General features: G+C 42.0%; 1 protein-coding gene across 1 annotated transcript; it reads right to left on the bottom strand.

Moving 5' to 3' along the window:
• Positions 1 to 40366: 40366 nt before the first annotated feature.
• Positions 40367 to 139587, bottom strand: LOC124613581 (facilitated trehalose transporter Tret1-like). Its single transcript, XM_047142296.1, has 5 exons — positions 139557 to 139587; positions 100800 to 101116; positions 88598 to 88999; positions 49969 to 50295; positions 40367 to 40693 (listed from the first exon to the last, which is right to left on the bottom strand). Exons 1-5 carry the CDS (start codon positions 139585 to 139587, stop codon positions 40367 to 40369), a joined length of 1404 nt encoding a protein of 467 aa, XP_046998252.1.
• Between the last annotated feature and the right edge of the window lie 4592 nt (positions 139588 to 144179).

Below are 144179 nucleotides of genomic sequence, written 5' to 3'. Positions count from 1 at the left end.
TCCGGCCTGGACCTTCCGATGATTGTTGCAGTTTTTAGACATTCGAGCCGTAGACGCCAACGGCCATTTGTCCTATGGAGAATAAAGCGTGGTTCATATGAGAGAGCCTCTCATCAAGATTCAGCGCTGTCGTACAAATTCCTGGCCGGCCGGAGTGGCCGTGCGGTTCTAGGCGCTACAGTCTGGAGCCGAGCGACCGCTACAGTCGCAGGTTCGAACCCTGCCTCGGGCATGGATGTGTGTGATGTCCTTAGGTTAGTTAGGTTTGATTAGTTCTAAGTTCTAGGCGACTGATGACCTTAGAAGATAAGTCGCATAGAGACATACAAATTCCTGCTTTAGTCGCGGATGAACAGCAGTCAGCAAGGATGCATGAACCACACGCCTGCCGCAAAGGCCCATACGCTGCAACGTTCGTTGAGCGGTCGCTGAGGAGACACTGTCGGTAAACTCTTGATTAATTTGGACGGTCTGTTGCACAACAGTTACACGTCTGTTTCTCCGTACACATCGGCGCAGACATCCTTCGCCCGTCATGTATTGCCCGTGGAGCACCAAAGTTTGGGAGTCAGTGTTGGATGGAGCCATTTTGCCTTGCACCGCATACTTTAAGCACGAACGTAGCCGTTTCGGTAATATTTCTACCCTGGCCTGAAAACTAATCATCATACCCTTCTGGACGTCTGATGAATCGTTCTGTTTTCACATTACGACAATGAATGTACTGTTATCCGCGTCCTCAAGAAACGCTTTATACACACTCGACTGCTGCTGCTGCTGCCAGCTGCCGTCTTTGTGTGGTAATTGCACGTTGGCGTCGAACGTAGGTGGCGGTCTCATTAATGTGACAACACTATGTTTACAGAGGGGTGCAGAAAAATGTAGACACTCTTTCATTGTTAATATATTTGGGACAAAATTATATATCGTTGCCGTTTTGAGCGGTGGCATGATCCACTGTCTTGTCAACACATCTTGATGTTCGTTTTCCAGCGGATTATAATGCAGCAATGAATGAACTAAGATTGTCGTTTGAGCAGCGCGAACCCTTACTGTAGAGGTACTGGAAGTACGAAAACAGTTGGAGGTGCAACGGCAATGGCTCAATGTGTACCGAACTCAGCCATTAACATGACAACAATTTATCGTATTCGGAAAAAAAATTTGAAATCGACGGTACTGTTCAGGATGTGGATCGGGAAAGGTTGAGTCAACCAAAAATATTAAAAAGTCCAGCTGCCAGCGCTGCTGTGTTGAAACATTTTACTAGGTCACCTCAGAAATAATTGAAGCAGGGTGCACGTGAGAGCCGGGTAAGCCGAGCACGCGTACGGCGAATTCTGACGGCTGCGAAGTGGAAAGTGCACATTCCAAGGTCGTTGCACGTTATGAGCGAATACGACCCTTATCGAAGGATGGAGTGCTGCGAGTGGTTTGAGGACATGCTTCGCGAGAATGAAAGCCTTGCAGGGATGGTTTTTTGAGTCCTCAGTCTACCGACTGGTTTGATGCAGCCCGCCACGAATTCTTGTAGTGTGCCATCTGAGAGTAGCACTTTCAACCTACGTCGTCAGTTATTTTCTGGATGTATTCCAATCTCTGTCTTCGTCTACACTGTTTTCTCTCTGCAGCTCCCTCTACTTCCATGAATGCTACTCCCTGATGCTTTAACAGACGACCTACCATCCTGTCCCTTCTTCTTGTCAGTGTTTTCCATATGTATAGATTCAACAGTAGTGGCTGAAAGAATATGTTCCTGTCTTGCACCCTTTTCAATCCGAGCACTTCGTTCTTGGTCATCCATTCTTATAAATCCCTCTTGGCTCTTGTACATATTGTATATTACACGTCTTTCCCTATAGCTTACCTACTGTTTTTTCTTACAATTTCGAACATCTTGCTCCATTTTACATTTTCGAACGCTCTTCCCAGGTTGACAAATCCTATAAAAGTATTTTGATTTTCTAAGTCTTGCTTCCATTGTCAAACGCAACATCAGAACAGCCTCTCTGCTGCCTTTCCCTTTCATAAAGGCAAAAAGATTGTCGTTTAACAGATCTTCAGTTTTGTTTTCGAACTTCTGTACATTATTCTGGACAGTAACTTGGATGCGTAAGATTTTAAGTTGATTGTGCGCTAATTCTCGCACTTGTCGGCTCTTGCAGTCTACTGAATTGCATATACGGTATTACTCCGAATGTCAGATGGTATATCGCGACTCATACATTCTCCACATCAACGCCTATAGTCATTTTCTTGCCATTTCCCCTAATGATTTTAGAATTTTTGATGGAATGTCATCTATCTCTGCTGCCTTATTTGATTTTAAGCCTCCCAAAGCTCTAATGCTGGATCCGCTATCTTTTCTACATCGACTCTCGTCTCTTCTTCTAGATCTTCGTCAGGCAAGTAATCCCCCTCATATAGGCCCTCATTGTACCCTTTCCACCTGTCCGCCCTCTCCTTTGCGTTTAACAGTGGAATGCTCATTGCACTCTTCATGTTAACACCGTTGCATTTAATTTCACAGATGACTGTTTCGACTTTTCTCCGAGCTGAGTCAGTCATTCCGACAATATTTTTCGATTCAGCCATTTCTCCTAAGCTCCTCTAGGCTTCCTATTTATTTAATACCTAAGTGACTTGTATTTCTGTCTTCCTGAATTTCCGGGAATACTTTTGTACTTATTTCACCGATCAACTGTTATCTATGGTTTCTTCACATGCTTTTCATCCCAAATTCTGTGATTTCCCTTTTTAGAGATGTCCGTTCCTCTTGAACTGAACTTCCTATTCAGATACTAATTACCACGGTAGCTGTAGCCTTAGACAGCTTCAAGCGTGTCTCTTCGTTTCTCAGTAAATCCGTATCCCACTTCCTTGCGCGTTGATTCTTCCTGATTACTCTCTTGAACTTCAGCCTACTCTCAATCACTACTGAACTGTGATGTGACAGTATATCTGCTCCTGGGTAAATCTTACAATATAATATCAGATTTCGGAATTTCTGCATGAGCATGATGTAATCTAAATGAGATCATTCTTTATCTCCCGGCTTTTTCCAAATACGCCTCTTGTGATTCTTGTGCAAAGTTTTCCCTGTTACTATCCGAAATTTCTTACAGAACTCAGTCTTTCTCCTCTCGCATTCTTAATACCAAGCCCATTTTCTCCTGTAACGCTTTCCTCTACTCCTTTCCCACAACCGCATTCTAACCCCCATGACTATTACATTTTCATCTCCCTGTACGTACCGAACTAGTCATTCAATATCCTCATTTAATTCCTCTTTCTGATCATCTTCGGCTTGCGATTTCCGTATGTGTACCTGAGCTATCGTTGCCGGTTTTGGTTTTGCTATTGATTCCGATGAGAGCAAACCCTTTCACTGAAATATTCAAAATCGCTCACTCTCTGCCCTGTCTTCCTACTCATAAACAATCCTAATCCCATTATGCCATTTTCTGCTGCTGCTGATACTTTATACTCACCGGACTGGAAATCATTGTCTTCTTTCCATTTCACTTCATTGACAATCATCATACCTAGATTGAACCTTAGCATTAACTTTTTCAGATTTACTGGCTTCCCTACCATATTAAAATCTCTGACATTCTACGCCTCAACTCGTAGAACACGATCGTTTCTAGGTTACCTGAATCTTTTTGTCATGGCCGCCTCCCCCTAACAGTCCCCTCCCAGAGAAATGGGAGACTAGTCCGGAATCTTTTGCCAATGGAGAAATCATCACGATATTTTTTCAATTGCAGGCCAAATGTCCTCTGGATACAAATTATGTGTCTTTAATGCAGCTGTTTCTATTACCTTCTGCATCCTCATGACGTTGACCATTGTTGATCCTTGCGCCTTTTAGTGGCAGTTTCCCACCCCAAAGATAAGAGACGGTCCTGAGCCTCCATCCGCTTCTCCTTCATCTTTGAGAGGGCCGTTGGCTGAATGAGATGGCTTGTTTGCCAGAAGTCTTCGGCAGCTATTGCCGATGATTTTTATTCAAAATTTAAGCGGTGACGGGGTTAATACCTGGGACGGTGGGTGTTTCATTAGTAATCAAAGTGGCTACCCCTAGACCTAATACTCCTCTACACTTATTAGTTTGCAGTTTGTGTTACTAAAAAAGTCTTTTTAGCCTCGATATCAAAGAACCATCTCGTACTTCAAATGTCACTACGTTAACGGAAATTCTAAAGCTGTTTTGAAATAGGTGTCTGTTGACATTTTGTTGTTTAAGATCACTTAAGACGTTTAGAAGGTATTAGTTTTCAAAAGAGTACGTTCACATCTTCTACCGTGCGTACCATCGTCACTACACAGTGAGTGTTTAGAAGTGCTTCCTCAACCCGTTCCTCGCTTACATGTGTTGCCATTGCCTAATCTGTTTATATATTAGCATGGAATTTACTTATGAGGCAGTCGTGAAATAATTTGCGGCCTCTGAGTTTTCCCCGCGGTGGCATCCTCACAGAGCATGTGGAACTGCAACAGCATCCTCCTGGAGGAAAGACTCGCAGTAAACCTTCAGACTACCTGCTGCCCATCTTAGAGCCGGCTTACTTTATGGGCCGTATATTTCGCTTGTACTGGAGGCCGAGGTGTCGCCTGCTGTTCAAATAGACAGCTCCCCAAGCTATCTCCTCTTGAGCTATACTCGCACGTGTAGCGAGTCGCTGTGTGCCTCCTGCCAAACCAGCACAAGTCTACCCGCATCTATCTGCAATTTCACAATCGACCGTGACCTTATGTAAGTAGTTTTTATAAATTCCAAACTTGTGTCATCAGAGATTTTGTATACTACCTTGCACCAGTATTGTGCAAAATCTCTCACCACTGCGTAAAGTCACTCGATCGCTGCCTACAATTTTCCTATCTGATGAAGTTAAACAGTAATAAATGATTCGACAAGAGAACGACCTATTCAGCGAAAATATTTATGTAATTATTGGCATCCCTGATACGATGAACATTTGGTATATTTTCGAAGGAAACTACTTTCAGCTTTGTGGTTCAGTTAAGTCTATGCTATGTTTGCAGTGTGTTTTATAGCATAATTAAACTGACTTACGAGCAGTACAGCTAGAAATCAAGCACAGAGCTTTCTTCAAAACGTTTTCTCATCACACACTACCAGCTATAGCCCAAGATAATGTAACGATTAAAGTTGTAAGTAGGCTGTTTATGTTTTCTCTATGTAAGTAGGCTGTTTATGTTTTCTCTATGTAAGTAGGCTGTTTATGTGTTCTTATTGGCAACGTTACGTAGCGCTCAATATGAAAATCACTGGCTGTGCTGTGTGCAGTCTGTGGCTAGTTTGCATTGTTGTCTGCCATTGTAGTGTTGGGCAGTGGCAGCTGGCTGTGAACAGCGCGTAGCGTTGCACAGTTGGAGGTGAGCCGCCAGCAGTGGTGGATGTGGGGAGAGAGATGGCGGAGTTTTGAAATTTGTCATGAACTGCTATATTTATATGTGATAATATCAAGGTAAATACATTGTTTGTTCTCTATTAATATCTTTCATTTGCTAACTATCCCTATCAGTAGTTAGTGCCTTCCATAGTTTGAATCTTTTATTTAGCTGGCAGTAGTGGCGCTCGCTGTATTGCAGTAGCTTGGGCAGCGAAGATTTTTGTGAGGTAAGTGATTTGTGAAAGGTATAGTTTAATGTTAGTCAGGGCCATTCTTTTGCAGGGAATTTTGAAAGTCAGATTGCGTTGCTCTAACAAAATATTGTGTGTCAGTTTAAGCACAGTCTCGTGTAGAATTGTTCAAAGGGGACGTTTCATATGGCGACCCTTAGCTTAGGATACCTCACTGGAATCTTCTGATTTTTTCTTGTAGTTTGTGTATTTAGTGTAGCTTTTGTTTATTGCTAGCGCGTAATTGTAGAGAGAATCTCCTTTGTAGTTGCAGTCTTTCATTGTTGTTCTGTAAAACAGTTGTGGCATGCATGTAGATTTGCACCAAGTATTTCGCAGCTGCGCTGGTAATTAACTAGATATTATTTTCAGTGCTATGTTAATGTATTCCCCTATCTTTGCTCTTCAAATTGTGCTTTTCTGTGTTATCGTGTGAAATATTGTGACAATAATGGCGTGTGAAAAACGTAACACTCGGCTCCAAAGTAAACTGAGAAATGACAGTGAAGACGAAAGCAGTGTGTTGGCCCCACCATGTAATGAATTAACTAATATTCAAAGTAGTAATTTGGTAACTGTGCATAGGGAAATGGAGCGGGCGTCAAACAATGGCGTAGGCAGTGAAACAGGTAGTGAACAGGGAAGCATTATCGATCGATCGGTCGACAACAGCTCGCCTCAGGAATCCGAAATGATAGGACACAATTTTGCAAACACTGTAGATTCAGGTTTTGTGTCCTCACCGTTTTCTCAAATGAGTCAAGACACATTTTCCGCTTGTCAAAATGTGAATGTTTCCGGTGTACATTCACTGCCGAAAAGCACTGAGGAACATGTTTCAGACACCAATGCATTGTTATTACAATTAATACAACAAATGGGACAAACACAGCAAAAGCTTCAAAAGTTAGACACAATGGAACAAAATCAGAGACAAACACAGCAAAAGTTAGACACAGTGGAACAAAATCTTAAAAAGTTAGACTCATTGGAACAAACTCTTGAACAAACACGTGAAGATATAACTACTGAGTTACATAACATTGAATCGAAATGTCAAAAAGTCTGTAATGACGTAAAAACTCAAATTTGTGAGCATTTTCAACCTATTTTTTCGCGGCATGAAAATGCATTACGGAATCACGAAGCAGCCATAAAAGAACTGCAAACTATTGTTCATGAAAATCATGAGACCTTGCAAGCTAAATTTGACTCAGTTGCATCTACCGATTCGGTTACGCAACTTGCAAAAACTCAGGAAAACTTAAAGGACACAGTAGATTCGATTTCAACACAAATGGACACTCTGAAGCTTGGTTCAGAAAAACACACTGAGGAAATGTGTTAATTATCAGAGAAAGTAGTTGAACTTTCGGATCAGCTAAATAATTTATCTACGAAGGTAGATGATAATCTGAATGACGCAAAACCGGTAGTCTTTAATGACACAGAACAGAGCGAACAAATTAGGAAACTGAAACAAAATCTGAATCAAATTGATACGCAACACCAAAGAGAAATCCGGGAAGTACAAGATCAGCTGACACAGGTAATACAAGAATTACGTATTTCAGAAGACACTCGCGCTCCAACACGGGAAGAGGAACTTAGAAATACGCAAAAGCCACAAAATAATAACACAGGGCATTTCGGTAATTATGAAAGAAATTGGCAAGGTACACCGAATTTTGAGATGGAACCGCCGACACGACGTAACTATGACCGAGATGCTACTCGCCGACACGATGATTTTGACTATAAGCTGTTCATGACTACACGTAAATTCAAAACATTTAAGAATTCTGGCAACGACATTCATCCACAAGCATGGCTCCATCAATTCTCTCATTGTTTTCCTCCCAACTGGTCATTAGAGCACAGATTAGAATTTATGTGTGGCTACTTGGAGAATGAACCAGCTGTAAGAATGCGATCGGTAATTCACGATTGCCACAGTGAAGGAGAGTTTTACCATGCCTTCCTCTCAGCATATTGGTCTCAAGCCACACAAGATCGTGTAAAACATAGCATCATAATGATGAAACGTTTCGAACAATCTGAATTTTCCAGTCTTGTGAAATATTTTGAAGACATGTTGCATAAGAATCAGTATCTTTCAAACCCATACAGCCCCTCAGAACTCATCCGCATTTGCTTAATCAAACTGCCTGAACATTTACGACATATTATTTTGGCAGGACGTTGCAAAGACGACATTGAAGCATTTCAGGGACTGTTACAAGAACTGGAAATTGACACTGACAATCGCGGAACGCAGGAGCACAACAATTACAGATCACATCCGTCGCAATTCCGCGATGAAAGAAATAATAACTGGACGCGACAAGGCTATTCTCACAACACAAATCGTGACCAAAACAGACACCACCCGTATGACAACCGTTGGCAGAGTAGTAATAATTACAGGGAAAGATCACCTCTCCGCGGTAGTGACTATCACAGAGACAATCAGAGAAACAGACAATATGGGAACCAAAACAATTATTATTACGGGAGACAGAATAACTTGAGACGCAACGGTCCAGCGCGCAGTTACGATTCAGGGAGAAATTCTCCACCACTTAACCGACAAGAATGAAACTACAGGAACTACCAACATGACGACAGACGATGTGATCGTAACGACAGACCTGAATTGCATCAGAACTGGCGGGATTCAAACAGAGCAGGGCCCTCTCGTCACGGTGAATTTGTAGAAGTTAGGTCTCCAAACCCCAATAACGACGCGCGCCAACAAAGAGACAATAGGCAATGACTCACACCGCTGGCAGCCACAAAACATACTTATGAAACTGACGACGCAGCTGCCGTAGCTAGTAATTACGTAAAAATGGAAGACATTAGGGACATCTTACTCCAGGAACACGACAAAAAACATAACAACATTGCATATCCTGTGATTCACATTACAGTAAATGATGTAAAATTTACGGCAGTACTTGACTCTGGCAGTCCCATTTCAGTAATTAGTGAAACAGCCTTTAGCAAATGCAACAAATCGAACGATTGTCCCACACTTCCGTTACGTAAGATTAAATTACAAGGTGCAATCTTTGGAAAAAGTGTAGATGTACGCCAACAAACCAACCTAGAATTCTTTTGTCAAAGCCACAGCTTCTCTATGAACTTTCTTATTGTTCCATTATTGTCGACGGAAATTATACTGGGAGTAGACTTTTTGAACGAATACAAAGCAATCTTAAGCTTTCACGATGCTGAAATAAGTTTAGAAAAAGAAGGTAAGTCAATAGCTTTGAAATTTGAAGATTGGCTCTCAAACCATGACGAAGAAATTAATCGGCTTTACCTCCTGTTAGACAACAGTTCGGAATTTTCGACGGAACTTGACGCTAACAATCATTCTGCAAATACTGACAGGGATGATATCGACGGCGCATTTGACACTAATAAGTTAATTCAGAATAAAATTCAAACAATTGAGAATTGTAATGACACTGATAGGCAGGACCTTTTTGAGATTTTACAATCACATTCCACAGTTTTTACTCACAAAACAGGAACAATCAAGGGATTTCAATACCAATTTCGTGTTCGTGAGCATACTAAATTTTGTGTTAGACCATATGTAATTCCAGCACATTATAGGGACCGTGTTAGAACAGAAATACAATCTATGCTCGACGAGGGCATTATTGAGCCTGCAGTAAGCTCATACAACAATCCATTACATGTTGTTGAGAAGAAAAATGGATCGATCAGGCTTGTCTTAGATTCGAGACAAATCAATACGATCATTATTCCTGAAACAGACAGGCCGCAAACGTTGGAAGAACTTCTTCAAAATTTTAATGGTGTAAAAGTGTTGTCTTCCATTGATCTCAGATCCAGCTTTTATCAGATCGAACTTCATCCAGAATGTAGAAAATACACAGCTTTCCTTTGTTTCGGCGTTTGTTATCAGTTTCGGAAACTTCCCTTTGGTTTGAACATTTCTTCAGCAGCATTCATTCGCGGGCTAAATTCCATATTACCTGAGTTCTTAAAACGTCACATCACCTTATATGTGGACGATATTCTAATAGCAGAAGCTTCATGGGAACTACATAATCGCATCCTCAACAGTTTGTTACGTATTTTTGCAGAATCTGGAATTACAGTTAACTTGGAAAAGTCTGAATTCGGTAGGTCAAAGGTGAGGTTTTTGGGACATATTATTTCTTCTGAAGGCATTCAGCCGGATCCTGAAAAGTTAGAAGCAATCAGAGCCATTCCAGTTCCATCCACAAAAAGACAAGTCCGCAGTTTTCTAGGTCTCGTAAATTTTTACCGTCGTTTTCTGAATATGCAAATTCTAGTTACACCAAAACTTTGTTCTCTCACTGGAAAAAATATTATTTGGAACTGGGACGAACAAGCACAGTTGGAATTCAATTCTTTGAAAGAAGCGTTACTTCACGCGCCAATACTAGCTCATCCTGATCTGTCACAAGATTTCTGCCTTAGCACGGATTCTTCTAAAGTCGGTCTTGGTGCTCATTTATTTCAAGAAGCCATAGAAAATGACATTACTGTTCAGAAAACCATTGCTTTTGCTAGCCGAGTGCTAACAAAATCTGAAAAAAATTATTCCGTTACTGAATTAGAAGCTTTAGCAATCGTTTGGGCATTTAACAAATTCCGTTTCTTTCTTTCTGGTAAGCACGTAAAAGTATACAGTGATCATCGTGCATTACAATTTCTTATGTCTTCAAAATTAAATCATGACAGGTTAAAACGTTGGGCATTGTTTCTGCAAGAATTCCGCTTCACAATAGTCTACATTCCAGGCAAGGAGAACATTGTTGCGGACGCACTGTCACGCGCACCGGCTGGGCTTGAGAAAAGTACCACAGAAGGCAACCTCGAGAAAAATTTCAGTATTCTTTACATTCAGAAAGTCGCCTTTGAAAACTTCATCACCACATCTTTAAAGGACATTGCTCATGAACAAGATAAAGATCCGATTTGGAAAGACATCAAGAGCAAATGGCATGAAAAGACACACACACAGATTCGGCATTATTATCTGGTTAGAAACAACATACTGTTCAAACGCTGCACTGTTGATGACAAGCTATGGGTACTTTGCATTCCTGACGATTTTGTTAATAAGCTCATTTGGTACATTCATTTCAGCTACGCACATTTTGGTCCACGAAAATGTTATCATATTCTTCGAACGACTTGTTATTTTAACAATATGGAAAAAAGAATTCGAAGAGTCTTGTCTATTTGTAAACTTTGTCAAAATGCGAAACCATCTACTGTCTCACATCGTGCTCCATTGTTTCCTATTATTCCTTCTAAATTAAAAGAATTTGCTGCTGTTGATCTCTTGGGACCGCTTGTCAGAACATCTAATGGATTTTCGTACGTTTTAGTCGCTGTTGAACTTACTTCAAAATTTGTTTTTTTTCCACTCCGTTACGTAAAGCCACTGGACGATCTGTATCCAACGCCTTTGTTAAAAATTTCTTACGTGAAGTTGGACACGTTAGCAAAGTCATTTCAGATAACGGACCTCAATTCAGATCTGCTGTTTGGTCACGCATGCTTCGCAACCATAAAATCAAACCTGTTTTTATTTCATTGTACTCACCACATTGTAACCCGTCTGAACGGATTATGAAAGAAATCAATAAGCTTTGCAGACTTTATTGTCATAGAAAGCATCAGCATTGGGACAGATATTTACACTTATTTCAAAATGTGCTGAATGAAATGCCTCATGATTCCACTGCTTTACCACCTACTCTTGTACTAAAGAATAAAGAACCACCGAACAGAATCAGAGAGCTTGTACCTTTCCCAAATACACGTAAACTTCGACACAAAGACATAATTGATTTGGCTCTTAAAAATATAAAATCTGCGGCAGACAAAAGGAGAAAACTACACGGTAAAGCAAATGCAAAGAAATTGTATATTGGTCAGAAAGTTCTCATTAAAGCTCATTCATTGTCACATAAGAAGAAACACTTGAGTCACAAACTCTTTCTAGTTTACAATGGACCTTACAGAATCCGACGTATACCACATGATAATTGCGTTGAAGTTGAAACTCTGCGTACTAGGAAGAGTAAAGGTTTACACCACATTTCACATGTAAAACCATTTATTGAAAGATAATCTGCTTTTTAACTTAGTCTTTGCCATAAAATTTTTCACTTCACATTTCTAATATGCATTGTCAGACTTAGAATCTGTTAACATACAACAATGTTTGAAGTTAAATATCCAGTCTAGAACCTAGGGAACATTTTTAAACAGAAATTACGAATGCATTGTTATAGTGAACAGACGACACAGTGTTGTATTTGTACATTCTTGCTTGTTAGTTGCACGATTATGGAACGACTATAAGGCTTACATACTTAGAACATTTACCAGTACTGCTAATGAGATTTTAATGCAACATTTTGGTTTACTTGAAAATATATTCTGGATTTAAAGTACTTTCTGTGAGATACCAGATGACACAGTGGTTAGTTTATGTGACAGCTACACGATTTTATCACGACGCTACTAATGAGTGACAATATACAATGTTGCTTTTGCGGTGTTTCTGTTTTATATCTGCACAGTTTTTCTGATTTATTCTGGAAAGTAAAACATGTTTTAGTAGTAACTTTTGTGATATAGCTACAATGAGACAGCCTTTCCGTAGCACAACAATACGTTACAGCACAGTAATTTCTTCATCACAACAATAAGCGTAATAACTAAGATATCTATACGCAAAGCATTTCACTTTTGTTTATCATGAGGTAAGTACATTGGCTTCTGCAGAACTTAGCTTTTGGAGGACGATAACTACGACACTTCCACAGAGATTATCTTACAACAAGATGCACATTTAGCGCTGCAGGACACGCATTTCAGTGATTAATGTTGTACTTCAAACATTTATTTTTAAAGATTTTTGAATTACAAAGAAAGTTTTCCGTGATACATTTCATTCCATTGCTGTAATCTGTAACACCTGAGGGTATAATTACATTAATCCTCAGGGGGGTTACACACTTACTTTGTGTACCATGTGTGTGGCAACCACAAGGAACCCTAGCTAATATGGTATTTGCTTATACAACTTTACACATCGGTACCATATTTCTCTAACACACAAATTACACAGCTATCTGATCATTTAACTGAGAGATAAACATTTTTTTACTACATCAGTGACACATGTTTACGCAATTACACAGTTGGATAACTTCACACTTATGAAACTGTATTTTGTCTGTACTTTGTAAACTGTTCATATTTTTTCGGAACCATTGTGATACTATGAGAGCTTTGAAGGATGTATTTGGTATGAGATCATGATTTTTAAAGAACGTTTGAGGTAGATGACGCTATTTAAATGAGCAGAGAATTCTTTTTAGGCTTAGAAATTATTGGAGGAAGTTACGACGATTTTGAGATTTGACTGAAGTTTTATGATGTTATTATTACGACGACGATGTGTATTATGTTGTTGAGGAATGTTTATTATGCTACGTATTTCTCACGATGAAATATTGAAGAAGTGTCGACGAATATGTATATGTATAATGAGGTAAGGAATAATGAGTAGTGTTTAGGGACTCTGATTCATGAAAAGGATGTTGGAATCCAAGAAACGTACTTTAAGAGTTATGAAATGTGTGACTGTATCACAATGCTGACGAATATTTTTTTTTGGACACTTATATTTATAGGATTTTGTTTCTACAGATTTGCAACGCTAATTCTTGACCTGTGAAATATTTTTATATCAGACTGCAACGGTAGCAGAAACTGCTGTCGTAAATATTTCCGTACGAAAGTTAAGTGGCCACCTGCACGTAATGCGTCGCGGGCACCCAGCTGTGTCAGACGCCTGGAGAAAAAGCCATTATTGCGAGCCCTTTTCAGCGGCACAGGTAGAACAAAAAAAAAAGGGAAGGCCATTATCCTCGGAAATATTCTTACATCTGCAAACCTGATAATGAGAAGTGTCTTTCTACGAGAATTGAGAGCTACTGACTTACGAAATGCCACATAGCTATTGAATGATGTTTTTATGCTTTGGTTTGCGAAATTGCTTATTTCATTTGATATCTGGTTTCCAGCTGTGTTGCAGCATTGCTTTTATAAAATGAAATGCATTTGCTAATGTGAACACTTTCTGTCAACAGATCTATTAAATAATTATTTTAAAAAAAGGAGCACTTGGAAAGGAAAGAACAATAAGAAGGAACTAGTAACAGTAACACATAATTTTCTTTTCAAGTACATGGTAGTATTTCTTTTTACAATCAGTTGTTGTGGTGCACCACTTTAATTACATAGATATTAAGATGTGAATATACATTTCCCTTATCTGCATTGTTGTTTTTACTGTAATATTTTTTCTGCTTGAGCTTTGTCATGTATAGATATAAGTTTTATATTTTTTATATTTTTTATATTTGCTGCTGCTGTTTGCCAGGCATAGTGCTACTGAATTTTAAATTGTGTTACTCTGTTAAGCTAATTTTACTACTGACTTATTTTTCTTGCTACTGTACATTGGCTCATATTAGTTGTAATGTTGCATTGCTTGGTAATTTATATTTACTGTAGCTTGCTTTGCAATTTTCCATTTTTTTTGCATTGCTGTTTGTGTTAATTTGTTATGTGCTGCTGCATTGCCTCGTCCCTTAGTTTAGTATCTGAGCTCAGTAGATTTAAGTTAGCTTAAGAGGGGGTAGCCTCTAAGAGAATGAGTTGCGATGAATTGGAAGAAATGCATTGAGAAGTTATACAAAAAAAGTACAGAAAACAGGTTTAGGTAGGATTTTCTTGGAAATAAATGTTGAGGTAAGAAATGTGTGAACATATAAATACAGAAAGCATGCTTAGATAGAATTTTTTTTGGTGGAAACAAAAGATGAAATAAGAGGAAAGATATATGAAGTTTTGGGTTGGACTGCAGTACCACATGTTACACTGAAAACGAACCCTGTCCTTTCCTATTGGTGTTATCCCACTATGTGTTTGTGTACCCTTGTGTATTTGTTTTCTTCCTGTCTCTGTGTAGTTTCATAGAATTTTTTCTTCTTTTAATATTAAGCTACATTCACTATGATGTGGAATACTGTCATCCTCGAATATAATTGGCATTAATAATATGTTATTTACTTTGTAAAGATGTTCAGACATTATTTATTCTGGTTTGTTGCTCACATGTGAAGGTGATGTTTCAAAAGTTATTGTGATCTTTTATGTATGTACTCATGTCATAATTCCACTGATGTATATGTTAGTTCGATTCTTTTGTAAAGCCTGTACTACAAATGTTATCTGTATTGTTATGTTTTTAATGATGTATTTTGTACCTTTGTTATTGTATTCTTATGTTATAAAATTGTAATTGTCACCAGTTCATGATATTATTAACTTGTTAGTTCCATTTCACTGCACACGTTTCTGTTGGTCGTAGTATATGGACAATATGTGAGAAGTAGGGACTGTTAGTGTTTGCACGTGTGTTAATAATTCAGCAAGGGACTGGATAACAGCATTGCTGGTTCTAAGGACAATTCCAAAAACTTTGTGAGTGCACAAGTGGTGGTTTATGGACTTGCTATATTAACTGCAAGACTCTTCACTGGTGATTGTGCACCTGCACAATCACAACAGATGGCTGCTGGTCATCTCTACCAGGACTACAGTGGGCCTGTCCACACTTTCTACAAGGACTGCAGTGGGTCTGCACCTCTGGTGCCCCACCAGTACCATACTCTCTACCAGGACTACGGTGGGTCTGCTCTGTGATGACCTACCTACCAATCTTCTTCAAACCGTCGAATGACTCTGCTGTGGGTTTGCTCTGTTGTGGCCCATTACCAGTCAGCATGTCAAGAGTCAAGACTGCATGGAAATCAACTACTACCGTGTGCATTTTCTTCTACTGCTCAGACTTTGAGAAAAACACTACTATTTTACCGTGATGAATGATCAGGACTGTCTTTATGGACTGTGAGAAAATTTTAGCTTTTGACCAACATTGTATCAATAAGTGTAAGCATTTGATATGTTTGTTATTGTAATTATGAAAAATTTTATCAAATCATTATTGGCCACTGCCCAAAAATATTTTGTAAAATTTTTTGTGGGGAGCATGGGGGCTATGTAAGTAGGCTGTTTATGTTTTCTCTATGTAAGTAGGCTGTTTATGTTTTCTCTATGTAAGTAGGCTGTTTATGTGTTCTTATTGGCAACGTTACGTAGCGCTCAATATGAAAATCACTGGCTGTGCTGTGTGCAGTCTGTGGCTAGTTTGCATTGTTGTCTGCCATTGTAGTGTTGGGCAGTGGCAGCTGGCTGTGAACAGCGCGTAGCGTTGCGCAGTTGGAGGTGAGCCGCCAGCAGTGGTGGATGTGGGGAGAGAGATGGCGGAGTTTTGAAATTTGTCATGAACTGCTATATTTATATATGATAATATCAAGGTAAATACATTGTTTGTTCTCTATTAATATCTTTCATTTGCTAACTATCCCTATCAGTAGTTAGTGCCTTCCATAGTTTGAATCTTTTATTTAGCTGGCAGTAGTGGCGCTCGCTGTATTGCAGTAGCTTGGGCAGCGAAGATTTTTGTGAGGTAAGTGATTTGTGAAAGGTATAGTTTAATGTTAGTCAGGGCCATTCTTTTGTAGGGAATTTTGAAAGTCAGATTGCGTTGCGCTAACAAAATATTGTGTGTCAGTTTAAGCACAGTCTCGTGTAGAATTGTTCAAAGGGGACGTTTCAAAGTAAATGCCTCGGCAATACAAACAACAATTTCGTAGCCCAGAGAAGGTAATTCGGTACGATCTAATACGTCGCACCGCTAACCACGAACCCATAGGATAATAGTATTGTTCCCAATCACAGCAGAGAACTTTTCTGTGGAATCGAAAGACTATGCGAATTTCGAGTCCTTTCATGTTACCTCTTCGCAAGGAGTACAGAAGGACGGACAGAGACACAAAGCACCATCTCGGCATCAGAGTTCACGGAATGTACAGCAATAGAAGGTGATTAGCCAGTAACTCTTTTGTCGCGGCGTCATCGAGTTCTCTAAATCATAATCGCTGCTTCATGTCAAGTCTGTGACGCAGAAGTCTTACGATTCTGTGCAGTGCGAAGAGAAAAAGTTAAGGCATTATTTTCAAATATTAAATAATAAATTAGAGTGTTCCAAAAAGACTCACCCGATTTCAAAATATTAGATTAATGATGGCAGAAACTTGAGGTGAATTTTAAATTACAAGTCAAAATTAAAAGTTACCAGTTTTAAGTTACTGTTCATGTGATTCCCAATTGGGATCTCTCGTAAAGTTGTTCATCTGACTTATTCCACAACATCGAGATCACGCCGAATATTCCATTTTTCAACAGGGCGAAGAGCTATTATACTGGTACCTGCATGGAAAAGCATTTCTTCACAATGGCCTGGCTGAAGGATGCATTGGTGGTAAAGAACGTATGGATCTCGCATTGCACAAGTTACCTAAAAAGTTCCTTCATTTCACGATATGTGACTTTTGTAAGGTTTTGTGAAACACTTTTCGTATGTATGTGGGTATATGAAACACTCTCTGCATAAACTGTGCCGTCGCTTAGCAACCACAGTGTATGCAGCTAGACATGCTAGCTAAAGCATGGGATGAGTTTGAATACCTTCTGCGTGTTTGTCGGGCTCCTGGTGGAGGGTGCACTGAACAACTGTGAAGGTTAAATGAGGAATTTCATCCTGTCAGTGATGTCCTGCCATTTTACACTTCGTATGGGCTCATAGTTTCTGTCAAGGATCTTGTTACGGGAATAGGACGCCTTCGCGCCCTGTATCCGCTGCTGAACCCGCAGTCGTCATTGCCATTACAACACGGCATCACGCTTTACCTAACATTGGTTCGCCCACTGTTAGAGTATGCAGTCGTGGTCTGGGGGAAAGCCCCAGATGTTCACATTGTGACTCTGCAACGGATACAGAACCGCGCCCTGAAGGCTGCTATGCATCTTCCGAGGCGCTTCTCGACGCGCCAACTCCACGAGGACACCGGGATCCTGCCTCTCCGAGACAGGTTTCGCGCCATCACCAGGAAGTTCTACGAGAAAGCGGGACGCTCCCGCAACCGGCTCATCCGTGGACTGGGCCAACAACTTCATCACAGACCAACCACACGTTGGCCTGACCTGCTGAGTGATTAAGTTTTACTAATCCCTCACCGGAGTGTGTCTTTCTCTTTTTCAGGTTACACCAGCTAGGACCAATCAACAAGAGTGGTAACATATCTTTCTCTCTTTTACAGGAACCGTAGGAATGACAAATTTTGTCTAAACTGCACCACCTCGAGCCAAGGATAGGCTCTTCTTTTCAGCGTCAGCGTCAGCTTGTTGCGGGGGATTACACTACAAGAGGCCCCGGTGGTATGGTAATGTGGGAAGTACCTGTGATTAATTTGTGCAACGGAATGACCCTTCACACAGAACCATACTTAAGATACGCTACTGAAATCTATGTGCAACGGACTAACTGAATAGGCAATAATATTGTGTGGCCCTAATGGTAAACCACGAGTTGACTGCTTGTGATAAACCAATAAACAGAAACAGACGCAGAATTATTAAATGAGTAAGGAACCTTCTCTATTGAAATGAAAAAGGTTATTTATTGAAACAACGCATACACTGCAATAGACACGGAGTGTGATGTTCCAGTATAACGAAACAAAATAAACACTGATCAACTAAATTCCTATGAAGCACACATACCAATAGTAATGATTGGCTGGCAATGTTGGCATGAAGGATTGGAATTCTCTATGTGACGCCTCTCACTGTGAGTGTGAACATAAACGAAATCTAACTCTAACCTTCATGACAGAGATTGTGAACCACATTACTATAAGGTTAAGCTATAAGCATCAAGTGAACAACTGCTGCAACAAGTCGAAAGAACACGCCACTAAGTGTGTTAAGCATCTCCGAAAATCCCGTACGTATTGAAGCTGCAAATATGCTCACCACAGACAGGCGTCATCGTAGTGGACCCCGTGCTCGGTGCTGCAAAATTTTCCAAGCCCGAGGCCAGGGTGCCCTCAGACTCTGACGTTGGATTCCACCAAGATATCCCCCCCCCCCCCCCCCCCCCAGAGAACTCTGTGAGGCGTACAGCACGCCGTACCCAAATGAACTCCATTAGCACCCACGAATGTACTAATAATGGAATACGTCAAAAAGTGAAATTACTGATTCCACATTGCAGGATTTTCCCCTCGTCAGTTACATAATCAAAAATCCGTACAGTGTCCCTCCAAAATACGAGCAAAAGTCCTTCCCCAAATGGATGCCTTGCTCCCAAAAGTCGGTAAGTTTCCTGACGCAACCCTCCGATTTTTTTTTTTTTTTTTTTTTTTTGTGGTTTTTGGGCGCACAACTTCAATGGTCATTAGCGCCCTGACTACTCTAAGAATGCACCGCGAGGCACAAGTTGACAACAACAACTAAAAGGGAAAACACAATAAAAGACAGACTGACAGGCATAGGATTAAAAAACATCATCAAATGTCCTTAGCGAGGTGTGTCAAATTGATAAAACAAAGAACACGAGCAGCTGCTCGTGGGTCATCCGCTAAAATGGCATCGAAAGTATTAGGCAGGTTAAGATCGAGGCGCAGTGTGTTAAGATCAGGACAGGACATTAAAATGTGTCTAACCGTCAGCAAGTGCCCACATGGGCAGAACGGCGCCGGCGCAGCCGTCAGCAGATGGCGATGGCTGAACCGGCAGTGTCCAATTCTTAACCTTGCTAAAACGACCTCCTCCCGCCGAGAAGGGCGTGAGGAGGACGTCCAAGCCACGGGAAGAGGTTTTAAGGCCCGAAGCTTGTTGTCGGTAAGTGCAGCCCAATCGGCATGCCACAGCGACACAACGCGCCGACAAATGACCCTGCTAAAATCGGACGAAGGGACACAACAAGAAGCTGTCCGAGGCTGGAGGACCGCAGCCTTGGCCGCGGCATCTGCAGCTTCGTTCCCAGGGATACCGACATGGCCAGGAACCCACATAAAGCTAACCGGCGTACCGACGTCCACCAGCTGCTGAAGAGAGCGTTGGATCCGGTGTACGAAAGGGTGAACCGGGTACGGATCACTGAGGCTCTGGATGGCGCTCAGGGAATCTGAGCAGATGACATAAGCAGAATGTCGGTGGTGGCAGATGTAAAGAACAGCCTGGTAAAGGGCAAAGAGCTCAGCTGTGAAGACCGAACAATGGCCATGGAGCCGGTATTGGAAACTTTGTGCCCCGACAATAAAGGAACACCCGACCCCGTCATTGGTCTTAGAGCCATCTGTATAAATGAAAGTCATGTTGTTGAACTTTAACGAAGTTCCAAAAAACGGGAGTGGTAGACCGAACCGGGGGTGACCTCTTTTGGGAGCGAGCTGAGGTCGAGGTGAACGCGAAAGGTTGCAGGGAGTGAAAAATGAAGGTGTTGAAGGAGGCGACGAAAGCGAACTCCAGGGGGTAGCAAGGCAGAGACATACAACCCGTATTGAAGGTCAAGAGAGTCGTCAAAAAAGGAACGATAAGACGGATGGTCAGGCATTGACAGTAGCCGACAGGCATACCGACAAAGCAGTATATCGCGCCGGTCGGTGAGTGGCAATTCGCCAGCGTCAGCATGAAGACTCTCTACGGGACTGGTATAAAATGCTCCGATCGCAAGTCGTAAACCCCGATGTTGTATGGAGTTGAGGCGGCGTAAGATGGATGGCCGTGCAGAGGAGTATACGAAGCTCCCATAATCCAGCTTGGAGCGGACGATCGACCGATATAGACGAAGTAGGACGGTTCGATCCGCTCCCCACGACATACCACTGAGAACACGGAGGACATTTAAAGAACGGGTACAACGGGCGGCCAAATATGACACATGTGGAGACCAGCTAAGTTTCCTGTCAAAGGTAAGGCCTAAAAATTTGATTGTCTCCACGAGTGGGAGAGCAACGGGACCGAGTCGTAAGGACGGTGGGAGAAACTCTTTGTAGCGCCAGAAGTTAATACAGACCGTCTTCTCGGCAGAAAAACGGAAGCCATTGGCGACACTCCAGGAGTAAAGACGGTCAAGAGAACGCTGAAGACAGCGCTCCAGGACACGTGCACACTGCGCGCTGCAATAGATGGTAAAATCGTCCACGAAAAGGGAGCCTGATACATCAGCTGGGAGGCAATCCATTATTGGATTGATCGCGATGGCGAAGAGAGCGACGCTCAAAACTGAGCCCTGTGGCACCCCATTCTCCTGGCGAAAGGTGTCGGACAGGACAGAACCCACACGTACCCGAAACTGTCGATCCATTAAAAAGGAATGAATAAAGAGAGGGAGGCGACCGCGAAAGCCCCATGTATGCATGGTGCGGAGAATGCCCGCCCTCCAACAGGTGTCGTAAGCCTTCTCCAAATCAAAGAACACAGCCGCGGTCGGGCGCTTCCGCAAGAAGTTATTCATAATGAAGGTCGACAAGGTAACCAGATGGTCAACAGCAGAGCGGCGCCTTCGAAATCCACATTGTACATTGGTAAGTAGGCGTCGAGACTCGAGCAGCCAAACCAATCGAGAGTTAACCATTCGCTCCATCACTTTACAGACACAGCTGGTAAGCGAGATAGGTCGATAACTGGAAGGCAAGTGCTTGTCCTTCCCCGGCTTAGGAATCGGGACAACAATAGACTCGCGCCAGCATGCGGGAACATGTCCCTCAATCCAGATGCGATTGTATGTACGAAGAAGAAAACCTTTACCCGCAGGAGAAAGGTTCTTCAGCATCTGAATATGAATAGAATCAGGCCCTGGAGTGGAGGACCGTGATCGGCCAAGTGCGGTTTCGAGTTCCCGCATGGTGAATGGGGCATTATAACTTTCACAATTCGAGGAGCGGAAGTCAGGTGGCCTAGCCTCCTCTGCCTGTTTGCGGGGGAGGAAGGCAGGGTGGTAATGAGCGGAGCTCGAAACCTCGGCGAAAAAGCGGCCGAAGGCATTGGAGACAGCCTCAGGGGCCACAAGGACTTCATTCGCGACCTTCAAGCCAGAAACTGGGGAGTGGACCTTAGTGCCAGATAGCCGGCGCAGGCTACCCCAGACAACAGAAGAAGGGGTAGAACTGTTGAAGGTGCTTGTGAAAGCAGCCCAGCTGGCTTTCTTGCTTTCTTTAATAATACGACGACACTGAGCACGTAATCGTTTATAATTAATACAATTCGCCACTGTAGGGTGGCGCTTAAAGGTGCGTAAAGCACGTCGACGAGCACGTAAAGCATCTCTACATGCTGCGGTCCACCAGGGGACCGGTACGCGACGTGGAGAAGAAGTAGGGTGAGGGATGGAATATTCAGCAGCAGCGAGAATGACTTCCGTGAGGTGTGCGACCTGACGATCGCAGCTTGTGAAGGTTTGATCCTGAAAGGTAGCCCTGGAAGAGAAGAGCTCCCAGTCTGCCTTGGAGATGGTCCAACGAGAGGAGCACGGAGAGGGAGTATGCTGCAGGAGATGGATAACACACGGGAAATGGTCGCTCGAATATGTATCAGAAAGTGCATACCACTCAAACCGGCGTGCAAGTTGGGGAGTACATATAGAGAGGTCTAAATGGGAATAGGTGTGAGATGTGTCCGAAAGAAAAGTAGGGGCGCCAGTATTGAGGCAGACAAGATCGAGCTGGTTGAAAAGGTCTGCTAACAAGGAGCCCCTCGGGCAGGATGCTGGAGAGCCCCAAAGGGGATGGTGGGCATTGAAGTCTCCAGTTAACAAAAATGGTGCAGGTAGCTGAGCAATAAGTTGCATCACGTCTGCCCTGGTAACGGCAGATGACGATGGAGTGTAAACGGTACAAAAGGAAAACGTAAAAGTGGGGAGAGTAATGCGGATGGCAACTGCCTGCAGGCCGGTGTGCAACGTGATGGGATCGTAGTAAATATCATCCCGGACCAGCAACATAACCCCTCCATGAGCTGGGATACCTACCACAGGGGGTAGGTCAAAACGCACAGAGGTGTAGTGTGCCAAGGCAATTTGATCGCATGGGCGTAGCTTCGTTTCCTGGAGGGCTACGACAAGCGGACGGTGCAAGCGGAGCAGCAACTTCAAGTCCTCTCGGTTGGAGCGAATGCTGCGAATATTCCAGTGAATAAGTGCCATCGTAAGAAAAGAAAGATGAGAGAAGTGGTCACCTCGAAGGCCGCTTAGGGCCTGGCTTCGAGCGAGCACTGCCGCCGCTATCAGTAGGCGGACAGTCATCGTCCATTGGGTCTATAGGGTCATCGGCCATCTCGGGAGGATGGCCGGGAGGGGGAGCTTCCTCCGCCAGTGAACGGCCAGATGTACGGCGACCAGCGGTGCGGCCAGGCGAAACGGATGACGGCCTGGGGCGGCAGCCGCTGGGTGGCGCAAGAGAAGAAATGCGCCGTGGCGGGGAAGGAGAACTGTGCTTCCTATGCGCCTTTTTGGAAGGACGTGTAGTGGAAGTACCGGTCAAAGGCTGTGAGGTCGAGGTACGGAGGAAGTCTGCACGGGATGGTTCCTTCTTGAAGGCCCGTGCATCTGACTTCGGTGTCTTCGTTTTAGCAGAAGCTGAAGAAGGTGCTCGTGTCTGTGGGGTGATGGGAGGAAGAGGAGACGTCGACCGCGCGATCTTAGCACTGGCCGAACGGACGACCGTGGTGCTGAAGGTCAGATCGCATGTCTGGGTTGCTACCTCCCGGGTAGTCCGAGGAGAGGCGAGGACAGTACTGTATTTCCCCGCTGGGAGCAGCGTGGGCTTCCTACTAGCCAATAGCTTGCGAGCAGCCGAGGTGGACACTTTCTCTTTGACCCGAATTTCCTGGATACAGCGTTCTTCCTTATAGACAGGACAGTCGCGGGAGGATGCTGCATGGTCACCCTGACAGTTCACACAACGAGGAGACGGAGGTGGACAGTCACCCTCATGGGCATCCCTGCCACAGGTGACACATTTAGCCGCATTGGAACAAGACTGTCGAGTGTGATTGAAACGCTGACACTGGTAGCAGCGCGTAGGTGTCGGGATATAGGGGCGAACAGAAATAACCTCGTAGCCCGCCTTGATGCGCGATGGCAGCTTAACACTATCGAAGGTCAAGAAAATTGTCCGGGTCGGTACAAGGTCATTGTTGACCTTTTTCATGACCCTATGGACAGCCGTCACGCCCTGCTCAGTGAGGAATGATTGAAGCTCCTCGTCAGTCAATCCGTCGAGGGAGTCAGTATAGACCACACCACGAGACGAATTCAAAGTTCGGTGGGCCTCCACCCGGACAGGGAACGTGTACAGGAGGGTGGCCCGAAGCAGTTTTTGTGCCTGAAAGGCATTCTCAGTTTCCAGTAATAAGGTGCCGTTACGCAACCTGGTACAGGATTTGACAGATCCGGCTATGGCATCTACGCCCTTCTGAATAACGAAAGGGTTGACAGAGGAAAAATCCTTTCCGTCCTCAGTTCGAGAAACTACGAGGAACTGTGGGGCAGGCGGTAGTACTTTTGTCACTGTTGGCTGGTCACGTTTCCGTTTTTGGGTCGAAGTCGAAAGAGATGGAGTAGAATCCATTGCGGAGGAATCCCCCATGATTGCCAGCGTCTCCGATGGCGCGCTCCTTCCTTGTGGGGACCCTCTCAGAGGGCACTCCCGCCTTAGGTGAATGTTTACACCTCAGGTCACACCTCCCGAGAAACAGACGGAGGGACCAATCGGCATGGTCAGAAGGTATCAGCTCAGGCAATCACCCCTCCCCGGGCCTGGCCTTTACCAGGGGGTACGCGCGTGCCTTACATGTCTACCCAGGGCGGGGACTTACGCGTTACCCCGTCACCGGCTACGCGTGCGAACGCGTGGGTCGGCCTTCAGACACGCACAGGGAGGAAGGAGGAGAGGAAAAAGAAGAGAGAGAGGGAGAAAGAGGACAGACTGTCTCAAACGCCGAGGCGGAGACCAGAGAAGGCAAGGAGAAGAAGGCAATGAGAAAGCAAGGGGAAGAAGGCAATAAGAAGGCAAGGAGAAGAAGGCAATGAGAAGGCAAGGAGAAAAAGGCAATGAGAAGGCAAGGAGAAACAGGCAATGAGAAGGCAAGGAGAAACAGGCAATGAGAAGGCAAGGAGAAGGCAAGGGAAAGAGTAAGGAAGACAGTGAGGTGGAGAAGAGCAAAGAAAGGAACCAACAAAAGGAAGGAAGAAACGAGAAGTGAAAAAACCAAAAGGACCACGATGATAGGTCGTGGAACCGTCCGTCTCTGGACGCAGGCGCGAACTACCCCCGTGAGGGGGATGGACTCCTTTTAGTCGCCTCTTACGACAGGCAGGAATACCGCGGGCCTATTCTAATCCCCGGACCCGCAGGGGGGAACCCTCAGATTTGCAGACATGATATTTATTTTCAGCACTCACGGGAAATCACCTGGCATGGAATCCAAAAATATCTCAAAAAATACACCGGCTTCGGTCGCGACAAACTGTCAGGTATCCAGCAGGGCGGAACTATCACTGGCTCTCAGGAGAAAAACTTTGCAGTTCCAGCGGATAAGGTTCTCTCAAAAGGGTTTTCCGCCATCCAGGCCGCAAATGCCTGCAGACTACGAAAAAGTTTCTCTCTCAACAGGGAACAATTTCAAGGGCGCCAGCGTGTTGTGCGAGAGGGCCTGAAAGTTTTAAAAAGCACTCCGGCTAGCATTAGGAACAATACGCCATCGTGCGTTAGCAGCGGGACACCCTTGGTCACTTGGTGACTCCCCGTCGTCTCGGCTTTTGTGCATGCCTCGCCCTGTGCGTGATACTGCCCACCAGCTTCCACACGGCACCTGCCATTCTACCCGCTGTTCTCCTCTTTGGCCTTGCCAAATTTCCTGCCCATTAAGGTGATCCTCTGGTAACACTCCGAGCAGCATGTGTTTCATTATAAAGCCGTAGCACAAACGGATCACACAATCTTAGTCAGGAAAAGAAAGACCAGTCACCTGTAATTAACCTGTCCAACTAAATGCTGAGGTACACATTAAGCAAATACTGTGAACCCCTTTGGCGAAATGTCGTAACAGCAATAAAAATTAAAGGGAGGCTAGTTCTCAGGACTATCCATCTTTCGACGCGTTCTAGAGACCAAGCGTTTGCCACTAATGCCATATGATGATGCTATTCTATTATTTACTTTGTTAAAGGGCATTGTATGTACAGTCGTGCTCAAAAGTATCCGAACGACCTGAATTGTATTTCGCCTGATTCGCATACAACCCGCATAACACCGCTGTCTAGCATGTCCTCTAATCGCTTATCGGTACAGTCGTTTGACTATTGAAAATGGCACCAACAAGTCACCACTAGCAAACACTGCTCTGTATCGCAATAACTCAAGATGTAAAGTAACACCACACTACTACAAATATCAGGGGACACCTTATTACAGATAAGACTGTTCTTAAGGCTTGTAAGCTCACATTTATTACAAGAAATGACATACCAGAAATGTTACCACTCTCATTATTACATCAGATAGGTAATGCACGTAATACGTTCTTCGTATTCATGATTTCCTCTTCAAAGTAACATACTGTACTTATTATTTAACACAAAATTACATTAAATATTTAAGTTATTCACGAGCCACTAGTTGAGAATATGTATGAAATTCGAATGACACGACGGACCGTCTCGTTCTGTATGTGGGTTCAAACCCAGGTCATGCAGACTAAGCAAAGATTCCTTGACTGACCGAAACTTAACAGTCATTCCTGACTAGGCATATAGAGAGTGATATGCCTTGATTTTAGACACCATCAGTTAGCAAATATCAACTTTGAATTACATTTTTAACGGATGCGAATTCCTACCCAGCATCTATTGTCCCTGTTAACGAACTACGAGAGATGCTAAATATTGCTTCTTCACAAGCAACTTACTTGAATTGCCGTGATGTAAAGCTTCATGTTGTTGGACAGGGATTCGAACCCAAAACCTAATCGGATTGTTATCGAAGCACAATCAACTGAGACATATCGGATTTTCTCGGCAGTAGCTAGATGTTTTAACTGAAATGACGAGCCGAAACATTAATTTTTTCCTTCCCAGGACTCCAAACTGGCACCTACCGCTGTTATATTCTAGAGAAAAGGAACGTAAAATAAGGGTTTGTTAGAGCTGCAGCAACATTTGAGCAACTTTGAACTAGAAATAATATGAAGAAGAGTTCAGTGCTGACTGGGAATCAAACTCCACACATATCGTTGTTGACTACACACAAAGAGACAGCAGCTACCGACTTTTTTTCTCCACCAGCAGCTCGGAATAACATCCTTGAACTTACTGTTATCTCGCAAATAGTTCTGTGTCTCACTGGGAGTCAAAAACGTCGGATATCATTAGTGTTGACAACGAATGAAAATACACTAAAAGTGATGTTAAGTCCCGTAGTGCTCAGAGCCACTAAAAATGAAAATGATTATCCACCAGCAGTTAGGTGCTCTCGTGCTAGAGCTTGGTAATACATAATGAAAACTTTAGTGCCGGGACAGGATTAGAACCCATTCAAGAGTAATATGAGGAGATGTCGAGGATTCCTCAGTTTTGAACAAACAACAAATTGTAGTCGAGCTCCACGCGGGATTAGCCGAGTGATATAAGGCGCTGCAGTCATGGACAGTGCGGCTGGTCCCGGCGGAGGTTCGAGTCCTCCCTCGGGCATGGGTGTATGTGTTTGTCCTTAGGATAACTTAGGTTAAGTAGTGTGTAAGCTTACGGACTGATGACCTTAGCAGTTAAGTCCCGTAAGATTTCACGCACATTTGAACATTTTTTGTAGTCGAGCTGTATTGTCACGAAGGGATCAAATTCCGCGTTAAGGGCGGTCTGAGTTGCATTCCCAGTTCAGAACCAATTTTATCGACATACAGAAGCTCAAATAAAAGATGGAATAAGTGCCCTGTGACCCTACATAGCGTTTGTTTCGTTACTAGAAATAAGTAACTAGTATAAGAAATTCCCTCAGATTTCAAGAATAATATAATAATTCCAATCACAAAGAAAGCAGGTGTTGACACATGTGAAAATTACCGAACTATCAGTTTAATAAGTCACAGCTGCAAAATACTAACGCGAAATCTTTACAGATGAATGGAAAAACTGGTAGAAGCCGACCTCGGGGAAGATCAGTTTGGATTCCGTAGAAATGTTGGAACACGTGAGGCAATACTGACCCTACGACTTATCTTAGAAGAAAGATTAAGGAAAGGCAAACCTACGTTTCTAGCATTTGTAGATTTAGAGAAAGCTTTTGACTGGAATACCCTCTTTCAAATTCTGAAGGTGGCAGCGGTAAAATACAGGGAGCGAAAGGCTATTTACAATTTGTACGGGAAGCAGATGCCAGTTATAAGAGTCGAGGGACATGAAAGGGAAGCAGTGGTTGGGAAGGGAGTGAGACAGGGTTGTAGCCTCTCCCCGTTGCTATTCAATCTGTATATTGAGCAAGCAGTAAAGGAAACAAAAGAAAAGTTCGGAGTAGGTATTAAAACCCATGGAGAAGAAATACAAACTTTGATGTTCGCCGATGACATTGTAATTCTGTCAGAGACAGCAAAGGACTTGGAAGAGCAGTTGAATGGAATGGACAGTGTCTTGAAAGGAGGATATAAGATGAACATCAACAAAAGCAAAACGAGGATAATGGGATGTAGTCAATGTAGTCGGATTAAGTCGGGTGATGCTGAGGGAATTACATTAGGAAATGAGACACTTAAAGTAGTAAAGGAGTTTTGCTATTTGGGGAGCCAAATAACTGATGATGGTTGAAGTAGAGAGGATATAAAATGTAGACTGGCAATGGCAAGGAAAGCGTTTCTGAAGAAGAGAAATTTGTTAACATCGAGTATAGATTTAAGTGTCAGGAAGTCGTTACTGAAAGTATTTGTATGCAGTGGAGCCATGTATGGAAGTGAAACATGGACGATAAATAGTTTAGACAAGAAGAGAATAGAAGCTTTCGAAATGTGGTGCTACAGAAGAATGCTGAAGATTAGATGGGTAGATCACATAACTAATGAGGAGGTATTGAATAGAATTGGGGAGAAGAGAAGTTTGTGGCACAACTTGACTAGAAGAAGGGATCGGTTGGTAGGACATGTTCTGAGACATCAAGGGATCACCAATTTAGTATTGGGTGGCAGCGTGGAGGGTAAAATCGTAGAGGTAGACCAAGAGATGAATACACCAAGCAGATTCAGAAGGATGTAGGCTGCAGTATGTACTGGGAGATGAAGAAGCTTGCACAGTATAGAGTAGCATGGAGAGCTGCATCAAACCAGTCTCAGGACTGAAGACCAAAACAACAACAACAACAAGAAATGTTACTATTGATAGAGTTTCTGCATGTCGCCACTCCTGACGTCATTGTGTTTCAACCTAACATCTACTTGGTAGAGGTGGAATATCATGTTTAATGTGAATTTCAGACCACAATACCATTACACCTTCTTCACTTAGCGTAGCCAGAGGAGAATAGAATCTGTCACTCCCTATCAAAACTCATTGGCAGAAGTTGGAATCCAACCCACACCATAGGTATATTTACCTACCATCAATTCAACAGACCACCAAATCCCTTTCTCTGAGACTCAATTCTCTATCATAACGCCGTCGCGCTACACTGGATGAGAATTCTGACACACAGGCTCCCTTTAGTAATTTGCAGTGTGTTCAGTACAGTCATTTACTTTGTTTACCAAATCGCCATGAACTAGCTGCCTTGGCTACCCAGTGCATACATTCAACTCTATTTTGTAATCATCAAAATAAAATCACGTAATTGCCACCTACACAGAAGTGCTAACAGTGCAGGATGTAGGAATTGAAATAAGAAGTGTTCCTTTCCACTTGAGCTACTCTATTGCGCTATCTGTTTGTTGAAAACGTCGTGCAGCGCAAAAGAAAAGTTGTAACTGTCTGTCTCTCAAAATTCTGGATCCAGACATATGCATTATATCACACCACTGTGGAATGTGGAAGTTCTGGAGGAATTATTGTTGATTTCTGGAGATGCAATAGTTACACGTCAGCTAGTTGCGTAACGGTAAGCATCGCACACTGTAGATAAGACATCGGGAGTTCGAGTACATTCTAATCCACGTTTTTTAAAACGCAATTCTGCTGTCTGCTGAAGTTATCAATTTAATGGAACTCTGAACATAATTCCCTTCACTTCTCAATCCCAAATAGTCGCATGTGGAAAAATGGTTAACTTCTGCGACATTTTGTTATTTTCAGGTTTAATAGACGGCCAGGCAGCAGATGCATCTCGAAACTCTTTTATTATGTGTGGGGAGAGCGCATCGTGCCAAAATACGGCAGAGAAGTATTTTCTTCATTAGCTGTCGTGTAGTAGTGGCACTTTATTCTTCTTCAAAACTTGCTTGAAAGCTTTTACTCCCAACAAGTTTTCTACATGCATGTAATCAATAAAATGCATGTGCATTGTCAGACTGTTATAGATAACATCAGAGAATTCGCATATATCGTTGATGATTAATTTCTCTCTCATGTTTACTATTGTTTTAACAACACTAAAAGCAACCTTACGAAAATTGTTCACTGTATTATAAGAAATGTAATAAAACTACTCACAATAACCTTACGACGATAGTGTGTTTTAATAAAACTACTTACAAAATAGTTCAAATGGCTATGAGCACTATGGGACTTAGCTTCTGAGGTCATCAGTCCCCTAGAACATAGAACTACTTAAACCTAACTAACCTAAGGACATCACACATCCATGCCCGAGGCACGATTCGAACCTGCGACCGTAGCTTTCGCGGGGTTCCAGACTGTAGCGCCTAGAACCGCTCGGCCACCACGGCTAGCGTATCTGTACACAAGCGTGTCTCTGTCGGCACGAATTAGGAAAATATTACTCACTCAGATTTCGATTGGGTATGTGTTTAATTGGTATGGTGTGTCATACTCAAATGTGGCATTTCATAATTGAAGTTCTGTATTCCTAGAAACCAAAATATGCTTTCCCGCAGTTGTGCAGCATTGTACATTTTTCACAATTGCACTATGAGCCGAAAGTATCTTCTTGTGATTTCCTTATCGATGTTTGATTTGACTGCTTGTAGCTCTTTGACAGAACGGATGAAAACGTTACAGTCAGCGATAGCTTTTTTTAAATCTCAGTTTGTTCTAATTTGTTACTTGAATTTGTTCGTGGTGGACGTCTGATGGCACCCGTTCAGGTTCTTTGTTGATCCGTTTACTCAGTTTTTTTATTACAGAGGGTAGCTGACCCTCACTGAGCACGCTGAGCTACCGTGCCGGCATTTTTTTTTTTTTTTTTTCTTTGGTGTTGTTAGTTGCGTTTCTTCTGGGCGGACGTCACATGGCATCCATTCAAGTTGATAGTTGATTCCTTTACTCACTTTTTTTTTTATTACAGAGGGCTACCGCCTCTCTGACCGAACACGTTGAGCTACTATGCCCACGAACCATAATAGACTCTTTTTCACAGGTCAGCACGTTACCACAGAGCTAGCGAAGAGGTATGTGTCCTGGCTTCCTCTTACGAGGCCAGTAGTGGGTAGATTAGTTGAGATTTCCACGTGCAACGACTTTCCTGGGCTTAAAACCATAAATTTACAATCTTTTGTTACACCTCAAGCGATAATAACACAGATTATTCAATGGAAATTGCAGGAAAAATCAATTGAACTTTGAGGCTTAATTCTGTGCGCAACCAGGAAGTAACTCGTCGATCACAGAGTTCACAAACACACCTTGCCTTCTTGCCAAATCTCAGAGTACCAGCAAGAAGAAGACGAACCGATGTGTTCCTACAGTGGGCTGGGAAGTGACCATAGCTGGCATCTCAAAGACACGGCTTCCACGGCCTGGAATACGCACTGCGTCTGATACGCATTTCTGAAACTAGGTTTAGGGACTGGAGTGTAGTCACTAATAATATTCAGAACTGACAGCAAACTAAGCATCATAAATCAGTAACTCTCAACGTTATACTTCTTTCTTTCATAAGTGTACTCAAAACTAAGAAACTCATTCACGGAAGTTTTCGTGCCTGGCCGATAGTCGAGCACAACAAACAAATAAAAATAAATAAAGAATTTTTGTGTGTGTGTGTGTGTGTGTGTGTGTGTGTGTGTGTGTGTGTGTGTGAGAGAGAGAGAGAGAGAGAGAGAGAGAGAGAGAGAGAGAGAGAAATATAAGAAAGAATGAGAGAGTAAAATATTGTTGTAAAGAAATTGAAAAACCGATACGTAAAATTTGATTTTACTTAGTTAACAATAAGATTATGTATTGGGTTCGTATCTCCATCGCAGAACATCTTTAAATCTATGCACACTTTGTTACTTCTGAATGGAGGTATATCAAACATCTTTCGTGGATAGTTAACACAGACGAAAGGGTATTGATAGGAGTCCCGGTTTATTATAAAATCTGTCGTCTTTTATTTTCAATTTTAGATTCGGTTACTGATATTGCCGAAAATTTCGGTAATTGATAACTCTTCATGGCTAGTCATCAATATGATTAGACTAGATTAGATTAGGTTTGATTAGATTAATACTTGTTCCGTAGGTCATGAATATGACATTTCGTACTGATGTGGAACGTGTCATTTTAATGAAAGATATTTTTACATACCATTATTCAATTTCTTTACAACAATTTTTTTCTCTCTCTCATTCTTTTTTATATTTATATCTCTCTCTCTTTTCTCTCTCTTTCTCACACACATACACACACCTATATTCTTTTTCCATTTTTATTTGTTTGTTGTGCTCGACTATCGGCCCGGTACGAATACGTCCGTGAACGAGTTTTTAGTTTTGAGTACACTTATGGAAGAAATATAAAAACAACTATGAGAGTTACTGATTTACGATGCTTAGTTTGCAGTCAGTTCCGAGTGTTATTAGTAACCGCGCTCCAGTCCCTATAGCTAGTTATAAAAATTTCGAATAAGACGCATTACGTATTCCAGGCCGTGGCAGCCGCATCTTTGAGACGACAGCTATGGTCACTTCCAAGCCCGCTGTAGGAGCACATCAGTTCGTTTTCTTCCTGCTGGTACTGTAACTGAGATTTGGCAACAAGGCAACGTATGTTTGGAAACTTTGTGATCGACGAGTTACTTCCTGGCGTGCAAAGTTCATTTGATTTATTCTGTCATTTCCATTGAATAATCTGAGTTATTGTCGCTCGAGGTGTAACAAAAGATTGTAAATTTACGGCTTTCAGCCAAGGAAAGTCGTTGCATGTGGAAATCTTAACTAATTTCGTACTTTAAATGGTGGTTTACGTGTTCTAACTACTATTAACCTCGAAAGAGGAAGCCAGGACGCATACTTCTTCGCTAGTTCTGTGGTAACGTGCTGACCTCAGAAAAAGCGTCTGTTATGGTTCTTGGTTCCAATGGCGCTGACTGCAACGTTTTTCTACCTTCTGTGAAAGAGCTACAAGCAGTCAGATCAAATAACGACAAGGAAATCACAAGAAAATATTTTCGGCTCATATCGCAATGGTGAGAAACTTACAATGCTGCACTACAGGTAACGTCTCTTTCCGCTGCTGACAAGAAAATTTTGGGTTTCTAGGAAAACATAACTTTATTTATGAAATGCCACATTTGCATACCTCTTGTGTATGACACAGCATACCAATCGAAATCTAAGTGAGTAGTATTTTACTAATTCGTGCCGATAGAGACACGCTTGTGTACAGATACTTAGTTATGTTAAAACACACTTTCGTCGTAAGTTTATTGTGGGTAGTTTTATTTCATTACTTATCTGGCAATGAAAATTGTTAAGTGCTGCTCCTACACGACGAGAATGCGTTATGCAGGTCAAATAACGGTAGCAGTCTTCATTACAATATGAGGTGTCTGGACTTTCATTGCTAAATTGAATACGTGACAACAGTAAATTGTTATCATTTGGAGAGAGAAGTTTGATAGCGAGTCGCGCTTAAAGGTCGGCTGAAGCAGGCAGCAGGCATCTTAGGCTAAGATGGCGGGGAGCGAATGGTCAGTGGCAGAATGCTCCACGCGGACCTGTCAGTTACAAGCGACAAGCGGTTACGTTCCAGCTCAAGGCTTTCAGACAATGCTTTATCAACGTTTGTGTTGATTGCACGCAGACATTAGTTAGACAAAGTACGATACGGGAAATGAAAGAGCAGTTCAGACGAATCAGCCACGATGCTGGTACGATTTATACGAATTTTACACCAAAATATATTAAATTAACAAATCTGCAACACGTGCAAGTTACTGGAAATTTATAACTTGTGAACCCGCGCAGGTACAGAGCAGAATGAGTTCTCATTTTAAAGGTCTCTGTCACGAAATCCGCTATTAAGGGATCGAATGCGACATTAAATTCAAAGCTGTAAGCGAGATGCCTTGTGAAGACGACGGAGGTGTTGCCGCAATCGCGTATTCAAACAGCGACAGACTGGCTACGGTCGGTACACAGGCTAAGTACACACGGAAACAGCGTCTGGTCAGCCAGCGCGTGACAGAGGTCCCGCATAGCAGCTCGTGACAGTGACACGAATGCCTCGTGAGTTTCCCATACATGGTAATGCACACTCTCGTTGGCGATGTGCGTCAGAGGGAATGTTCTAGAAACTCGACGAGCGTTGTGATAAGGAGACCCGCTCCAACCCAAAAGAGAGCAGTGGGTGGTCGTCTGGGACGCTACCCATGTGGCTTGCATCGCCGCGCTGAGGCCTTATAATAGTTAGGGTCACGTCGGGATCGAGAAAATACTGAGAAAAACCGCGAGATGGAAGTCAGCTGACAAAGCTACGTGAAGCCATATATCGTAACATTATGCATTGAATAAAGAAGCTAAAGTCAGTAGTGCCAGAAGTGAACTTGCAATGAAATTTATTTGTCTGAATGTGATTAGACCTGAGCTTCCTTGCGCTGTACACTAAGTTCTGTGTCCCTCAACACCCTCTTCAGCTTGTACAGTCTTTACAGGGTGAAGTTCTGCAAGCTACCAACGCGAAAATTCACCCATCGATTACATCGATCGAGGTAAACCCTTGTAATTACAATGTGTTCTTTTCACTCTCTCTCTGGACACGACATGTCGCTGAAGCACAACGACTGACATACTTGTATAATTTTCAGCATTAATATTTCACTGATAAAACACCAATTTTATTAATTTGTTCCGAATAATTAATTAAAGAAGCAATACAAGAAGCATACACGAACAGCAAGGCAGTGTATAATAGCGGGTGTCGTCACACACATTTCATTGTGATTAGTTTGTGATATTTGTAGCGATTATGATACGTTGTATTTGTTCATTAATAATTTTTGCATAGTTTTTCCGACATTTTTAAATTTATGCATACACATAAATTCTAATCAGCACATCACAAAGAGCACTTCAAAGCCGTATAGAAAGTGGTGTCTAATAAGAACTGTAAAGTTATTTAGTGGAACATGATGTGTTGGCAAATGTGCCAACACCTTGTAGATAGAGGAGGCCGAAATCTAACGCAAATGGGCGTGAATTCTGGAACAGGATAAGTAGTGAATTCTCATAAGAAAAGTATGCAGCTCCTCGAATACTTATCTTTTATTTATCCTTGTGGTACATCGCTCTTGATAATACAAATAAGACTATCTTCAGATACGGTTAATGGCGCCTTGCTAGGTCGTAGCCATGGACTTAGCTGAAGGCTATTCTAACTGTCTCTCGGCAAATGAGAGAAAGGCTTCGTCAGGACAGTCGCTAGCAATGTCGTCGTACAACTGGGGCGAGTGCTATATCGTATCTCGAGACCTGCCTTGTGGTGGCGCTCGGTCTGCGATCACACAGTGGCGACACGCGGGTCCGACATGTACTAAATGGATCGCGGCCGATTTAAGCTACCACCTAGCAAGTGTGGTGTCTGGCGGTGACACCACAGAACACATGGACAAAAATATTTTCACACTCTGCAAAGATAATTGCTAAAGACCAAAACACTAATTCTGGACACACTATTGCAGCTATAAATCTGTGTAAGGTATGTTTTTTGATGAGAATTTGAGCGCGCATGTAGTGGTGCAAACAGAATTAAGATTTGTCTTCTGTGTAAAATGTTAAGTAAATAGTGGTGATCAATAGGAAGCCGTTACGCGAAGCACCTTGGGGAATTTCGGATAGAGGGCATTTAAGAGCAGCTGACACAAAGCCCCAGGTCAAAGTTCTGCGCGCCTTTGCCGACGCCGGATCTGTGTTGTTCGACGCGACACTTTGGAGATAATTTTGCGGTCCCAGAAGTGTTAAACTTAGGCGAATTATGCGTGCAAACGGAAGATAGAATTTTTCGCGAAGAATCCGTACTTTCAGTGTGAAACACAATAGGGACTTGTGCTTTTCACGCGTAGTGTATTTTTGTGATTGTTTTTGTAGTCAAACGGTACTTTACGGCAAAATCGCAGCTGCGGGACTCTGTTTCCATTCGAGTGGCGTCACACTTAGTCGCTGAAGCGCTACTGCGGGACTCTATTTATTTTTGAGCATTCCTAACTGTATTTTCGGATACCAACGGGGCTTAGTTTCTGATACGGTCAGGTTGGACTCTAATTGTTTTCACCGCATTTAGGTGCCGTTATGAAACAGTGCCACTGCACTTTAACTGTGTTTAAACCAGTCGGGACTTCGAGTTTTTGTGGTATCCGACACTTAGGAATTCACGCTAGTGTCGAGTGAACTTTAGATTATCGTGGCTACGCCGTGTGTTAGAAAAACTGATAGATTTCTTCAATATTAATCGATGTTATTCAGCATTCAGCAACTTTCATTAAAATTTATAGCGTGTTTTCAGTATGGCTATTGGAAACTCGAGCGATAGTAAAAAACCACAAGGAACTGTTTGGAAGATACCACTAGTGAACTGTATTTAATTATGAATAAAACAATGTGAAATTTAGTGAACTTAACACATGCATTCGATTCGTCAATTGACATTAGCCTCCTAACATTTGTACCTGTCGGTCAGCAGCATGGAGAGTTATACAGTTTGACAGGTCTTAAGCGCACGTGTATGGTGGCAGAAAGGGCCAGGTAGAAGATATAGTCCAGTGAGACTGTCGTCTACACTAACAGCCCAGATATTCGCAGAAAAAGTACTTGATGGTGTGATTCTACTAGACCGTGAGGGTTTTCCTAGTCCTCCTATTTTCCTTGCCGGAAATAAAGAATGTACATGTAAATAAACAGCACAGTATGTGTAAACTTGTACGCATGTTAGTTGTAAATAAGCTGGGGACAATAATGCTAGACAATTTTATTTTTATGTCTCGTTAAGCTGGCTTCTCCAACGCCAGATTCCCTACCTCAGATTGTTCAATGGAGCGTTCTCTATGTCCTGTTACATTTTGCACGCTCTTACGGAAACATCGTGTATAGATACCACGCAGGTTGCGGTGTTATATTACCAGCCACTCAGCTTGCCAGCAGCTATAACTCATTGACCAGGCACGTTATTAAATTCTTTCACGACAGTTATTTCTTGTTGAATGTCCGCCTCAGTCTTTAAAAAATATCTGATAAATCTTCTGTTATGGATGATCACTAGTCCTATACAAAGTATATTTATACGAATCATTTCTCAGACAAAATAAAAGCAACAAATTTTGTTATTCTCTATTGCATCAAACGGTAAGACTTTAGTGCATTCCCTCATAAACCTACTGGAGAAACTTAGTCATAGCAGAGATCGTAGAGATCGGTAACACTTTCCTTATAATCACTTAATCTGCCAGTGAAATCCCGTAGTGGATAGAGTTTAAAGACGGTACTGATTTTTCTCGATTAGTGGCATATTTTGCAGTTTCTGTCTCTTACTTGTTTAGACATGATTTAAGCGTTTTATATTTAGTTTAAAGAGCCTCTAATATCTGACAGTAGACATATCTACTGAAACAACTACTTTGTCAAGCTTCATAAAGATGTCTCTGAACGTCAACACCAACAACATTAAAATAATGTATTATAGACACGTCAACAACAGAATAAAATTCTTTTGGGTAATCAATCACATCATTATAAAACATTAAAACAATAAACACTCTAAAGATGATAGAATCGTCGGCATCATATGTCCTTTGTTGTTTCGTAGTAACACGACCCAGAATCCTAACTGACTTTATTCATGATAACACTGGCCGCACTAGCTGTGGAAGTCTACGAAATTACACGACAGCAGAATTGTACAAACTACGAGTGAGATCGTAGGATCTGTTTACGATTTTTTGTGTAGAGAGCATTTCAGGACTACGAAGGGGTCCTCGCTTGTGAACAGTATTAACTTGTGGAAGTGTTGCAAAGACTTTAGTGATGAAAGTCATGCAAAAACTGAGTGCTTCTTTGCGAAAAGTAGTCATTACATTAAGAATTAGTACTAGGGACGGGAAACTACTTCTTTCATTCCAGTCCCTTCCTTGTTTTAATTATGATCTTAATGAAAATGAAATTTAAGTGGCCTCGCTAATAGGTGCTAGTTGGACCTAGAAGTACTTTGTTCGATTCCGTGAGAGAAGAAAAGACAGAAGTAACGACCAAAAGAGGTGGGTATGTGCATCACCAATATGGGTGTGAACAACAGGACCGAAATATATGAAGACGTCATTGTGCATGAGAGCTTTAGCCTGCAGTCTAACTTGGAAAACAGGCTGCAGGTATTATTAGTCTATTGTGTGCAAATGTTTCCATTTCCGCATAACTGCTGCGTTCTATATCCATCTTAACTGCTGCTATATGCACTAAAACCTTGTTGTTCCTCTGAAATTTTAACTTCTCACATTTCTAGTCAATATCAATTAATAATTCATTTATGCCTCAGTCAGTGCCCTATCAGCCTATGCCTTCTTTCAGCGAAGTTGTACCGTAAAGTTATTTTCTCCAAAATTCCACTGATGTATAAACAAAAACTGAACGATATTGGAACATAATGCACTGTTTTCGTCAGTAGGCTCGTTGGTAGCAGTACCGGTAAAATTTTGTCTCTAGCATAATTGGGCAGGAAAAGGGGTTGACATGTAAAAATAACCGAAAATGAGCAGTGTTGTGTTGTATTCATCTTTATTTCAATATTACGAATGAAACTCGTTGGATTCGTTAGAAAATTTTCAGTATCGAATAATTTCGTGGAGGGGATTTAAAAATGTAGCTTATGAAGATTTGTCTCTCACTGATTTCGTAGAATATTTTATTTTGTAATTTGGGCTCTGTGCTTTCAGTGTTAAATTGCTATGAATTTAAGCTACGACGGGACCTGATTCCCAATATTTTGCAGTAGAAGTTTGAGATAAATAAGAAAATGCAGCACTTATGAATTGTAAAACGAAATGAAATTTTAATAAACACATTAAATTCTGAAATGTGAATATGGTTTTTTGCAAAACAAAGGCAGTGGCAAATATACATATCTTATGTTATCAGTTCTTGTAGCTTTGGTAATTGAAAAAAATGTGCAGCTTGAAGTGCATCACACGATTTCACTCTAGACGACACGTGACATTGATATTTGTGTTCTATTTAGTGTGGAACAGAGAATAACTACGAAGAGATAAAAATAGGAAACTTTCGATTATGACGCTATTTCGTCAGTCGAAAACGGGTAAACCATTTACCTTACATTATAATTGACGAAGAAAACTTGAAATAATCAAATATGTATATTTGCATGAATTAAACAAAAGGAAACTACAGCGTTAAGTCTTTCACTCTTGCAGTTTCAAACTGCTTGGAGGATCAGTAAATCCTTTGCTGTAAACTTCTGATATTCAGCTCAATGTAACTTTTTGAGGTAGTTACACATCGATTTAATTTGACACAGGAAGGAATCTCAAACAATGTATTCAGTAAGTTAGACGGCAATGAAGTTGTTAAGAGGAAAAGGTTAAACGCTACTCTTTTTCGTTACACAGAGCGTGCGGGAAACCGATTAGAACTCGTTAACTGATACATGAGGCCTATAGTGATATTAATGTAGGGGACGCAAACAAAAATTCTAATGAATGATGTGTCATGTAGTACCGAGGTCAACCAGAAACCAATATTTTACTCACTAGCATTTTCCACATAATAGTTTAAATGAATTCTACCATCTGTTCCTGCATTAGCAGCAGTGGTTCAGGCAGACATATTTTATGTGCTCCTCTATTTTACAGGTTATTAAAGTTGCCTCGAATAAAATGCGCTGAGATGTTTAAGAGTTAAGTTACACCTACTGCTGAAACCAGACCGTCTTCTCACATGATATAGTGGGAACCATATCCAGCCCACTGTGAGCTACTGACTACTATTCAAGGCAATAGAAAAATACCTGCATCAGATTACTCACCGACATCACTTTCAATGCAAAGAAGAAATCAGTATATAAGTGTGTATGATGGTTTTGACATGAGCTGCTACGGTGTAGTCATACGTAATTTTCCGCAGTGACCTGGGTCCATAACATCTTAGCAGGGATAAGCGAAGTTATTAAAATAGCTGAAAGTTGGACGGTTCCGTTTCAGGTAAAGCAGTGACATTCCATTCGCTGACCTGGATTAATTTCTCTGAAGCAGTCACTCTCTCGCGGTACAAGAAAAGCTAAAATTGCCTCAGCATTTCCTAGAGACAGTGATAACGTTTGTCCGGTGGGCGTCCAAGCGCTTTGACTTTCATCTCGGAGGAGATATCCATCAGTGAGCGACCTTTGGTTTCGGGAATAAAATACCAAGTGAAGAACAACCCAGCCAAGGCGCAAGCAGCGAAGACCCAGAAGGGAGCGAAAGGCGCTCCAGCATTTGAGACGACTTGAGCCAGCTTAGTGAGGGCGAAGGCCAGCGCTGAGCTCACGACGGAGACGCACGAGTTGCACAGGGCCCGCGCTGACGCCGGCATCAGGTCGTTCGGCAGCACCCACACCAGCGGGTAGCCTCCCATGTCGAAGGACACCTGCAGCAAAGTAATACGGCTCTTTTTAATTTAGTAGGTACACACGGGGCCTCCCGCTGGCTAAACCTGCCACCACAGGAATGCAGAAATGAACAGTTACCACATTTGGTCCTTATCGGAACGAACCTTTGACGACGGTCACGGTAAACAGTGAGGGCTTAAGCTTCCCAGACAAATACTGGTCATCGTATTATGAGCAAATATAGGGCAAAATATAGAAAAATTTAGATTTGTTTTTATTTATTAATTTATTGGATTGATGCCTCTACAAAGACATCTCAAAGTTGCATAACCTAAGTCTGCATAGAAATTTGTTTTAAGAAATCTTCTACGGCCGTCTGCGTCTGCCATGCTCCGTATTTCGGCGCTGTGATCCACAATTTTTTTAAGCTAGCCGTTTCTTGTGTTCATGTTTTGGACACACTATTGAAACCAACTGCGTATGCATTTAGAAAATTGAAGAAAGAAATGAAGAGCAAAAAGTTAGAACGTCGAAAGCCACATAGAGATGCTTACTTATTGGCAGAGAAAGAATTTCACACATTAAAAAGCCGTCAGGGAGAATGTACGTATTGTGCAAGCAGTGTAGGAAATACACTTTCACAGAAGTTCTGCAGATGAGTATCCTCAGCACTTCCACTGCGGCATACCATCTTATAAATATCTTTTTTGGCAGAAGTCATTAGAATGCCGTAAAGTTATAAGAAAGGCTTGCCACTTGCTATTTTAAATTTTATAAGTCAACTTTCAGATACCTAGCCAATCCTGAACTGCTGAAAAAAATTTGTGCATGCGGGATTACAAAATACGAATAAGAGCTACAATCACCTCCTACGGATGCGTTGTCCACAAACAGTGTGTATCCTCTAATGTCGTGAAGATATCTGCATGTGATACCCGTCTAGTGTTTAATAGTGGAGATGTAGGTCGGATTATATGCCTGCATAGATTAGGCTCCCATCTAGCAAATAAATGAGGATGTATGTTGCAAGTGCTACTTTGAAATGAAGAGGCTTGCACACGAAAGGAATTCGTGATGGGCACCATCAAACCAGTCAGAAAACTGAAACAAAAATTAAAAATAGATGAGTTGAGCTTTTGGAGAATTACTATAAAACATATTCAAGTTCGTCTAGTTCCGTGAGGAACTTATTTTCATTTCATTATTTACTTCCCTTGACTGTCTTCTCGTTCTTTCGTTTAACACCACCTTGAGGTACGTAACATCGAACAATTTTTAATGTTCATTGATATACATTAGCCCACTGTCGTTAAATACTTTCTGATCTTGCTTTCCTCTCTCTTTTACAGATTCTGATCTTTCGTTTTATTTTGATATTGAGTTGGAACATCTCTTTCTTTCCTTCCCAGTTTCCTTATACAATTTCTTTGCAGATGTTGCCAAACTTTTATGATTAGTCTATTTGTGTCATTTCCGAGTACGTGTACATAAAAATCGGTTGTTATTTCTCTCATTATGGATATTCGATTGTTTGGTAAAGGGTTTCGCTTCTGATGTCGATTAGTTTGTTCTTACGGAATTTGGACCTAGGAATTTTCTTAATAGCTCCCTTTCTTTTATTTCCAGCCTTTCAACTGCGCCATCGTTTGTGATAAACGTTGTTTCGGCTCCGTATAAGGCTTCCGTTATGATTACCGTGTTATAGTGTCTATTTTTGCAGTCCATGAGCGGGAAATGTTTGTGGATAGTTGGAATGCCACAGCCGGCCGCGGTGGCCGTGCGGTTCTAGGCGCTTCAGTCCGGAACCGCGGGACTGCTACGGTCGCAGGTTCGAATCCTGCCTCGGGCATGGATGTGTGTGATGTCCTTAGGTTAGTTAGGTTTAAGTAGTTCTATGTTCTAGGGGACTGATGACCTAATATGAAGTCCCATAGTGCTCAGAGCCATTTGAACCATGTTTTTGGAATGCCACATGAAACTTAAATCTTCTAGATTCCATTGCATATTTCTTTACGGCATTCCAACAAATCCATTCTTCAAGATATTTGTATGCCTTGTTCTCCTACTTAAAGACGTTTCTGCGGGATTTTATCGTTGTTATGACTTTGGTCTTTTCGAAGGAGATTTCGAGCCAATTTTTTTGCTTGCTTTTGTAGTTCGACAGTCTCTTCTTTGGCTTCTTCCAAGTCTCGGCTACTAGGGCCGTATCGTTTACAAAGGCTAGGCATCTAATTCTGGTGCCTTTGTTTTTTGTTCCTAGTCCGATTACACTATTGATATTCATGTTGCAGTCTATGAGTACTTTTTCTTGTGCACAGTTTAATAGCAGAGGGGAGAGTCCATCTCCATGCCGAACATTTTTTTAATCTCAAAACAGTCAAAGAGTACTTCCATCAATGTAAATTTGAAATATGTCTTGAAAACAGTTTATCTGGTTATGTTTGTGGATGTCTTGTCTAGATTTAGTTCTTTCAGAATGTTGGTGAGGGATTTCCGCCATATTGGGCCTTCTATTTTTCGAAAGCCAATGGAAGTGACAACATATTATTTTGTTCTTAATTTCTGGCACGCCATGATGTTATGAAGTTTGGGATTTTTGTTGCGGGTGGATCTTCCTTTCCTGAATCCCGTTTGGTATTATTGAAATGGATAGCCTGTTTGTGGCTCTGATCTGTTAAGTTAAACTTTAGAAAATATCTTGTATGTTGCATGTACGCGTGAGATCCCTCTGTAGTTCTTGTGCTCTGCTTTGGAGCCTTTATTGTGGAGTGGGTGCTTGAGGACATATTCCCATTCATCTGGTACTCTTTCATTTACCCAGAGGTCTTCAAAAATATTTTGGAGAGACAATATAGCATTTTTGTTGACATTTCACGTTCAGGTTCCTGAAGTCTTACAGTAGTGGGAGGTTCAGAGTTAGGGTTTGTTGTTGCCGAGGGGCTAAATTCCATTTTTCTGTGAGTTCATCACTATTGAGGCGGTTTCTGAAATATTCCGCCAATATTTTTCAACCAGCCCTATTGCTGAGGGCAATATTTTTATTTTTGTCTTGGAGATGTAAACGTGCTACACTTCTCAATGTAATAAGATTTTCATTCTACATATGTGGAAGCAGATTAAGAGAAATGTCGGTAGCTTCACTGATTTTATATAGAATATCATGTATGTTGATCATGATACATAAATAGCACGAAACGAAGAATCTGATGAATGGGATGACATAGAACAGGCTTCATGTAATTTGCGGCAGCTTTCGGTAAACACCTAAGTGAACTGTGTTAAGGTAATCGAAAGAGAAATGACTGAGACGTAAGAAGTTGCTGGTACGACAGAAGCAGGATGTGTGCGTAACTATGGGGATCTCCCTTTGACCCTTACAGATACAACAACCATCTCCAAGACGCGGCGCGTTCTAGGCAATGTAGCGGCATTACATCACGAATAGCTAGCAACAACGACTTAAAGGATGCTCGTAATTAGTGTCGATCGCTTGTAATGCAAGAATAAGCAAAATCATTATATCGACACTAAAAATTAGTATTGTGAATACAACAGACATACCTGCTTTATGGAAAACTATCTTCCGCAAAACGAATGCAGGGCACGTTGACAAAATAAAGCAAGTGTTGTCATAAAAGAAGATATTCGAGATATAATTACTAATATTTAGAAGTCTTCTAAACCTCGGTGGGAACCGCGTAAAAGAGCGGTCGTCACGGTAGCCTTGACTACCTCATCGCCGTCGACAGTGTCAATGAAAACAGTCTTAACCTCCGGAAAGAAAAAGGACTCTTCCGGAACCAAGTCTGGAAAAGACATGAAACATTGTCATCGCTTTTGATTTGTTCGTCCTTGCCTTCTTTTCTGACCGTCTGTCAAAACTTAGGGGACCAGCTTCGCGCTCACCTTTTCCATGTTGAGATCTCTTTTAATGACGGTATGCACAGAGGATTTTGAAGGTTCAGTGCCTAACACTCATTCGACGGTCAGAATCAACAACTCAGCCACATGATCCACGTTTCATAGGTGTGGCTGGCTGATGGTAGTTCCCTGCATTCCTTAATCCTTTCACTGCCATTGGGATGTAAGCGTCCGAAGACAGTATATCAGAAAATCACTGCAGGTTATTGTTAAGTACCAATGTTCCACTAGTAACAGATAGGCTGCCAATGGTTTGCAGCATTCTTCAAGTTTCACTGTTAACACTCTGCTCTGTACCGTCGCATCGTATTAGTTCGCGTTTGTAGATAGGTAACGGATCAACAGATTTGTGAAGTGGGCTGCTGTCATGGCTTCCCAGACAAATGGTGCCAATGACTGCATGCGCGTACTCATGTCTGCCTCAGCGCGAACGGTGCCCACAGTGAGCACATGTAATGTGAGTTACAAACTTGGTGAAATGCTCTGATTCACGCAATTTTTCTGCGTATCTTGTAGTTTGACGCAGTTTCCCTTTGAAATCATGAAGGTACCTACGAGTAACGATGTATGAGCCATGGTTTCTCTTGTTACAAAAACAAAATGACGGGAAATATTTTCTTCATGTTGTTACCTCTGACTATGACAATAGTTAAAATAACAAAACATTTATATCTTTCTCTCCGAAAATATATTGACATGAAAGTTTGTGGTAAGTTCTCAGGGACCAAACTGCTGAGGTCATCGGTAGCTAGGCTTACGGCTTGCACAGTGCCTTGGTGAGAACTTGGGTCCATGACTTAGTGGAATCTGCGTCAAACTCGAACCCTACCATCAGCTCATACCAACTGAAAGAGGGATTCATCTGACAAGGCCACAATTTTCCAGTAGTGTAGTGTCCAACCGATATAATCACGAGTCAAGGAGAGACGGTGCAGGCGATGTACTCCTGTTTGCAAAGAAACTCGGATCGATCGTCTGCTGGCATAGCCCAGTAACGATAAATTTCGACGCACTGTCCTAAAGGATATGTTCGTCGTACGCCCCACATCGATATCTGCCATTATTTGAGGCAGGGTTGTTTGTCTATTAGCAGTGACAACTCTACGCAAAAGCCGATGCTCTCGGTCGTTAAGTGAAGGCCGTCTGTAGTGAGAAGTAACGCCTATAAATCGATATTCTCGGCACACTCTTGACACTGTGGATTTCCGAGTATCGGATTCCCTAATTATTTACGAAATAAAATGTCCCATTCGTCTAGCTCCTACTACCATTCTCCGCGTTGAAAGTCTCTTTATTCACGATTTGTGGCTATAATCACGCCGGAAATCGTTTAACTTGAATCACCCGATAACAAGTGACAGCTCCGCCAATGCACTGCGCTTTTTTACCTTTCGTACGCGAAACTACCGCCATTTGTACACTTATGGCCATTAAAATTGATACAGCACGAAGATGACGTGCTACAGACGCGAAATTTAACCGGCAGGAAGAAAATGCTGTGATATGCAAATTATTAGCTTTTCAGAGCATTCACACAAGGTTGGCGCCGGTGGCGACACCTACAACTTCCTGACATGAGGAAAGTTTCCAACCAATTTCTTATACACAAACAGCAGTTGACCGCCGTTGCCTGGTGAAACGGTGTTGTGATGCCACGTGTAAGGAGGAGAAATGCGTACCATCACGTTTCCGACTTTGATAAAGGTCGGATTGTAGCCTATCGAGATTACGGTTTATCGTATCGCGACATTACTGCTCGCGTTGGTCGAGATCCAATGACTGTCAGCAGAATATGGAATCGGTGGGTTCAGGAGGGTAATACGGAACGCCGTGCTGGATCGCAACGGCCTCGTATCACTATCAGTCGAGATGACAGGCATCTTATCCGCATGGCTGTAACGCATCCTGCAGCCACGTCTCGATCCCTGAGTCAACAGACGGGGACATTTGCGAGACAACAACCACCTGCACGAACAGTTCGACAACGTTTGCAGCAGCATGGACTATCAGCTCGGAGACAATGGCTGCGGTTAATCCTGACGCTGAATCATAGACAGGAGCGCCTGCGATGGTGTACTCAACGACGAACCTGGGTGCACGAATGGCAAAACGTCATTTTTTCGGATGAATCCAGGTTCTGTTTACAGCATCACGATGGTCGCATCCGTGTTTGGCGACATCGCGGTGAACGCACATTGGGGGCGTGTATTCGCCATCACCATACTGGCGTGTCACCCGGCGTGATGGTATAGGGTGCCATTGCTTTCACGTCTCGATCACCCCTTGTTCGCATTGACGGGACTTTGAACAGTGAACATTACATTTCAGATGTGTTACGACACGTGGCTCCACCCTCATTCGATCCCTGCGAAACCCTACATTTCAGCAGGATAATGCACGATCGCATGTTGCAGGTCATGTACGGGCCTTTCTGGATACAGAAAAGTTCGACTGCTGCCCTGGCCAGCACATTCTCCAGATCTCTCACCAATTGAAAACGTCTGGTCAATGGTGGCCGAGCAACTGTCTCGTCACAATACGTCAGTCACTACTCTTGATGGACTGTGGTATCGTGTTGAAGCTGCATGGGCAGCTGTACCTGTACACGTCAACCAAGCTCCGTCTGACTCAATGCCCAGGCGAATCAATGCCGTTATTAGGGCCAGAGGTGGTTGTTCTGGATACTGATTTCTCAGGATCTATGCACCAAATTGCGCGAAAATGTAATCACATGTCAGTTCTAGTATAATATATTTGTCCAATGAATACCCGTTTATCATCTGCATTTCTTCTTGGTGTAGCAATTTTAATGGTCAGTAGTGTATATATGCATATCGCTATCTCAGTGTACCTTAGTGTAAAATAGCCACACGTAACTGTCTTTCCCTCCAAAAAAATATTGGCAGTGAAAGGGTTAAGTACGTTATGTCATCTTGATATATACGAAAGCAATAGAAAAGGGACTATTGGGATTAGTTGAGCCGGTCGTAGTGGACGCGCGACCGATACGGTTGCAGGTTCGAATCCTGCCTCGGGCATGGATGTGTGTGATGTGTTTAGGTCAGTTAGGTTTTAGTAGTTCTAAATTCTAAGGGAGTGAATACCTCTGATGTTAAGTCCCATAGTGCTCAGAGCCATTTGAACCATTTTGGATCAGCTTTTGCATAGCTTGTTCGATCTTTTGTCACATCGTGTGTCACAACAAGATCTGTGGGAAGCGATTTACAAAATCAAAGATACTGACGCAGTCACTACTTGGAGCAGACTGACCTAGGGTGCATTTCAAGCCGAATGGCCTCCTTATCTCCCTTCCCCTCCTCGATTTCTACTACCCAGTGCATATAACTCCCTTTATTTTATGAACCACAATGTATTACCTCGGATATCCGCGAATATGTGTGCTGATACACGTATGTACACAGATTACTAGAGGCTGATTTAACAAGAAATCCTTGGGTAACAGAGGAAATATTGAATTTAATTGATGAAAGGAGAAAATATAAAAATGCAGTAAATGAAGCAGGCAAAAAAGAATACAAACCTCTCAAAAATGAGATCGTTAGGAAGTGCAAATGGATAAGCTGGGATGGCTAGAGGATGTAAGGATGTAGAATGTAGATGATTATCTCACTAGGGGTAAGATAGATACTGCCAACAGGAAAACTAAAGAGACCTTTGGAGAAAAGAGAACCACTTGTACGAATATCAAAATCTCAGTTGAAAGCCCAGTTCTAAGCAAAGAAGGGAAAGCAGAAAGGTGGAAGGTGTATATAGAGGGTCCTTACCAGGGCGATGTACTTGAGGACAATATTATGGAAATGGAAGAGGATATAAATGAAGATGAAATGGGAGATATGATACTGCGTGAAGAGTTTGACAGAGCATTGAAAGACCTGAGTCGAAACAAGGCTCCGGGAGAAGACAACATTCCATTAGAACTACTGACGGCCTTGGGAGAGCCAGTCCTGACAGAACTCTACCATCTGGTGAGCTAGATGTATGAGACAGGCGAAATACCCTCAGACTTCAGGAAGAATATAATCATTCCTATCCCAAAGAAATCTGGTGTTGACAGACGTGAAAATTACCGAACTATCAGTTTAATAAGTCACAGCTGCAAAATACTAACACGAATTCTTTGCAGACGTATGGAAAAACTTGTAGAAGTCGACCTCTGGGAAGATGAGTCTGGATTCCGTAGAAATGTTGGAACACGTGAGGCAATACTGACCCTACGACTTATCTTAGAAGAAAGACTAAGGAAAGGCCAACCTACGTTCTTAGCATTTGTGGACTTAGAGAAAGCTTTCGACGATGTTGACTGGAATACTCTCTTTCAAATTCTGAAGGTGGTATGGGTAAAATACAGGGAGCGAAAGGCAATTTACGATTTGTACAGAAACCAGATGGCAGTTATAAGAGTCGAGGGACACGAAAGGGAAGCAGTGGTTGGGAAGGGAGTGAGACGGGGATGTAGCCCCTATCGATGTTATCAATCTGTATATTAAGCAAGCAGTAAAGGAAACAAGACAAAAATTCGGATTGGGTATTAAAATCCATGGTGATGAAATAAGAACTTTGAGGTTCGCCGACGACATTGTAATTCTGTCAGAGACAGCAAAGGACATGGAAGAGCAGTTGAACGGAATGGACAGAGTCTTGAAAGGAGGATATAAGATGGACATCAGCAAAAGCAAAACGAGGATAATGGAATGTAATCGAATTATGTCGGGTGATGCTGAGGGAATAAGATTAGGAACTGAGGCACTTAAAGTAGTAAAGGAGTTTTGCTATTTGGGGAGCAAAATAACTGATGATGGTCGAAGCAGAGAGGATATAAAATGCAGACTGGCAATGGCATGGAAAGCATTTCTGAAGAAGGGAAATTTGTTAACATCGAGTACAGATTTAGGTGTCAGGAAGTCGTTTCTGAAAGTATTTGTATGGAGAGTAGCCATGTATGGAAGTGAAACATGGACGATAAATAGTTTAGACAAGAAGAGAATAGAAGCTATCGAAATGTGGTGCTGCAGATGAATGCTGAAGATTAGATGGGTAGATCACATAACTAATGAGGAGGTATTGAATAGAATTGAGAATTGGGGAGAAGAGGAGTTTGTGGCACAACCCGACAAGAAGAAGGGACCGGTTGGTAGGATGTGTTCTGAGGCATCTCACAAATTTAGCGTTGGAGGGCAGCGTGGAGGGTAAAAATCGTAGAGGGAAACCAGGAGATGAATACACTAAGCAGATTGAGAAGGATGTAGGTTGCAGTAAATACTGGGAGATGAAGAAGCTAGCACAGGATAGAGTAGCATGGAGAGCTGCATCAAACCATTCTCAGTACTGAAGACCACAACAACAACAACGATTTCACAAGCAGTTAGCTCACGCAAAAGAGAAGAAGGCTCGTCAGAGGCATCCAGTAGATGCTGGCCACGACTTGGGGGCTGCTGTATGTTTTGAGGTAGAAGTAGACGCCGATGGCCGCGGAGGAGAGGGCACAGCCGCCGAAGCAGAGCAGCAGCAGCGGCCGCCTGCCCAGGCGCTCCACCAGTAGCAGGCAGGCGCCGGCCGACGCCGCCCGCACGGCGCACACTGCCGTCACGGACAGACTGGGCTCCAGCGGGCTGCCGCTGTCCGCCAGGGAGATAGTCGAGGACGACAGCAGCGAGTCGCAGCCGCACAGCGCCACCAGCGCAGACACAGCCAGCGACACCTGCAGCAGCGCATTTCGCGGTTGTCCACCCGTGCTCTTAGCAGGAAAACACAATATGATTCCCAAAATTACACAACATCTGATCACAAGTACCAGGACACATTTTCTTTCCTTTTTTTAAGTCATCATTGTCCTGACTGGTTTCGTGCAGCCCGTTACGAATTCTACATCTATATCTACTGGGTGATCAAAAAGTCAGTATAAATTTGAAAACTGAATAAATCACGGAGTAATGTAGATAGAGAGGTACAAATTGACACACATGCTTGGAATGACACGGGGTTTTATTAGAACAAAAAAAATACTGAAGTTCAAAAATGTCCGGCAGATAGCGCTTCATCTGATCAGAATAGCAATAATTAGCATAAGTAAGACAAAGCCAAGATTATGTTATTTACAGGAAATGCTCAATATGTCCACCATCATTCCTCAACAATAGCTGTAGTCGAGGAGTAATGTTTTGAACAGCACTGTAAAACATGTCCGGAGTTATGGTCTGGCATAAGCGTCGGATGTTGTCTTTCAGCATCCCTAGAGATGTCGGTCGATGACAATACACTTGCGACTTCAGGTAAACCCAAGCCAATAAGCGCACGGACTGAGGTCTGGGGACCTGGGACGCCAAGCATGACGAAAGTAGCGACTGAGCACACGTTCGTCACCAAACGACGCGCGCAAGATAGCTTTCACGCGTCTAGCAATATGGGGTGGAGCGCCATCCTGCATAAACATCGTACGTTCCAGCAGGTGTTTATCAGCCAGGCTGGGGATGATGCGATTCTGTAACATATCGGCGTACCTCTCACCCGTCACGGTAGCAGTGACTGACGTTTTGCTATCCAGCGCCATCTGTCGGACATTTTGTGAACTTTTTTTTTGTTGGTTCTAATAAAACGCCATGTCATTCCAAGCATGTGTGTCAATTTTTACCTCTCTATCTACATTATTCCTTGATTAGGTTTTCAAATTCATACTGACTTTTTGATCACCCTGTACATCTACATCTACATGGATACTCCGCAAATCACATTCAAGTGCCTGGCAGAGAGTTCATAGAACCACCTTCACAATTCCCTATTATTCCAATCTCGTATAGCGCGAGGAAAGAATGAACACCTATATCTTTTAGTACGAGCTCTGATTTCCCTTATTTTATCGTGGTGATCGTTCGGCCCTATGTAGGTCGGTGTCAACAAAATACTTTCGCATTCGGAGGAGAAAGTTGGTGATTCGATTCCGTCGCAACGAAAAACGTCTTTCTTATTATGATTTCCAGCCTAAATCCCGTAGCATTTCTGTGACACTCTCTCCCATATTTCGCGATAATAGAAAACGTGCTGCCTTTCTTTGAACTTTTTCGGTGTACTCCGTCAGTCCTACCTGGTAAGGATCCCACACCGCGCAGCAGTATTCTAAAAGAGGACGGACAAGCGCAGTGTAGACAGTCTCCTTAGTAGTTCTGTTACATTTTCCAAGTTTGCTGCCAATAAAACGCAGTCTTTGGTTAGCCTTCCCCACAACATTTTCTATGTGTCTTTTCCCATTTAAGTTGTACGTGATTGTAATACCTAGGTATTTAGTTAAATTTACGGCTTTTAGATTAGACTGATTTATCGTGTAACCGAAGTTTAACGACTTCCTTTTAGCATTCATGTGGATGACCTCACACTTTTCATTATTTAGGGTCAACTGCCACTTTTCTCTCCATTCAGACATTTTTTCTAAATCGTTTTTCAGTTTGTTTTGATCTTCTGATGACTTTATTAGCCGATAAGCTACGGCGTCGTCTCTAAACAACCGAAGACGGCTGCTCAGATTGTCTCCCAAATCGTTTATATACATAAGGAACAGCAAGGGGCCTATAGCACTACCTTGAGGAACACCTGAAACCACATCTGTTTTACTCGATGACTCTCCGTCAGTTATTACGACCTGTGACCTCTCTGACAGGAAATCGCAAATCCAGTCACATAACTGAAACGATACTCCATAAGCACGCAATTTTACTACGAGCCGCTTGTGTGGTACAATGTCAAAAGCTTTGCGGAAATCCAGGAATACGGAATCGATCCGAGATCCCTTGTCAATAGCACTCAGCAATTAATGAGAATAAAGCGCTAGTGGTGTTTCACAGGAACGATGCTTTCTAAACTTATGTTGGCTATGTGTCAATACCGTTTCCTTCGAGGTAATTCATAATGTTCGAACACAATATATGTTCTAAAATCCTGCTGCACATCGACGTTAACGATATGGGCCTGCAATTTAGTGGATTGCTCCTACTACCTTTCTTGAATATTGGTGTGACCTGTGCAACTTTCCAGTCTTTGTGTACGAATCTTTCATCGAGCAAACAGTTGTATATGATTGTTAAGTATGGAGCTAATGCATCAGCATACTCCGAAAGAAACCTAATTGGTATACAGTCTGGACCAGAAGACTTGCTTTTATTAATTGATTTGAGTTGCTTCACTACTCCGAGGATATTTACTTCTACGTCACTGATGTTGGCAGCTGTTCTCGATTCGAATTCTGCAATATTCCTCTCCTGTGCCAACCTCTTCGTCTCAGAGTAGTACTTACACTCTACGTCCTCAATTATTTGCTGCATGTATCCCAACTTATGCCTTCCTCTACAGATTTTATGCTCTACCGCTCCTTCTAGTGCCATGGAAGCTATTCCCTCGTATCTTAACAGATTTCGTGTCACCTCGTCCCTTCTTTTTGTCAGTGTTCTCCAGATATCTCTTTCCACTTCTATTCTGCGGAGATCCTCCTCGTTCCTTACCTTATCAGTACACCTAATTCCCAACATTCTTCTGTAGCAACACATCTCAAATGCTTCGGTTCTCTTCTTTTCCGGTTTCCCCACAGTCCTTGTTCCTGTGCCACACAACGGTGTACTCCAAACGTACATTCTCATAAATTTCTTTGTCATACGAGGCCTATTCGGAAAGTAACGTCTGATCGGTCGAAAAATGGAAACCACTGTAAAAATGAAAAATGTTTTATTTGCTACACCTTACGGCTACATCTCTACATAGTCGCCGCTCCGATTTAGACATCTGTCTTAGCGTTGTACCAACTTCCCGATACGCTTGTCGTAGAAGAAAGCTGGCTGTGCTTTCCGCCAATTCTCTAAGCTGATCTACAGCTCGTAGTCTAAGTCAAAACATTGTCTTCATAGCCAAAGGTACATTTGAGCGGAGATGACACTCAGGGAGAGTCAATTACGGGCTCTATTATGGATGATTAAACACTTCCCATCGAAAACACTGCAGGAACAACTTCATTGCCCCTTCAGAGTTCTGCCGAGAATTGTCGTGCAGAAGGAAACGTCTGACAGATATGTTAAGTGGCTGCTTGACATCAGACTAAGTCTCACACCAGACACTGTTGTCCTATGAATCCTTACGGGCTCAGTGTGCGCTCATAACTGGAAAGAGCGACGTGACGTAATCGACGGCAATACTGGAGTCTCCGCCTAACACATCAAGGCAATCGTAAAATGCGTTTTAGACAGGTACGTGCCGAGTAAAACTGTGATGGACGGGAAAAACTCACCGTGGTACAACAACAAAGTTAGGAAACTACTGCGAAAGCAAAGAGAGCTTCACTCCAAGTTTAAACGCAGCCAAAACCTCTCAGACAAACAGAAGCTAAACGATGTCAAAGTTAGCGTAAGGAGGGCTATGCGTGAAGCGTTCAGTGAATTCGAAAGTAAAATTCTATGTACCGACTTGACAGAAAATCCTAGGAAGTTCTGGTCTTCCGTTAAATCAGTAAGTGGCTCGAAACAGCATATCCAGACACTCCGGGATGATGATGGCATTGAAACAGAGGATGACACGCGTAAAGCTGAAATACTAAACACCTTTTTCCAAAGCTGTTTCACAGAGGAAGACCGCACTGCAGTTCCTTCTCTAAATCCTCGCGCAAACGAAAAAGTGGCTGACATCGAAATAAGTGTCCAAGGAATAGAAAAGCAACTGGAATCACTCAACAGAGGAACGTCCACTGGACCTGACGGGATACCAATTCGATTCTACACAGATTACGCGAAAGAACTTGGTCCCCCCCCCCCCCCCCTTCTAACAGCCGTGGACTGCAAGTCTCTAGAGGAACGGAAGGTTCCAAATGACTGGAAAAGAGCACAGGTAGTCCCAGTCTTCAAGAAGGGTCGTCGAGCAGATGCGCAAAACTATAGACGTATATCTCTGACGTCGATCTGTTGTAGAATTTTAGAACATGTTTTTTGCTCGAGTATCATGTCGTTTTTGGAAACCCAGAATCTACTATGTAGGAATCAACATGGATTCCGGAAACAGCGATCGTGTGAGACCCAACTCGCTTGATTTGTTCATGAGACCCAGAAAATATTAGATACAGGCTCCCAGGTAGATGCTATTTTTCTTGACTTCCGGAAGGCGTTCGATACAGTTCCGCACTGTCGCCTGATAAACAAAGTAAGAGCCTACGGAATATCAGACCAGCTGTGTGGCTGGATTGAAGAGTTTTTAGCAAACAGAACACAGCATGTTGTTATCAATGGAGAGACGTCTGCAGACTTTAAAGTAACCTCTGGCGTGCCACAGGGGAGTGTTATGGGACCATTGCTTTTCATAATATATGTAAATGACCTAGTAGATAGTGTCGGAAGTTCCATGCGGCTTTTCGCGGATGATGCTGTAGTATACAGAGAAGTTGCAGCATTAGAAAATTGTAGCGAAATGCAGGAAGATCTGCAGCAGATAGGTACTTGGTGCAGGGAGTGGCAACTGTCCCTTAACATAGACAAATGTAATGTATTGCGAATACATAGAAAGAAGGATCCTTTATTGTATGATTATATGATAGCGGAACAAACACTGGTAGCAGTCACTTCTGTAAAATATCTGGTAGTATGCGTGCGGAACGATTTGACGTGGAATGATCATATAAAATTAATTGTTGGTAAGGCGGGTACCAGGTTGAGATTCATTGGGAGAGTCCTTAGAAAATGTAGTCCATCAACAAATGAGGTGGCTTACAAAACACTCGTTCGACCTATACTTGAGTATTGCTCATCAGTGTGGGATCCGTACCAGATCGGGTTGACGGAGGAGATAGAGAAGATCCAAAGAAGAGCGGCGCGTTTCGTCACAGGGGTATTTGGTAACCGTGATAGCGTTACGGAGATGTTTAACAAACTCAAGTGGCAGACTCTGCAAGAGAGGCGCTCTACATCGCGGTGTAGCTTGCTCGCCAGGTTTCGAGAGGGTGCGTTTCTGGATGAGGTATCGAATATATTGCTTCCCCCTACTTATACCTCCCGAGGAGATCACGAATGTAAAATTAGAGAGATTCGAGCGCGCTCGGAGGCTTTCAGACAGTCGTTCTTCCCGCGAACCATACGCGACTGGAACAGGAAAGGGAGGTAATGACAGTGGCACGTAAAGTGCCCTCCGCCACACACCGTTGGGTGGCTTGCGGAGTATAAATATAGATATAGATGTAGATGTAGATCTGAGCAAAGCTCCTTCGGTTTTTCACTGTGATTTCCGTTTCGCTCCCCATGGGACCTTACTTTCCGAATAGCCCTCGTATTTAGACCGGTTTCATATCAATGGACTTCGCTTGCTTATGGATGTCCTTCATGATAGTACTAGCCCGCTTTTTATGTCCTCATTGCTCCGTCCGTACTGGGCTATTTTGCTAATGATGTAACAACATTCCTTAACTACATCTACTTCGTGATCACCAATCCTGATGTCAATTTCTCTCAGTTTTTATTTCTGCTGCTTACCATCGTCTTTCCTTGCTTTACTCTTAAACCATATTCTGTACTCATTAGACTGTTCACTCCATTCAGCAGAACCGGTAATTCTTCACTTTCACTAGGGACAGCAATGCCATATGCGAATCGTAACACTGATATCCCTTCACTTTGAATTTTAATCCCACCACTAAACCTTTCTTTATTTTTTGTCATTGCTTCTTCAACGTACAGGCTGAACAGAAAGGGAGAAAGATTGCATCCCTATCTTATACTCTTTTTAATCCTTCCACTTCCTTCTTGGCATTCCATGCTTATTGTTTCCTCTTTTGTTCTTGTACGAGTACATATCGTATATTACCTGTCTTTTCCAATAGTTTACTCTTATTTCTCTAAGAATTTCGAATGTCTGGCACCATTTGTCACTGTGGAACGCTTTTTCCAGGTCAAAAAATCCTATGAATACGTTTCTATTTTTCTTCGGTGTTGTTTGCAGTGTGAACAGCAACGTCACAACTACCTCTCTGGAGCCTTTACCCTTCCTAGAGCCAAAGTGATCAGCACCTATCAGACCCTCAGATTTATTTTCCATTCTTCTGTACACTATTCTCGTCAGTAACTTGGATGCATGAGCTGTTAAGCTCATTGTGCGATACTTCTCGCACATGTTGGCTCTCGCGATCTTCGGAATTGTTTGGGTAATGTTTTTCCGAAAGTCAGATGGTTATATCGCCAGAGTTATACGTTCAACATACCAACGTGAATTGTCTTTTTGTTGCCACTTCCCTGACGATTTTAGAAATTGTGATGGAATGTTATCTGTCCCTGATGCATAAACTGATTTAAAGTCTTCAAAAGCTTTTTCATATTCCAATTTTAATACTAGGTACCAGCCCTTTTATGTACACTTTCCACCTATCCACTCTCTCCTCTGCATTTAAAAGCGGAATTCCCACAGCACTTTTAATGTTATCACCATCGTTTTTAACTTCTCCAGAAGATGGTTTGGCTTTTTCATATGCTGGGTCAGTCCTTTGGCAATCATTTCTTTTTAGATTTATTCACAATTTTCATTCAGCCATATTGTATAAGCTTCCCCGCACTCCCTGTTTATTTAATTCCTGTGTGACTTGTATTTCTGAATTCCTGTATTTCGCTGGACATTTTTTCACTTCCTTCTCTCATCGATGAACTGAAGTTTTTCTCCTATTACCCATGGTTTCTTCGCAGTTTCCTACGTTTTTCTCAATAACTTCTGTGAGTGCACTTCCCGCCCTCTTTAGAGATGTCCGTTCCTCTTCAACTAAAGAGCTTTTGCGCTATTTCTTATCACAGTATCTACAGCCTGAGAGACTTCAAGCGTCTCTCTTCATTCCTTAGCGCTTCCGTATTCCACTTCTTTGCACAATGATTCTTCCTGACTAGTCTCTTATACTTCAGCCTACTCTTCATCATTACTAAACTGTGATCTGAGTCTGTCTGCTCCCGAGTACGCCTTACAATCGAGTATTGATTTCGGATTCTCTGCCTGACCATGATGCAATATAACTGAAATCTTCCAATGTATCTCGGATTTTGCCAAGTGTGCCTTCTCGTCCTGTGATTCTTGAACAGAGAATTCATTATTACAGCTGAAATTTATTTCAAAACTGAATAGCGTTTTTTCTCTCTCAATTCAAGTATCAAGCCCACATTCTCCCGTTACTCTTTTTTCTACTCCTTCTACTACAACCATTTTCCAATCCCCAATGGCTATTAGATTGTATTGTCCCTTTGTGTACTGAATTATCAGTTCAATATTCCCACATATTTTCTTTATGCAACCGCGCGGGTTAGCAGTGTGGTCTCAGGCGTCTTGTCACGGTTCACGTCACAGGTTCGAGTCCTCCCTCGGGCGTGGGTGTGTTGGCCTTAGCGTAAGTTAGTTTAAGCCAGATGAAGTAGTGTGTAAACTTAGGGACCGATGACCTCAGCAGTTTTGTTTCATAAGACCTTACCACAAATTTCCTAATTTCCATTTTCTTAACCCTTCACCTTCGGCTTGTGACGTCGATATGTATACCTGAACTATTGTTGTCAATGTTGGTTTGCTGTCGATTCTGGTGAGAGCAACCCATCACTGAACCGTTTATAGTAACTCCCTGCCATACCTTCCTACTCATGACGAATCGTACTCCCGTCACACTGTTTTCTGCAGCTGTTGATATACTCGCCTGACAAGAAATCCTTGTCTTCTTGCCATTTCACTTCACTGATCCCCCGCCTCCACTTTATCTAGATTGAGCATTATCATTTGCCTTTTCAGATGTTCTAGCTTCCCTACCACGTTCAAACTTCTGACATTCCAGACCCCAACTCTTAGAACGATATGCTTTCGCTGGTTATTGGATCTTTTTCTAATGGTCACTTCCCACTTGGCATCCCTTCCCAGAGATCCGAATGGTGGACTAGCCCGAAATCTTTTGTCAGTGGAGAGATCATCATGATTTTTTTACAATTAGAGGCCACATGTCGTGTGGATACACATTATCGGTTTTTAGTGCAGTGGTATTCACTGCCTTCAGTGTTCTCATGCCGTTGATCATTGCTGGTACTTCCGCCTTTGGGGGCAGTTTCCCTCTCCCAGGGCAAGAGAGTGCCCTGGCTCTCTGTTCACACCCTCGCCCGCTTTGACAAGTTTTAGCTGGATGAGGGTGACTTCTTATGCCGGAATTCTTCATCCGCCATTTCTGATGAATTTTATTCAAAATTAAAACGGTGCGGGTTTCGAACCTGGGACTGAGGACGTTTTGATTACTATTTAGTGACACACTTATTTGGACATTATTATGACAGCTTGGACTCTTCTGGAGTCACGTTCAATGAGGTGTCTGAATGTCTTTAGAGGAACAACCGAAACCAGAGGAGACAGTGATACTGAAAACTGGGGTCTGCAACAAACTCGATGTTCCACCCCGTCCCAAAGTTGTTCTTAAGGTTCAGATCGAGACTTTTGGGAGATCATTTCAGGACGGTTACTGTCCACAAACCATTCCCTGACAGATGCTGCCTAATGGCAGAGTGCTTTACCACGCTGATACAATCACCAGCTCCAAATTGTTCCCGTATAGCACGTAGTACACCATGCTGTAAAATGTATTGATATCCTTCCTCATCCAGCGTTTTCTTATGCACATCCTAACTACGAAAATCAACCCCCATAACATAATATCGTTTCGCGTGTACTTCACTTTTCGCGCTACAGATGATGGCAAGTAAAGTTCTTCAGGTATTCGCCAAGACCAAACACTTCCATCGGATTGCCGCAAAGTACAACGTGATTCATCACTCCAAATCATTCGTTTCCAGTCATTCACTGTCCAATGGAATCGCTCCTTACATCATCTGAAGGACCGCTTAGCACTGAGTACGGAAATGTGTGGCTTTATGAGGAGCTGTTCGACTATTGCACCCATTCATTTTTACGCCGTACGTACGGTCATTGCGCTAGTTAGACTTCTGGTAACACATCGGTACTCACGAGTGGTTCCTTCCACTCGTTTCAGGCGATTTTTGCACCACCATCCTCTTCAGTGCTCGACAGTCCCTGGTCGTCAGTAGGTAATATCTTCCTGGTCCTTGTTTATCTATGGTTGTTCGTTCGTGTTTCCACTTCCCAGCCACATCATCGGCAATTGGCTTGGTCAGTTTCACAAGCACTGAAATGTCTCAGATGGATTGGAAGCCCAAGTGAAATCCAATGACTACTCCACTTGCGAACTCACTGAGCTTTCCTGACCGACCCATTCTGCTGTTACAGCACAATACTCCCAACCTTCTAGTACACCGGTAGGTCCGCCTCTAGTGACATTTAATGGTCAAATCCACATTATGTAGGTGTGCCCGGATAGCTTGGATCAGACATTGTACAGGGTATTCATAAAGTCTGCTAGAATTTTAATACATAACTTGGAAACTATTAGAGAAAGAGAATTGAGGAGTCTTGTCCCAAATGTTTATAATACAGTCAAAATGTAGGAAGAAAAGCCATTATTTTATAAAAGGTGGGGTAGCAGATTTTAATTTTATGACTCCTTCACGTGGTAGGAAAAGTTGGGAAAATAAGTTTTGATAACAAAGCTTACGTTGGCTAAACATTCTGTAGTTTTAAAAACCGTAAAAATATTTCAGACCTTTTTCAGTTTATTCAAAAAATCTTTTTCTTGTCCTCCTGGCAGTTTGGCATCTATTTCTTTTTTATGAGAACGCCTCATTCTCTACAAATAAGTACAACATTTTTTGCACCAAATACCAAGGGCGCTACAATTCATCAAAAAATAACGGTTTTTCAAATTTTGTGCACAATGCGATAACACCAAGTTACTGGGCACTTTTATTTCATTTCCTGTTTGTACAACTGAAGTATAGTATACATTATGCTATTCACTGGAATTGAACGTCTCACTTTGGCGAATGATTAGCACATATAGTATCGCTGACATTCATTCAGCACCTACTAACACAGCCAGGTCAGCTGTTGACCTTGTGTTCATGACTGGTTTAGGACAAGGCATAGAAAACTTATTTTTTGTGAAGAGAGAAGAACGGAAGACAAATGACTTTGTGCTGCAGTCGGCTAGCTCGACAGTGAACATATTCTGTCCACTCACTCCGTTACTGTATGTGATACATCACCTCCTTGTTTCTGTCAAGGAAAAAATGTTTTCCAACATTATTAAGGAACATGAGAACCTAAACTCAAAACTTGCCCCATTCAAGAAACCAGATGCTCCTCGTGAATAAATACACTCCTGGAAATTGAAACAAGAACACCGTGAATTCATTGTCCCAGGAAGGGGAAACTTTATTGACACATTCCTGGGGTCAGATACATCACATGATCACACTGACAGAACCACAGGCACATAGACACAGGTTGCTATTCTCCTATGGAGACGATCGTAGAGATGCTGGGTGTAGTCCTGTGGAACGGCTTGCCATGCCATTTCCACCTGGCGCCTCAGTTGGACCAGCGTTCGTGCTGGACGTGCAGACCGCGTGAGACGACGCTTCATCCAGTCCCAAACATGCTCAATGGGGGACAGATCCGGAGATCTTGCTGGCCAGGGTAGTTGACTTACACCTTCTAGAGCACGTTGGGTGGCACGGGATACATGCGGACGTGCATTGTCCTGTTGGAACAGCAAGTTCCCTTGCCGGTCTAGGAATGGTAGAACGATGGGTTCAATGACGGTTTGGATGTACCGTGCACTATTCAGTGTCCCCTCGACGATCACCAGTGGTGTACGGCCAGTGTAGGAGATCGCTCCCCACACCATGATGCCGGGTGTTGGCCCTGTGTGCCTCGGTCGTATGCAGTCCTGATTGTGGCGCTCACCTGCACGGCGCCAAACACGCATACGACCATCATCGGCACCAAGGCAGAAGCGACTCTCATCGCCGAAGACGACACGTTTCCATTCGTCCCTCCATTCACGCCTGTCGCGACACCACTGGAGGCGGGCTGCACGATGTTGGGGCGTGAGCGGAAGACGGCCTAACGGTGTGCGGGACCGTAGCCCAGCTTCATGGAGACGGTTGCGAATGGTCCTCGCCGATACCCCAGGAGCAACAGTGTCCCTAATTTGCTGGGAAGTGGCGGTGCGGTCCCCTACGGCACTGCGTAGGATCCTACGGTCTTGGCGTGCATCCGTGCGTCGCTGCGGTCCGGTCCCAGGTCGACGGTCACGTGCACCTTCCGCCGACCACTGGCGACAACATCGATGTACTGTGGAGACCTCACGCCCCACGTGTTGAGCAATTCGGCGGTACGTCCACCCGGCCTCCCGCATGCCCACTATACGCCCTCGCTCAAAGTCCGTCAACTGCACATACGGTTCACGTTCCACGCTGTCGCGGCATGCTACCAGTGTTAAAGACTGCGATGGAGCTCCGTATGCCACGGCAAACTGGCTGACACTGACGGCGGCGGTGCACAAATGCTGCGCAGCTAGCGCCATTCGACGGCCAACACCGCGGTTCCTGGTGTGTCCGCTGTGCCGTGCGTGTGATCATTGCTTGTACAGCCCTCTCGCAGTGTCCGGAGCAAGTATGGTGGGTCTGACACACCGGTGTCAATGTGTTCTTTTTTCCATTTCTAGGAGTGTAATAGTACCTGGAGAACAATTTACTATAACGTTCTATAGTGGATTTTTCAGCAGTTCCCGTTTGTTAGATAACTTCCGCTACCAGCTATTCGTTACTTCTGTCACAAAAAGCAAATTGAATCTTGAAATTTCCATACAAAAATTTTTATTTTGTCCATATAGCCGAAGAAACGGTACTATTCAGTCCACATTTAAACTATGGGCTATTTTCATCACGTTCACAATTCGTACACTCATTTCACATGCATAGCAGCCAGAAAACTGTCAAAACCTGACCCTAATTAAACAACGTTCTGACACTCATTAATTTCACTACTAACATGAGTTATTACATTCGGTCATTCTTGAGGATTTCACAAAAGAGGAACTGCTCGCCAACAAATGCTCAGTGGTTGAATACTGCAGCATTGCCACACGGATACTATGAAGGCCAAATTTTCACACGCGGGTATCATTCCAATAATATAGTTCTAAAACTTCCAGACTTCACAAAACTGTCCGTAACTACATCAGCGTTAGACACGACATGTATCAAACGCGAAGAACTCGATATTCCTTCATTTTACACATTATTTTCCCTCACACTAATAACATGATTGTCCGAATTCAACGCTGGTGGGAGAATCCCTTCTTGTGGCCTCACTCCCTGTATAATTATAAGGTAACGAGTGGGAACCATCTCAATTGTGATTGGCTAACAATACTCGCTGCCTGTCAGAATCCTCGCTCATAATCATACTCATGCCAAAACTGGCCTGCACCAATCCTGACATACAGATGCATCTACGTCATCCTGATATACAAATATTAAAGTAATGTTTAATAAACGAAAACGAAAAGGCAATAAATCTGGAAATATACTTTAGATATAGAATTTACTCCAGCTGACTTTCTGGGTGCTCTGTTACAATAGCAATCACACCTAGACAAAAGTCATCAGCAAAGTGGGTAATTTCCCTCGGATCATTTTCCCACAACAGGCTTGTGTAATTCTTGCAGGTTACTTAAAATGGTATACAATGCAATATTTAAATCTGACGAATGTCCAACGTACACACTCTCATTCACTCACATTTATTCTCTCAGCAATATTAGACACAAATAATAGTTTTGTCTGATTTTTGTATCACGAAAACGAAAAATAATTAAATTTTTAATGTGAAAATCTCAGTTGATTAATTAGCACACTGAAAGTTCTGTTTATGTTTTCCAATTATACCGAAAAATAAACTGCATTTAGTTCCCTAAGTGTCGGTTTTTTGACTAATATAAGTATAAGGTTGCAATTTTTACATAATCTTCTTCTGAATAACGAAAGGTAGTGTACCGATTTGGAAAATGATTGAATAATATTTAATATAGTTTATTTAGTTTCATAGGCGGCATGAATATACAGTTGTTGGAAGTGACAAGCTGACGCATTCACACGTTGTGTTAGAAGCAGGTGTACATCACTCATTGATAGGACTGCAGGCTCTATAACTACGAATGTTATCACGCATTAACTCGCGACGTTACACTTTTATCTCTGTCTAACAATGTCATCAGATAATCGTATTTCGATGGGTCCTTGAGCACACAATCACAGTAACGAGAAGCCGGATCAATGATTTGCATCTTCTTAAACGACATGTTATGCCCTTCATTGAGACATTGCTCGGGACAGCAGATTTTTCAGGCTGGAACAAACGTATATGACGGTGATGTTCCACATATCGGTCATAGTCTGTGCAAACAGTCTGTCCAATATAGGCCTTTCCACAATAACAGGAAATTTTATAAACTCCAGGCTTTCTCAATCCCAAATCGTCTTTAACAGATACAGACAGGGCTCTAGTCTTGGCCTAAGGCAAAATAACACTCTTGATATAGTATTATCTGAGAATTCTGGAAGTTTATGAAGAAATACTGCCAGCAAATGGTAGAAAAGCAACTGATTTACTAGTATGCGGCGCTAGTTCTCTTGATGGTGCAAACAGGAAAGCATGATTAAGAGGAGCCGGAGGTGGTCAAATCCAAAAAATTACGATTTTTTTTTTTTTGCTACCGAAAATTATTTGGAACATTTCTCTTTAATGTAAACTTTGAATTATTGTTCTACTCTCCCTAGAAGTGGAGTTATTACCATTTTCCCCCACGCCTGCAGAGGAAATGGGCGGCCGCTGAATGCATCTAACACCCCCTCGTGACTTCCTGGCGAACTGCTTGGGATTTTCTCGGCCTGTTACGCATACAGCGCCTTATGTTACGCATACAGCGAGTGTGGAAGGGTTGGCTGCATTGTTTTCTGTGACAAATGAAGCGCTAAGAGCGCGGAACATCGTCTCTTTGCTGTTTACCGTTTCGAATTAGTTCAGTGTTGCGCCTGTTGTTGGTAGTATTATACTTCTTGTGTAAAGCGTTGTTCTGGTTACGATGCCACGTTTTAGTAACCATGTATATAAGAAGAGGGAGAATGCAGGGAAAAGAAAATTAACACTAATACGAAGTTGCGATACTACAGTTACTGAAACAGTGCGTTTTTCTGCTAAGCAACACATGGCCGGCCATAGCCCTGTGACATCTTCTAGCAAGAAGCTGACTGGTGGAAGTGACAGATTTCGTGAATATGTTAGTGCCAGTGATGATATTAACGAAGTACTGAATATTGGATCATTATCTTCTGTGCTGAAAGAAAGTGTTCTGTGCAAAATGTATTCAAGTGTAGGAGTGGGACTAGAGATAACAAAGTGCTTTGGTTTAGCTTGTGAGATGAAGATAATCTGTGTATGCTGCAAGTATCAAGTGACTTTCTACAATTCACATGCCAGTCTCTTTGGTGAAAATTGACGATCTAGAGTGTTTGATGTGAATGTTCGACTTGTGTATGGTCGTCGATCCATTGGAAAATGGTCTGCTGCTGGTAAACTGGTTTGTGATAATATGAACTTGCCATCGCCTCCAAGCAAATTTGGGTACTACTGGAACTGGTAGGATCCTCTGTTGAATATGTGGCTTTGAAAATCATGAAGGAAGCAGTGGAGGAGTCTGTAGAAATGAACGGTGGTTCTAGGGATTTGGTAGTGGCATTAGATGGTTCCTGGCAAAAGAAGGGTCACAAATCCCTGAATGGGGTTGTAGCTCCTACTTGTGGTGATAGTGCAAAAGTGATAGAGGTTGCAATATTATCAAAACATTGTAGATGCAAAAATAAAATCAAAGGAGAGCACAGTGGAACCTGTGAGGCAAATTTTAGTGGATCAAGTGGAGCAATGGAAGTGGATGAAACAAATTTTTGAACGTTCAGTTCCCAGATACAACGTTAGGTACAAATATGACCTTGTGGATGGTGACTCCAAAGGTTTCAAGACCATAGAGGAACTGAAACCATATGGAAATGAATTTGTAGTTGAAAAGTTGGAATGCATTGGACATGTGCAAAAGCGTATGGGCGCACGGCTTCGAAGGCTCAAACAAACTTTGGGTTCAAGTAAGCTCAGTGATGGAAAGACAATAGGAGGGAGAGGCAGGCTTACTGATGAGGTGATTGAACGTCTACAGAGATACTATGGGTATGCTATAAGGCAAAATACTAGTAATGTTAGTGACATGCGGAAAGCAGTGTGGGCATTGTTCCTTCATACTGCCTCTTCCAATGAATACCCTCAACACGGCCTGTGCCCAAAAGATTCCTGGTGCAAATATAATGCAAAAAAGGACTATGATCACAAACATGGTTTGCCAGCAGCTGTGATAAATGCAATAAAACCAATTTTTCATGACTTACCGCAGCCAGAATTGTTACACAAATGTCTATACGGAAAGACGCAGAATCCTAATGAGAGCGTAAACAATTTGATTTGGAAAGTGATTCCTAAATGGGTGTTTGTAAGCATAAAAACACTGCACTTTGGCATTTATGATGCAATAGCAACCTACAACCAAGGGAAAAGTGTGAAGTGTGAAGTTCTGAAGGCATTAGGATTTACAGCTGGGGTGAACACTGTACGAGCACTAAGAAATATTGACAGAGAAAGGATAAGACGAGCAGAAAGAAGAGAAAGGCATATGAAGTATGATGGAACAACAGGCTAGAGAAGAAGACAGAAGAGGAAGCTTTTAGAGGATGAAGAAGAAGACCCTGATAATCCATCCTATAGTGCCGGAATGTATTGAGAAACTTTGAGAGCCATTTCCCATAAATTAGAATTTTTCGAATATAAGGAACATTTTCTCAAAATCCACTCAAGCTAGAGAGATGACATTTTTATACAGCACTCCTAATGGTCAAAGTTACATTGTAAAACAGCCATTTGGCAATATGTTCAGTAGTTTCATTTCAGTTTAATTATAAAGCAATTATTTGTAAAAAAATTTGGGTCATTAGTAAAAAAAATAATTGGAAGGAAACTAGAAAAGATACTCCAAAATCCTTCTGTCATAACTGCAATACTAAACCACTCTATATGTAAAAAAATTCAAATTTTTCTATTTGGTAGTTTATTCATAAACGTTCCTCAAACTTAGTGATTTTAACATGGGCAGCATAGGCACCTCCGGCTCCCCATAATTTGATGATCGGTATATCCGTTGAGCTTGAAGACAGCCTTAAGATGATCCAGTTCCTGTGTCAAATTTTTGGAATCAGAAATGGCATATGTTATCTTGACCAATGTACGCAGAACTCCCTTGCAGTGATATGATAGAATGAAGATAGCGGTCCATACGCGTGGGTGCCATGCTACAGCAGCAAACTGGTGGACGGAGCAATTGGCAGCCGTGTAGGGAGTGCTGGCCCGTAAATTGGATCAATGGAAGCAGTGCCTGGAAAACGGACCTGCAGTATCATCTCACCCTGCAGTCATCCAGACGAGGCAAAAGATAAGTAGTGTTCGACTTCGAGTTTTTTGTGTGTGTGTGTGTGTGTGTGTGTGTGTGTGTGTGTGTGTGCTGAAAAACAGTCTGAAATGGCAGAAAACAATCAGGAAATTGTAGAGGAGAAACTGGAGTTAGATTTGGGGAATGTAGAAGTTGGAAAAGATTCCATGATTGGTAATTTCAGTTTTGAGGTGTCAGAAGCAAGTGTTATATTTTTCCAGATTCGCTGTATGTTAATTGTGGGACTGATAGCGAAAATTCGTGATGGAAGACGAAATCGAAAATATACCTGTAACTGGTAAAGACGTAAAGCAAGAACCAATATCAGCTGCTTGTGAACCAAGAGATAGTTTTCAGATATATTAGTAAATATTATAAAGAATATGAATCAGATGAATGTTAATATGATGGAAATGGGTAGTGAAATAAAATCGTCATTAAGTTGTGATATTGATGATAAAATTATATTTTATCCTATTAAAAAGGCCAATTCTAAAGTCATTGTGAACAAACTAGAGAAAGATTATTTTGTAAACATTGGGGTTCCAAAAGCAATATTATCTGACAATGGGACACAATTTATTTCTAAACGATTTGAAGAATGCTTAAGGAAACGAAACATAGAGCATATAAAAATTTCTACCTATTTTCCGCAAGGGATTATGTGCGAAAGTGTCATGAAATAACTAAACCGTCTCTGTGGAACATACTGTCACAAGAATCAATACACTGAGGCAAATTACTTAGAGTATTTCGAAGCTGTGATTAAGCATCTAAAACATGAAACCACTGGTTTTGCTCCAGTAGAATTAATGTGTGGAATTGGACCAAATAAACCTCTTATTTGACCTGATAGGGTTCCCTAATCTTACTGAATTGGCTCGAGCATATATCAGGAAAAAGGCTCTGGAGATGAAAAGGGGACATGATGCGAGGACAAGTCCAACTAGTTTTGAAATCGGTGACCTAGTGCTTGTGAAAACCAAGGAGAAGTTAAAAAAGCTTACGGCTGAGAGGAAAAAGTTTATTGATGAATATGTGGGATCTTTTAGGATTGCAGCCAAATCTCGTGCCAATGCTTACAAACTAGAGTATATAAAGTCACACAAATTACTCGGTTGAAGAGACATTATTGATTTAAAAAGGTATGTACTGAAGAATCAATAAATAGCAGTATCTAAGTAAAGCCTAAGAGGGCATTGCACTCTAAGAAATGCTAAGTGTTTAACGAACAATAGGTACTCGAGTTACTGACAATACTATTTCCGTTTCTTTTCGTATTGTCAATCTTCCTCTTCTTCATTCAGAACTTTGCTATCGTCTTTCCTTCTGTCCTATAAATAGTGTCAGTAAATAGTGCTTGTGGTGTAGTACAAAGTATACAGAAAGCTAGTGTCCCAGTAGAAACAAAAAGGATTAATCAGAAAGAGAGAGAAATGAAAAAACTATGCTCTAATGTGATGATTCAGTAATATGAAGAGTAATACAAAAGTTTTTCTAACCTGTAAATACGTTGCAGTGTAAGAAATGTGTTTAAGGCAAGAGAGGGCCTATTCAAGAAAGTAAAGTCTAATATGCGATGTGTTTTGAAAGCCACAGAGGTGAGCTTAAGATGTCTAGTTTTCCTGAAGTTTTATGTAGCTGGTAGAACTGCTGTTGTAAAAGTATTGTGTTCAGAGGCACGAGAGGATTGCCTGCAAAACTAGTGAAAGGAAGTTCTGTAATGGATGTCTTTTGAGAAACACAGAGGAGGACTTACGTGTGTTTAATAATTTTAGTGAGGTATATTTTTCATTATTGTGTACGAGAGGTGAAGAGCCCTAGAAGTTGGCTGGAGCTAGTTTCAGTATTTTCCGTAAGGATTCTTGGCAGTATTTGCTAATAATTTATATACTTCATAAAATGTGTGCCTAAGATGTATTGCTGGAGCTAAAGAAGCTGGCGTAAAGGATTTTTTTGTCTGTTACCACAATATGGTAAATTTTGTATACAGGATAAATGTGAGGACTTTGCTAAACCCACGGACGATGGCAAGGATGTTTTTCAAAGACTTTTTGAGGACACTTCTCTAGAACAGATGATCTTTGTAAATAGTGTTACGTAAGATGTGAGTAATATTTCAGTGATTTTATAACACGTTTTTCCTCTTTTTGTAAGATGTATATCGAAGGAGCTGCAGAACTGCAACAGGTGGACTGAATTATTTACACTGCTTAATGATTTTGTATTTCTATACGTAATGTGTAATGATGTTTTTTAGAGCCGCAGATGGTGGCGGAGATAACTTTGTAGGACATTTTATGATCTTGTATTTTGTTCTTTGTGTACAATAGCTTATTTGTGTGAAGTCAAGCAGTAAACTTTGTTTCCTGAAAGAGAGTTAATAAAGAGTGATTTTCGGGAATCAGCAGATTTTGTAAACAGTAACTTCCTTAGTGATTAAAACAGATTTTGAAAAAAGAGTGCAGTAGTGGTGCCAGTTTTGGGTACTGTTGATTTTTTGAGTTACAGTTCATTATCTTTTTACTGAAATGATTAATATTAAATTTAACCACTGTATATAAAAAGTTGAGTTTTGATGAACCATGAATCTGTCTGAAAAAAAACATTGTGTAAATCAGAGAAGTAAATTAAAAAAGAACAGTAGAGTTTTCAAACAAAATTTTCATGGATTTCTTTGCTTTTCACTTGAGTGCAGCAAATGCTGTCTATGGTATATATGTGTCTTACTTAGGATACAGAGATTAAGAATGGACTCTTAGATTTACTGTATATTGCAGGTACGAAAATATGACAGAACCTGATACGAGATTGAAAGAGAACCCAATGTGAGACTGAGCTGGACGCTGTATCCTAGTGACGAGCCCATGACATAACCCGTATGTAAGTGTTAAATAGAAGTGATCCGCACCCATTTTATTCATCGAAGACAGTTATCAGAACCCCAACGTGTTGTCAGAGAAATTTTAGGTAAAAGGACGACCCCCATATCGAAATGATATTCAGCTATTGGAAAGGACACCCTCCACAGTATCAAAAATTCATTTGTAGTCAATCTTTACAACGCTGATAAAGCAGAGTGTTCATGAATTGTTTATGCTTAAATTCGTTATGGAAGATTAATAACATACTGTTTGGAGAAAAAAATTTGTAGTTCTAAGAACAAAAGAAACTTTGATGTAAATATTTTGTTAATTCAATTTTGAAAAAAGAAAGAAGTTCAAGAATAATTTTTGTGAGAAAAATGCGATTTTGGAAAAAGATGGAATTCTTTTTTTTGTAAATTTTTTTGAGTGTATACTATTCAGTCTTAGCCTTTAATACTTGATGTAACTGTATACAATGCTGTAACGTAAATTCAATATTTGGCTTATTTGAGGAAGACTTCAGTTAAACATAGATTTCACTATAACAGCATGTAGTCAAAAGTGTAGTTAACGAAATCTTTGCTAAAAGATATTTGTCTGCAATAAGAACCATAGGGGGTGTGTAAGTGTCGAGATAATGCGCGATAACATTCGTTGCTATACAGCCCCAAGTCCTATCAATGAGTCATGTACACCTGCTGCTACTGCAGCGTGTGAACGCGCCAGGGTGTCACTTCCGACAGCCGAATAGTCATGCCACCTATGAACCTAAATAAATTACATTAAATATTATTCAATCATTTTGAAAATCGGTACCCTACCCTTTGTTATTCATGAGAAGATTGTATAAAAATTGCATACGCACTTTCTTTGATAACTTGCACGTATTTTATGGGACCTCGACGGGCCCACTAATCCACCACACCTGAACCCCGCAAAAAATGTCTACAACTCTTTAGAGCAGTTAGTGAAACCTAGCAATCAACAGGCCCAAGATTTGGTATCTCTACGGGATCTAATCGTAAGTCAGTAGCCTCAGCCGAATACGACATACCTGAAGTAACTTGTGGGTCACTTCCTAGCCGAATTAAGGCCATTAATACGGTTAGGGATATGTAGCGCGGTCCTAGAGAGATATCTTCTAGGAGATGACACTTTTTTCTTCCTTTTGCGGTGCGCTAATGATGCTTGCTGTGAGGGAAAGGAGATTGGATTCCCCCTGTTGCGGCTTTGCAAGATCTTAGGCCTGTTCTGGTAACGTCCGTCAGTGATCAGGGATACGTAGATGCCACTTATAAATAATCTCTGCCCATTCCCCAGGCAATTATTCACTCCCAGGAGATCTGTTTCGTTTTCGCTATATGTAGTCGGTAGCATTTTACAACTGGACTCGCAAATTGACAGTATACGAAATCCCTCAATAGAATCCAAAAGCAATGGAAACCTACATCTAGATGGATACTCTGTAAATCACATTTAAGTGCCTGGCAGAGGATTCATGGAATAATCTTTACAATTCTCTATTATTCGATTCTCGTATAGCATTTGGAAAGATCAAACACCTGTGCCTTTCCGTACGAGCTCTGGTTTCCCTTATTTTATCATGGTGATAGTTTCTCCCTATGTAGGTCGGTTTCAACAAAATACTTTTGCAATCGCAGGAAAGAGTTGGTGATGGGAATTTCGTGAGAAGATACCGTTGCAACGAGAAACGCCTTTGTTTTAACTATGACCACCCAAATTCCTGCATCAGTTTAGTGAAACTCCGTTCCCTATTTCGCGATAATGCATACCGTGCTGCCCTTCTTTGAACTTTTTTATGTACTGCATCAATCCTATCTGGTATGGGTCCCACACCGCAAAGCAATATTCTGAAGGGGATGGACAAGTGCCATTAAGGCAGTCTCCTTAGTAGATCTCTTTCAATTTCTAAGTGTATTGCCAATAAAACACAGTCTTTGATTAGCCTTCCCCATAAAGTTTTTTATGTGTTCCTTCCGATTTAAGTAGTTCGTAATTGTAATTACTACGTATTTAATTGAATTTATGGCCTTTACATTAGACTGTTTTATCGTGTAACCGAAGTTTAATGGATTCCTTTCAGCACATGTGGATGACATCACACTTTTCGTATTTTAGGGTCAACTGATAATTTTCGCACCATACAGATATCTTTCCTAAATCGTTTTTCAATTTGTTTTGATCTTCTGATACCTTTATTAGTCGGTAAATGACAGTGTCATCTGCAAACACGCTAAGACGGCTGCTCAGATTGTTTTCCAAATCATTTACATAGATAAGGAACAGCTAAGAGAGTATAACACTACCCTGGGAACGTTAGAAATCACTTATGTTTTACTCGATGACTTTCCGTAAGATACTACGAACTGTGACCTCTCTGACAGGAAGTAACGAATCTAGTCACATAAGTGAGACGAAGTTCCATAAGCAGACAATATCACTACAGGACGCTTGTGTGGTTCAGTCTCAAAAGCTTTCCAGAAATAAGGAATCAATCTGAAATTCCTTGTCAATAGCACTCAACACTTCATGCGAATAAAGAGCTACTTGTGTTTCACAAGAACGATATTTTCTATATCCATGTTGACTGGGTGTTAATAGACCGTTTTCTTGGTGGAAATTCATAATGTTCGAATACAATACATGTTCCAAAATCCTGCTGTGTATCGAGGTCAGTGATATGGGCCTGTAATTTAGGGGATTACTCCTATTACCTTTCCTGATTATTGGTGTGACCTTTGCAACTTTCCACTCTTTGGGTGCGGATCTTGTGTCAAGTGAACGGTTGTATATGATAGTTAAGTATGGACAGAATACTCTTGAAAGAAGCATAATAGCTATATAGTCAGGACCAGAAGACTATCTTTTATTAAATGATTTAAGTTACTCATGAAACTCATGAATCATTAGTTGACAGGGCAAAGAAATGATTATACCTCCTACTCACACACGTGGGTTTCTCTTACAAAATAAGACAATTATTCTGTACTTACTTCCCAACAATCGCAGATATGTCTCGACAGAAAGGATCTGAAACGTTTAACTTACTTGCATTTAACAGAGAGATGCTACAAAGCATTATTCAAGTACAGAATATGTAAGATGCGTTAGCATTTTACAACTCACTCGGATACAATCGTGAACTCGCATATTAACATTACGCAAGATTCACAAGGAGAATACGAAATTACACTATCAGGGGAAACATTAAGAAGTATAAACATTATTAGGTAACAGTGTACATTATTCACAAAAGCAATATTTCACTTGAAAAAAAAAAAAAAAAAAAATCATGTTTGCTCATATTAACAGAATCTTCCGTCGGTCCTTGGTAGAACAACTTTATAATAAATGAAAAGCACCAGTTTGCTTTTGTTCTACTATATTACTTTTATTGTTAATCGGTTTTCGGCTTACAAGGCCATCTTCAGACATTTACTGAGTATTATCTTCAAAGAAGTTAAATGTTCGCAGACAACATTGGAAGAGAAGTAACGCATCTAGATTGAAGTAGAAGCATACAGTAACATCTTTGCAATGAAAAAGTAAAAACTCAACAGTACATAAATAACAATGGAGTAGACAGGAAAACCTTTAGCACAAAATGGGAGTAGCAAGCCTACATAACAGTTTCTATTAATCAACAAAACTGAACAAAATAAAATAAAATTAGTGTTAGACAAGGCTGCATCAGGAGGTATGAAACATGGAGAGTGATACATAACCAAGTAAAAGAAGAGACAATTAACAATGGAAATACAGAATACATAAGGAACTTAAGCAATATCAATAAGATAAACAGAAATAAATAAATTCAAGAAAATGAAGGTGTTTGAGGGAACCTACAGTTTGAGAGTCTAGTGGTACAGCATTTTAACATTAACATTACAATCAAAGCAGTGGCTGTGTAACAGTTTTCATTAAATAAATGAGCAAAGTAAAATATGAGCAGTATTTTATGAGACAACTACAAGGGGTGCTAAACATGGTCGGTAATACAAGTACCAGTTAAAAGAAAGGCTTAACTATTGAAACTACAGTCTATGTGGAGTACAAAGACAACTTCAAAAAATCAAAACAAGCATTTCGTCTCGCTGAACCGCGTAATTTAAGTTGTTATACGCAATGGCAGGGCAAACGATACTCGCGTTCGAACAGGCACGAGATTTCCCATAAGAGTATCGACTTTTATACAAAAATCGGGTGATATATGACTTGCGCGGTGCTTATGCAAGGGATTTGCAAGACACTGCGAACTAGCTACAGCAAGAAACTGTGGATCTCTTTCAATTCTATTTCGTGAAACACTATTGGAAACAGCATAAAATCATACCACTGCCCAAACTCCTATTGTGTTTGAACGAATTTACAATACGTGTTCTCATATAGTGCCGGTATGTACGGATATATATACATTTATGCTGGTTATTAAGCAAAGGTAGCAACCAAAGACGAAAATATTGTCCTCAAAAAGTAATACTTGACTGAATCCAGTACTACATTTTACTTCTTTATGAGAGACAGTAATGATTTATGAAGTACGTTGCAAATGAGCAATTCAGTATCCGTTCACATAGTAGAATAACATATATAAACGTTACATATGTCAATAAGTTTGAAAACAGGGCAAACTTCAAACGAAACAAACAAGCCATGTAATTAAGAATTAAATGATGAATAAACAAATTGATCAGAACTGCGCGCATTATCTTCTAAGCTCTCACAACCAAATTTAAATTCATCTATCCACTTGACAACAGTTGAATATGAAGGAGCAGAGTCCCCCAGCGTATTCTGGAAATCGGCATGAATTTTCATTGCTTTCATGCCTTTCTTTACGAAGTGGTTAATCACTGCTCGAATCTCGATTTTTTTCATCTTCGCAAAACAGTGCGCTGGAACAACAAGAGAGCCACGTCACCGCCAAAGTTCTCTTCCAAGAGCACTAACGTGGCAGGTGTTTACTGGCAGCAATAGAATGAATATCACGTGAGCGACTCGTTGCGCTAGCGCTGACCTCTGCGGTGATTCCGAGACCTTTTCAAACCACCCTCGTATTTTTTCTCGCGACAATGAATTGCAGCGGTAAGATTCGTCTTGGAGATAGTACCGTCGCGGGACGAACGAAACCTTGCGAATTGGACAGAATGATAATTGTAATCTTTGATTAATTTATCAGTTTTCGTTGTTGCGAATGACCTGCACCGTAGAGGATATTCGAGTTTCACAGTTATTTTTATTATTCATATCCAAAGTAGATTAAAAACGTTCAGAGAATTCGTTACAATAGCACCAACAGAAGTTACTAGATCACAGGGCAGATCGATGACGTAAATTGTTCGAACAGTTCGAGGCGTGTTCAAACACAACCCTATTAATCACCATGAGTTCCAAAGACAAGGACATTTGTTGATCGATAGTACACCCTGTGCGACTATATATCAGTGGTGTGCCATGTAGGACATGTTCTGAGGCATCAAGGGATCACCAATTTAGTACTGTAGGGCAGCTCGGAGGGTAAAAATCGTAGAGGGAGACCAAGAGATGAATACACTAAGCAGATTCAGAAGGATGTAGCCGGCAGTAGGTACTGGGAAATGAAGAGGCTTGCACAGAATAGAGTAGCATGGAGAGCTGCATCAAACCAGTCTCAGGACTTAAGACTACAACAACAACAACATGTACACTCTCTCAGCTACAAGCAAGCCAGTGAACAATATTGGTAGTTTGTTGTCGAATCCTAGTTCCGAGTGCTGAGAGGTAACTACAGTATAATGGACTTTAGTTGTGGAACACAAAGCCTAGTGTATGAATAGTGGGTATAACCATTCTTTTGCCATTTGGCCTACTGTATTAGGAGTAACGTATACTGTTATCTCTTAATGATTCGATTGCCAGTGGACTTTGGAATGCTCTTGATGGATTTTGTATACCGTTAATTTCTGAGCGTATCTTTATGTCAGACTGGGCCGCAAGTGCTACTGCATGCATTCTCACATAATCCGTGCGTGAACAAGGTTTACATATCCTCGCTCAGCTAGAAACAAGTTGGTTAAACGTGTTAGTACCTACCTGTCGAGTCCTGTTTTCAAGTATTGAGCAGTAAGTACAGGGTAATTGACTTTCTCTGTGAAACAGAAACACATATATTTGAATAGTAAATATAACCTTTTTTTTTTCAAGTGAAATAATGCTTTTGTGAATAATATACGCTGTTACCTCTCAATGTTTTCACCTCTTAATGTTTCCCCTGATAGTGTAATTTCGTGTTCTCTTAGTCAATCTTGCATAATGTTAATATGGGAGTTCTCTATTATATCCGAGTGCGTTGTAAAAAGCTAGCGCTTCTTACATATTCGGTACTTGAATAGTGCTTTGTATCATCTCTCTGTTAAATGCAAAAGTGAAACGTTTCAAAACGTTTCTGTCGAGACCTATCTGCGAGTGTTGGGAAGTAAGTACGGAATAATTGTCTTATTTTGTAAGAGAAACCCATGTTTCTTTGCCCTGTCAACTAATGATTCATGAGTTTCATGAGTAACTTAAATCAGTTAATAAAAGCAAGTCTTCTGGTCCGGAATGTATACCTATTAGGCTTCTTTCAAGAGTATTCTGATGCAATAGCTCCATACTTAACAATCATATACAACCGTTTGCTCGACAAAAGATCCGTACCCAAAGAGTGGAAAGTTTCACAGGTAACACCAATATTCCGGAAAGGTAGTAGGAGTCATCCACTAAATTACAGGCCCATATCATTAACCTCGATAAACAGCAGGATTTAGGAACATGTAGTGTGTTCGAACATTATGAATTACCTCGCAGAAACGGTCTATTTACACACAGTGAGCATGGATATAGATAATATGGTTCTTGTGAAACACAACTAGCTCTTTATTCGCATGAAGTGTTGAGTGCTATTGACAAGGAATTTCAGATTGATTCCTTATTTCTGGATTTCCAGAAGGCTTTTGAGACTGTACCACACAAGCGTCTTGTAGTGAAATTGTCTGCTTATGGAACTTCGTCTCAGTTATGTGACTAGATTCCTTACTTCCTGTCAGAGAGGTCACAGTTCGTAGTAACTGACGAAAACTCATCGAGTAAAACAGAAGTGATTTCTAATGTTTTCAAGATAGTGTTATAGGCCCTTAGCTGTTCCTTATCTATGTAAACGATTTGGTAAACAATCTGAGCAGCCGTCTTAGGTTGTTTGCAAATGACGCTGTCGTTTACCGACTAATAAAGTCATCAGAAGATCAAAACAAAATTGAAAAACGATTTAGAAAAGATATCTGTATGGTGCGAAAATTGGCAGTTGGCCCTAAATACCGAAAAGTGTGATGTCATCCACATATGCTAAAAGGAATCCGTTAAACCTCGGTTACATGATAAATCAGTCAAATTTATAGGCCGTGAGTACAATTAAATACCTAGGAATTACAATTATGCAATTATGAACAACTTCAATTGGATGGAACACATGGAAAACTTTATGAGGAAGGCTAACCAAAGACTGCCTTTTATTGGCAATAGACATATAAATTAAAAGAGATCTACTAAGGAGACTGCCTATACAACACTTGTCCATTCCCTGTAGAATACTGCTGTGCGGTGTGGTACCCATACCAAATAGGATTGATGCAGTACATAGAAAAAGTTTAAAGAATTGCAGCACGTTTTTTATTAACGCGAAATAGGGGAGTGTGTGTCACTGAAATGATGCACGGTTTATGGGTGGACATAGTTATAACAAAGGTCTTTTTCGTTGCGACGGAATCTTCCCACGAAATTCCAATCACCAACTTTCTGCTCCGAATGCAAGAGTATTTTGTTGTAACGACCTACACAGGGAGAAACGATCTCCATGATAAAATAAGGGAAACCAGAGCTCGTACGGAAAGACATAGGTGTTCGTTCTTACCGCGCGCTATACGAGATGGGAATAATAGAGAATTGTGAAGATGGTTCATGAATCCTCTGGCAGACACTTAAATGTGAATTGTACAGTATCCATGTCGATGTAGATGCAGATGTATATGTTTCCATTGCTTTTGGATTCTCTTGAAGGACTTCGTATACCGTCAATTTGCGAGTCCAATTTTATGCCAGACAGCTTTGTAATAAGCTACCGACTACATATAGCGAAAACGAAACAGACCTCCTAGGAGGGAGTAATTGTCTGGGGAATGAGCAGGGATTTTATACGAGCGGCGTCCACGTATCCCTGATCACTGATGGACGGTACCAGAAGAGACCTAAGTTTTTGCAAAGACGTAACACGGGAGGCCAGTCTCCTTTCCCTCACAACAGGTGTCATTATCACACTGCAAAAGGAAGGTGAAAGTGTCATCTCCCAGGAAACATCTCGCTAGTACCGTGCTACATATCCCTAACCGTGTTAATGGCCTTAATTCGGCTAGGAAGTGGTCCAAAAGTTTCTTCAGATACGTCGTATTCGGCAGAGGCTACTGACTGACGATTAGATCCGGTAGAGGTACCAAATTGCGGGCCTGTTGACTGCTACGTTTCACCCACTGTTCTATAGAGTCGTAGATTTTTTTTTTTTTGTGGTATTAAGGTGTGGTGGTTTAGCGGGTCCATCGAGGTCCCATAAGATACCCGCGAATTATCAAAGAAAGTGCATATGCGTTCACATATCTGTTGTCATAATGGAAGTTTGTATGGTCAACAGCACAGTTATCACGAATATGTAGTCAGAATGGTAGCATTATGTCAACGGCAATACTGACATATACAGACCATGAAATAAATTCAACGGTTTCTTAGAGTGTAAGATTACAGTGTGAACTCTTTCTATGCTCCTGCGAAGAGCCGATGCATCACAGACCGTCTCAATCAAGGTAGCAATGTCGACGAATTCTGTTAACGAAGATACAGGTTCTGCCCTCAGCGCCGCTTGGGAGCCAGCCTTTGAAGCAATGGCGTAGTACAACTTTGGATGATGGAGACGAGTAGCCAGCTACTTAAACAATGAGCCGTTCCGCTATTAAACTACTGTTGAGCGGCGGTTGCGAGATTTAAATTCTCTCAATCATAATTATGCAGCGTATTAGAAAAGGGGTTTCACATTTTCAGAGATGGTTGAATGGACCACTACAATAAAAAGCTGTGCAATAAGCGTGGGCAGTAAAATGCATACCTTAAGAGCTATGTGCGCTTGTTCGTCTTCGCTCCTGTGAAACACGTATTTTCCATTGCGAGCTGTTTGCTATTACGAAAGACCTACAGAATACAGTAAATAAATGAGCAAACAGGTGAGAATGTACTATTCTGTTACAGTGGAACTCTAGAGTTTCTAAGGTATTCTGCTTACTATTCACGCAATCTCCACTTGTTAACCATCGCAAGAGGATGTGCTTAATACGTCGTCGATCCATAGATAGGCACGCTTCTTTCCAGGTTGGTCTCAGATGCGCTGGTAGGCATTAATGGCGTGTTCCTGTGCGTATTGTGTATTTATAATGGGGTTTGCATATACCAAAGATTAAAAGTGTCCGCACGACCAAAAATCCATGGGATTAAGGCCGGGGAAACGAATGGCCTATGCACTGGACCACCTCTCCAGCCATCGTTGGAATGTTACCTCCTCTAGCAGGACAGGGAAGTCATTTGATAGTAAGTGACAATGCCTTGCACTAGTTAATCTGTTTGGCAGTATGGGAGTCTTGGAGTAGCGGAGTGTGTTTCACAGAAGGGAAAATGAACAAGCGCGCATTGCTCTTAAGAAATGGGTTTTAGAGCTCACGTTTACCTGACGCTTTTTTTTCCGCATTACCACCTCTCAAAAAATGTAATATGTTTCTAACTCCCCGTATAAGGAGACGGACCGGCACTTCACCAGAATATAGAAAGAGAGAAACAGTATAGTTTTCGAATTGATGCGACCCGCTGCGAATTCCTCTGATGTACCAACGTTCCTTATCTCACAGTAGCACTTGCACCCTACGTCCTCAATTACTTGATGCATGTGTTCCATTCTCTGCCTTCCCCTGTAGTTTATACCCTCTACAGCTCCCTCTGTTAGCATGGAGTCTATTTCCTGGTGCCTCAACACATGTTCTATCATCCTGCTGCTTCTTCTCGTCAGTGTTTTCTATACGTTCATTTCTTCACCGATTCTAAAATCTTATGTAGCAAGTAACTTGTGAAGATTTAATTACATTTAAGACCATCATACACAAAACCTAGTCCGTGTTCACTGTAATCTAAATGAGTAGGCCCAATTTATAATACAAATAACACGTCCAAAACATCTCAGAACCACATACGACCCGAACCACTAACTCGAGTCACTCCGGTTTCAACACGTCATTTGGCGGTCGGTTCAATCGACGTAATGCTTCATTAGATAGTAGGTATAATCGAGCCTCGTCAGGGCATACTTCAGACGTCTAAGCAGCCACCGTAACTCTCTGTCTTGTTTGGCTCTTTCAATTTCAGCTTAACTTGCTGCTGTCAACAAAGGCATTTCTCGAGGTATCCATTTCAAGCAGTTCTCTTCCTGTATTCACTCGGAAATTGATTGAGACGTACCATCACTAACAGTAGAAATTACTCTCTCTTTGACACCGACTATTTCGGACTATGAGTGCTTGGTACTTCTGATATTCACCTCTGTTGGCTCCTCTGGTAGCGTGTGTACAAGGTAATCATTAATTTGAGAAGTCACCACCTCAGAGATGGGCAACAGAAAACTATGAACGTCCATCTACATCTACATCTAAATCTACATAAATACTCCTCAAGCCAGCTGTAGTGCATAGTGGTGGGTTCCTTGTACAATTATTAGTAATTTTCTTTCCCGTTCTACTCCGACATGGAATGAGGGAAAAACGATCGCCTGTATACCTCCGTAAGAGCCCTAATTTCTGTTAGCTGAATCATGAATCTGAAAAACGACTTAAGTACCTAGAGGAAAATTTTCGTAAACAACAACAACAACAAAATTTGTTATCTTACTGAACCGAGAACTGCACTAAATTATTGTATGATATGACGCATACAAATAAATTACACAAAACTGTCGTTAAAAAACATGACCTTCTAGCCACTTCATGTTCAAATTTTGTTTCCAAAAAGTAGGACTCGGGTCATTTTTCAAATTAACCTCAGCTGTGCTCCTTATGTAATAAAACTCTGGTGTATGAGTACATAATATGTATTTTGTCTATCGAAAAACTCATTCAGAATACATACAACAGCAAATCATCAGGGAAAGCAAACATACAGAAAAAAACTTTCTGAAATCAAACTGCAATGTTGCTCATTTGTCTTTGTTTCCCAGCCTGCAGTTTTTTATGAATGCTCTGGGCTCATTATTGTCAGTTTGTCAGTAATATGCTTGGACATTTTGCGTATATATTTAACTTTCTTTTCACTGAGCGGACGCACTCCATTTGGATAACCGTAACTGGTAGTTCAGGGATATGCGGATATGCTGGCACAAGGATGAAAGAATTCCGAATTATTCCTCCTATGAATGGCTTTTCCTTAACAATTCTAAACAGTTCTACAGAAAAAGCACAATTACATAAAATTTGAAACAGTGGATAATATTAATTCATGTCAGGAACGCACTTAACAAAAGTCTTTTATGCAACATATATTTCTTTTTTAATAATGTGGCCATCAGTAGTTGCTATGTATAGACCCTCACTTTCAATGATAGTTACAATAAAATATCGGTAGACACTATATGTTTGCACACGTCCTTCATTGTGCAGAGTCTGTCCACACGCACGCCTCGGTCTTCTTTTCCCTACTGCAGAATCCTTATACGACGGCAGATTGGAGTGTCCTCTGATAGGGAAAATAAGTCTGATGTTCAAAAAGCACCTCTGAGTGCCTACAGCCATTAAAAATCCGATGAGAGTGTTGTTCCTGTTCTGGCTTAAATAGCCATCACGAAACAATGAGAATTTTGTAACTCTAGAGCAAACACGTGTACTAAAATTATAGAGAAGAAAACTGAATATCTCATCTAGACTTTTCTTAGTTTGCTCCCCATGGTAGATATAGGAGGAGACTGAATTATTTTTTATATCGTGCACAGAGAAAACTGGAACAGTCAAGTGACGATAATAATACGTGTCCTGAACTGGCATCTTCAAAAGTGTACATTTCACATGTAGTCAAACGTTACAATAAGAAAATCCCTTCTCTTTAAGTGCATAACTTACAGTGGAGGACTTGTTGCTGCGATGTTTGTGAACTAGGAGCTCTTCTGGAGCTACTCGTTTCTTCATTTTCAACGACACCATTACATAAAAGACTACTTTTTCAACTTACATATCACAGATCTACCTCACAAACAAGGTCAATATGAATATTTTACCAACTTTAAAGCTATAAACGAATCTGTTGGCCATTACCATAACCTGACAAGCGAAACAACTACAGTCATGGACTATGGCCGTTTTTTCTGATAAGCACATATATTTTGTTAGTGGAAACAATATACAGAAGATGCGCAATAAAGTCATTTTGGTATTAAACGATGAGACTTGGGCATCCAAACATCGTAAGTCAAAACTACCAAAATGTCGACTAACGTCGTTTTGCAAATTCGTCATTCACCTTATCTTCTTGTTCCGCACGTGAAGTGCACGTTGCCCACAGTAGAGTCGTTGTGCAGTCAGTCTAAAGTGCTGGTTCTCCAAATTTTCTTAGTAGATATTCGTAGAAAGAACATATTCTCTCCAGGGATTCCCATTAGGGTTCACGAACATCTGCGTAAAACACTCGTGGTGATCGACCCTACGACAACAAATCTCGCAGCATGCCTCTGAATTGCTTCGATCCAGCATGACAGGAATCCCACTACTCGACCAGTACTCAATAATGGGTCGCGCTAGTGTTCCATTAACCGTCTCCTTAATAGACGAGCTGCACTTACTTAAAACTATCCCACTAAACTGAAGTCGCCATCCGCCTTCCCTGCTGCCTTCCTCATCTCCTTCTTCCATTTGATATCACGTTGCAACGTTACGCCTAAATATTAAGTCGACGCTACTGTGTCAAGTTTCACACTAACTATGCTCTAGTCGACATTTGCCGGATTGTTTTCCCAACGTATCTGCATTACCTTACATTTTTGTACGTTTATAGCTAGTTAACACTCATCACTAGAAATTTTGTTTAAAATATCTTATATCCTACATTCATTACCGACGGTACCATCCTGCCGCGCGGTCTCAGGCGCTGCAGTCATGGACTGTGCGGCTGGGCCCGGCGGAGGTTCGAGTCCTCCCTCGGGCATAGGTGTGTGTGTGTTTGTCCTTAGGATAATTTAGGTTAAGTAGTGTGTAAGCTTTGGGACTGATGACCTTAGCAGTTAAGTCCCATAATATTTCACACACATTAGAACTTTTTTTTTTTTTTGGTACCATCCCATAAGCACAGTTTCGCCAGCAGACATCCGCAAATTTCTGCTCACCTTGTCCCTCAGGTCATTTTTGTATACAGAGAATAACAGCGGTTCTATCACACTTTCCTGGAGCACTGGTGACAGCAGGGAGTGGAAACTGACCCTTAACATAGACAAATGTATTGTATTGCGAATACATAGAAAGAAGGATCCTTTATTGTATGATTATATGATAGCGGAACAAACATTGGTAGCAGTTACTTCTGTAAAATATCTGGGAGTATGCGTACGGAACGATTTGAAGTGGAATGATCATATAAAATTAATTGCTAGTAAGGCGGGTGACAGGGTGCGATTCATTGGGAGAGTTTTAGAAAATGTAGTCCATCAACAAAGCAGATGGAGTACAAAACACTCGTTCGACCTATACTTGAGTATTGCTTATCAGTGTGGGATCCGTACCAGGTCGGGTTGGCAGAGGAGATACAGAAGATCCAAAGAAGAGCGGCGCATTTCGTCACACGGTTATTTGGTAAGCGTGATAGTGTTACGGAGATGTTTAGCTAACTCAAGTGGCAGACTCTGCAAGAGAGGCGCTCTGCATCGCGGTGTAGCTTGCTGTCCAGGTTTCGAGAGGGTGCGTTTCTGGATGAGGTAGCGAATATGTTGCTTCCCCCTACTTATACCTCCCGAGGAGATCACGAATGTAAAATTAGAGAGATTCGAGCGCGCACGGAGGCTTTCCGGCAGTCGTTTTTCCCGCGAACCGTACGCGACTGGAACAGGAAAGGGAGGTAATGCAGTGGCACGTGAAGTGCCCTCCACCATACACAGTTGGGTGGCTTGCGGAGTATAAATGTAGATGTAGATGCACTCTTGTCTCTGATGAGCACTCGCCGTCGAGGGCAGCATACGGATTTCTATTATTTAAGGTCTTCGAGCCGCTCACATACCTGGGAACCTATTCCGTATGTTCGTACTTTTATTAAGTGTCCAGCAGGGTACCGTGTCAAACCCTTTGTGGAAACTTCTGCCAGTCCCTCGTCTCCTACCTTCCAAACTTTACAGAAGCTCTCCTGTGAACCTTGCAGAACTAGCGCTCCTGAAAGGAAGGATATTGTTGAGACATGTCTTAGCCACAGCCTGGGGGATGTTTCCAGAAGGAGACTTTCACTCTGCAGCGGAGTGTGCGCTGATATGAAATTTCCTGGCAGGTTAAATCTGTGTGCCGGACCGAAACTCGAACTCGGGGTAGCTCAGATGGTAGAGCACTTGCCCGCGAAAGGCATAGGTCTCGAGAAGAAAGATGAAGATGAGCAGCAGGAATGAAATGGGCCATAAGGTTACCATCAAAATTCGGGCTCCATAGAAGACGAATTGGAAGTATTCTCCTATTAATGTAAGGTCGCTCCAGTTGCTAGTAAGAACTTTATTATGGCCACGAGATGGTTTTAGGCCTTTATATTAGGTCATCATCAGGTGTGTCTGAAATTTATGATGCAGAGAAGCAACACCAAATCATTTGCACTTGCTTCTCTACCGTAACATTCAGATACACTTGATATTAAAGACCGAAACTGGTCGTGTCGACTTAATACAGTTTTTACTAGTAACTGGAGCGGATTTTCGTTAATTGAACACACAGCTACGGAATCAGCGCCCTCCAAACATGCAGAAACTAAGAATTCTGTTAATCTGCAAGCAAAATAATGTGTGTGGCAGACGGAGCAAGTACATCATAAGAATCAGACTAACACAGGCAAGAAGAAGCTGTCTTGACAAAAGCCACCGATTGGTATTGGACCTAGGCATTAATCTGAGAGGGAATTATTTGAGAACTTAAGTGAACTGTGCAGAAGTGACTTGTGAAGGGTGGGACAACCGAAAAAGGAAGGAATCGAAGCGTTTGAGGTGCGTTGTAGGATGAGGCTGAAAGCTGAAAATTAAGAGATCAGAAATGAAAAAATTTCACCGATGAATCGGCGAGGAAAGGATCATGTGGAAAACATTAACTATAGGAAGGGGAAAGATGGTGGGACATCGGGAAGTGATTTCCATGCTATTAGGTAGAGCCGTAGTGAGCGGGGTAGCTAGTCCACCATCGGGCGCCTCCCCAGATGGCGGATCGGAGAAATTCTCCCAGATATGGGTGGCACCGGGTGAATGAAATAACCCAGGATCGACCAAAGTAGCAACATGAGCGGCGACAACTCCGGAGGGGCGACAAAACAAAGTTGTCTGTACTCCACGCTAGGGGCGAACTAGAAAATCAGATCGCCAGTCTTTCCAGAGGCGAGCGTGACGATTATGCTCCTCACCTTTGGGTCATGAGCTGTAAAATGTTCCGGAGTTAAATTAGCGCCACATTCCGATTTCCAGATCGGAACTGCTTTAGTGTCACAAAATCCTAAGTCTACGAAACGAAAGAAGCAGTTCTTTCAAATATGCACATGTAACAGTGGTTTATCAGTGGGAGAGAACAAACTGACGGCAACAGAAGAGGAATTAGAAAAAATTCAACGGCAAAATTGTTGGATTATTTGAAGTAGTCATAAAGGCGGAAACTGCCTTTGACTGAATTCGGGAAATCTCTCGTATTACATATGTAAACCAAACGGAAAACTAAGTGGAGTCGGGTTTATAGTACACTAAACCATAGTAGACAAGATGGCAATATTAGCGGGAAATCCAGGCAGAATTGCACGTTTGGTCCCGAAAATATTAGAAAGGCATAAAAGCCGTATAGTTCAAACATATGCACATACTTCTGCCCATTCGGATGAGGAGATAAAATTTTTCTATAAGTGCCTCAAAGAAACATGTGAGAAAAGAAGAAACTGCTTTTGTAAATTTATGATTGATGACTTTAATTTCAATGTTGTAACGTATAAGGAAGATGATTCAATTATTGGAAAAGATGAAAGAAATTACTCATTTGAGAGACTGGTTGAATTTGCTGAATGCATGAAAATATCTACTATGAATACGATTTTCAAGACGCATTCTAGTCGTAAATGGACTTGCAGGGATCTTACCTTTAAAGTGAAAAATAAAATAGACTTCATTCTTAGCAACAGGGTTGAAAACAGTACAGATGTCTTTGTGTTGAATAGGTTCAATAGAAACAGTAATCATCAATTAATAAGAGCAAATTTGAATTGAATACAAAAGATGAAAGACTGAAACTAACTGAAGGAGAGAGAAAAAATTCAAGTTTCAAAAATCTCGAAGAACAGAAAGAAGAATAAAAATTATTTAGAGAAAATCAAAAGAATGTGAACCAGAAGCAATAAAAAAGATACTAATCACAACAGCTGAAAAAGTGGGTGGCCTGAGTAAATCTCAAAACCTACTAAAGAAGCTGACAGTGAAACTATTTGATGGAGAAGGGAAGAAAAATGAAAGTAGAAACAAAGAAAGGTAAGACAGAATATACAGAACTGTGCAAGGGTTTGAGAAAGAGCATTAAAGCTGACATCAAGAAGTATGAAGAAGACAGCCAATAGCCAGTCTTGAAAATCAATGTAGTTTAAAGATCGCCAAGAGGAAGCTCATGACTGAAAAGCGTTAGGCGCACACCACGACCGAATTACAGGTAAGAGAGAAATAATCGAATAATGTATCTGTACAGCAACCTTTACAGTAAAGTCAATGATGATATCTTAATACTAGACGAGCTGAATGTCTCAACCTCCAAAATCCCAGAAATATTCGCCTCAATAGTCAAACATGATAAAGAAAAGATGAAAAAAGGACCCATTCCAGATAGTGACGACATTTCAGTCGGGATTTTAAAGATATTTAATGACGAATTTATAAAGCATTTAGCTAAAATATTTTCAAATTGTTTGCAAAGTGGAAAATTACTATACTGTACACAGCTTTAACTAGAATTTTAGCTAGCAGATTGAGCACTATTCTTGACCTGGCCAAACGCATTGAGCATTTGAGCAAACTGGGTTCTGCGCAGTACAACTGATCATGTACTCACTCTGTGTGAGAAAATTAGTAAAACATATGAGTTAGTATGTGTATCTTTGCCTTGTCTTCATAAATTTTGAAAAGGCATTTGATTCGATGAGTCACCCAGCTGTTCCTGAGGCTCTAACAGAGCAAGGAATAGAACATGCTACACCCATAGTAAAGTCTTAGATAACATATGCAAACCCTCGACAGCGTTTGTGAATTTAGTTGATGAGACTAATGGATTCCCCATCAAACAGGGCGAAAGAAAGTGACGATATCTCTGAAAATACTGTCAGAAGTACTGGAAAAAGCACAGTTTGAATTAGATTGGAAAGCAAAGGAAATTCTAATACAGGTAAATATTTTAAACAACCAGAGTTTCACTGATGACATTATATTATTTGCAAGTAGTATAGAAGAACCTCAGATTCTGGTTCGTGAGCTAGCGTCAGTCTGCTCTGAAGTTAGGCTAAAAATGACGACAAAAGCAAGATCTTGATCAATGAATGGACACCAGAGGGAAATTATATGTGTTTGAAGTACGTAACTTCGAAAGATAACAGAATGTGTCTGTTAAGGTCAAATGCTCAATATGAAAGGAGACCTGAAACCAGAAATATTTCGACGTACTAAATCAGGCTGGCAAGCTTATGGAAGACAAAGCTCTGTGTTAAAGCCCAAGGCGTCGACCGAACTGAAGAAAACAGTTTTTGACCAACGTATTCTGCCGGTAGTAATTTAAGGCTGTGAGACATTAACATTAAATGAGTTCCTTAGTCAGAGAAAAATAATAGTAGCCCAAAGACAAATTAAAAGATCAATGTTAGGTTACACAAAGAAAGACACAAAGAAAGTAGTTGATATCAGAGAGACCACGAAGGTCAGTGACATAATCGAAAAAGTGAATACCTTGATGTGGCCGTGGACTGGTCATTTCGCTTGAAGGAAATACAGTAGATGGTTAAAACTACAGCCCCGTTTACCAAGAATGATCAAGGGGAGACCACAGGACAAATTGACCAGAGACAGCAGGATTGAACTGGCAACGGGAAGCTCAAGATCGGCAGAAATGGAGCAGCCTGCAGCGATCCTATTATGCACGCCAACTCAGAGGCCAGATCAGCAAGTGATCGAATTGGTTGATGATGATGATGATAATGAGGCAGAAACGTAGTTTTTCAAAAGTCGCACAAAAAGTAGATTGAGGATGTTGGTTGTAAAACGTAAAAAAATTGGATGTGACATTTAAAACTGTGGATAGGGTAGTGACGCAGTCGTATGTGGGACGGCAGCTACTCACCAGAAAAGCCCTTCTAGCGCCGGCGTTCTTCCGCAGCTCCGTCAGGGAGTCCGCCGCGCTGATCTCGCGCTGTGTGCGCTCGTCTACAGCCCTCTGGATTTCCTGTACCTCGTCCAGAGCATTGTCCGCAGAATACGTTCCCCGCAACTTCATCAGTGCTTTCAGGGCCTCTTCTTTGCGGTGCTTGGCCACCAGGAAGTAGGGACTTTCTGGCATCCACCAGAAAATCGCCACAAACAAAATACTACACGCCATCATGAATTCAGTCATTGAGAAGAAGGAGACGTTGAGTGAAACGATCGTCGTCAGAAGAGCTCCAACACCCAACATGAGTGGACCGAATGCGACCAGTCGCCCTCTCGTGTGATCCTGCGCAATTTCAACTGCGTATATCGGCATTGTCTGTGAAAAAGAAAAAGATAAGCGAGTTATTTCAAATTTTTCTGAAGACGTGTCCCTGGGCATATATTTATTATAATACGCTTAATAAGAAGGGATCCATCTAGCTTATAGAACTAAGCCTATTGTCTCAAACATAATTTTCTACCGAACTTTTTATCTCCTGTAGCGAAAGACATCACCAGACCTGCTTAACCTACATGTATTTGACAGTATTTTAATCAATCGGTAAATGCGTTTAAGTTCCATACAGATCATTGAAACGAGGAATGTCATAATTTTAGCTGGTGTTCTAGAGAAGAAAACTACATTAGAGCCCAATATGGAAACGGTGCATGCAACTACTAACTAACCAGTCTTCATTATCTTATATGGCAATTAAGGCCCAGCACCACAGTGGTCGAATTGGGGATCTAAAGGATAGTTTGACGTCTTGAATCTTTCTCTGGAGCTCCCAAGCAACTGCATACAATCTGAAGGTAAAGGTACTCTGCCTTTCACATCATGGAAAAGACGCAGCTATTGTGTCTTCAGAAACAGTGCTGCCTGTTTCCTTTATTTCCCTCTTCGTCTTGCTAATCGAAGCGTAGATTCAGGTGTGCACCATCAGATTAAAAGTATCCCGACACCTGTTAGTGAACATTAATATGGGGTGCGTCCAGCCTTCGCCTTGATGGCCTCTTGAACTGTGCTGGTGATAGTTTCAATAAAGAGCCTGAATGTCTGTGGAGAAATGGCGACCCTGTCTTCCTCAAACGCCGAAACCAGAGCAGGTAGTGATGTGAGACGCTTGGGTCTAGAGCCAAGCCGACGTTCTAACTCATTCCAAAGGTGTTCCATTGGGTTCAGATCGTGACTCTGAGCAAGCCAGCCCATTTTAGAGATATTACTATCAGCAAAATACTGCCAAATAGAAGCTGCTTTATGATTGTTATGCTGATACAGTCATCGTCCCATGAACTGTTCTTCCTCAGTAAGCAGTGCACAAGGCGGTAAAATGAGTTCAAATCCTTCCGAATTTAGTGTTTTCTTAAGCGCAATAAGGGAACCGCATCCCAGTGACCAAAAACACCTCCTAAACCTTAACACCACATCCTACTTACTTCACTATTGATGGCAGCTAACTTTCTCTTGGTCTTTGCCTCACTCAAACCTTTCAAGCCGCTTGTTACGGGGTGTAGCGTGATTTTCATCAAGTTACTCCTTTTCAGTCATCCACTGCCCAGTGGCGTCGCTCTTGACTATCGCTTAGCACGCACTACGGAAATTTGTAGCTTATGAACAGCTGCTCGACCACTGTAGCCCATTTTTTTTTAATTCGTACGCATTCAGTCATTGTGGCAGCTGGACTGGTGGTAGCACTTTGCAACTAACCAGTGATTCCTGCAGCTGACCACGTGATTTATTACAACCATCCTCCAAATTGCTTAACGCCCCCTGTCTGTCAGTATGTAAGGTCTGCGTGGTCTTCTTTTAGCTGTTTCCACTTCAAAATCGACTTTGGCAGCATTAGAAGAGTTAAAATGTCCTTGATTTGTTACTCAGGTGACAGCTAATGACTCGTTCATGTTCAAAGTCACTGACCTCTCCTGAACGACCCACTGTGCTGTTACTGCTTCTCTACTGGCAAAGTAATACTCTCTGCCTCCTTTTGTATTGGCGGGTCCGCCTATCGTGACATCTGGCAGTCAATTGCACGTTAAGTAGGAGTGTGCGGATACTTCTGAACAGACAGTGTATAAGATTTTTCATACGGTAATGTGGTAAAATGCGGCGTGAAGAGTAACATAAACTCAGCAAAGGTTCTGGGAGGATACATGAGCCCGCACCCACACTTTAGGAGACGGAAACAAAGCTGACAGTCGACACACGGAGTCGTCCCTGTCATGACGCCCTTTCCCGCAGTCATCGTTTCAGTTTCAGCAAGAGCACACAAGTTGATTCCTTTCGCTGTTTCTGACTTCACTGCTAGCGCTTGGGAAACTGCAGGTGGTCTCGTTTCCCTTACACATTACTCTCCCTACACAAGTTTGATACCTAGCTGGTAGTATATGGAAATTTGAACAGTAAGTTAGTGCGTTTGGGTACTTTAAAACCACAGTGGTCTGAGGGGTCTTTTCAGTAATCTTTGTACTGGTAACTGACAGTTCACAGCGTTCTGTGATACCCTCCGATCGAGTGACGCTACTTCAAAAGCTGAAGAACATTTAAGACCTTTAGTCTTAAGGAAGTTTAATCATGCAAAGTAAATGAGTATTGCGTAGTTATTATCTTCTATGACATTCCCTGATCTTGTAGATAACAGAAGATTTAATGAGACAATTATATTTAAGACAATGGGTAGTCTTAATGTTAGAGATGGTTTTATGTATAGTATGCAGCGCACTTTACGGGGTGGATGTCAGCCAGGGGGTGAAAATATGCAGGATCATCACCTTGAAGGAAAGAAATGACCCTCATTACCACCATAGAACTTCTTCCAACAGGGAAATCAGTTTGTTTCACACGAATAGCATGAATTGCAAGCAATGACATGCGAGGTTAACGGAGAAATACGTTCTATGAAGTTTACTGCTGCTGTCACGGGGACCGGTTCGTTTACTGACATATACTTTTGTATCTACAGTCTGAAAACCACTGTGAAGTGCATCGTAAAGCGTACTTCATCCTGTACCACGTATTAGGGGCTCTTTCTGTTCCGTTCGTGTATAGAGCGCAGAAACATTGAGTACTTAAACGACTCTATGCGCGATATCATTAGTATAATCTTGTCTGTGTTGTCTCTGCAAGAACAATACGGAGAGGGTTGTAGTGAATACCTAAATATCTCTTTTAATGCTCGTTCTTGAATATTTTTAAGTAGGCTTTCTCGGGATATGGGCCATCTGTCTCCAAGGGTGGGTTAGTTAAGTTTCAGCCGGCCGGAGTGGCCGAGCGGTTAAAGGCGCTACAGTCTGGAACCACGCGACCGTCAGTCGCTGGTTCGAATCCTGCCTCGGGCATGGATGTGTGTGATGCCCTTAGGTTAGTTAGGTTTAAGTAGTTCTAAGTTCTAGGGGACTGATGACCACAGCAGTTAAGTCCCATAGTGCTCAGAGCCATTTGAACTAGTTCAGTTTCAGTAGCATCTCCGTGCGCTATGCCATGAATCAAATAAACCTGTGAAACTTAGAGCTGGCCAAATTTGTATATCTTCAGTACACCTTCACACCTTCCGTCCGAAAAGCCCCGGGACTGATTATATTCCTGATGTACGGGCTACTTCGGCATAATAACTGCAGTAGCAGCTTGAATTAACAACTGCAAACAACTGATGTGAATTCGACCAGTCAATTAGGTAACTAATTAGTTAGTCACATGATCCACAGATCATTTTCGAAGTGACGTGGAATGAGTCAGTTTGTAGGATCTACATACATGTACAGTGTTGATATTAATGAACACTATTTTTTAGTCCTGATTATCCTACTACACTTAAAAACCAGTTCTTTCAGGCTATCAGTTTTAAATAGAAATTCGAGCTTAGAATGAAAGGGATTCTGCAGGAGAAAAAATTTTAGATTAGATTTAAAACTTGGTTTGCTACCTGTCAGGCATTATTGTTATTGTGCACATGATCAAAACTTTTTTTGCTGTATATTTCTCTTTTTTCTAAGGGAGATGACTGCTTCAATAATGGGTAATAAAGGTCATTTTTCCTCTAGTGTTTTAGGTATGGACTTCACTATTTTGCTCAAATTGTGATGCAGAATTTCTTTGCTGAATATACTTATTGTGATGGGACAGCTAAAATCCCCATTTCCTTGAAGAGATAGCTACATGTCGACTGGGAGTAAACCACTTAATATTTTCCCTGATGGCTTTGTGTGTAATTAATACTTTCTTTCTAGGTTATATGTATCAAAGACAGTTATCCCCTAAGACATTACCGAGTGGAAATATGCATAGGACGTTGATTTCCTTACTTCGAAGACCACCAATTACACGAAGAAGAAAATTAACTGAACTAAACTGATTGGAAAGCACAATAGTATGCTCCCTCGGGTCCAAGTTGTCATCAATAACAGTACTCAAAAACTTGGAGCGATGACCCCTATGTATTGACCCTCGTTCATGTGCTACATCAGTTGTTAATATGACTCTATTCGTTGAACACAGTTAAATCTAGTGTGTTTTCTCAACATTAAGGGAGAGTCCCTTTTCATAGTACCATTTAATAATTCTTGGAAGAACATAATTAACAATCCGTCTGTTATGAGCAATTGGTGTTAAGTAAAGGACGTGCAGCCGCAATGTGTCAACAATTTTGTGTAACGAATTTCAATGAAGTAATACCTCTGAATCAGGTGCTCTAGACATTCTCCAGAATGTTTAGAAGAACAGAAAAGTGTACGCAAAGTATGTCCCGCACATCTGACTCCCGAACAAAAGCAACGACGCGTGCAGGCCTGCCGTATGTTGATTGAAGTGTGAGACACGGACAATTCTTTTCTGAAAAATTTCATCACGGATGAACCTACCGCAATACCACGAAGTGCAAAAATTCACATGACGACATAACTGACACTCAACACAGTGTGATGCATGAGTTGAACATCATGCCCAAGAAGGACTTTTCATCTTGATTTACGTGATTGTATGAACATACTGTGCGTTGTAATCAAGTGGTAGGAGACTATGCAGTATACCTGAATCATTAAAACCACCATTTTGACATTTATCTACCTTTTTATTGGTGTACTACAGAAATTTTTTTGAACTGATGGTTTATGCTCTCTTAGCATCAATTGGTACTCGTTCCACACAGTTTGTGCAATATTATAAGACGAAGCTCACCAGTGTACTGCAAACATAACCTTTGTTGACTGACGTGGGATGACAGATTTTTATCAATACATGGTGATATATGGTGTGTTGTGAACAGAAGGACTTGTTATGTGGGAACTTTGCATTTCTTGACACATTTACAGTAACACTTAGACGTTTCTGTTTTTCATCAGATTAACCGCAATGTTTAAAATCAGTTTGCACGTGTCATGAGAGTCCTTTACAGTGCCTATATCTCTTGTGAAAAGGGATTTGTCAAGGGCACTAAACAAATGATATTCCGACATTGACTGTTTAGTAAATTGTCCGCAGCTGCACAGTCAGCTATCCTGACTGCCATGTGAAGGACCCTAGTTCAATTTCCAGTAGTGTTAACGAGATATACGATATAGAACGAGGTGCACTCGGCCTCGTGAGGTCAACTGAGGAGCTATTTGAGTGAGAACTAGTGTCTCCAAAGTCTGGAAATCTGAGAACGGCGGAGAATGGGTTAGCGGACCCCACTCCGCGTCCAAGCAACATTATTTGGTAAAGAATGGCAATACGACATGTCAGAAAGGCTTTTGCTCTGGGTCTGATAGCGGAGTTACGTTTTGTTTGTTAATTATGAACATTGGGGGCTATGCAATGACCATATTTTTCGTGGAAAATGCTTTATCAGTGTATGACTGGCATGATTTACATAGGAGAGTTCAATTGAACTACGAGGGGCGTTTTTTTTCTAAAAGCAGCGAGGGTTTAGTCAGGAGCCCAGTATATCAAATTAATCCTGACTCTTCAGGTTACAAGCTTCTATCTTTAATCATAATCTCTGTTCATTGCGACGGTGTTATGCCACCTTACCGGGAGTACCTGAAGCCCGTATGTCTATCGGTCGATGTCGGAGTCAGCGTCATGCTGCATCAATAACATCCCCATCATTCTTCCCATGTGCTTCCCGCGGAGTGCATACTGAAACGTCACAGGTTTACGCTTCATTTAACTGACTGATTAATTTCTACATATTTAATAATTCATTTTACGCTGACAGTGTCGTTTCAATGTTTAGTCTAGCTAATTAACCTCTGGATTCAAGAAGCTTCCGTGTATATTTTTTCTTCTGTTGATGTCACACCTCCTACCTCATCCTTTGATCCCATGATGTATGTGGATGGATAAACGTAATTATGCATGCGATATATAATAATCTGGGTTAGTAAAAGATGGTAGCAGTAGGGTAGTTTAGCACAAACATAACAACGTGAGCAGATTCGGCAGAGAGTTCGTGATACCAAAGATAGTGGGGATCAGCAGAGCAGAGTTTGTGAGGTTGGTTCTCACTGAGGACCTACCCCCACCACAAGTTTTTTTTTTTAACGGTTGGCTGTTGGTCCTGGAACGCGCCATGTAAGGACACACTGGGGCCGACGATTGAACGAGACGGACGCAGGGGTGCGGCGCTCGTCGCGGATGGTGAGAAAAGATATTCATAATGTAGGTTTTTTGGGGTAATACTAATTATGAAGCATGTTCGGGTATGAATTAAAACCGGGAAACGTTCAGCGATGTTTTATTAGTACAAATTTTTCAGATTAATGTGTTTCAACTAGGGGACATAGGTGGAGGTGATTTGGGGCATGAACCAACGGTTCTTGTTCTTAGGTCAATAGCGGATAGGTTCATTAATGTTTCATTTGTTGCATAGTTTCGTTCTGGATATAAGAAACATAAGTTTTTCATAATTCAACGGTCTATTTTACTCGTTTCTTTGTTGTCGAAATTGGCCACGTGTTGCCAGCATTCATAAGGGTAGTCGCTGGATTTGCCATTCGTTAATCATAGTATGAATAATGTGGAGTCATGAAGCCTGGGCTGGTTTGCTCACGTTACATTGTGGTTGCATAATACGTGGTTTCAGCATGAACTTATCCGCATGGTACTGCATGAGTAGTAACACAATTAATGATTGAGAGAGTGAAAGGTAATATCTTTCCTTACTCCGCGCGTTAAATAGGTGTGACAATAAGAAAATGGTGTTAACAGGCCACCATTCAGTAACATTCATTTTCACCCATTTTAATCATTGGTAGATGTAACTGGCGACGAAGTGTTGTCTGTGTTCCCGGTATGACGAGATGCAAGAGATAGTGAATAGATTTCACGTATTAGATAGATTATATAATGGTAAGACTGAGATTTAGGAACCCGGTTTTAAATTGTAAGACATTTTCAGGGGCAGATGTGGACTATGACCACAATCTATTGGTTATGAACTGTAGGTTAAAACTGAAGAAACTGCAAAAAGGTGGGAATTTAAGGAGATGGGATCTGGATAAACTGAAAAAACCAGAGGTTGTACAGAGTTTCAGGGAGAGCATAAGGGAACAATTCACAGGAATAGGGGAACGAAATACAGTAGAAGAAGAATAGGTAGCTCTGAGGGATGAAATAGTGAAGGCAGCAGAGGATCAAATAGGTAAAAAGACGAGGACTAGTAGAAACCCTTGAGTAACAGAAGGAATATTGAATTTAATTGATGAAAGGAGAAAATATAAAAATGCAGTAAATGAAGCAGGCAAAAAGGAATACAAACGTCTCAAAAATGATATCGACAGGAAGTGCAAAATGGCTAACCAGGGATGGCTAGAGGACAAATGTAAGGATGTAGAGGCTTATCTCACTAGGGGTAAGATAGATACTGCCTACAGAAAAAATAAAGAGACCTTTGGAGAAAAGAGAGCCACTTGTATGAATATCAAGAACTCAGGTGGAAACCCAGTTCTAAGCAAACAAGGGAAAGCAGAAAGGTGGAAGGAGTATATAGAGGGTTTATACAAGGGCGATGTACTTGAGGAAAATATTATGGAAATGGAAGAGGATGTAGATGGAGATGAAATGGGAGATACGATACTGCGTGAAGAGTTTGACAGAGCACTGAAAGACCTGAGTCGAAACAAGGCCCCCGGAGTAGACAACATTCTATTAGAACTACTGACAGCCTTGGCAGAGCCAGTCCTGACAAAACTCTACCATCTGGTGAGCAAGATGTATGAGAAAGGCGAAATACCCTCAGACTTCAAGAAGAATATAGTAATTCCAATTCCAAAGACAGCAGGTGTTGACAAATGTGAAAATTACCGAACTATCAGTTTAATAAATCAGAGCTGCAAAATAGTAACGCGAATTCTTTACAGACGACTGGAAAAACTGGTAGAAGCCGACCTCGGGGAAGATCAGTTTGGATTCCGTAGAAATGTTGGAACACGTGAGGCAATACTAACCTTACGACTTATATTAGAAGAAAGATTAAGGAAAGACAAACCTACGTTTCTAACATTTGTAGACTTAGAGAAAGCTTTTGACAATGTTGACTGGAATACTCTCTTTCAAATTCTGAAGATGGCAGGGGTAAAATATAGGGAGCGAAAGGCTATTTACAATTTGTACAGAAAGCAGATGACAGTTATAAGAGTCGAGGAGTATGAAAGGGAAACAGTGGTTGGGAAGGGAGTGAGACAGGGTTGTAGCCTATCCCCGATGTTATTCAATCTGTATATTGAACAAGCAATAAAGAAAACAAAAGATAAGTTCGGAGTAGGTATTAAAATCCGTGGAGAAGAAATAAAAACTTTGAGGTTCGCCGATGACATTGTAATTCTGTGAGAGACAGCAAAGGACTTGGAAGAGCAGTTGAACGGAATGGACAGTGTCTTGAAAGGAAGATATAAGATGAACATCAACAAAAGCAAAACGAGGATAATGGAATGTAGTGGAATTAAGTCGGGTGATGCTGAGGGAATTATATTATGAAATGAAACACTTACAGTAGTAAAGGAATTTTGCTATTTGGGGAGCAAAATAACTGATGACGGTTGAAGTAGAGAGGATATAAAATGTAGACTGGCAATGGCAAGGAAAACGTTTCTGGAGAAGAAAAATTTGTTAACATCGAGTATAGATTTAAATGTCAGGAAGTCGTTTCTGAAAGTATTTGTATGGAGAGTAGCCATGTATGGAAGCGAAACGTGGACGAGATATAGTTTAGACAAGAAAAGAATAGAAGCTTTCGAAATGTGGTGCTACAGAAGAATGCTGAAGATTAGATGGGTAGATCACATAACTAATGAGGTGGTATTGAATAGAATTGGGGAGAAGAGGAGTTTGTGGCACAACTTGACTAGAAGAAGGGATCGGTTGGTAGAATATGTTCTGAGACATCGATGGATCACCAGTTTAGTATTTGAAGGCAGCGTGGAGGGTAAAAATCGTAGAGGGAGACCAAGAAATGAATACACTAAGCAGATTCGGAAGGATGTAGGCTGCAGTAGGTACTGGGAGATGAAGAAGCTTGCACAGGATAGAATAGCATGGAGAGCTGCATCAAACCAGTCTCAGGACTGAAGACCACAACATATGTTTTGTCACAAGGAGAAATAGTTTTCTTAAATGTTTTGTCACAAAGAGTAATAGTTTTGTTAAATGTTTTGTCACAGAGGGTACTAGTTTTCTTAAATATTATCGTAATAAATCAGAATGATAATTGAAATTCTCTCTTAGCGTTGTTTAGTATCCTTCATCCATACCACTGAGATAATGAATATATTCTATGAATTTTCAATCCTGGCATATCCATTGTATCTATTATGCATTTCATGGGACTAATTGAATTCATAGTATCAGAAAAAGAAAGTCTTACCGTCCCTAATGTGTACGTATTGTTCCGTGGCTATTCACCGATGTTGCGTTATCCGTTGCTTCATTTTTAAATTAGGACACTATCTTTTCTAGCGGGTTTGATTACCCATATCTCAATTTATCGGGCTAATTCAAGGAATTAGATACATAGCGGTAGAAATGGGAACCATGGAGCACTGCGTCTGCTTACATTACAGGGAGAGAGTTCATACATGAAAATTAATCAGCTTAACAAAAAAAGGGGTAGACTAACAATACTTCACTGCGCCAAAGGGATTTATGGCAGAAGGTGCGAGATCCGGGCTGTAGGGTGGAAGAGGAAGAACAGTCCCATGAAGTTTTGTGAGCTCCTCTCTGGTGCGCATACCTGTGTGAGCCCTTACATTGTCAGAGAAAAAGAAGTTCGTTTGCATTTTTGTGATGACGTACCCGCTGAAGTCGTTTCTCCGATTTCTTAAGGGTAGCACAGTACACTTCAGAGTTGACCGTTGCACCTTGACGGAGACCATCAAACAGAATAAACCCTACAAAGACCATCACTATACTGGCTGAGGTGTGGCTTTGAATCTTCGCTTCGGAGGAGAGGTGATGTGGCGCCACTCCATAGACTGCTCTTTTGTTTCCTGTTAGATATGACGAACCTATGTCACGATGAGCCTTGCAACATGCAAGCAATTACTCTTTGCTCTTTATGGTCTTTCGTTAGACGGCGAGGAATCCAGAGAGCACACATTTATGAGTTCCCCAACTGGTAGGCGGGTGTGTCAGCACAACCAACAGAGACGTCCAGCTGAGCAGCGAGATGCTTGGTTGTGATCTGTTGATCACCTCGAATGAGTATCCGCACGTTCCAACTTGGAGGAGTCGCAGAGGTTCGCGTTGATGAAAGACGCCTCGCACAACGACTCACCGTACCTTTGTTTACTATTAGGTATCCGGATACATTCTGCAAGTGCCTATGAATACCTGCGATGCTCTGATTTTCCACCAAACCAAATTGAATGACAGCTCACTACTTGGAACGCACACTGTTACACACTCCATTTTAGAGGCTATGTATAGCGTATGATACTGTAGGGGCCGAAATAAGAATATTCGATGATGTCTCACAACAAATTTTGCTTTTTTTTCCAATCGCATCTAGCCTAGAAAAAGAATGCGTCGCATTACTTATTGAACTCTCTACGAACTGTATTCTGCAATGCCGTCTTCAGGCTGCTGCCTCGGAGTGTGGTGGCAATGGGGAGTCTGGTGTGTCGCATGGTACACCCCAGGTGTTACATGCTTCATCCACGGTCCCTGCTGTCGAGACATCTTAGAGGGTACCGGGTGCGGTTGGGCCACCCTCTCCCCAAGGGGAGTGGCGGGTTCAGCGGCGTTCGCTTTGCAAGAGGTGAAGGGTCAACGTGGAGGCTGGCCGTGTGGCATCGCCCGCTCTGCCTGTAAGTGGACATATGGCTGCTCCTTCAGCAAGGTCCGAGCAGGCACACAGGGGGAAGGGTTTATTAGTGATTGGGAGCTCCAATGTTAGGCGGGTGATGGAGCCCCTTAGAGAAATAGCGGTAACGTCGGAGAAGAAGGCCAGTGCTCAGTCTGTCTGCTCGCTGGGGGGTCTCATCCGAGATGTGGAGGAGGCACTGCCGGCGGCGATAGAGAGCACTGGGTGCACCCGACTGCAAATTGTTGCTCATGTCGGCATCAAGACTGCTGTCGTCTGAGTTCAGACGTCATCCTCAATTCGTACAGGCTGTTGGCGGAGTTGGTGAACGCGGAAAGTCTCGCTCGTGGGGTGGAATCTGAGCTAACTATTTGTAGTATCGCTCCCAGAACCGATCGCGATCCTCTGGTTTGGAGCCGAGTGGAAGGCTTAAACCAGAGGCTCAGACGATTCTGCGGAGATCTGGGGGTGCAAATTTCTCGACCTCCGCTATCGGTTACAGAATCGCGAAAGCGTTACGGAGATGATAGATAAACAGTGGAAGACTCTGCAAGTAGCTCGGTACGGGCTTTTGCTGAAGTTTCGAGAACATACCTTCACCGAGGAGTCAAGCAGTATATTGCTCCCTACTATGTATATCACGCGAAGAGACCATGAGGATAAAAGCAGAGAGATTAGAGCCCACACAGAGGTGTACCGACAATCTTTCTTTCCACGATCAGTACGAGAATGGAATAGAAGGGAGAACCGGTAGATGTACTCAAGGTACCCTCCGCCACACACCGTCAGGTGGCTTGCGGAGTGTGGATGTAGATGTAGATGTATTCCAAATGAGATGCATACGCATGGCTGGGCAGCACTCACAGTGACGCTGATGCCGGTGCCGATGCTGCCTACGCACAGGGCGGTGAGCAGCTCCCAGTAGGTGGAGGCGAACCGCTGCCAGACGGCGCTCACCAGGAAGGGCGGTGCGCCGGCCAGCAGCAGCCTTCGGCGGCCCACGGTGTCCACTAGGACGGCGGCCAGCAGCGAGGGCGCCACCATACTAAGAAGTCCCACCGACCCCAGCCACGAGCTCTCATCCGCCGAGACGGCGATGTGCGACGCATTGCTCATCAGATGTGGCAGCACCGGCGAGCTCCAGCCCACCAGCAGCCCCGCGTTCAAGCAAGCCAGTGATGCTGTATAGGCAAATCAAATGAAATTGTGGTGAGGGCATCCTGTCAAGTAAACTGGCCATCCGGTGGAAGTCTTTTTAGCTGACGCTACTTCATCGACTGGGGTCCGACCCGGCTGGGATTCGAACCTGGGCTCCTTACATTGCGTTCTGCCACTCCGACCTCTCAGTTTTGGATGACGACATGGTGTGGAACATATGTATTGCGAATACATAGAAAGAAGGGTCCTTTATTGTATGATTATATGATAACGGAACAAACACTGGTAGCAGTTACTTCTGTAAAATATCTGAGAGTATGCGTACTGAACGATTTGAAGTGGAATGATCATATAAAATTAATTGTCGGTAAGGCGGGTGCCAGGTTGAGATTCATTGGGAGAGTCCTTAGAAAATGTAGTCCATCAACAAAGGAGGTGGCTTACAAAACACTCGTTCGACCTATACTTGAGTATTGCTCATCAGTGTGGGATCCGTACCAGGTCGGGTTGACAGAGGAGATAGAGATCCAAAGAAGAGCGGCGCGTTTCGTCACAGGGGTATTTGGTAACCATGATAGCGTTACGGAGATGTTTAGCAAACAAGTGGCAGACTCTGCAAGAGACGCGCTCTGCATCGCGGTGTAGCTTGCTGTCCAGGTTTCGAGGGGGTCCGTTTTTGGATGAGTTATACCTCCCGAGGAGATCACGAATGTAAAATTAGAGAGATTCGAGTGCGCACGGAGGCTTTCCGGCATTTGTTCTCCCCGCGAACCATACGCGACTGGAACAGGAAAGGGAGGCAATGATAGTGGCACGTAAAGTGCCCTCCACCATACACCGTTGGGTGGCTTGCAAAGTATAAAAGTAGATGTAGATGTAGATTGTGGGGTGCAGCTGACAAACCGACATCAAAAATCGGTCAATTAGACGCGTATACAAATTTGGCGATAATGATAATGATGGCCGTTTGTCTGCATAGTGATGGACATGGCCAATAGAGATCAATTTCTTGCAGAATTAAATCTCTCTCACACCATTGCAAATGTCGGGCTGCAGTCAATATTGTGCCAATGAATACAGATAAACAGGCATGTTCGAGTAGGACTCGAGCACTGTGAGTCCCACAGTACCTAAATTGTTTATACACATGATATTACAGAACGATACTGACAAACATCATGAGGAACAAACTGAGAAGCAGAACCCACGTTCAGAAGCGTTCAGAGCTTGCAACTAGGCAACCTCTTGGGCAGTAAACGCGACGTGGTGCGCTGAAGGATCACAGGAGGAACGTCTCGCAATGTTATTTTGTTATTCAGCGATTGTGACTGATTGCCAAGATCACCATTGTAGAAGACCGAGATAGCTGCTGTATTGACAGGTCTCATGTCCTAAGAATCAGATGCTCTGTTGCTTCAGTGGATGACAGTTCTGGACACGGATTTCCTCCTACAGTTTCTTTTTCTCCTGTGTACCGAAAAACAGTGGAGAGTTTACAGGGTTCAAAGATTGGTTCAAATGGCTCTGAGCACTATGGTGCTTAACATCTGAGGTCATCAGTCTAACAGGGTTCCAGGAGAAAAATAAACTGGGAGTTGAAACCCATGTACAAAACCGTCATCGGCTGAGGCAACAGGGCATCGCATTCTTAGGGCACAAGGACTTTCTCCGCAGCAGTTAGCTCCATCGGTGATCGTGGCAGTCAGTCGCAATCATTGAACAGCTTTGCATTACATTGCTCCTGCGGTCTGTCACGTTTGCTGCTGAACGGGTAGCCTATTGTCAGTCGCTGGCACCTGTAACTTTGCACTCTGTGGCGTCTTTTCTGGACAAGGATTCCTATCGTCAATTTTTTCCTCATGACGCCCTCTACAACTCCTCGAAGTTTGTCGATTTTGTTCTGCAACATCCTGTAGTCAGCCCGTCTGTAGGTTTTGAAGAGTGAGTTTGCGCATATCAAGATATGTTCCATATGTGGCGGTATCATTGTCGGTATTGTTGTGCAATATCCTGTTGTCAGTTCGTCTCTAGGTTTTAAAGAGTGAGTTTGCGAGGATCAAGATATGTCCCAACACGACAAACAACTGTGGATAGGATTTCGCCTATTCTTGTTGGTGTGGCAAATTCCACTAACGTCAGTCTGAGAAGAACACAGTCCACCTTATGACTAAACCGAATTCGAAGACTCCACTGGGGTAAATGGAATATCTGATTGAGCGCCACAGGAAAAATTAAGTGAATCCTATGACAAAGTGGGCGAGATGATAATGTCACAGGAGTATCACGACATACGCAACTGCGGAAACATCGTCTGTCATCATACCGTATAATAGGTAAAAGTGGGCATTTTGCATATTGTGCATGAATCAAATTATATCATATCCCCCATACCGTAATTCGTGTATCGTTTCATATTTGTCAGGAGACTAGAGTGAATATTACCACTGATTATGTATTGACTGGTACATACAGTCTTCGACTTGGTCGCTAATAAGAATAAAACTATAAATATCCATGGAACTGTATGTTTTGAAAATTGAAATGTCCTCCTGTCGCATATATTCGTAGTACTATTAATCGGTAAAAAAGGTTTAATGTCACATTTTTAAGTAAAATTTTGATATCCATTCAAAGCATTTACCGTCGTGTGATGCCCCGTACAGGAAGAGTAGCGGATTTGATCTCGGCGTGCACGAGTGTCAAATGTTATAGCAGAACAAGCGACAGATTTACAGGGCAAATACACCGACGAAAAAAAAATCGCAGAAGTAAATAACATAAGGTACTGAAAATTCCGGAATACATTTCTGTAGGTAACATAGTCAACTGATTAACATTGGAAGATCACAGGTTAATGTAAGAACGAGATAAGCCATAGCAACTGTGAAATGATGGTACATCAATAATCGGTGTAACCGACAGAATGTTGAATGCAATGATGCAAACGTGCATGCATTGCGCTGTGCCGTATGTCAGTTTGTGATATCTGGTTAGCTCGCAGACGAAGGAAACATCTCGACACATTGTGGAACATGTTACGTTACAACAGCTGTATACGGGCTGGCGTTATCCTGCTGGAAATAAACTCCTGGAAAGCTTTTCAAGAATGGGTGCACAACGGATGGAATCACCAGATTGACGTACAAGTTTGCTGTCAGCTTGCATGAAATAAGCACGATAGTGCTTCTGCAGTCATACTAAATCGCACCCTATGCCATAGGTCCAGGTTTATGTCCTACGTGCCTAGCAGGCAGATAGGATGGGTGCAGGTCCTCCATTGGCCTCCTTCTAGCCATCACACGGCAATCACTCGCACCGAAACACAACCAAACCTCCACACTGCTCTCCAATGAGCTCTCGCTTGACACCACTGAAGTTGTAAATGGGCATTGCTTCGGGTCAGTGGAATGCTCGCGTCTGTCTCGGATCTGTGCTTGAAGTAAACGATTTGTACTCTACTGGCCATTAAAATTGCTACACTAAGAAGAAATGCAGATGATAAACGGGTATTCATTGGACAAATATATTATACTAGAACTGACATGTGATTAAATTTTCACGCAATTTGGGTGCATAGATCCTGAGAAATCAGTACCCAAAACAACCACCTCTCGCCGCAGTAACGGCCTTGATACGCCTGGGCATTGAGTCAAACAGAGCTTGGATGGCGTGTACGGGTACCACTGTCCATGCAGCTTCAACACGATACCACAGTTCATCACGAGTAATGACTGGCGTATTGTGACGAGCAAATTGCTCGGCCACCATTGCCCAGACGTTTTCAATTGGTGAGAGATCTGGATAATGTGCTGGCCAGGGCAGCATTCGAACATTTTCTGTATCCAGATAGGCCCGTGCAGGACCTGCAACATGCGGTCGTGCATTATCCTGCTGAAATGTAGGGTTTCGCAGGGATCGAATAAAGGGTAGAACCACGGGTCGTAACACATCTGAAATGTTCAAAGTGCCGTCAATTCGAACAAGACGTGACCGAGACGTGTAACCAATGGCACCCCATACCATCATGCTGGGTGATACGCCAGTATGGCGATGACGAATACACGCTTCCAATGTGCATTCACCGCGATGTCGCCAAACACGGATGTGACCATCATGATGCTGTAAACAGAACCTGCATTCATCCGATAAAATGACGTTTTGTCATTCGTGCACCCAGGTTCGTCGTTGAGTACACCATCGCAGGCGTTCCTGTCTGTGATGCAGCCATGGTCTCCAAGCTGATAGTCCATACTGCTGCAAACCTCGTCGAACTGTTTGTGCACATGGTTGTTGTCTTGCAAACGTCCCCATCTGTTGACTCAGGGATCGTGACGTGGCTGCACGATCCGTTACAGCCATGCGGATAAGATGGCTGTCATCTCGTTTCCTAGTGATACAAGGCCGTTGGGATGCAGCACGGCGTTCCGTACTACCCTCGTGAACCCACCGATTCCATATTCTGCTAACAGTCATTGGATCTCGACCAACGCGAGCAGCAATGTCACGCTACGATAAGCCGCAATTGCGATAGGTTACAATCCGACCTTTATCAAAGGCGGAAACGTGACGTTACGTATTTCTCCTCCTTACACGAGGCATCAGAACAACGTTTCACTAGGCAACGCCGGTCAACTGCTGTTTGTGTATGAGAAATCGGTTGGAAACTTTCCTCATGTCAGCACGTTGTAGGTGTCGCCACCGGCGCCAACCTAGTGTGAATGCTCTGAAAAGCTAATGATTTGCATATCACAGCATCTTCTTCCTGTCGGTTAAATTTCGCGTCTGTTGCACGTCATCTTCGTGGTGTAGCAATTTTAATGGCCAGTAGTGTAAGACTTCGTTATGTCACTGTGGTGGCCTAAGACGATGGTCTTCCGTCTTGGAAGTGCCACGTGGCCGTCAGGAGCCTGGTCTTCTCGCCACCCTACATTCTCGTAATCACCGTCGCCAGGAATCATGTGCAGTGGCTACATTCCTATCAAGTCTGTCTACAATACCGCAGAAGGAACATCCAGCTTCTCGTAGCGCTATTGCACGACCTTGTTGAAACTGATTTAGGTGTTGTTAATGGTGTCTTTGTTGGCTTAAAGGCCTTTCTGACTAAGATCAACTCACCAGTCTCAAAGGTAATTAACAATCACGATCCGTTATGGTGTGTATTTAAGGAAAACCTCATTTGTATCCCAGTAGTGGTTCTTCTAAAGTCCTCTTATGCGACTGGCGTGAAATCCGGATATACATAATGTTTCAGATTAGAAAGACGCCGACAAACTTTAGTTTATGTAGCGCAACTCGTTTTCGGTGCCCCGATTTTTTTCTTTCTTTTTGGTCAGTGAATAACAGTACGACAGAAGTGCTTGAAGAAGGCAGATAACCTACAATTCAACAATTCTGAAATAATTAGAAACATATTGTTTCCATAATGAGAGATGAATTTTAAGATATCTCAAGTTTACATGAATGAACTACCTCCTTCCAGATTTAAAAACGATGATTTCCTGGGCAAGTCTTGGCGTCAACCATTTTTTTTTTCTTTTACTACGACCGTCAGGCTAGTACCATTATCAGACTGATTACTGGTGTTCGACATACCGTTTTGGCAAAGGTTTTACAGTGAGTAACAACTAACTTCGTTGTACGAATCCTAGGCTTTGGCCGGATGACTCGAAAAGTCGTAATGAAAGAAGCTGTATCGTGCAATATTTTAGTCTAAAATTACACCAATATTTTCTTTATTAATAAGTAATTCTCTTAGTGTCGAGTGCAAGATTAATCCATTGTACTGTTACGGGGATACAAAATAATGTGGTCCCTTCACACACCCGGAACTTCCCTGCTGGTAAAAGGCATACGCACTGACGTCGATGCAGCAGTGGGAGATTAATGGACAGTCCAGCTGCAGGGCTTGCGTGCTCTGTTTATCTGTGGTCGCCAGTTGCGACATCTAATCTACACATGGGACCTTACTAGTACCCGCTGTTATCAGCCTACTTGCCGTCTAGCTGCGAGAGTTATTGCGCAGGCGCCACTGAAAGCTGAATGAAACACCCATACCCCGTAGTAAGATGTAATGAGCCTCCTGAGTTGTGGGTGAGGCGGAAGTGTAGAATGGGAAAACGGGCTGGAGGCGCCACTGGAGGCTGTCGCTTACCAGGCATTGGAAGAGTAATGTTCACGGAGCGACAGACGGACTTGAGAGGGAACCCATAGACGTGGGGTTAAAGGATTGCTTCAGTAACGGTGAACAGTGTGTGTCGTGTGGTGGCGATAGCACTGAGAGACAAAGATTATGTATCACACTGACTAGAGAGAATCGTTTCCACAACTGTGTCATACACAGTAAGGATGTACATATTTTCACATTTATTAATAATTCAACAGCTAAAATTTCATAATATCATTAATAAACAAGAAAGAAGTTTACGTTTTAACTTATATTTTCATTCAGTATTATTTCGATAAATAAATTCATACAATTCGTGCTTAGAAGCTAATATTGACCCTGTATTTGCGTTAAAGTACTCTAAAAATCTTAGTAACTATTTATTGTATCAAACTTCGTCGTACCTGTATGGAATCTATGTAGATTAATTTATGAAATTACATACGTTTTGTAAAAACTTCCTTCATAAATCAGAAAGGTAGAACAGCATAAATGATGTAGGTTAATTATAGTATTGTAACAGTTCCGCAAACGAATTCTACATAGCAGGGGCTATATTTTTCATTTTTTACTAAATTTTTGTGTTTATAACCTTTTCAACTGTAATTCGACAAAGAAAATATGGGTACAAGACTTAAATTACATTTTATTTTATATTGTTTTTTTCTAATGTTAGGAAGTGTTATCTTATTCACCTTACGTTACTTCATATTCATAGTCTTAAGCACTCTATCGCTGTTCGGAGCGTCGCGAAAGCCGACGGTATTTCTCACAGAGGCAGGCCATTTTATGTCTCATATTCTAAAGCACCGTCCCTGTGTGTCTTGTTATTATAAGAGACGATGGACAAGTACAGTATAGGTTAGTCACAACATTTATGCAAAGAAGCCCACAGAGAAAGTATTTTACACAGTAAGCTTTTTCGTAGTACCTTTCATGCTGTCTTTATAAGTCAGATAATTAAGTTACCTGGAGGAAGGAGTTAGCCATTCGTTATGTATTTTACGTTTGTGCCTACTTCATCTGGAGTTCTCTGCTCTCTCCTCTTTATACAGTGTCGACTGTAAGAAATGGGCGTAGTCTTCTGTAAACGACCTGTCACAATACGTCTTTTATTCTTCTGTGCTTCTCTCACTAATTTATGTGTTGTCTGTATTTTATGTTCACAATGCCGTTTGCACAGGCAATCTCCATCTTCCTTTCTTTGTCTTCTCCAGATTTCTGCCATGCCTCGTTCTTGGCCTTTCTCAGACCATTTGTGGGCCTCATATTGCCTTGTACACGCTCCTCGCTGGAATGACACTACTACAAAAGCGAGTCTTTTATACACACACCATACGGTACTTTTGCAGACTGTGCAAGAACATGGAAGCTAGATAAATGACAGACGGAGAGTGGCTAACGATTTTGGAACTAGATTTGTGGAGAAGTAGTTGTGACATTTCTAGGATGGATCGTGTGAAAAATAGTCAAACACAAGCCAGAAAGACCATGTTTGATGTAATGTAAGCAAAACAGGTATTTTGAACGGCTGTTTAGAGAACCGCGTATTCTGCTGCGTGTCTACTGGGAAACGCTGACCAGTGTTCTGGCTCACCAGTGACACTAGTGAGCAGTGCGATAAGTTGTTTGCGATCACTGTGGTAGTGATGTAGAAACATGTCTCCTGTATTCATGTGCATTTTACGCGATCAGTGAATTTTGCTTTATCGATCAGGTCTGCAAACAGCCAGTCATAGAAGGTAGAGCATAGCATCCGCTTGGCCAAACCATGTGAGCAGCGTTCGTCTACATCAATCGTTAAGCACACAGCTGACAGTTCACTCACTCGGTATCACGCGGTGCTCACTCACGGAGCGATGGGCAACAGCTGCGTGCCCTCGCCACGCGGGTAAGAAAATGTACACTCTGTCTACACTGATCAGCCAGAACATCGTGACTTCCGACCTCATAGCTAGTACGTCTGCCTTTGCCGTGGAGGACAGTGGCGACGCATCGTGGCATGGAAGCGAATGGGCCGTGGTAGGTTGCTGAAGCATCTGCACACACAAGTCACCTGATTCTGGTAAATTCCGGGTCGGGGGAAAGGGGATTGACCTCTGACACCATGTTCAATTACCTCCCAGATGCGCTCGACTGGGTTCAGAACTGGTGAGTTTAGGAGCCAGCACATCAACTGAAACCCCGCCCCCCGCCCTCCCTCAATGTGTTCAAACCACTCAATCACTCTTCTGATTTTGTGACATGGTGCATTATCCTGATGAAAAACGCTGTCATCTGGAAATATGATAGTCACGAATGGGTGTACGTGGTCTGCAGCCAGTGTATGATACTCCTTGGCTGTCATGGTTCCTTGCACGAGCTCATCTGGACTCATGAAAGCCCACGTGAATGTTCTTCAGAGAATAATGAAGCCGCCACCAACATCTCTCCGTCCCGCAGTACAGGTGTCAAGGAGCTATTCCATGGAGACGATGGATTCGCCCGTCCCCCCCTCCCCCAATTGGCATGACGAAATATGTATCGGGATTCATCAGACGATGCAACGCTCTGACACTGCGCCAGCGTCCAGTGCCGATGGTCGCGACCCCGTATCAGTCCCAGTTGCCCATGTCATTGAGTATTACAGGCTGCAGTAACCCATCGTTGTCAGTGTTCGGTGCACTGTGTCTTCAGACACACTTGTAATCTTCCCAGCGTTGAAGTCTGATGTCAGTGCTTGTCCCGTTTTACCAGTCTGCCCTGCCTACGACGTTCGACATATTTAATGATGCCTGGGCATAGTTTCAACTTGGTTTCGCACATTTTCAAAATACTCACCACATCACTCCACCATCACCTGACAAATCTTGCAGTTTCCGTAATGCTCGTGCTGAGCCTCTGGGCCATCAGTAAGATAGATCACATGCCTTCCGCATTCTGCACACGGACAACACGCTCACTAATACTTCATGCTTCATGCTCATTTTCACAGATGTTTTATTCGTATCTCACGGAAACTAGCAGTACGGCAATAAACAGCCTTTTAAACACGCCGCTAACGGGAATCAAGGAATTTATAGCAATACAACAATTTAAATATTAAAAAAAACACAGAAGCTAGCAGTACGGCAATAAACAACCTTTTAAAACACGCCGCTAACGGCCATCAAGTAATTTATAGCAATATAACACTTAAAAAAATTTTTTTTTAACACAGATGCTAGCAGTACGGCAATAAACTACCTTTTAAAACACGCCGCTAACGCCAAACAAAGTAATTTATAGCAATACAACAATTTACAAAAAATTTTAAGAACATTAGTAAACAGGCTTCTAAAGTAAATACAGAACTTGGTTAATAAAGTACGGTGAGGTAGTGAAGCTACCAACACCGCCATTAAAAAAATTAAACAATTCTCAGCAAACACACGATTAATGGCAATAAAAGGAATTTAGAAACTTGGAGGAATTTAAAAAAATTTTAAACAAAAGTGTCCTGGAATATCATTAGAACATAACAGATATGACGGACCCGTGTAAGGCGGCCGCAAATCACCCACTCAGGGATGCTGAGGCTAGACAGAATACTGACCAATTTAAATACGCCCGTAAACATAATTGCCACTCTCAGGCTGGCCGCTGCACCGACTTTTGGCCAGCGAAAACTTGTTATAAGAGGGCTTAACTTGCTGACAGAATTTGAGCTAACCTCGTGCAGGGAAACATTACACCACACAGTCCTGAATGAGCGACCACATGATCAACCAACAAGATGCATGAATTTACTCATAACACACGGCAGAATAGCGAAACAGTTAAACTGGCAAAACTACACCTCCCATCGGACAATAACGAGAGGAGGAGGAAAGGTCACTGTCTTCAATTACACCGGTGCCAGGGACAGGAAACCCGGTCGCCGGATGTCACAAGGCAGAAGAGACGCTGGTTACACAAAATTATTACTTAATGATTAGACCTTCCACGAACTTAACTTGTAATTATGCTCGAACAGGCAGTACACGACCTCCGATGGTAAGGATCCACACATCCGACCGCGCACGCGTCGCCAGCGTACCCAACACGCCACGGTCACGCGACAACACGCTCTGTCACCGGAGTTCACGTCTTCTCTGCCACGTTGAAGGGCAGTGACCGCTCCTTCATGTTAGTTGTCTCCTTTTAAACTCCAGTGTTGAAACAGAGGATTTAAAGAAGCTTGTTAACGTTCCACCAAGGCGAAATGAACAGCAACTACTCGTGGCGCGATTCTGTATACAACCAACACGCGGGGAGATCTTCCGTCAACTCGACCCGCTCGTTACACACAACCGACATACATCACGTGGCGACTCGGTACAACCGACCACGCCTGCTTCGCGCTAGAGAGGCACACTCCCTCCCATGTCCACCACACTCTCTGCGCGCAACACCCCTACTTCCGCGCCACCACCCGAGGTTACAACCGGTCAAAGATCTTCCTTCCTTCATAGCAGTTTCCCGGAAGCAAAAACGCAGATATCGATAGCAGAGGGAAAAGACAACGAATCAGCCACTTAATGACAGACAACACATCAAACAAACTTGTCAGGGGAAGAAAAGGAAAACGAATGCAATCTAAACACAAGGTGTAGCACGAGTCGATACACGGCTCACTATTCTTCTTTGCTCTTGAAATTATTAAATGTAGCTACAAAGATGCCTGACGAAACATATCAACTTTATCAAAACATGCTTTCTTGGAACTGTATTTCCCAACTGTTTTTCTTTGCGAAATTGTTTACGCTGCATATTCTATGTATTAACTTCCTTCGACACATGCTATTATTTTAATCACCTCGCCCTTGTACTCAGCTTCATTCTTCACACACCTGTTTAGTTTTGTGTAGTTTTTCTCTACCGTACAATTTTAAGATAAAACTGCTATCAACCTCCACGGTGTAATCAAATAAGGTAACCAAGGCCAAGAACGTTCTGCTATCTGAAAGACAAATCTGTAGAGTACTTCGACAATGACAATTACTAGAATAAACAGATAACACAGCACTGCCAACAGAATCACTTTAATATTAGAAACACCAGAACTCCAGAAGCTACGCTGTTTCTAAAACTAACACAAACTTACCGCACACGAAAAAACATAAACAGGTAGATGGAAATTACTTCGGCTACCCTTAAAGAAGCGCTGTACATAAATGACTTATTTTGCATAAAATGTGATGTTACGCTTTTCCTAAAATGACCGATTTTAGTATTAGCAAGTTGTAAAGAAAATTAAAGTGATAACCGAACGCTGAACGTTATTGAGGGTCATTGTTTCACAAGCGGAACTGTGTATTTCCGTGAAATAATAACTGAAAAATTAATGCTTTGTTTCAGTCAGTTACTAAAATTGCGCCGACATTTATACGTATTGTGAACAGACCAAAATAAAAAGATTTACGTTGAGAAATGTGACAACTGTAATTGTCGTCTTCGTTTATAATTGACAAAAAAAGTTCAATCCAGCTACAACGTAGGCTTTCGTGAGAAAATCGGGTGAAAGAAGTAGCAGGACTCGTTACATATAATAATATTAAGAGAAATAGAGAGGAAGCATAAGGTGTAGTCGCGAAAAGAGATCGGTATTATTCGAATAGATTTCTATCTAGACAATTATTGGAATAAGTCGATCATTCAAAAAAAATTATTCGCCAATAAATAATATGTAAATAAAATAACGAGTAACATATAGAGCCATCGAATTTTATTCGTTTATTTCTAGTACAGAATTATTATTTGTTCGCTTGGCTCAGTGCACTTTCTGTTTGATAAATAACATTCTGATGGTTTATCCAGAAATGTGCCTTCCTGGCTCAGAGGTTTAAGTTCCAGATTAGAAAACGTAGGCTTAGGGTTCGATCCTTGTTGGTACTACGACTTTCATTGTTCTTATAGCTTCTTTCGCCTATAACAATGACAATAATGTCCTGTTGAAATGTAGATCCCCCTCTAACTGACATCATAACTCTGTCCAGAACTGGGAGGAAGTCAAGGGCACACCACCAGGGCAATTACGGCACTGTACTGCCGAAACCAACCTTCAAGTTGAGCACAGCTTTACTTGATGTACAGTGTAACAAGTGAAACATAAAAATGCCTATAGGCGGACGGCCTCAGCAGTTTGGAATGTAACGCCCAAGGCGTCCGCTATGTGATACAACTAATTTAGTCAGAAAGCTGACGATTAGTCATTGCGGATCAGCCGAGCGTGATGGACGTGGAATATGTTATGCATTTTTCTCATAACAAATGTACTTTAATATAATAATAAAGAATATTTTCATATCGTTTTACTTGATTTATGTGTTGTGGACTATAAGTTCAGATGTTGGAGCATACAGAAAGTATAGTGACTCATCTATTTTTATGCAATCAGTTTTGTACGCGAATCTAGTTAGTAAAAGTTTACGAATATCAGAGCAAAGCCGCACGTCAAACAAGGGAGTACCAATTCTGTGTGTCATTGTCGGAGAAGAGGCATTTGGTGTACTATCTGAAAATTTTATGCGTCCTTATGGAGGGAGGAAATTAACAAACAATAAAGGAACCTTTAAAGCGATTGTCAGTTGGCTGCCCCAGACAGCCAGTCTAGTCCGTTAGAGCCCTTACACTAGAAACTCGGCCCACTTCAGCTGTCTCTGCGCCTGCCAATAGGTCTCCCGCTACCAGTGCTAACATGGCTCAATAACTCCACGCATGCAGCCAGCGACGGGAACACAGCCATCACAAACTCTCAATCTTCATTATCTTTCTTTGTTTAGTAACACTATTGAATGTGCGGGTTTCCTTGATGTAATTTTACAATTAGTGGTTGTAGAGCTACAAAATGAGTGAACCAAGCAAGAGCTCAGTGGTTTCTAACGAGCAACATCAACAGCATTTTAATCTAACGTCTCCTAAAACGTTTGGAGAATGTGTCTGGATATCAAATGTCATCCAAACTGTTTTGACATTTACTGTGAGTAAACTTGCCGTTAAATATGGAATGGTTTTCTGATTCAACATCTGTCTCTACAATTACGCATATCTTAGACACTGAAAATTTTAGAAGAGGCACGGGTTTGAGTACATAAGAGAATATGTAATATTGCAGTACATTTGCAACTTGTGAAACCGTCAGGAGATGCTGCAATTACAGCAAAGTCTTACCCACAAGTTAAAAGCAAGCACTTCACCTCTGTTTCTGTCCTTGATCAAGAGAGACATCAACGAACGTCAGACATATAATAGCCAAAGACATGTCAATGTTAATTACTTTCGAATGACAGTACGGTGTGAAAAGACGATTTTGTTTGGAATGTGATTTGAAAAGTGCAGTGAAAGTGGAATTACTATAAATCATTTGCAAAACACTACAGCAGAATGGATGATTGCTAAATTTTTACTTAAGAAGTTTAAAGTCATCCATTGAAGCTATAATATACACGAATTCAGGAGTGCGCTGCTTGTATAGATCGTGTTTTCTTTGATGTCACAATAGTAATTCTCCGTAAATAAAAAAAAATGTTTCAAATGGCTCTGAGCACTATGGGACTCAACTTCTGAGGTCATAAGTCCCCTAAAACTTATAACTACTTAAACCTACCTGACCTAAGGACATCACACACATCCATGCCCGAGGCAGGATACGAACCTGCGACCATAGCGGGCGCGCGGTTTCAGGCTGTAGCGCCTAGAACCGCTCGGCCACCCCGGCTGGCAAAGTCGTAAATCAAATAAAGTTTCTGATGAGTCACTTCAAAAACGGGATGTACTAAAACTAGTTTAAAAGAAACTAAAAGTAGATTCGTTGAATAAATGACAAGGAACTGGAGCCATTGATTCAATTACTTTTGAAATTTACCTATTATTCTTAACACTTTTTATTCAGAGATGACGAATAAGTGTTTTTATTCGTGTAAGTTAATAATGTTTCGAATAATATTTGTTATTTATGCATAACAAGTGCTTATTTATATCTGTATTCGTTATTTATCATTCGCATAAATTTCGCCCAAGTCTAGCGCTACGTGAAGCGTGTCGGACAGGTGCACATAGGAAATTTGCAACCCATATGCAAGTGAGTACGGTCGCGTGAAATCCACGTGGCTAGTATACATGCGCTGTCATTAGCGTCGCCAGTCTTTGTCAGCTTCCGCCAATGTTCGTGAAGCGTATTCGCGCACTCACTCACACAGCCCAGGCACGTGCTGGCCACGCGGATAAGCCACGTGACTCCAGGACTACAGCACAAGTTGATGTACGAAAGGAAACAAGTGTGTTAGGTCAACGGTTACTGCATAATGTGGAAAGGACTAAATGTGAAGTACAACAGAGACTGTTTCATTCGTCTGTTTTACTACATTTTCAATGTAAAAGTATTAGCCTTTTTTAAAAAACTTTTTGCGTATTTTACCTCAAGATGACTGCCTGCTCTCGAAACACGTTGTGTGATTGTGATCATGGTTGAGTAAATTTTTAAAATTATGCTAACTGCTCCAGGCAACACTGACCCAGTGACTTACCTTGATAGATAATCTGAAGGAGGACAAATAGACGCTTATTGCATTTATACATTTAAAGAGAGCTTTTGACGGTGTGGCTGGACTACATTCTTTGATATTTTGAAGATTGCAGGGATACAATGCAGGGACTGAAATGTTATTTACAACTTGTATATAAGTGTCGAAGGATGTGACAGGGTAGACATAATTGAGAATGAAGTGAAATACGATGTTATTCAATCTGTACGTTGAGCAATCTTTGAAAGAAACAAATAAGAAAGTTGGAAATGAAATTAGAATTCGGGGAGAAGAAATAAAAACTTTGTGGCAAAAGAATTCAAAGAGTAGTTGAACGAAATAGGCAGTGCTTAAAAAGAGATTATAAGATGCATAGCAACAATACCAAAACAACAGTAACGAAATGGGTCGAATCACATCATGTAGCGCCGAGGGAATGAGATTAAGAAATGAGACGCTGTAAACAACAGATGAGTTTTACTAGTTGGGCAGCAAAATAACTTATGATGGCTAAAGTAACAACGGCAACAACAAGAAAAGAAATTCTGAAAAAGGAATTATCTAACTTATCATATAAATTTCGGACGGAATATACAGTGTGGAGAAAATTTGTGTCACGAAACTTTAAGCCTGGATAGCTGATGCCAGAATCAATTAAAATTATTAATGTTCTGTAGGTCGACACAAACCATTTTTAAACTACGGAAACTTGGGCCACGCGCTCCGATTGGCCGTGGGATTGCCCTGTTGCCGTTGGTCGGTTGACGGGTAGCGCTATGGTTGTAGGTTCACACATTCAAACGTCCCTTTCTTTATGTGTGAACCGCAGTCGGAGTGCAATCGGAGCGTGGTGCCAAGTTTTCGTAGTTTAAAAATTGTGCGTGTCGACCTGCACAACATTAGTAATTTTGGTTGCTATTGGTATTAGCTATCCAGGTTTAAAATTTCGTGACACAATTTTTCTCCACCTTGTGTAAGTAGGGCGGGCTTCTACAGAAGTGAAAAGCGGGCGATCGAAAATTGAGACAAGAAGAGAACAGAAACTATCGAAACGTGGTGCTACAGCAGGAAGCTGAACACTAGGTTGGTAGATCGGAAAGAAAGAGGCGTGCACAAGACAGAGTAGCGTGGAGAGCTGCATCAAACCAGTCTTCTGACTGAAGAGCACAACAACAACAACGGATTGAATAACAAGTGAGGAGTTGCTGAATTGGATTGGGAAAAGAAGAAACATGTAGCAAAACTTGACTAAAGGAAGGGATCAGTTTGTAGGACACACTGTGAGTCATCAAGGAATTGTTAATTTGGTAATGGCAGAAAACGTGGGGGGGGGGGGGCGGGGGAGGAGGGGAGGGAGAATTGAAGAGCGAGAGAAAGGTTTCAATATAGTGAGCAGGTTCAGTTGGATATATTGGCAAGGAGAGTGCATCAAACCAATCTTTGGACGGAAGACCACAACCAAAACAATATCTGTGTGCACCAGTAGTTCTTCTGTCTGAGAACCCCAATGGTATTGTCCATTCTGCGGCTAGATGATGATTAAATGAATGGAAATAAACAGCGAAACATGTATTAGGCTCAGGTGCTTGCGCTTTCCAGTCGTGAGAAAGATAAACCACATGCGCTACGGTCGCAGGTTCGAATCCTGCCTCGGGCATGGATGTGTGTGATGTCCTTAAGTTAGTTCGGTTTAATTAGTTCTAAGTTCTAGGCGACTGATGACCTCAGAAGTTAAGTCGCATAGTGCGCAGAGCCATTTGAGAAACCACATGACTGGCGGAGCAAAACATGCATAGGGCTCACGTCATCGATATCCCATCCACTGTCCTGTGAAGTTCTCCATTACGTGCCATTCTGCCAGACTACGAAAATCTGCTCTTTTCGTTGTTGCTCTCTGCCTGTTAATCCAGACAGATTGGTAACACTTTATGACGTAGTACGTTTCACGCTTGGTCTTTGTTTCGGTAATGGCTCCTTTTGTGAGTTTGGCCGCAAACGACGACCTGACACAAACTGATCCCTTCGGTGCCTACAAATCAATTCCCTTCGAGCAATCGCAGTTCTTATTTATATCCAAAGCAACTGAAAACCTGTGGTGAATAGATTCCTCTCTGAAAGAGACGTCCTGTTTTATTTCATATTTTACATACATTCTGGTGCAATTGAGGCAACGGGCTTGCCATAGTTGTAACACCGGTTCCCATCAGAAGTTAAGCGGTGGAGGGGTAACCGTCCGGTCTGCTGAGCGCTGTTGGCAAGTGGGGCTCACTCAGCCCTTGTGAGGCAAATTGAAGAACTACTTGACTAAAAAGTAGAGACTCGGGTCACAAAGACTGAAAGACTGACAATGGCATACCAGCACCCAGTGACGCCTATAGGCTGAGGATGCCACGGAGGTAGACCAGTACCGTTGGGTCTTCTCAGACCTGTTCGGTCGGAGTTTAGTTTTTGCTATGGTGTAATTAAAACTGAATTTCTCTGCAATTTCAGTTGTCTACCAGTATGCGCAAGAATCCAAGCTAAGAAAAGGGAAAAGGAAATTCCTTGTGTGCTTTGAATTTAAAATCGGTGGCCTAGGCCATCGCAATGACTCATGTCTTTGGTCAGGGCACAGCCTCTGCGGCGTTTGTGCTGCAGCTATCGCCGTGCCGAGGTGACGTGGGTCGCCGCGAAATAGTGGAGGTCAGCGACCTGCTCCGCTCCCAACGAGGAAACGTTTCTCGGAAGCCATTGCTGTGACCGCAGGGAGCGATCGGGAAGCCTGCGGCGCGTCGCCATCTGCCACCCCAGGGCATGACTGCTGAGTGTCGGAGGCCGAGGCCGAGATAATGAGTTGAGCTTCAGTGTGGCGATAGACAGGCAGGAGGTGCCGTGACGTCAAGGAAAGCCTCCCCCGTTAGCCGTGGGGCAATTGACTGACAAGTCGAGGGGTAGCGCCGGGCCTGAATTGGGCCCTTGGCCCGACTCGTCTGAAACGGCAAAGCGGGCCGGAGGCGTCGCGGTGGCCGCAGTGGGAGCTACAGGGATGGAACGAGACTCAGGTGGTGGTCAGCCGAGGAGAAAGGTACAAACTCCACTGTAGAGGTGATGGTGGTGAACTGGGCTTTGAATTCACTAATTGTCGCCGAGGGGAACCGCCGCAGAGTGTAGACACATCAGGCCAAGGGGAAGATTGGGGTCTTTCTCAGACAACAGAAGGGCGAATCGAGAAGATACATGGAGAGGGGCTTCTGTATTACAAGCTTTAACAGTGTGCGTTGGTGACCGAAATTGGAATTTGGTTGAGTTATTTGATTCAGAGCTGTGTACAGTACACATTGAAGGGTGCAAACATGTTTACTGAGTGTAACGGTTTTGCCAGTCGTGTTCCACACAGAACGACCATGTGGACAATGTTGTGTGTTGTCGTTTAATTTCTTTGTCTGTCCGCTGGCCGTACATTTGTTTTCTCGAAACAGGAGCTCTGTAAATCCCGTGTGGAATAACTAAGCTATGAGTAGTAGCTGAGATTTATATACATGTGTACAGAGAACCGTAATTGCTTATTTTCCATCGCTAGTATTCTAGTCATCGGCAGTAGTGTTTTGTTGTAAATTTTATTGTTCGTATTAAATGGCTTCAGACTGATGGCTACTTTTCATTTTGTGCTTATTGTTTCTTCAGGTCAGTAGACAGAATTTTGCCAAAAGTTCGTATTCTTGTTGTTGCCCGCAATTTTAGTGTTACTGGGGTGATGTTAATTTCAGATTACTTTATTATTTTTCTGAAGAAATTATAATTCATTCATTGTTTTTATTCTAATGTCCATTGCTTCAGGAACTATAAATAGGCCAGTTCGTTATGCAGCTGTTGTTTACTGTAGTCACAGATATTTAATATTATTTGTCAAAGTAAGCCAAAGCCTCACTGGCCATCCCTTTACCCCACCGCAAATCCTACGCTACACCCTGTCTACTCAGTTTGTTGTACTGTGACATCTGCCATACCGAAGTGAAGTATTAAACTACGCTCTGAGACTTGTAAGGATTCCAGATTGCCAGAAAGTCTCTAGGCTAATGTCACGTGGATGTTAAGGTATGTGAATCAATTTGGCTAATCTATATGCTGACTGAATCGCATGAACATCTGATCAACCACCTTCAGTTGCGCTGACGGCTTTATGGGCTTATCTGTCAAAGTTTTATATCACTCGAGGCAAATAAAATGATAACACTGGCGACCAAGCGATGCATGAAGTAGATAAAATTCCGCCGATAATGTTTGTAGCAGTATTGATAGATATCACAGGTGCTGGCGCCAGTTCATGATGCCCTGCGATAATCGTGTAAACAGAGAGATTTCGGGACATGATAGACTCTACGACAGCCTCCGTGGCTACTACAGCAGTTGAGCGACAATGCCTCGCTGATAATTATCATGTGACAGAGGAAATCACTAATAGTTGTCATCTCGGATCAGTCTGTAGTTGTTATTCTGGAATGTAGCAATGTAACTTCTCCTTAGCTTAGTGGATACCGATGAGAGCACCTGTGGCATAACGTAGACGGGAGAACCAGAGACGTTAGACCATTACATCGCTAGTAACTACATGTTTTACAAGAAATGTCAACAAAGACAGGAAAATATACTTCCTTAGGAAACCTGACAGGCAGTAAATTATAGAGTATCAGAGCAGTCAACTAAAATAAACAGTTAAGGAGGCGACAATGTGAAACACAAATAAATAAGCCAGCCGCGGTGGCCGTGCGGTTCTAGGCGCTTCAGTCCGGAACCTCGCTTATACTACGGTCGCTGGTTCGAATCCTGCCTCGGGCATGGATGTGTGTGATGTCTTTAGGTTAGTTAGGGTGAAGTAGTTCTAAGTTCTAGGGGACTGATGACCTCAGATGTTAAGTCCCATAGTGCTTAGAGCCATTTGAACCATTTTTGAAATAAACAAAATTCAAGAATACTGTCTCATATTTCACTGACATGGATAATGAACCTACGAAGGTTGTGAAGGATGGGAAAGATTCCCCACGGATAAATAGACATGTGCTATGGAAGCAAAGAGAGCTTCGTCACAGGTGCAAACGAAGTAAAAATCTGGTTGACAAACAAAGGGTGAGCAAAGTCAAAACCAGCATACGGAGAAAGTAAAATTTTTCCAAGCGGTTTGACCAAAAATCTTAAAAATCTGGTCTTTTATGTAGTCAGTAAACAGAACAACACCAGTTATTCCGTTTCTCATAAACTACAAGCCAGTAATTCAGCTGATCAGGAAATACACAGTAATCGAAATAAATAGAAGATTGAAATAAAAGTAAAATGTCATAAAACGGTTCCTCCATTCAATCGTCACGAGAACGCTTAAATGGCAGACATTGAGTTAAGTGATCGCGGAATGGATAATCAATTAAGATTACTCAACATCTCCAAGGCTTCTGGATTTGATATGTCTACTGGTGTGCGCAAAATAAGATAAAGATCTTACTTCGCTTCTAGCAGCAGTTTATTATATGTCCCTGGAGCACCGACAGATACCAAGTAATTCAAGAATAGGGAGCCCATTATCGTTTCAAAAAGGATCGTTAGACAGATTGACATAGATAAGGCCTATGTAGATATCGTCAGTCTGTTTTAGAATTATGGATCACATTTTATGCTCACACAGTATGGCGAATTGGGAGAGAGAAGATATATATTTCTCAAACAAAGATCCTGTGACACTAAGTTTCACACAGACAGCGGCTCCTAAATTAATATCTGAAGTCCTACTGAGCGATATCGTCTAATGCACAAAACACAAACTTAGCGTGCATCGGGCGAGATTTGTGATTGAATCCACAACTTCAAATCAGATAGGATTCTCGACTTCAAATCAGCTGGAGCTCATAACATCATTCTTTGGAAAATTCAATTGACAGGTGTACAAGTAATTTCGAGAAAACGTCAAAGGAGCTTTAGAACGTCGTCACTGTTCATGAAAATGCAAATTATCTAGAGGATAACGTCGAAAGCTCCGTGATATATAAAATGACGATACTGTTATCAGTATGAAGTTTGCGACGAGAGAAGACGGCAGCAAAACGAAGCAACACCTGCAGAGGGTCGACAGTAGGTTTAGGACTGATCGTGACGCGTTTCGTCTAAAAAGGCGAAGAGATCTATCACTGTTAGATTATACTGTGGGCGATGAATCAGTGGAAACAGCAACAATGTAAAATACCTGGAAGTAATCATCCGAAGAGATCTGAAGTGGAATGACAACTTAAAAGTATATGTTGGAAAAGAAGATACGAGGCTAAGAGTGACTGGAAGAATCTTAAGGAAATGTAATTAATTGATGAAACAAGTGGCTTTCTAAACGCTCTTTCAATCTATTCTTCAGTATTTCCTGTGTGTATTGAGTCCTTACTAGGTTGTGTTAATATAATAGATGCAGAAGAGTCGATGCACAACAAACTTCAGTGGTAAATGCTACAAAAGAGGCGTTGTACATCATGGGGATGTTTACAGTTGTAGCTCCAAGAGTGTGCGTTCCCGTGAGAGATGGCAAACATATTACTTTCTTTCCCGTACTCCTTGTAAAGTGACCACGACGACACAGTCAGAGAGTTTAGACCTTACGCGCAGGCATACCGACAGCCGTTACGTCGACGGGCGACGCGGAGGCATACCGACAGCCGTTCTGTCGACGGACGACTTGCGAATTGAACTGGCTAGGAAGAAAATTTGTGAGTGAGATTTCAGAAATACACTCTACCATACATGATAATGTGGCTTGTGGAGTGCAGATGTAGATGTACATTTGTAATGGACGATCAAAAGCTTTCCGTTTGAGGCATTAATGCAGCGTATACTCGTATGCAACCCAACGAGACTTCGATGCGGGTGTAAACGGTAGTCAGAAACATTATGAAAAGCTTGTAAGGATTTTGCAGGGTATGTCGTGCTGAGAAATAATTGTTAAGAAAAAATTCGACAAGAACCGCCGTTTCAGAGTTAATCAACATTGACGTTAGTCAATCAGGCCGTTGCGCACGAACGTTCAAGTGGCCGCCCGATAAAATCAGCGTCATTTGTTCTCATATCGTAGACGATAGTGCACGAGACTGCTCTGCTCTTGGCTCAGATTCGGTACTTACTACCGATCCCCGACCAATTTTTGTATGGCTTTCTTATTCGGTTGTAGAAAACCACGCGAATGACACCTTTGGAGACACCATGTCTGGTGGGCGGCTTGAACTTTCGCCCTCCACGGCCTCTGCGTAACGTTAGTGCTAAATAGCTCGGAAACCGCGCAAGCCATCGAAACTTTTTCTTAACAATTATTTCTCAACAGAGCATACCCTGAAACACCCTTACAAGTTTGTCAGACTGTTCTTTATCACCCTGTATGAGCACCAATAAATAGGCAAACGGTTAGTGTGACCTTCCAACGGAAACGTTTTGATGACCCCTTTACAATGAGCCCTCCGCTACGCCAGACGCTCACCAGCATATGACAAATGTTACAAAATAACTAGTAAACATCTGAAATCCTATTTCTAAATAGGCTAATGAAATACGTCATTATTGTTTTCGATCCTAGTTGACAAACACACTTATATGAACGCGAGTGAAAATGCGTGCCAGCCCGGGATTCGAACCTACGGTTCCTGCTTACTGGGCAGGTGCTTTAACCACCGCACCATCAGGGACACAGTGTAACCGCAAAGGCGTGGACAATCTCGGCACGCCTTACGGCCTAACCACACTCCCACCAAGCGCTAACTCTCTGCAGTCCCTGTCAGTTTCCTCCAAGACCGCTCCTCTGAGGTTCCCACAGCAGGTCGGATGTACGTTTGCTGCTGTACTGAAGAGGATGGATCCATTGTCCATCGAGGCGAATCAGTTGTTTGGATGCGTGGTTTATGTTCTTTCGGAATTTTCCAAAAGAACAGACGCCTCGTGCAATCTGCGGCTGTCGTACACTATATGTAAATTGAAGATGGGTGCGGGGGGGAGGGGGAGAAAGGAAAGGAAACGGTATTACGCGGAATCAGCGGCGACGAACAGACACAGGGAATTCATATACTTGATTCGCGTCGATGGACAATGGGTCCACCTTCTTCAGTGCGGAAGCAGATGTACGTCCGACCTTCTACAGCAATCTCAGAGCAGCGAGCTTCGAGAAAATGTACAGGGACTGCAAATAGGTGGAGCTTGGTGGGAATGTGGTTAGGCAGTGAGGCGTGCCGAGGAAGTCTGTGCATTTACGATCTCACTGTGTCTCGGATGGTGCGGAGGTTAACGAACCTGCCTAGTAAGCAGGAGATCCGAGGTTCGATTCCTATTCCAAGAGACATTTTCATTCGATTCCGCAGATTCCGCATAATGTCCCAATGCAGCTGACATCATTTATCCCTTTTCCTTTCGTTTATGCCCCCCACCCCCCACCCACACTCCCTCCTCACCGCCCCCAACCGTCAATTTACATATGATATTTTCCATGGTTCAGCAGATAAATACAAATGTAAAAGTATCAGTAACGCGAATAGATTTCAGAAGTTGACGGGTGAGGATGGTTTTCAGCGATGCAGAACTTTTACGTAGACGTATATATTTACTTAGATACGCATGTAGGTACAAATAATTAGCCAAAAAACACGCTAGACACACGCTGGTAGACGTCGAACAACGTGAAATAAGTCGTAACAGAAGAAACATTTGTTAAATACGCTAACGTGGAAGGAAAGCAAAATGAAACTAGCCTGAAAAATATTTATAAGCATAAGGCAGAACTGACACTTGTGAACAGGAGAAATACTCATCACATAAAATGTTGGAAACCTCAATATCGATGCACTTATCGCGCATCTCCTGCACGCTGTTTCCTAAGTACTGCGCTGTGTCAGTAGGTCTGCATGAGGCTGAGAAGCAGGAGTGATTCATAACCATTTGGATGCAGCAAAAAACGGCACTCAAAATATAACAGCACTTATTCATTGTAGAATGTTTTGCGAAGCGAAATTCGTAGAAAACGAATATGGAGCTGTTTGCACTATAGTTTAAGACTGGAAGTGTTTTCGCGAAACTCGAGAAAAGTTTTCAGTGTAAAGCATACTGCCAGAAGAGCGCGAAACGGGGTCTGGAGAGGCTAAAAACCATTACTATTCCAAAAGGTTTCGAACATGACAAACATTGTTCGAGTGAAGGGTAGCCTGGAAGAAAGTTTGACGGAATATGATGACTGTGTCGAAACATGGGGAAGGAAGTGCATCTGTATCTTTACAAATTTACTGTTACGAATGAAGTAAATCAACGTTCAACTCCACAGTAGAGCAATCAGCATGGCTGATTTCCTTCCAAAGGACTCGGTTCCAGTTCCCGGTATTGCTAGGGACATTTCCCTGGTTGGAAGATTAGAACGGGGTTCACTTACGATCATTATGCCAACTGAGTAACGACTTGAATGAGAAGTAGTGGCTCATAAGTATGAAAAACCGACAACTGCTAAGAGAGCGGTGAGCTGATCTCATGGCTCTCTATGCCGAATACCAATGATGCCACTGCTTGAGCGTCGGTTAGCTCCCAAGCTCCCAGTTCGTGCGCCACTGCCCAGCAGAAAATACCCATCCGTGCTCTGAAGCACCGTTCCATAGTCTCGGGATCGGTGTATGCTATGCAATATCTAGTGTCTGCATCGTAACATGATTCTCTCAAGAAAGTGTTAATGCTCAGAAACTATTAAATCCATGTGTGGACCGAATCACCTATGATGAACGAGTATATCGATATTTTCACCAACACTGAACAACAGCACATACCACTCGACATCTTGGCTGAGTCAGTGCAATCTCTTGGCCACATCGATTGCCTGATCTCTCTTTCTCTATGAATTGGCCAGGTGCACTCAAATTATCTTCAGTCTCTGCAAAATGCTACAGCAAAACGTTCAAAATGCTGTTGCTGCTATTTGTCGGGCAGAGCGGCTAAACGTGACTCACAGTTTGATAAATGGATCATACCGTTGCATCGACGTCAACGAGGGCCATTTCCGGCATCTTCTGTGATGATCATTAACAAGGGTCAGACCTCTGTCATCATATTGTAAATATTTTTCGGGTCTTTTTTTATTTTACTCACACTGCTTCATGCGATTATTGTTTTTGTATTTACTCAGTTGCCATTCACATCAGTGTATTGTCCAGTAGATTAATACGTAAACAAAACTGTCACTGATGCCATTAGTAAGAGTACTCCCTATCACCTTCAGAATCACAACTCTATCAGCTGCTCCGAGAGGCTAAGGAATGTCGATCTGAGGCGCAGGTAGTGATGTCGACCTCAAGAATGACACGTTTCTTGGTGTTGGGCGGAGATACATTCAGAGTTGTTTTCCTTTCGTCTCTAGCATCACACTTTCTGTCAGTGTCAAACTAATCAGTAACTTTCTTCTTGTAATTTAGTATAATATGTAAATGATTATTCACAAATACTCAAAACTTCCTTGTGCATTTAGTTCTTTAGTTTATGAATGTGATAGAAAATAAATTACATGATAACAGCTATTGGCTTAACGGGAGTTGGAACGCCCTATCCCGACAGTGTTAAATTTAGTGACTTGGCCTCCCTCTGTTTCAGGAACCACTGTACCCATTGACATGAAACTTTTACAGGACATTAATATGTGTGCTCTGAGTCTACTGAACAACAATAATTGCATTTCAGCCACTGCTTTCGGAAATACAATTTTTTAATCACATAGTTAAAATTTTGTGCACTTTTTTGTACGTTGTCCTTAATAATTATAATTACATATAATAGTATGTTCTTATTTTAGTTCAGTAGACTCAAGATATGTATGTCATTACTCCCTGAAAATCTGAATCTCTACTCGAAGTGGTTTCTGAGGGTTAGGGAAAAATGCAACAGAAAATGTAAATTTTCAGGAATGGCTTCTAAAGCTTCAAAAGACTATGCGATTTTGCGTGAGTAGTTAATTAGAAAAAAAATCGGAGGCCTTAGAACTTGAATGCACATCGTAACTCACTTAATAAATGCTTAGTTTTTTTTTATTTTTAGTCAGTCAGAAGCACTCTGCACCATACTGTATATCACCCTCTTGATCTTCTTGTTTTTTCTTCTTTTCTTCTTTCTGGACTCCTTACCGGCCAACTGTGCTGCATACCTTGTCCATCCTTTCACGTTCTCTGATGCAGTTTGCTCCACATTTAATTCCTATATGCTGTAGCACTTTTACCCTACCAATTTTGCTATCATTAAAAGCAATAACAGCATCACTGACCCTCCACTCCAGTATCTTCATTCCAGCAAAACATTTTTTGGTCAGCGAGTCCCTATAAAATTATTGAACGACTCATTGGGATTTTGAATCTGACCATGCATACATTTCTTCGGTAATTTAGGATTTTCCAGGTCTCTGTAAATAGGTTTTATATAATTTTATTCGGAAAATTGCAAATTTTTTAATGAGGTAAAAATCCGAAACCGTGAAAAAATATTTTTTTCCTTTCTAACTCCCCTTACGTTCATTGTGTATATTGTGTACGAATCAGCATATATATATCATTATTAACTCAAATGGGAAGTATTTTATTTAATTTTCTAAACACAATCTACACCGGTTGAAAATGTTAAGATTTTTGTGTGCATTACTTCAAGATCTAATAAAATAGGTAATTTTTTGTGTAGAAGGCTTTGCATTGTTGTGTTATAAAGGTCATGTCCAGAAGAGAATGGGCACCAGATTGAGGAATTTGAAACAAAGTTTGGGAGACAAGAAACTTTCTGATGGTAAAACCATAAGAAGCAGACTGACAGACAAAATGATTGATGAACTGCAGCAGAATTATGGGATGGCCATTAGAAATAATACTGAGAAGTTGTTGAAAATGAAGCAAGCAGTGTGGGCTACCTTCTCCCACAGACTGACAGCTGATGAAAAACCAGTACACTTCATTTGCCCTCCTGGACCTTTTTCATTGTACAATTACCACAATGCCCAATAGTCAAACAGCTCATTGAGCCATAAACATTCCATCCCAGCAGCAGTCATGGATATATATATATATATATATATATATATATATATATATATATATATATATATATATATATATAATACAGAATATTCTACCTTTCGTGAATTATAATTTTTACTTTATTACTATCTATGGGATTTTATACTAATCATTTCCAATAGATATCGACACTAACATTTTCTCAAACTCTTTGCTAAGCCTTTGCGTCAGTATACGTTTTTGGCGAGTCGTTTGGAAATTGAAGAATTGTAAGCCATGTGGTTTCATTGGTTGGAAGGAATTCGCACTTACATTACGGTACTTTGCAGCGATACGACTAGTCTGGTTCCAATAGTAAGTTGGAGAGCTACTTTGGAGATCAGCTTTGTTTTATGGTGAGCCACAACTCACAATATGCCTGGTAAGAGTAATCAAACTTATAATGAGTGCTTATCTACAGTTTTCCGGGTGAGTTTGGTTGACTTTGACGCCTCTGATTGCATGGTAGTATTCTGACGCTATTTTTCGCGCAGTGCAATAGGGCGAAGAGGTTGCGACTTCGTAATTGCTTGGACGCTGGTTACTGTAGCATTTAGATCTTCATTTCTTCCTGTGCTATTTTAAAGTCTTCAATGTGAAGCCTACGATTGTTCTTGGTACTGATGATTCTGTGTAACATTTTCGATAAGGTCGTCTTGGTTTGTAAGGAGAATTGTTTATAGGCTGATCACCATGAGACCGTAAACTGTGTTAGTTGTCCTTAAAGGTCAATATAATAACCACTGCAACTACAAGTTGCGAGTTTAATTACTAGAAGAATATTACCCAGCATACTTAGTTTATTCTTATGTGCCACGCTAGTGAACAACAGCCTTGTTTTACTACGAAACTCAAATATGTCGTCCACTAACACCTTGATAAATGACCACACAACTACAGTGTAGGCATTGAGAATGATAAACAATAATCAGTAGAAGCTGTACGCATGCTAGGTAGAATTCTGGAACTGATCTACTACGATAGTCGGTCTGACAGGAAATAACGGTTTATTAAATGAGCTTTCAGGTGGTTAACTAATTTTACATTCTGAGTTCATGTCTACACAACAGGAGAGGTTGCCACACTGCACAGTTGCACGCTACATGCGGAAATATAACACACATATTGAAATGAAAATATTTATTCTTGCCATAGTATCATACGATATTTCGATATACAGACACAGTCTTCCATTTGCGCAGAATTTCTGTGTTTCATGTGTGACTACTATTTTTCAAGTATATCTGTTCCCTCGGGTATGAGATATTACTATTCTAAATATCATTGAATTATTAGAGCTTATTTATCACTACCTGTGAGAGTAGTCCTTGCTTTTCAAACACACAACATGCGCTTACAATGTCAGGCTGAGTAACATTAAATAACAGAGGTACTTGGTGAATATTCTGTTTGGACTTTGAAACAGCGTCCGTACTATTCCAGTAGTCTAATGGTGTCATTTCATGAAGGAATTAAATAAATTCTTATAGATGTGGGAGTCATGAAGACTAAGACATATTCGTGACTGTAGTAAAAAACATGAAATGAACTAGGTAGCGACATTTATACTGACTACCCGTCGTTGCCTGTATGTTACAGATAGGATCGATCGGCTGAAAAAGGGAACATACGCCCCAAACACAATTCGTTGTCTCAAGCGTCAGTGCCCTGAATCTAGAACCACACTAGCAGTTGGTAATCACCTTCTGTGACATGTGGTTGAGCTGAGATTAAGGTGAAAACTATTTCCCGTCTCTACTGGTCTGTGCGAACCGCAGAGTCAACAGAGGTACATGTATGGTGCCACCACTATCAGACATTTATTGATAAAGGAATTCATCACATAAAATTCGCAATGAGAATACTGTGTTTGGGAGTAAAAAAAATACTGATGAGACAAACATTTAGTGCCAACTGGTTAATAACGGGTTTATCGAAATTTCGAACGTAATGTGTGGGTGCCTGGATTCGGCCTGTCCCAGGTAGGTTTTCAAATGCATTTGGCACAAGGTGTGTACCTTCGCAACTGGTAAACAGGGATGGAAAATCAGAAAAAGTAAACACACTGCATACACAATCTTCCAGATGGAATAAAATGGTATTCATCGTAACATTCCCAGTCACGAATTTTCGATACAAATAAGTTTCTACAGTAAGTTCTGTATGGCTGAAATGGCAAAATGTGGAAGAAAAATAAGTACGATACGAAACCAAAAATAACGATAGCATGTAGTACCGGTACCAAGATATACACAAGGTGGTCGCAAACAGTTTGAAAATATTGTAAGGAGGATGCAGGATAGGTTGTGCAGAGAAATAATTGTTAAGAAAAAATTCAATGCGTTGCGCCGTTTCCGAGTTAATTGGTATTGAGGTTGGCCAATCAGGCCGTTACGAGCGCAGATTCAAGCGGCTGCCGAGACTGTTACCAATCGTGTGCATCGCTTGGTTTCCTAAAATCGAACAAGGAGTGTTGCACAAGATGGAAATGAGGAGCTAATAAGCGTCCAGGCCGGGTCGGGGGCTGGGCGGTTGTGGGGTGCGCTGTCATTTACATTGGCTAACTTAGTCCCTACATAATGTAATATGATTGTAATATTCCGGCTGCGACTATCAGTGATGGTACGCTACCGTAATTGAGACAACAACGCTCTTTGCTGTGACGACAATGCTCTTTGCTGTGAAAAATGAACATACAAGTTTTTTGCAATTGTTGAAATAAGGAATGCCGGTTGGATTTTTTTTTTTTTTTTGAGGTCATATAAGTTTGTATATATACGTAATTTGAAGTGCAGAGGTCAACTTGTAATTCCAATTGTCAAGAATAAAAAAAATCCTCTTGTGAAAAAGAAGGTAAATATCGTCTACGAACTCTTTTATTCGACGTTTAATCCCCAGACCTTCATAAAAACTATTTGAGTGTTTCTTCGTGAATTAACAATGCTGGGCGAATCTGCTACTATCACGGTCCGAACGACGCGCAATGTTTCGCCGGCAGCTAGTGTGTTCAAGACATTCCCTTTGTTAGTCAGAAGATATCATACTGCCATTGCTGTTCAACCTTCTCATTCTGAAAGTGTTTCCAGAAAATCTTACGACGACGGTAGTGCTTTAGCTGCCAAGAGAGCAGCAGCTACGAAGAAAACATAATCATTTACAGTCGATTTTCTTTCACAGATTTTTCTCTTAGACAGGTAAAAAAATTTAAAATATATGCATCAACGCAAAAAAATCAAAAGAGAGGTTAAACGCGGTACATGTCTTTGCTGTGTCAAAGTTAATGGTCAAGCAAGTTAATTAATTAATTTTTCCTTATGAGTAGCAGTTCTTAAAAACTTCATCGAAACATCTTTGGGTAAAAGGAAGAAAACATTGTATTGCTCATGGCGCAAGCTATACAGATTTACGGTACACATAATTTCAGAAGCCGGCCGCGGTGGCCGTGCGGTTCTAGGCGCTGCAGTCCGGAACCGCGGGGCTGCTACGGTCGCAGGTTCGAATCCTGCCTCGGGCATGGATGTGTGTGAAGTCCTTAGGTTAGTTAGGTTTAAGTAGTTCTAAGTTGTAGGGGACAAATGACCTCAGAAGTTGAGTCCCATAGTGCTCAGAGCCATTTGAACCATTTGAACCATAATTTCAGATCTTTTGCATCATCAACCGCAAAGGTTGACACCAAATAGTTAACACATTAACTCATTTGTAAAGTAATCAGACGTCTGCAGCTTTTTTATACACGAGAGTTCGATTCTTTAAAGAATCGGGAGTTTACTGGTTTTGTTACTGTTTGACTAAGTTCCATCCTTGCTACGCAGTTGTAGTCCTCTTCGAAGGCCTATTTCAGTACCGCAGGAAAATACATATAGTTCCGTAAAAATAAACAATGTCGTTCCTATTATATGGCAGCTATAGCCCTTAAAAATTACTTACACTAGTCAAGATTTCAACACACTCTCCACTATAGCTTAGAGGAAAACATCCCTCTATATAATTTACTCGTACCTTATGTATTTTGCGTGACCCTTCGTGGCTGCCTCGTCCTGTAGAAGAGTTAAACGAAGAATTTACAATGACCAGATCACCATCATTCGCACATGAGGTGGTGATATCATCAATGATAAACAGAAATATTAAAAATCCATCAGAATGTGCCGCGTTAATCTTGTGTGTCGAATCCCTTCAAGAAGTAAGCACAAACACTGTGGCCGCTCAGGTTGGTCTGAAGGAACCGGGCAACGACTTCTAGAGCTCCGTTCTGTCACCAACGTCCTCTGTGACAGAAACCTTCGACTGAACACTGTAATATTTTAATACAGTCACATACATTTGTAAGGGAACGTAAAAGGTGTCACGGTAAATGTGGAGGAAATGTCTGCTGGCATAGAAGTTAACTTTGTACTTGTGTTTTAAGTCATTTGACACTCCTTGGGTTGAAGAGTAGTACTATTCACAGAAAAGACGATCTCAGTGAGAAGACAGCTCAAGGAGGTCCGGTAGTCATCGGAGATGATGCGCACCACTGCTCCATTGTTCTCTGTCAATATCAACCTACAAGCCGTTGTTATTACTGTGTACGCGTTATTACATGTTTCTCTTCTACCTTCCCATGAACCAAGTGAGCAAGAGACTCTCACTAATCTTACCATGCAGTTTCTCCGCCTTTTTGTCCTCTGGGTGCAATTTAATACACCCCATGTGCTATTAGACTCTCATCACCTTCCCCCTGAGTTAGAGTTCTTGAAAACTTTTTGCTGGAAGAATATCTGTATCTTCTAAAATGGGTCAGAGTAGACACTTCAGTATTGTTTCGTTTTCCGCATCGACTGTTCTATAAGTTCTCCCTCCTTCGTAAGTATTGCTCAGATGGTAATGCTTTACATGGGAGTGGCTATTTAGCGATACGAACTCATCTGATACACAGTGCAGTTCTTGAAAGAATGTCACCAAGATGGATGATCAACAGCGCAAGCTATGCATTTTAAAATGCCTTGGCTGCGATTTAGCTTAGAGATGGCGTCCGAGAGTGGGTGGATCACGTATCATCACTACCCATCAATCTTCTGAAGCATCCATACCAAAGTCTTGATTACGTAGAACAGAGATACGCTGCTCAATAATCTGGCACAAGTACGTGGCTTTGCGGAGGTGACGTTCCACATTATCAGCAGGGAACTGTGTAGCCTTCTGTATTATTTATTTAGTCGTCAACCTCCTGATCGGTTTGATGCCACCTGCTACGAATTGTTGCTAATAATTTTTCATCCCAGACCAGCACTTTCACGGTATTTGTTGGATGTATTCCAGTCCCTGTGTCCCTCCATAATTTTCACCATCAAAACGGCCCTCAATGTACCACAGATTTCCTGATTTCTAAACAAACTTTGGGATATCGAGGGCAAAATACCATATTACTAACTAGATGAAGAAGAGATAGTGACCGGAATTCCTGAACACATTTCCTTGTATGTACGTGTTTTAACAAATGAACAAGATGTCTTTTTATTATTACAAAGGACGTTAGTAGATCCCAGAAAAATAAAAGAGACATTTCCAGATAATGACGGAGCATTTCTCTCCCAAAGGATCAAGATATACGATACTTCCAGCGATCATTATAGGGGAGGTTCCAAAAACATCGATCGTAATATTTGTGAGAATACTGAGGATTTCTTTGTACGAAATAGGCAATAATATTACCTAGAATAGAGACTGCACTACAACCCCCTACGCATAGCTCTCGTAGGGATCGCGCGGACAAGATCAAAGTAATTACAGCACACAAAGAGGTTTTTAAACCATCACAGTTCCCGCGCTGCATACGTGAATGGAACGGGACTTAGCCCCATAATAGCTTCTGCCATGAACTTCACAGTTATTTTAAGAGTAGGCCTGTGGGTATAGGTGTAGATTTGTTAAGTCACAAACCCACGACAGCATTTATTACAGCATGTTACGGAGGCCAATATAAAAGTTAAATAATCATTCACGATCTGTTTAATTTCGTATATGAGACAGAAAAAAACTAACAATTGGGGAAAGAAAGTATTATAATTATTTTCCTCATACTCAGGAAACAGAGTACAACCTCGAGTAATTATCATGGTGATCCACTCACCAGCTGCGCGATAAAGATGTTGCAACTCATCATCAACCACTGCCTTATCTGGATCTTACAACTGAAGAGAATATTCAGAAGATATCTATCATTGACAATCTGACACTGCTGGAAGCGCTTATATAAAATGCTTCTTTCTCAGGCACCAGGTAATATGTAATTGTTCGATCTTAAGAAAGCCTGTGAGGCGTGACATCCTCGAAAATTTTTACGAATGTGCCTGTTTTGGTTTTGCCTTCCCTAACCGAATGTTATCGTACAGATGGAGTCGGTAAAGACTATCTAATATAGATGAGAATTCTGTCCTTCAGGATAAGTGTGACACCCTTTTCTTTTTGTAGTCATGAGTAGAATACCATACAATCCCGATTAGCGTTCTATTTTCGTAGACGACTTTACAGCTGTCGGGTCATGTTGTACCTTCCAATTAATCACGTGGCAGTTGCAGAGAACTGTCTAGTTATTAGAAATGGATGGAATACATCGTTTTCAAATTTTCTGCAGAAATATTTGTGAGTACTCTTTTGAACTGTTCACGTGTTATAAACATCCAGACATTAAATAAGGCAAATGGTGTCCATTTTTAAGGATGCAGTTAGTTTTCTGGGCTCAAAATTAGGATGGATCTAAAAGCATGTATGTGAGCAAAACATGTGTGCTCAGATTTTACCTAGTTTTTGTTCGATACTAGTTCACTTATCGCTGTCAGTGCAGGGATCTACTCAGTCAGCTTATCTGAAAATTTCCGATGTACGAAGGTGAGTCATAGGAAAACCTTAAATATTTTTAAAATATAATTTAGTGTGTAGAAGTGGTACAAAGCTGTATCACTTTTCAACATAATCTCCCCTACGCTCAATACAAGTCCTACAGCGTTTACAAAGTGCATAAATTCCTTTAGAAAAAAATTCTTTTCGTAGTTCGTGCAAACACTCATGCACCGCGTGGAGTACCTCTTCATCAGAACGGAACTTCTTTCCTCCCTTTGAGTCTCTGAGTGGTCTAATCATATGGAAATCACTGGGGGAAAGATCTGATGAGTATGGTGGATGAGGAAGACACTCAAAATGCAGGTCTGTGATTGTTGCAACTGTTGTACGAGCAGTGTGGGGCCTTGCATTGTCATGTTGCAAAAGGACACCTGCTGACAGCAATCCACGTCCCTTTGATTTGATTGCAGGCCGCAGATGATTTTTTAGGAGATCTGTGTATGATGCACTGGTGACAGCGATCCCTCTAGGCATGTAATGCTCCAAAATGACGCCTTTTTCGTCCCAAAAGAGAGCCAGCATAACCTTCCCTACTGATGGTTCTGTTCGAAACTTCTTTGGTTTTGGTGATGAGGAATGGCGCCATTCCTTGCTCGCTCTCTTCGTTTCCGGTTGGTGGAAGTGAACCCAGGTTTCGTCCCCAGTAACGATTCTTGCAAGGAAGCCATCACCTTCTCGTTCAAAGCGCCGAAGAAGTTGTTCACAAGCATCAACACGTCGTTCTCTAATTTCAGGAGTCAGCTGCCGTGGCACTCATCTTGCAGACACTTTGCGAAACTGGAGCACATCATGCACAGTGTGGTGTGGTGACCCATGACTAATCTGTAAACATGCTGCAATGTCATTCAGTGCCACTCGGCGTTTTTCCTTCACTATGGCTTCAACTGCTGCAATGTTCTGTGGAGTCACAACTCGTTGCGCCTGACCTGGACGATGAGCATCTTCCACTGAAGTCACACCATTTGCGAACTTCCTATTCCATTCGTAGACTTGCTGCTGTGATAAACATGCATCACCGCACTGTACCTTCATTCGTCGATGAATTTCAATAGGTTTCACACCTTCACTACACAAAAACCGAATAACAGAACCCTAATGCAAATTGCAAGGGGGACGGCCATCTTTACACTGATACTGCGATGGTATGTGTGCATCTGCACTATGCTCCCACTTACAGGCCATTTTGCACTCTGTTTGTAGCACGCTTACCAACTTACAGGATCAGGGTGCGAAACTTCGATTTGTTATTACAACTTTAAGGTTTCAATTTGACTCATCCTAGTAGTATTCCGTGAAGGAGTCAAGGTGGTCGCACGACCTTTTAGGGAGATACAGCTTGAACCAGCTTCTGTGAAGCCTCATGGCATAACAAGCGTGTAAGAGGTATCCCCTACCCAATCACCTTTGCAACTGTGCTGCTGCTCGTCCACTCGTGGCGCAGCTTTCCAATAATCATCAATGAGAATCATGGTCCTTTGGAAATGCTGAAACAGTTATCATTAAAAACTGATGCAGCAAATATTAATGTCTTACGACAAGGTTCGAGGAAATTACCTCATTGGCTTCTTAAGTACATAGAGCTAATTTAGATTAGATTTTTTTTTAAGAAAAAAGAAAAAGAGCACTACTAATCCTGTTTTCAAATCGTTTCAGCAATATTTTACGCAAACAACGCACTCTCGGGTCCAAGCGGTGGAGGAGTAATGACTGAATGGTTGCTCAGTCGTTTTTCCTGAACGTGTCTTTAGGATTCATCTCCCAGGCAAATTCACAGTCCACAGTACAGAAATGTGTACGACCCTGAAGGCTTTGAAGCAGAGAAGGTGCAATAAGGGAAAACATTCTCTCATCTGCTTCTGTTCCCTCTGTGTTCTCTGAACCATTCCACCGATGTACCTAGCAGAGAAAATGACGCGTAACTTCCTTCTTCAACTAAGTAATGAAAAAAGAAGGAGTATTTTTACGCCACGGCACGTCGGGAATCCGGAGTATAAGGAAGCTGTCGTAGCTTTCATTGAAGCCCCTCAGGAAAACACTACAGAAAAACGTGTTGAGACTCTGTGAACGCTTTCTCCGGTGTTGGCCACAAGGTTCTAAGCAAAAGAGAACAGGAGTGCCGGGAGCCCCAGGTAATCGGTTGCAGTCTGTGGAAACAACTGTCCGGGCACAGGGTTCCTCCTTTCAGTTACAAAGACGGGGTGACGTGACTGTGACGTGTCTCCAATTAGCTCATAGCTCTCTGACACATAGCCTTTTACTCCACGTAGAAGATCCTCCAGACCCACCATTTAGGGTTTGTGGGTCTGTTAGGGCTTGTGAGGTATGCATTTCAACACATTAAACTTTAACTGCGTGTCTTTTATACACTGACGAGACGGCAGCAGTAAATTTAAGCTGGGATGAAGTCCGCTAACAGTACAGAATGCAGCCTAAATACAGGTGGTAGGTTTTAACTGTGAAGATAACATTTTCTAGCTGATCAGGTGGCGTTATTCTCCACTTCGAACTCTCCCTTCTATTAGTACATTCGACGTTTCGTCCAGCTGTTGAGATCTTCTTGAGGACTATTCTGATGTCTCCTGTTCGCTGAACACTCACGAAAATTAGTTACCACTTCACTTATAAAAGGATATTGCGTCGTTGGAGATACTTAAGAATGAAAGCAATTTCGGGAGAGATAACGCATATAGGCAACGGTGCGCGAGGAGTACAAATAACTATACGGAAGCCTTCTCGACGACACGACAATAATATTGCTGCAAATATTCCCCTTCTACATGCGGTATCGACCTCTGCAATGAAGATATAGCAGGCTGAAGAATTTTACCCAGTGACTTCACTTCGTCGGAAAAAGCGAGGAAAAACGTTCTTACATATTGGAACTTTACACTGGCATTTGGTATTGTTAAGCAAACAGGGAATCCCAGCAGATGAGTCGAAAGTTTGACTGTTGAAGGAGGAGTATGGAGACGAGAATGAAGCCGTCCAACCCTCCCAGAGAATTTCACCTTCAGTGACAGCGCCGAGGAACGCCAGCGGACGTATATTAAAGATGGAAAAAAATTGTGAATCTATTAGATGAAGATCAGTATGGCTTTAGTAAAGGTAATTCTGGCATTGTGGTTGAAGAAAAATCAAGACACATTCATAGGATTTGTCGAACTGGAAAAAGGCGTTCAACACTGTAAAAATATGCAAGATTCTCGAAATCCAGAGAAAAATAGGGGCAAGCTGTAATGAAAGACGGGTGATATACTGTATGTAGAAGAACCAAGAACGAACAATAAGAGTGGAGGGCCAAGAACGAAGTGCACGGATTAAGATATGTGTAAGACAAGGATGTAGACTTTCACTCCTGCTGTCCAATCTATGCCCCCAAGAAGCAATGATGGAAATAAAAGAAGGGTTCAAGGGTGGAATTAAAATTCAAGGTGAAAGGATGTCAACTGTAAAATTCACTGATAACATGGCTATTATCAGCGAAAGTCAAGAAGAATTACAGGACATGCTGAACTGAATGGTCTAATGAGTACAGAATCTGTATTGAGAGTCAATCGAAGAAAGGCGAAAGTAATGAAAGTAGCAGAAATGAGAACAGCAAGAAACTAAACAACATAATTGGTGATCACGAAGTAGATGAAGTTAAGAAAATCGGATACCTGAGTAGCAATAAAACCATCACGGGCCGGGTAAGGAGGACATAAAAACAGACTAGCAGTGCCAAAAAGAGCACTCCTGGTCAAGAGAAGCCTACCAATATCAAATGTAGTTCTTATTTTGAGGTATAAATTCCTGAGAAGGAGCACAGCATTACACGGCAGTGAGACATGGACTGTTGGAAACCCGTAACAGAAGAGTATATAAGCATTTGAGATGTGTTACGGAAGAATGTTGAAAGTTAGGTGCACTGATAAGGTGACGAATAAAGAGGTTCCCCGCAGAATAGACGAAGAAAGTAATATACGGAAAACACAGGCAAAAAGGAGGGACTATATGATAGGACATCTGTTAAGACATCAGAGAATAATTTCCATGGTACTAGAGAGTGCTGTAGAGGGTTAAAGTTGTAGAGGAAGACAGAGATTGAGATACACCCAGCTAATAATCGAAGACGTAGGCTGAGAGTGATACTCTGAGATGAAAAGGTTGGCACAGGAAATGAGCTTGTCTTGTGCCGCATCAGACCTGTCTCAAGATTGATGACCTAAAAAATAAGTCTTATAGTGATGCATTTTGTATGTCTTTATGGATCTTCCGATAACATGTCTTACAAAATATTGGATTAAATTCTTACGTCTGACCGGTACACATATGGTAGCTTCCGAAGTAATTTTTATTGCAACATCAGCTGTTGGCTCTGCGTGTTAGTCTGAATGATTGCATGTACCTGTCGGCAGTGGTGGTCTTTATGTAAGAGAAACAACAGAGGCAAAGTACAAATCATGGAACTTACAAAATTGTATGTTCAGTTTAAATAAAGTATCTGTTCCTATTTGTTAGTGTGCAGATAAAGGAGTAATACTTTGTCAATGAAGCATCGCCTGCCTACCATTGGCCACGGTTCACAGCTGGTAGGAGATGCTTCTGCTGTTCCTACCTGCTAGCGCCGCGGGCAGCTGCAAAGGTAGACGGCGACGTAGCATCTCGGACTATTCACGTACCCGATACGCTGTTGCGCCGACTTCACCCTGTGTGCACTTAGCAAGCAGTGCTTTGTTTACCTAACGCGATAAGAATGAAACACAAAACTTTTATCTGCCTGTTGTGAGAGGATCACAAGTCTTACCCTGCACCACAAATGTTTTGTCATTTTTGTTTGTACCTCGCGTGGAACGAGCGCTGTACTTACCTTGCTTGAGGCTCGTGAGATAACTTGACATATTAGAAGAAAATTTCTGCCCCTAGAAATTTTTCCTGAGTGCTAGACTCTGTGAAAAGGAAATTTTGATGGCCTGAAGATCTGCAAGATACACTCCTGTTTCCTCAGACAAGTACAGAAAGGTTTCAATTAAATGTGCGTGTTCCTCAACATGGTACTCAAGAATCATTGTCCAGTTAAATACAAATTACCCTACAGGCCATTAAAATTGTTACACCACGAAGATGACGTGCTACAGACGCGAAATTTAACCAACAGGAAGAAGATGCTGTGATATGTAAATGATTAGCTTTTCAGAGCGCAAGTGGCGACTCCTATAACGTGCTGACATGAGCAAAGTTTCCAACCGATTTCTCATACACAAACAGCAGTTGACCGGCGTTGCCTGGTGAAACGTTGTTGTGATGCTTCGTGTAAGGAGGAGGAATGCGTACCATCACGTTTGCGACTTTGATAAAGATCTGATTGTAGCCTATCGCGATTGCGGTTTATCGTATCGCGACATTGCTACTCGCGTTGAAAGAGATCCAATGACTGTTAGCAGAATATGGAATCGGCGGGTTCAGGAGGGTAATACGGAACGCCGTGCTGGATCCCAATGGCCTCGTATCACTAGTAGTCGAGATGCAAGGCATCTTATCCGCATAGCTGTAACGGATCGTGCAGCCACGTCTCGATCCCTGAGTCAACAGATGGGTAACGTTTGCAAGTCTACAACCATCTGCACGAACAGTTCGACGACGTTTGCAGCAGCATGGACTATCAGCTCGGAGACCATGGCTGCGGTTACCCTTGACGCTCCATCACAGACAGGAGCGCCTGCGATGGTGTACTCAACGACGAACCTGGGCGCACGAATGGCAAAACGTCATTTTTTTCGGAAGAATCCAGGTTCTGTTTACAGCATCATGGTTCAAATGGCTCTGAGCACTATGGGACTTGACTTCTGAGGTCATCAGTCCCATAGAACTTAGAACTACTTGAACATAACATAAGGACATCACACACAACCATGCCCGAGGCAGGATTCGAACCTGCGGCCGTAGCAGTCGCACGGTTCCAAACTGTAGGGCCTAGAGCCGCTCGGCCACGCCGGCCAGTTACAGCATCATGATGGTCGCATCCGTATTTGGCGACATTGCGGTGAACGCACATTGGAACCGTGTATTCGTCATCGTCATACTGGCTTATCACCCGGCGTGATGGTATCGGGTGCCATTTGTTACATATCTCAGTCACCTCTGGTTCGCATTGACGGCACTTTGAACAGTGGACGTTACATTTCGGATGTGTTACGACCCGGAGTTCTACCTTTCATTCGGTCACTGCGAAACCCTACATTTCAGCAGGATAATGCACGACCGCATGTTGCAGGTCCTATACGGGCCTTTCTGGATACAGAAAATGTTCGCCTGCTGCCCTAGCCAGCACATTCTTCTGATATCTCATTAACTGAAAACGTCTGGTCTATGGTGGCCGAGCAACTGGCTCGTCACGATACGCCAGTTACTATTCTTGATGAGCTGTGGTATCGTGTTGAAGCTGCATGGACAGCTGTTCCTGTACACGCCATCCAAGCTCTGTTTGACTCAATGCCCAGGCGTATCAAGGCCGTTATTACGGCCTGAGGTGGTTGTTATGGATACAGATTTCTCAGGATCTTTGCAACAAAATTGCGTGAAAATGTAATCACATGTCAGTTCTAGTATAATACATTTGTCCAATGAATATCCGTTTATCACCTGCATTTCCTCTTGGTGTAGCAAATCTAATGGCCAGTAGTGTGCATTTACAGTCACAGAAGACTCAGATACATAAAAGACTGCAAGTCCATTGCTAGTGAGTAACAACTTAACAAAAATGAATTCGGTAATTGGTCACATTTGATGGAATAAAGAAGTATAGCCAGTTTGCTGATTCACAGCCGTTCACGAGTTCAAGAGGAACATATACTGGCAGAGGAAACAGGATTCAGTTACCTGAACATAACTGATTGCCCAGTCAATTCTGTGAAGTTGTGTCGTACTGTAAATGCATTTACCGGTAATTTATTTATTTTAGTAGTCTATGGTTATGAGTGGGTAATTTTGTATATTTAGTATTAGCAGTTTTTCATAAATTACATGTTTCAGTCTGACTACATATTTCAGCTTAATTGAGTGACCTGAATCTGAAATATGTAATTGTTGTTGTTGTGACCTTCTCTTCAAAGACTGGTTTGATGCAGCTCTCCATGCATATCTATCATGTGCTAGCCTCTTCATCTCTGAATAACTACAGCAACCTACATTCTTCTGAATCTGCTTACAGTATTGATCTCCCTCTACTATTTTTACCCTCACATTTCCCGCTAATACTAATATGGGGATCCCATGATCCTACCTTAAGTGCCTCGTTTCCTAATCTAATTCCCTCACCATAATTTAATATGATTCGACTACGTTCCACTATACTTGTTTTGCTTTTGCTGGTGCTCATCTTATATCCTCCTTTCAAGGCACTGTCTATTCAACTGTTCTTCAGAGTCCTTTGATGTGTCTGACAGAATTACAATGTCATCGGTAAATCTCAAAGTTTTTCTCTTCTTCCTGAACATCAATCCTTACATCAAAAGTATCGTTGGTTTCCTTCACTGCTTGCTCAGTGTTAGATTGAATAACACTGGGGATGGGCTACAACCCTGTCTCACTCCCTCTTCAACCATTGCTTTCCTTACATGTCCCTCGACTCTTATAACTGCCGTCTGGTTTCTGTACAAATTATAAATAGTCTTTCGCTCCCTATGTTTTACGGCTACTATTAGTAATTTCTACACACCGTCTTTTACATTTTACATATATAGAGATTACTCTGCGGATTAGAGGGAGCTGTGAGGGAGAAAATTTATCAATCTCTTTTAAAATTTTACGTCACTGTCTTGCAGATATTCAAATGGTAGAGTAAGAAATCAGAATACTGGAGGCTGCATTGTGCACATCTTTCTGTGCTAAAGGCAGTATTAACGTAAAATAATAAACGTAATATTTCTTCCAGCATTGCAGTAATATACATACATGTTCCATTTGAGCTGTAGTGGCTATTGTAAACACTTTATGAGGGATGTAAAGATTTCATGAAGTAGAATTCAGAATGGCAAACGTCTGAAACAGGTCCACAAGCCGACAGTGTGTAATCGCCACATATTATCCTTAAATCACTTTTATGTGAAGTGAAAACTTCCTTTCTTAATGATGAGCTAACCCAGCACGTTATTGATAAGGCATTACTGAAGGAAAACTTGCAAATACGTTAACTTATTAAATAGTCACCCCTAACCCCCACCCCCACCCCCCAACAATTGCAATGGTTAAAAGTGCAAACAGAGCCACAGGAGTCATTTTAGGAGTTAAAATTAAGTTTTCACCAATTTATTTTTTCAATAGTATGGCCAACTAAATGTTTTGAGGTTTCGATTCTACGTATCGTCCCCTCACCATGTGTCACACTTATCATTGGTGTAGTGATGTTAGATGTGGGAAAATAAATGTTACGTCTTTTGTAATTGAGCGAGACGATTTGTGAAGAACCACTCAATAATAATTTTCAGAACAACATTTTCTAGTACCTCTGTTTCGGTATGTATGTTTGGATTGCTCACAATACTAGGGTCATTTTCAAAAAAACCTGCTTGTTCTTGTTGTGTATTAAGCAGAAGATACATATAGGGTGGTTCATTGCTAGTGACCGTGCCAAATATCTCACGAAATAAGCATCAAACGGAAGAACGACAAAGAACGAAACTCGTCTAGCTTGAAGGGGGAAACCAGATGGCGCTATGGTTGACCCTCTAGATAGCGCTGTCATAGGTCAAACGGATATCAACTCTGTTTTTTTAAATAGGAACGTTGGTTGGTTGTTTGGGGAAGGAGACCAGACAGCGAGGTTATCGGTCTCATCGGATTAGGGAAGGACGGGGAAGGATGTCGGCCGTGCCCTTTCAAAGGAACCATCCCGGCATTTACCTGCAGCGATTTAGGGAAATCACGGAAAACCTAAATCAGGATGGACTGCGCCACCTCGCTCTTAAATAAGAACCCCCATTTTTTATTACATATTCGTGTAGTAGGTAAGGAAATATGAATGTTTTAGTTGGACCACTTTTTTCGCTTTGTGATAATTGGCGCTGTAATAGTCACAAACGTATAAGTGCGTGGTATCACGAAACATTCCGCCAGTGCGGATGTATTTGCTTCGTGATACATTACCCCTGATAAAATGGACCGTTTACCAACTGCAGAAAAGGTCGATATCGTGTTTATCTATGGCTATTGTGATCAAAATGCACATCGGGTGTGTGCTATGTATGCTGATCGGTATGCTGAACGACATCATCCAAGTGTTCGGACCGTTCGCCAGATAGTTACGTTATTTAAAGAAACAGGAAGTGTTAATCCACATCTGACACGTCAACCACGACCTGCAACAATTCATGATGCCCAAGTAAGTGTTTTAGCTGCTGTCGCGGCTAATTCGCACATCAGTAGCAGACAAATTGCGCGAGAATCGGAAATCTCAAAAACGTCGCTGTTGAGAATGCTACATCAACGTCGATTG

The sequence above is a fragment of the Schistocerca americana genome, chromosome 4 (assembly GCF_021461395.2).
Source record: "Schistocerca americana isolate TAMUIC-IGC-003095 chromosome 4, iqSchAmer2.1, whole genome shotgun sequence".
Classification (NCBI taxonomy): domain Eukaryota; kingdom Metazoa; phylum Arthropoda; class Insecta; order Orthoptera; family Acrididae; genus Schistocerca; species Schistocerca americana.
The sequence above is the reverse complement of the archived record's forward strand: the minus strand, read 5'-3'. Positions and strand labels throughout refer to the sequence as shown.

Bases quoted from the DNA above. Each gene is read 5' to 3' on its own strand.
- LOC124613581 (XM_047142296.1), bottom strand. From the start codon at position 139,587: ATGTCAAGTTATCTCACGAGCCTCAAGCAAG. The intron at 89,000-100,799 runs GTGAGTGCTGCC...TCTTTTTCACAG, and splicing joins GCACCGGCATCAGCGTCACT to ACAATGCCGATATACGCAGT. The intron at 50,296-88,597 runs GTGAGTAGCTGC...GCGCTGCTGCAG, and splicing joins GCGCTAGAAGGGCTTTTCTG to GTGTCGCTGGCTGTGTCTGC.